At 38.0% G+C, this 144,179-nt stretch overlaps 1 long non-coding RNA gene across 3 annotated transcripts; it reads right to left on the reverse strand.

Moving 5' to 3' along the window:
• Positions 1–25,081: 25,081 nt before the first annotated feature.
• On the reverse strand, positions 25,082–84,919 carry LOC139184556 (uncharacterized). Of its 3 annotated transcripts, none has more exons than XR_011568086.1 (8): positions 84,682–84,919; positions 64,733–64,800; positions 63,262–63,461; positions 62,065–62,153; positions 61,650–61,752; positions 55,062–55,172; positions 27,712–27,855; positions 25,082–25,398 (listed from the first exon to the last, which is right to left on the reverse strand). It is a non-coding gene; the product is annotated as an uncharacterized lncRNA (long non-coding RNA). The 3 variants fall into 3 exon arrangements; XR_011568087.1 differs by having other exon boundaries at positions 27,712–27,789; positions 84,682–84,915; XR_011568088.1 differs by lacking the exon at positions 63,262–63,461 and having other exon boundaries at positions 84,682–84,910.
• Between the last annotated feature and the right edge of the window lie 59,260 nt (positions 84,920–144,179).

Below are 144,179 nucleotides of genomic sequence, written 5' to 3' on the forward strand. Positions count from 1 at the left end.
ATACGTGAGAATTAGAATGAGAGTTACTTTATTCATGTCTCAGGAGATGAAGTCTATTAAAGCTGTATGAATAGTTATGGACAGTATGAGGGTAGCATCTAATGTAACTGAGAAACTGAATCTCAGCTTTCTATTCTATGAGAGATGTAACTCCCAGACAGGAATTAGCTAATCTTTAGCTTTCAGTGAAAAACTGTATTAGAATTCATTTTTTTTCCATTTATTTTATTTTATTTTTTAACTTTATAATATTGTATTGGTTTGCCATATATCAACATGATCCGCCACAGGTATACACGTGTTCCCCATCCTGAACCCCCCTCCCTCCTCCCTCCTCTCTTTAATGCTAGATGATAGAGTTCCAACCATAATATTAAGACTTAGCTCCTATGACTGAATATTCTAGTTGTCTGCTTGGCTATCTGTTATATTTATTATGCTAGCTAGCTGATGTGATGTGCTTTAAAGGGTCAAGTTATGCCACAAATTTATTTCTGTCTCCCTCTTTCCCTTCCTTCTTTTATTTCTTTCTCACTGCCTCCCTATTCTAATCTGTCTGTTTATCTACCTGTCCATCTCAACCCTGCCTTCCTTCCTGTTGACTTCAATTCTCTTGTGAGAATTCTACCCTTGGGGAGAATGATGGCTTTTGGAAGTTCCATTCTCGCTTAGTTCAGAAACTTGAGTCTTATGGAGAGACCTTCAGAATCTGTATGAATCACTGCAAAACAATGTTATTCCCATGTGGAACACATACCCTGTTCCTTCCAGAGAACAGGTTTAATTTAAACCAGTGTGACTGACATGTCAAAATTTGGTGGTGTGCTAAGAAGGGAGTAGGAGGTTGGTAAAGATGGGGATAGAACTGTGCTTGCTATCCAAACACATAGAAGAGGGACAGTTTCAGAAATGGAAAGATACCGATAAGAAAAAAAAAGCACTGAGATAGCTACATATAATTACATTCCAATCATTTGCCAATATGGGAACTGTGTTTCCTCCTCTCTCTTCAGAAAACAGGCATAAATTAAGATTTCAAACTGACCACTTCCAACAACCCTATAAAATGTTCCCTTAACTAAACTGAGTGTCACTTTTGGAAGGCTGTCTTGCTCAGTTGGCAAAGAATCCACCTGCAATGCAAGAGACCCCAGTTCAATTCCTGGATCAGGCAGATCTGGTGGAAAAGGGATAGGCTACCCTCTCCAATATTCTTGGGTTTCCCTTGTGGCTCAGCTGGTAAATAATCTGTCTGTAGTGCGAGAGACCTGGGTTCAATCCCTGGGTTGGGAAGATCCCCTGGAGAAAGGACAGGCTACCCACTCCAGTATTTTGGCCTGGAGAATTCCATGGACTATACAGTCCATGAGGTTGCAAAGTGTCAGACATGACTTTGTCAGTGTTTGGGAGGGGGGTTCAGGATGGGGAACACGTGTATGCCCGTGGTGGATTCCTGTTGATATGTGGCAGAACCAATACAATATTGTAAAGTAATTAGCCTCCAATTAAAATAAATAAACTTAAAAAAAACTAACCAACTACATACATCCATGCATACATTTTCTAAAGGACTATAGTAAGAAGCACAATTGTGAATAGATAATATATCATGTTTTTATTACTCTTAATAGTAAAAGCTTGTTATTAAAGTAGGTTACTAATAGCCTATTAATAATACATAATGTTATAATGTTTTATTTAAATTATCTGATTCAGTTGCCTAAGATCTTATGAATAAACTACAAAGCTATGTGTGAGGATCAGATCCAAGTTTTAATAAATAGCACTTACTTATTATGAATGCTTTAGAAATATATTTTAGAAGCAATGCAATTTTTAAAAAAATCATCATTGTGACATTTGGCTAATTTTGGCGGTACTTGGTAAAGTAAAAAAATGTAAGACTATCTCTTCATGTAGTCAATTAAGCAAATTCTGGAGTACAGATTTTCTATATAGAATACCTACCTACAGGTTTCAGTGCATCTTTTAAGGGACCCCCCCCCCAGGCTAAAGGGCCTGTAAGCCAATATCCCCCTGTGTTTGTGTTACTCTGGGTAAGATTGCTTTAGGAGTATTATTTCAACTGTATTTTTATTCATCAAGCATTCAGCATATACAGGGTACTGCCCTAGGAACTTTCATTTATATCATCTAGCTAAATTTCAGGAGCAGTAACTATTAGTTTAACAAAGGTTTGGGCAGATAACTTTTGGTGTTTAGGAGGCTTGTACCCAAACTTGCTTCATATACCCACTACTGATTTATTTTTACCTGGAATACATTGTGATAGTTTCGCCTAGAGTTTAGGTATGTTTTAAAATATTGTTTTTTTTACTACAAATTATGAGCAAAAGCTCTTAAAGTAGGATTTTTTTTTTTACATTATATATTGTATGTGGCACTTGCATACACGACCAGGTACTTTTCAGAGCTTTTTTATTGTATACAATCCTCACAAACAACCTAAGACATAGATGCTATTATTGCACTCATTCTACAGAGTCACAAGGGCTTGAGCAAATTGCTTAAGATTATAAGATGCTAAGGGAACATTTTGTGCAAAGATGGGCTTGATAAAGGACAGAAATGGTATGGACCTAACAGAAGCAGAAGATATTAAGAAGAGGTGGCAAGAATACACAGAAGAACTGTACAAAAAAGATCTTCACGACCCAGATAATCATGATGGTGTGATCACTCACCTAGAGCCAGACATCCTGGAATGTGAAGTCAAGTGGGCCTTAGAAAGCATCACTACGAACAAAGCTAGTGGAGGTGATGGAATTCCAGTGGAGCTATTTCAAATCCTGAAAGATGATGCTGTGAAAGTGCTGCACTCAATATGCCAGCAAATTTGGAAAACTCAGCAGTGGCCACAGGACTGGAAAAGGTCAGTTTTCATTCCAATCCCAAAGAAAGGCAATGCCAAAGAGTGCTCAAACTACCGCACAATTGCACTCATCTCACACACTAGTAATGCTCAAAATTCTCCAAGCCAGGCTTCAGCAATACGTGAACTGTGAACTTCCAGATGTCCAAGCTGGTTTTAGAAAAGGCAGAGAAACCAGAGATCAAATTGCCAACATCCGCTGGATCATGGAAAAAGCAAGAGAGTTCCAGAAAAACATCTATTTCTGCTTTATTGACTATGCCAAAGCCGTTGACTGTGTGGATCACAATAAACTGTGGAAAATTCTGAAAGAGATGGGAATACCAGACCACCTGACCTGCCTCTTGAGAAACCTATATGCAGGTCAGGAAGCAAGTTAGAACTGGACATGGGACAACAGACTGGTTCCAAGCAAAAGGAGTATGTCAAGGCTGTATATTGTCACCCTGCTTATTTAACTTATATGCAGAGTACATCATGAGAAATGCTGGGCTGGAAGAAGCACAAGCTGGAATCAAGATTGCCGGAGAAATTATCAATAACCTCAGATATGCAGATGACACCACCACTATGGCAGAAAGTGAAGAAGAACTAAAGAGACTCTTGATGAAAGTGAAAAAGGAAAGTGAAAAAGTTGGCCTAAAGCTCGACATTCAGAAAACTAAGATCATGGCATCTGGTCCCATCACTTCATGTGAAATAGATGGAGAAACAGTGGAAACAGTGTCAGACCTTATTTTTTGGGGCTTCAAAATCACTGCAGATAGTGATTGCAGCCATGAAATTAAAAGATGCTTACTCCTTGGAAGGAAAGTTATGACCAACCTAGATAGCATATTCAAAAGCAGAGACATTACTTTGCCAACAAAGGTCCGTCTAGTCAAGGCTATGGTTTTTCCTGTGGTCATGTATGGATGTGAGAGTTGGACTGTGAAGAAAGCTGAGTGCAGAAGAATTTATGCTTTTGAACTGTGGTGTTGGAGAAGACTCTTGAGAGTCCCTTGGACTGCAAGGAGATCCAACCAGTCCATTCTAAAGGAAATCAGTCCTGGGTGTTCATTGGAAGGACTGATGCTAAAGCTGAATACTTTGGCCACCTGATGCAAAGAGTTGACTCATTGGAAAAGACTCTGATGCTGGGAGGGATTGAGGGTAGGAGGAGAAGGGGGCAACAGAGGATGAGATAGCTGGATGGCATCACTGACTCGATGGACATGAGTTTGGGTGAACTCCGGGAGTTGGTGATGGACAGGGAGGCATGGTGTGCTGCAGTTCATGGGGTCTCAATGAGTCGGACATGACTGAGCAACTGAACTGAACTGAACTGATAATGCTGGTAGATGGGGGAGCTGGAACCTAACCCCAGTTAGTTTAGCTCTAGAGTCTCTGCTCTTTACAACTCTACAGAGCTACTTCTCCTTGTGGTTGTAGGAGATGCTTGGGTCAGATGGGACCCAGTTATTTGAATCAGCAAATTCCCTTTGTACATAAGCAAGTGTGATTGGATTCCAGGTAAGTACAACTTTGAGATGTTAGTATATTAAACAGGTCTTCATCAAATCTAAAGACCATGGATCAACAAAATTTCTAGCATATAATCCCGTGAAATCAAACAAATTAGCTCACTCTTAAAATGAGTAACAAGCAGGGACCTGTGATTTTAAAATTGAATGACAATCCTTAGGCCACCAATTGCCAAAATGTGTAGGTTAGTACAGCAGGGCAGACCCCAGAAAAAAATTTCTCCCCTATACTTGTCTCAAGGATGACAATTTTTCTCAATCAGAGGAACCCTATGTAGTCAAGCTGGTGGGAAATCTATGCCATGACGAGCATCCTTCCCCAGTAATGTGCTTTTTTGTTTGTTTTTTAACCTTCTTCCCTTTACCCAGTGGTAGGAATTTAACCGTGAACTTCCCCTTTTTGCTTCACCTTTGTATTATGTGTGTGTGCTTAGTCATTCAATCATGTGTAATTCTTTGTGACCCCATAGACTGCCACCTCCAAGCCTCCTCTGGCCATGGGATTTTCCACACAAGAGTGCTGGGAGTGGGTTGTTATTTTATGCTTGCAGGGACGGTTAAATTTTTCACTGTAGTCCAGGTTTGGGGTCATGAAATCACATTCAGGCCTAACCACATTTCCCAGAGATAATGAATATAGGCCTGGGTGGAAAAATGGACATGATTTGGGTCATTTCCTTCTGAGAAGGAAAACATTTTAAGTTTTATTTGGAATAGTTGTATCAAGTGTGGCTGAAACATTCTTAAAACTGTATACAAAGGAAAAAGGATTCATAGGATCTGGGCAGCCAAGGTATGAAATGGATTTTCTTTGAGAATCAGTCCCACTTGCATTGCATCAGATCCCCTTCGAATTTAAAATCATTGTATAGTTCAAAGTTAATCAGTTTGGATTGTCTTGTCATCTTGTAACAAAATTTTAGTGATTAAAATTTTCACAAAAAGATGGGGCTGCCCAAGTTTTCATATAGTATGTGTGTGTGTGTGATATATAATTCACAGCACCTTACACATAAAAGAAGAAGAAGTGAAGTCTCTCAGCCATGTCTGACTCTTCACGACCCCATGGAATACAGCCTACAAAGCTCCTCTGTCCATGGCATTTTCCAAGCAAGAGTACTGGAGTGGGTTGTCATTTCCTTCTGCAGGGGATCTTCCCAACCCAGGGATTGAACCCAGGTCTCCCGCATTGTAGACAGATACTTTACCGTCTGAGCCACCAGGGAAGTTTATACATAAAAAGCTCTCAGCAAAAGATTTGTTGAGTAGTTGGCAGATCCATCTCATGAGTGGAGTTTAGATGTATTTTAGTAAATGTCAGCATTAGGAGTATTTGATAATTTATTCAATATCTATCCAACTTTGAAAGAGCAAGATATTCAGAGATTAATAACATACTATGCCTGTCTTTAAGGATATCTAGATATCTGGGAATATAGACAGTAAGACATTTAAAAATATACAGCATGGATGCAAGATGATAGGAATGGGATGCTGTAGAGAGAGCCCCTGGATAAATTTTGTTACCAGAAATTAGTGGCTTAAAATAGTGCAGATGTGTTGTTAGCACAGATCTGAAGGTCAGATGTTGAAAATTAAGGTGTTGTCAGGGGTGCGATCCCTCTGGAGGCTTTTGGGGAGAATCTGTTTCCTTGCCTTCACCTGGTAGAACTTGCCTGCACTCTGGCCCAGGGCCCCTGCCTTGTGTCAATCTCACTTTCATCTCTATGTCTCCTATTACTGATTCTTATCCCCCTACCTTCCTCTCATGAGAACTCTTGTGATTTTATCAGATTTGCCTTGAAAATCCAGGAAAGCTCTCCATCTCAAGATCTTTAACATAATCACTTCTACAATATTCATTTTACTACATAAGTAAAATATTCCCAGGTTCTGGGGAATAGGACATGGATATTCTTAGGGGACTGTGATTCAGCCTGCCAAAGCACCTAACTGAGTTTAATCTAGACTTAATTTGGATAGAGCTAGAAATGAGCTATGTGTCCAAGAGTGTGACATATTATATTACTCGGCTTCAATTTCCTCAACTATAAAATAAAGAGATAGGACAATATGAACTTATAAATATATATCTGCTCTCATAATTTATGCTTTACAGACATAGCAATAGGGCCTATAGCATAGGATACTGAAAATATGACTCCCCAAACCCAAAATTACAGTTCTAGAACAAACTATTCTTGTCAGTTAGGCCCCCTCCAGCTTAGAAGCAATTACTGGAGCCACAGCAAAAACACATTCCCTCTCAAATATCTATACAATTCTGCCCTTATGTGGTTTAGTTGCTAAGTCATGTCCAACTCTTGTGACCCCATAGACTATAACCCACCAGGCTCCTTTGTCAATAGGATTTTTCAGGCAAGAAATGCTGAAGAGGGTTGCCATTTCTTTCTCCAGGGGATTCCGACCCAGGGATCGAATCTGGGTCTTCTGCACTGCTGGCAGATTCTTTAGTGATTGAGCTTCCAGGGAAGCCCCTTATAAAGAAAGCCAGTAGGAAAATGATCTCTCTTCTTTATGTTATCTTACCTGGTGACAGCTTTGGTCATCAGCAATATCTGCAAAGTTGTGAGGATTATTTGAAGTGGTTTTCATGACCTTATTTGTAATTAAGAAAGAAAATGGGTTGAAGTTGTTACTTAAAGTTAACATTTATGACCAAGTGTATAGAATACAGTTTTAACTTTTATGGTCCTTTGGTTCAACCCAGGATAAAGTGAAGTGTGAAGTGAAAGTTGCTCAGTTGTGTCTGACCCTGTGACCCTATGGACTATAGCCCGCCAGGCTCCTCTTTGTCCATGAGATTCTCCAGGCAAGAATACTGGAGTGGGTTGCCTTGCCCTTCTCCAGTTCTTCCCAACCCAGGGATCAAACCCAGGTCTCCCACATTGCAGGCAAATTCTTTACTGTCTGAGACACCAGGGAAGCCCTCAACCCAGGGTAGGTCATCTGAAAAAAAAAAAAAAAAAAAAAAACAAATAATTAGCATAAATTCAAGATTTCCCTGATTTTTTCCTTTTATTTTGTTAGATTTTTATTTAGAAGTATAATAAAAACATCTTAAATAGTGATAGATTTACTATCCCCCTGTTTTTCAGAGGCCATGTCAGCATTGCATATAGCATTACATTCTAGACCTTTCCAGAGAACAATTTGGAATTAAAATACTTGATATCCTCATTTGATTGGTAAATATAAATTTGTGTCATTGTTAGGTTTTTTTTCTAGCTTTCTAGAAGCTTAAAGTTTCATAGATGTGGTATATAAATTTAAGAAAATAAACTTCTGGACCCTTTAAGGAATCAAATAATCTTAATAGGCTATCACTGCCTCATTAGTTAATAGAACAGGAACTCCAGAATTCATCCCTCTAGCTTTACATGTCACTATACTGTTAAAGGACTAATCTTGATTATGTGAAGGAAAACAATGTTCTTTCTTCTTAGATGTTTCAGAGAAGACTTTTAATCAGGGCAGCATTTTTATCTAACTTCCTGTACACAGACTGTGTGATGCCTTCTAGCACATCAGATGCCAAGCTTACATTAATATATATTTCATCATAATACTGAGTTACCCATTTAAAAACTACGTATGCAGAGAGGACACCTATTATAGAATCCTGGTTCCCACATTTACCAGCTGGGTGGCTTTGCCAAAGACACATAACCTCTCTGAATATTAGTTTTCTCATCCATAAAATGAAGGGGGTTAAAATAGAGTAACTCTGAAGGGGCTTCTTGCTCCGAAATTCAAGGACTCGATTTCGAATCATTTTAGGTTTCTTACTTTGCCAGCTTAATTGACTGTCTAGTTATAGAGTGCATTTTAATTCTCTAAATTTATCATTCTCTTCGGTTTCATTTAGAAGACTGCATCATTATTTCTTAAAGAGCATAGTGCTTTCACTTTGTCAGGTTCCAATGCGAAAGAATGTGGATCCGTCCTTTGACCTTAAGGAGCAAGTATCAGATCCTAGATCTTAATTTCAAGCTCCACATACTTTAAAAAAAAAAAAAAAAACACCTTATAGATAGGATACTGATGCCAAAATCTTGGCTCTCTGTGCACCAGTGCTGAATAAGAGTACAGGGACAGACTTATGGAGGGGAAAGAAAGAGAGGCTTTATTACTTTGCCAGGCAAAGAAGGCAACACAGTAGGCTAGTGCCTCAAGACCTGTACCCTCCTCCCTGGTGAATAGCAAGAGGTTATATAGTAAGGCATGGATGTGTGATAAAGATCCAGTCAATCCTAAAGGAAATCAATCCTGAATAATGAACTGATGCTGAAACTGAAGCTCCAATACTTTGGCAACCTGATGCGAAGAGCTGACTCTTTGGAAAAGACCTTGATGCTGGGAAAGATTGAGGGCAGGAGAAGGGGGCAACAGAAGCTGAGATGGTTGAATGGCATCACTAAGTCAATGGACATGAGTTTGAGCAAACTCTGGGAGATTATAAAGGACAAGGAAGCCTGGTTTGCTTCAGTCCATGGGCTCACAAAGATCCTGAGGCAACTGAGCTAGTGAACAACAAGTAATAATCTCACATTCAGATTCTTCTACAAAGATTCAAAAGGGTGAGATTGCGGACAAGATTAGGTTATGTTCAGGGTCTTAGGTGGTCCAATCTCCTCATCTGATGAGCCTCTCTGGTCCTTTAATCTTGTCTGGTAGTTTCCTGGCTCCTTCTCCCTTGATTTGGAACTGTTCAGCCCTTTGAAAGTCAGAGAAGGTCATGGAGGATGGAGCCTTGCCCACGAGAAATGGGAGACAATAAGGCTTGCATGCCCAGGAGTCCCACAGGGCTCCTGCCCTTTATCAATACCTTATATAGAATTATAACACTGACTATCTGTACATTTTTGTCAAGAATATCAGTTTGAACTCTGCTCAATGTTATGTGGCAACCTGGATGGGTGGGGAGTTTAGGGGAGAATGGATACATGTATGTATGTATTTATGGCTGAGTCCCCTCGCTGTTTACCTGTAACTATCACAACATTGTTAATCAACTATACCCTAAAACAAAACAAAACAAAAAAGTTTAAAAAAAAAGAGAATATTAGTAGTTAGTGGGAAAAAGATATGATCTTTTCCCTCTTATTCCAATGTGAAAATACATGATTCACTAATCTTACATAGATGTAAGACCTGTGTTTTAATCGCCACTGTATATCTAGAACTTAGCACCAAGAATCTGGATCAAATAGGTGATCAGTGAATATTAGACAAAATAGATGTCAATGGGTTTTTAAGAGACAGCTAAGAAAAGTCAGGAACCTTTGCTACAAAATTATTGAATTTTTAAGCAAACTAGATACATACATTTTGAACTATCAAAGTCTTGGAAAGTGTTCTACCCTAAATCCTTCACTTTACATAAGAGGAAATTGAAGCTGAGGTAAAGAGAAAACTAACACAAGGACACATTGGTACCTAATAGAAGCCCTTGAATTAAAATCCAGATCTCTGGCTACTCACTTGTGTCTTTTGCCTGGATTCTTCATGCCAATAGCTTGCTTTTCTCAGAAATTAAATGGCATGGTATTTAAACAGAAAACCTCAGCCTGGCGGTTTAAGTCTCTTGTGTTCTTTTCTCTTATTTGCTCTCCGTTATCTGCCTACTCTCTTTCTTATCTAAGCAGTCTCACTCTCCTTATCAGAGGATTGGGGCACAGTTACTTGACATGTACTTTACATCCACTGAAAGCCTAGAGTTACATGGTATCCCATCTTACAGATAAGAACTACCAATCAGGATAAGGCTTTAGTTCTTAGCTTGTACTATTAAAGTTTACATCTGATTACTAACTTCAAATATGTTACTACATTTGCATATTTGCTGCTGCAGATAAAATGCTTTGGTGAGGTATCTCAGGGCATCAGTGTTCCTAAGTCTGTATTGAGACTTGAATCAGGAATTTTTTACTCCTCCTAGAAATATGCCCAGGAAACTATGTATTACAGAACTCTGCCTTTTGTAGTGATAGACTAACAAGAAATAAAGTGCTTCCTCCTTATCTAAATAGTTTATTTTCTTTAATTGAAGTATAGTTCATGTACAATATTATATGTTACAGGCATATAATATCAGATCAGATCAGATCAGATCAGTTGCTCAGTCATGTCCGACTCTTTGCGACCCCATGAATTGCAGCACGCCAGGCCTCCCTGTCCATCAGCAACTCCCAGAGTTCACTCAGACTCACGTCCATCGAGTCAGTGATGCCTTCCAGCCATCTCATCCTCTGTCGTCCCCTTCTCCTCCTGCCCTCAATCCCTCCCAGCATCAGAGTCTTTTCCAATGAGTCAACTCTTCGCATGAGGTGGCCAAAGTACTGGAGTTTCAGCTTTAGCATCATTCCTTCCAAAGAAATCCCAGGGCTGATCTCCTTCAGAATGGACTGGTTGGATCTCCTTGCAGTCCAAGGGACTCTCAAGAGTCTTCTCCAACACCACAGTTCAAAAGCATCAATTCTTTGACGCTCAGCCTTCTTCGAAGTCCAACTCTCACATCCATACATGACCACAGGAAAAACCACAGCCTTGACTAGACGAACCTTTGTTGGGAAAGTAATGTCTCTGCTTTTGAATATGCTATCTAGGTTGGTCATAACTTTCCTTCCAAGGAGTAAGCGTCTTTTAATTTCATGGCTGCAGTCACCATCTGTAGTAATTTTGGAGCCCCCAAAAATAAAGTCTGACACTGTTTCCACTGTTTCCCCATCTATTTCCCATGAAGTGGTGGGACTGGATGCTATGATCTTCGTTTTCTGAATGTTGAGCTTTAAGCCAACTTTTTCACTCTCCACTTTCACCTTCATCAAGAGGCTTTTGAGTTCCTCTTCACTTTCTGCCATAAGGGTGGTGTCATATGCATATCTGAGGTTACTGATATTTCTCCCCGCAATCTTGATTCCAGCTTGTGTTTCTTCCAGTCCAGTGTTTCTCATGATGTACTCTGCATATAAGTTAAATAAACAGGGTGACAATATACAGCCTTGACGAACTCCTTTTCCTATTTGGAACCAGTCTGTTGTTCCATGTCCAGTTCTAACTGTTGCTTCCTGACCTGCATACAAATTTTTCAAGAGGCAGATCAGGTGGTCTGGTATTCCCATCTCTTTCAGAATTTTCCACAGTTTCTTGTGATCCACACAGTCAAAGGCTTTGGCATAGTGAATAAAGCAGAAATAGATGTTTTTCTGGAACTCTCTTGCTTTTTCTATGATCCAGCAGATGTTGGCAATTTGATCTCTACCAAAGGAACATTTCATGCAAAGATGAGCTCGATAAAGGACAGAAATGGTGTGACATATAATATACTGATTCACAATTTTGAAAGGTCATACTCCATTTATAATTATTACAAATATTGGCTATATTTTTATGTTATATAATGTATTCCTATAGCTTATTTTATATACAATAGTTTGTGCTTCTTAATCCATTCCTATGTTATCCCTCCTATCAGTGCTCCTGCACTGGTAACCACTGGTTTGATCTCTAGCTCTATTAGTTGGCATCTGATTTGTTATATTCACTATTTTATTGTACTTTGTGATTCCACATGTAAGTGATACCATGTAGTATTTGTTTTTCTGTGTCTGACTTCACTCACCATAATGCCTCCAAGTCCATCCATGTTGCTTCAAATGTTAAAATTTCATTCTTTTTTATGGCTTAGGAGTGTTCCCTTGTATAAAAATACCCAGTGTCTTTATCCATTCATCTGTTGATGGACAATTTGCTTTCATATCTTGGAAATTGTAAATAATGCCACCACTTCATGGGAAATAGATGGGGAAACAGTGGAAACAGTGTCAGACTTTATTTTTCTGGGCTCCAAAATCACTACAGATGGTGACTGCAGCCATGAAATTAAAAGACACTTACTCCTTGGAAGGGAAGTTATGACCAACCTAGATAGCATATTCAAAAGCAGAGACATTACTTTGCCAACAAAGGTTCGTCTAGTCAAGGCTATGGTTTTTCCTGTGGTCATGTATGGATGTGAGAGTTGGACTGTGAAGAAGGCTGAGCGCCAAAGAATTGATGCTTTGAACTGTGGTGTTGGAGAAGACTCTTGAGAGTCCCTTGGACTGCAAGGAGATCCAACCAGTCCATTCTGAAGGAGATCAGCCCTGGGATTTCTTTGGAAGGAATGATGCTAAAGCTGAAACTCCAGTACTTTGGCCACCTCATGCGAAGAGTTGACTCATTGGAAAAGACTCTGATGCTGGGAGGGATTGGGGGCAGGAGGAGAAGGGGACGACAGAGGATGAGATGGCTGGAAGGCATCACTGACTCGATGGACGTGAGTCTGAGTGAACTCTGGGAGGTGGTGATGGACAGGGAGGCCTGGCGTGCTGCGATTCATGGGGTCGCAAAGAGTCGGACACAACTGAGTGACTGATCTGATCTGATCTGATCTGATGAACATTACAGTACATGTATCTTTTCAAATTTCATGTTTGTGTGTGTAGTGTTGTTGTCTTGTTGTTTTAACATGTATATACACCCAGGAGTAGAATTCCTAGCTCATATGGTAGTTCTATTTTAGCTTTTTTGAGAAACCTCCATTCTCTTTTCTGCACTGGCTGTATCAATTTATATTCCCAGCAGCAGGGTACAGAGGCTCCACTTTCTCTCCATCCTTGCCAACATTTGTTATTCGTGGTCTTTTTGATGATAGACATTCTGACAGATTTGAGGTGATCTCACTGTGGTTTTGATTTGCATTTCTGTGATGATTAGCAGTGTTGAACATCTTTCCAGGTGCCTATTGGCCATCTGTATTTCCTCTTTGGAGAAATGTCTGTTCAGTTCTTCTGCCCATTTTTTTATTGTTATTTTTTTTGATGATGATGCTGAGTTGTATGGGCTGTTTATATATATTTTATATTAACCACTTACAGTTAAATAGTTTGCAGTTTTTTTTCTCCCATTTAGTAGGTTTAATTTTCATTTTGTCAGTCGTTTGCTTTGCTGTGCAAAACTTTTAAGTTTGATTAGATCCCATATGTTTGTTTTTATTTCCTTTGCTTTAGCAGAGAGATCCAAAAAATACTGTTCTAATTTATGTCAGAGTATACTGCCTGTTTTCCTGTAAGAGTTTTAAAGTATCTGATCTTAAATTTAGGTCTTTAATCCATTTTGACTTTCTTTTTTTATATGATATTAGATGATGAGGAGACTATTCTCCATTGTATATTCTTGCCTCCTTTGTTGTGAGTTTATTTCTGGGCTCTCTATTCCATTTTGTTGATGTATGTGCCTGTTTTTGTGCCAGTACAATACTGTTTTGATTACTATAATTTTGGAGTATAGTCTGAAGTCAAGGTGCACCATTTCTCCAGTTTATGATTCATTCTCAAAATTGTTTTGGCTATTTGGAGTCTTTTGCATTTTGATACCAAGTTTAAAATTATTAGTTGAAGAATAAAAACCATATTATCATCTCAATAAACGGAGGATAAGCTTTCAACAAAACTGAACAACCATTTTTGATAAAAAACACTCCAGAAATTGGTCATAGAGGGAACACATCTTAACATAATAAAGGCCGTAGATGACAAACCCACAGCTAAACTCATGATGAAATAGCTGAAAGCATTTCCTTTAAGATCAGAACAAGACAAGCATGCCCATTGTTGCCACTTTTCTTCGACATACTATTGGAAGTCCTAGTCACAACAGTCAGAAAAAGTAATAAAAGGAATCCAAATTGGAAAAGTATAACTGTGACTGTGTGCAGATGACATGATACTACACATAGAAAATCCTAAAGATAACAGCAGGAAACTACTAGAGCTCATCAATGAATTTGGTAAATTTGCAGGATACAAAATTAATATACAGAAATCTGTTATATTTCTCTACACTAATAACAAACTAAACCTGCATCAAAAAAGAATAAAATAACTAGCAATAAGCATGCCTGAGGAGACAAAAACCTCTATTCAGAAAACTATAAGATACTGATGAAAGAAACGGAAGAAGACATAAATGGATGGAAAGATATACCATGTTCTTAGATTGGAAGGTGTAATATTGTTAAAATGACCATGCTACTCAAACAAGTATTTTGCCAACTTTGTTAACAAAGTTCTGCCTAGTCAAGGCTATGGTTTTCCCAGTAGTCATGTATGGATGTGAGGGTTGGAATATAAAGAAAGCTGAGCACCAAAGAATTGATGCTTTTGAACTGTGGTGTTGGAGAAGACTCTTGAGAGTCCCTTGGACTGCAAGAAGATCCAGCCAGTCCATCCTAAAGGAGATCAGTCCTGAGTGTTCATTGGAAGGACTGATGTTGAAGCTGAAACTCCAATACTTTGGCCACCTGATGCGAAGAGCTGACTCATTTGAAAAGACCCTGATTCTGGAAAAGATCGAGGGCAGGAGGAGAAGGGGACGACAGAGGATGAGATAATTGGATAACATCACCAACTCTATGGACATGAGTTTGAGTAGACTCCGGGAGCTGGTGACGGACAGGGAGGCCTGGCGTGCTGCAGGCCATGGGGTCACAAAGAGTCGGACACAACTGAGTGACTGAACTGAACTGAACTGAGCTACTCAAAGTAATCTACAGATTCAGTGCAACCCATATCAAAAATACCAGTGGCATTTTTCACAGAACTAGAATGGTTTGTTTTTATGGAGCATTCTTTCTACCTGAATTTCATGATTTTTTTTAGAAATATTTGTTTATTAATTTTTGGCTGTGCTGAGTCTTTGTTGCTGCACGTGGGCTTTCTCTAGTTGCAGTGAGTGGGGCTACTCTCTAGTTGTGGTGTGCGGACTTCTCACTGCAGTGGCTCCTCTCATTGTGGAACATGGGCTCTAGGAATGACAGACTTCAGTAGTTGTAGCATACAGGCTCAGTAGTTGTGGCTTGCAGGTTTAATTGCCCCGAGGCATGTGGGATCTTCCCAGAAGAGAGATGGAACTGGTGTCCCCATATTGCAAGGTGAATTTTTAATCACTGGACCACCAGAAAAGCCCTGATAATGGTTTTATCATTATTAGTTAGTCTAAACGTAAACAATAACTCTAGAATTAAGAATTATGTAACACAGGAACCATAGAGTTGAATAAAGCTAAACATAGGTGGTTAAACTGTCATTCATAAATTATATATAAATATCATATTCTGAAAGTTATAATTTTCAACTCTATCTGATTCTAAAAGTTACACTCGCCATTTTAACAGAACTAGTTCAGTTTATTTTTGTGCAGATATATTTTAAGGTGAATTGATTAAAAGTTAATTGTTTGTCTAATTTGACACTTGTCTACCACATGGTTTCATGGATACGTGACCTGAGCTATCCAGGGCTTCCCAGATGGCCCACTGGTAAAGAATCCACTTGCCAATGCAGGAGACACAAGAGACACAGATTTGATCCCTGGATAGGAAAAATCCCCAGAGTAGGAAATGGCAATCTGCTCCAGTATTCTTGACTGGAGAATCCCATAGACAGAGGAGTCTGGTGGGCCACAGTCCAAGGGGTTGCAAAGAATTAGACATGACTGAGCACACACACAATAAGGGTGTACAAGACCTGGGCTATCTCACAGAATCCGCATGTGGAGGGGCCCAGGGCTTGGTTTAATGTTCCACTGTCACCATCTTCGAATTCTTAATAATTTCGGAGCAAAAGGTCCTGCATTTTCATTTTTATGAAAGGTGGTCATAACTTTGGGGGGTTTTTGTTAATGTCATGCAAAGGCAGTCAGAGTCCTTTTCACAAAAGTATGCAGTTAAGTTTTTAAAAATATAAGTAATTCATAACTCTCTGGGAAATACACTTATGGTGAAACAAAACCTCATATGAGAGTGAGAGAGAGAGGGAGGGAGGGATATGTTTTTGAAGAAGAAATACTTAAACTATTAAATAACACTTAGAAGGTAGTCTTTATGGAGATTTTTGGCCAATGGATTCTCTGGTGGCTCAGATGGTAAAGCATCTGCCTGCAGTGAGGGAGACCCAGATTTGATCCCTGGGTCAGAAAGATCCCCTGGAGAAGGAAATGGCAACCCACTCCAGTACTCTTGCCTGGAAAATTCCATGGATGGAGGAGCCCAGTGGGCTACAGTCCATGGGGTCACAAAGAGTCGGACACTACTGAGCAACTTCACTTCCCTAACAAAAGGACCCCTGGAGTATATTGCTTGATTCCTTCTTTAACTCTGAAACCAACAGATTCTTCCCTTTGCAGGATGGAGAGGCAGAGTCAGGTTGAGGCTAAGCTTAGCACCATAGCTACTATGGAGATTCTATTTAGAGAGATTCAAGTGTGATCGGGCTGTTATTTGTTGTTGCTTTTTTAGCTATCAATAGCTCCATATAGGAGAAGGCAATGGCACCCGCTCCAGTACTCTTGCCTGGCAAATCCCACGGACGGAGGAACCTGGTAGGCTGCAGTCCATGAGGTTGCTAAGAGTCGGGCAGGACTGAGCAACTGCACTTTCACTTTTCACTTTCATGCATTGGAGAAGGAAATGGCAACCCACTCCAGTGTTCTTGCCTGAAGAATCCCAGGGACAGAGGAGCCTAGTAGGCTGCCATCTATGGGGGTCGCACAGAGTCAGACACGACTGAAGCGACTTAGCAGCAGCAGCAGCAGCTTCATATATGCATATATGGTCAGCTGCTCAGTCATGTGACCCCATATATTCTTCTTTATCTGTCTTCTATCATTCCGATATGAGTATGATATCTGTAATAGAAGCAGAGTGAACTGATTAAGACTATAAATTTTCAGTCAGCTTCTGGCCTGTAATGAGACCCTGAGCACTTATTTAATTTCCCTGTGCCCAAGTTTCCTCATTTGTTAAATAAGGATAGTGGTACCTAATTGACAGAATTTATAGAAACATGTTATTAATTTTCAAATTTCTTAAAAAATATCTTAGCACATAGTAATCTGTTTGCTGAATAAATTAATATAAAATTTTAAAATCCAATAATTTAAAAATATACTTTGAGAGCAGACCTGAATATCCATGCATAATAAAGATTATAGAATATATAAAAAATTCATATGATAAAAAAGCATTACAGCTTAATAGGGAAGAAATGAATTATAAGAAAGTCTATACATTTTATAGATAAATAGGTTTTCTATGGAGAAAATATGATGGTAAAGCCTCAGTTTATAACACACACTAAAATAAATTACAGTAAAGGGCTAAATGCAAATTAAGACATCTAGAAGAAGACATATGCAATATTTAATCAATTTATGGAGAGAAAAGAACTGCTTATGGGAAAAACAGAGGAAGTAAAAATTCAGTTCAGTTCAGTTCACTTCAGTCGCTCAGTTATGTCCGACTCTTTGCAAACCCGTGAATCGCAGCACGCCAGGCCTCCCTGTCCATCACTACCTCCCAGAGTTCACTCAGATTCACGTCCATTGAGTCAATGATGCCATCCAGCCATCTCATCCTCTGGCGTCCCCTTCTCCTCCTGCCCCCAATCCCTCCCAGCATCAGAGTCTTTTCCAAGAGTCAACTCTTCGCATGAGGTGGCCAAAGTACTGGAGTTTCAGCTTTAGCATCATTCCTTCCAAAGAAATACCAGGGCTGATCTCCTTCAGAATGGACTGGTTGGATCTCATTGCAGTCCAAGGGACTCTCAAGAGTCTTCTCCAACACCACGGTTCAAAAGCATCAGTTCTTCAGCACTCAGCTTTCTTCACAGTCCAACTCTACATCCATACATGACCACTTGAAAAACCATAGCCTTGACTAGATGGACCTTTATTGGCAAAGTAATGTGTCTGCTATGGAATATGCTGTCTAGGTTGGTCATAACTTCCCTTCCAAGGAGTAAGCGTCTTTTAATTTCATGGCTGCAGTCACCATCTGTAGTGATTTTGGAGCCTAGAAAAATAAAATCTGACACTGTTTCCACTGTTTCCCCATCTATTTCCCATGAAGTGATGGGACCAGATACCATGATCTTCGTTTTCTGAATGTTGAGGTTTAAGCCAACTTTTTCACTCTCCTCTTTCACTTTCATCAAGAGGGTTTTGAGTTCCTCTTCACTTTCTGCCATAAGGGTGGTGTCATCTGCATATCTGAGGTTATTGATATTTCTCCCGGCAATCTTCATTCCAGCTTGTGTTTCTTCTATTCCAGCATTTCTCATAATGTACTCTTCATATAAGTTAAATAAACAGGGTGACAATATACAGCCTTGACGAACTCCTTTTCCTATTTGGAACCAGTCTGTTGTTCCATGTCCAGTTCTAACTGTTTCTTCCTGACCTGCATATAGATTTCTTAAAAGGCAGATCAGGTGGTCTGGTATTCCCATCTCTTTCAGAATTTTCCACAGTTTAGTGAAAAGGAAATCTTTTTTGGGTGTTAGTTCTAAAAGGTCTTGTAGGTTCATAGAACCATTCAATTCAGCTTCTTCAGCATTACTGGTTGGGGCATAAACTTGGATTACTGTGATATTGAATGGTTTCCCTTGGAAACGAACAGAAATCATCCTGTCATTTTTGAGATTGCATCCAAGTATTGCATTTCACACTCTTTTGTTGACCATGATGGCTACTCCATTTCTTTGCAGGGATTCCTGCCTGCTGTGGTAGATATAATGGTCATCTGAGTTAAATTCTCCCATTCCTGTCCATTTTAGTTTGCTGATTCCTAGAATGTAGATGTTCACTCTTGTCATCTCCTGTTTGACCACTTCCAATTTGCCTTGATTCATGGACCTAACATTCCAGGTTCCTATGCAATATTGCTCTTTACAGCCTCGGACGTTGCTTCTATCACCAGTCATATCCACAACTGGGTATTGTTTTTGCTTTGGCTCCATCCCTTCATTCTTTCTGGAGTTATTTCTCCACTGATCTCCAGTAGCATATTGGGCACATATTGACTTGGGGAGTTCCTCTTTCAGTATCCTATCATTTTTCCTTTGCATATTGTTCATGGGGTTCTCAAGGCAATAATACTGAAGTTATTTGCCATTCCCTTCTCCAGTGGACCACATTCTGTCAGCCCTCTCCACCATGATCCCCCTGTCTTGGGTGGCTCCATGGGCATGGCTTAGTTTTTAAGCCATGACTAAGTAAAAATTAGAGAAAAGAAACTGTATCATTGTATTATAGTAAGAAAAGAATTGTTACAATTAGCAGCAGAGTTAATAAATTAATATTTAAAAATTCTTACAAGCCAAGGTAAGAAGCCACATGTTATAAAAATATGAAATGCATTTATCAGGAATTTTTGGCTGCATATTATTAGAAATAAGAGCAAAACTAAAAAACAAAAATGTTGACTCTTATTATTGTAAGAATGTTATTCTGATAGTAGGTTTTACCAGATTGCAATATTTTTCCAATGCTGGCCATGTGAATGTTTCTCCAAGTGTAGACAGGAAATATAAATTAATAAAAATAACAGTCTTGGACCCATGAGGCCCCTGATCATAGAGAGGCCAATGTTTTCAAATAGTCATGAAAAACATAACAAGTTTTACCTGAGAATATTTACATACTCGGTATAGGTCAGTTCGCATAACTGTGCTTTAAAGAGTTGCAGGCATTTTTATGCTAATGTTAGATCATCCCCCTTCAAAAATAAAAATCATAAGCAGCAACAAAAAAAAGCATAAATGAGTAAGTAAAGAAAGTGCAGTATGTTTGTTATATTAGTAAGGGAACAGTTAGAGCATTTCCAGATCACTCATCAGGCATTGAACTACTTATTAAGGACTGAAAAAACTGCTCTGATAACAGGCTTGTTCACCTGTATGGGTGCACATTTCCTATATCAGTGCAGAACCAACATTTTCTAGCCAAATTATTTCATTTACAGAAAGAAGTACTGTAAAACAACACACCATTCTAGAACACCGAGTCGAAGTGTCCCCTAATCAATCATTTTGTCCACAGAACAATTACTTCAGGTTTTGAGGTGTAGAATTTTAGCATGGTTAACATATTGTTGACCTTGGCCTCAGCCTCACAGGATAACCTGCAGGTACATCCCAGGAGGCTTTTTGTATAGTCTCTTGTTTCTTTTTAGGAAGAAAATGTCCTCTTGGTGTTATTAGACTATTCCTTTTGCCTGTCGAAAGATGTCATGTGGAATAATCGCCTATGCAGCTGTTCAAATAATAAATAAGCTATAGATGCATAAGGGACTTCCCCATAGGACCCTAGAGGCAGGGCAATCACTCATCCAGATCTTTTTGCTTTACTTTAGTGAATTTCCTCAGTATCTGTTTTAAAGGCTGATTACATCGCTCTATGAGGCTATCTGTCTCTGACTGATAAAGGAGTGGTTAGCAAAGAGGAAATCCTCAATCGGTATGTTTCTTCATTAAAAACATCCTCTTTTCTTCTATAGTTAGTTGCAGGATAAAAGTTAGAAAATTTCATATGATCAAAAAGCAAAATGATTCATCTCTCAGTAGAGAATGCCCCTTCCCACCAAGATGCGACTGTTAATTCAGCAAGGAACACTGACCTGGGTCTCTGCCAAATTACTACATTTTATGCTTTCAAAAAATATCAGATCAGATCAGATCAGTTGCTCAGTCGTGTCCAACTCTTTGCGACCCCATGAATCGCAGCACGCCAGGCCTCCCTGTCCATCACCAACTCCCGGAGTTCACTCAGACTCATGTCCATCGAGTCAGTGATGCCATCCAGCCATCTCATCCTCTGTCGTCCCCTTCTCCTCTTGCCCCCAATCCCTCCCAGCATCAGAGTCTTTTTCCAGTTAGTCAACTCTTCACATGAGGTGGCCAAAGTACTGGAATTTCAGCTTTAGCATCATTCCTTCCAAAGAAAGCCCAGGGCTGATCTTTAGAATGGACTGGTTGGATCTCCTTGCAGTCCAAGGGACTCTCAAGAGTCTTCTCCAACACCACGGTTCAAAAGCATCAATTCTTCAGCACTCAGCCTTCTTCACAGTCCAACTCTCACATCCATACATGACCACAGGAAAAACCATAGCCTTGACTAGACGGACCTTTGTTGGCAAAGTAATGTCTCTGCTTTTGAATATGCTATCTAGGTTGGTTATAACTTTCCTTATATATATACAAATATTTGTAAATGATAGCATTAAGGATTTTAACAAAAGATATGAGGCAGTTTGATGCAGGAGGAGTTAGGGGTTGTTGCCTCACTAAACTTTGAAGAGTGCCCTACCATGGAGACAACACAGTCCTTCTGGGTACTCTTCTGAATACCATAATAACATCACAGGTGGCATTCCCATGCTCTTGTTTCTTAGAAAGAATCTAGACTGTGGCAACCTACCAAATTTTCTGTACTCCGTCTTGATAGTGCCTACAAATCAAAAATAAGAAGCTTTTTTTTTCTTTTTTTGGTAGTCTTCCAAGATACTTAGAATCCTAGCAATGGCATTTTGCCCGACTGGTTTCCCGAAGGTGTGCTGTCAGCCAGGAACATTTATTGTTCCCAGTGTTGCTCAGTCTGGATGGCCTGGCTTTGCAGCACTTCATCCTCTGGAACTCTTCATGGCCAGAAGAGTTTTTCCTGCCAGATTATAAATGAAGCTGTATCTTCTCTCCCTGGACTCCTGGCCATTTCTCATCAGTTATGGTCTCCTGACCTCACGGCTTATGTCTTGAAGTTTAAATCTTGATTTAAAAAGCTAATTAGGTTTTCCATATCTCACCATGTTTGTTTGGGTCTCCTCTACCAGACAGAGTGTAGTCTCCAAGTTCTAATTCCTATGTATTCTGTGTGCCAATGATTGTGAATGAAAAGGACATATTAAACATGCTATAATACTTGAAAAGTACAAAAATGAATACTAGTTATCTACCCTTCTGAGGAATACGACCAGTTGAGAAAGGTGATTTTCTTATAATTTTGTTTATTTTTGACTGCACTGGGTCTTCATTGCTGTGCACTGGTTTTCTCTAGTTGCAGCAAGTGGGGGCCACTCTAGTTGCAGCGCACAGTCAAAGTATTGCAGTGGCTTCTCTGTTGCAGAGCAGGGATCTTGTCACTCCTTTTTTCAAACTTTCCAAATCTCATCACAACTAGACTAAAATCCATATACCTAATGCAGCAAACATCATTCCATGAACCAGCCAGAGTCACCTTTTAGAATTCCTACCACTTTCCCTTTTCTCTCTTGGGACATTTTGGTCTTCCTGCTGGTCCTTCAAAATGTCTTACTCATTCCTCTTTTTTTTTGGCCACACCACCCAGCATGTGGGATCTCTTAGCTCACTGACCAGGGATCAACCCCCCACCGCCCGCATTGGAAGCACAGAGTCTTAACCACTGGACTGCCAGGGAAGTCCCTCATTCTGTTTTTGGACTTTTGTTTCACCTGTTCCCTGTCGGTGAATTGCACATCCTCCAGTGTAGCTTACTTCCATATTTCATTCCTTACTACCTTAGTGAAATCTTCCCTGGTCTTATAGAAAATAAGTGATTCTCCTACTTTCTATCTGCTTACTAGTTTTTTCCTCTTGCTTTTACTCATCACTACTTATATTGTTTCATATGCATCTCTTTGTTTTCTGTCTCTCAAGCAGGTTATGAGCAATAAGTGGACAATTATTTATTGCTTTATCTACCTATTTTTTTTATTATTTATTGCTTTATCTACCTACCTACTACATAGCTACCTGTCTATCTGTAATATTTAAAAGACTGCTTGTCACATAGCAAGTGCTTAATTGCTATTTGCAGCAAAAAGTAAATCAATGAATTAGTATATAACCACAATTACCATAATCTAGTGACACTACCTTAAATCTTCCGTATTTGTGGTCTGAATTTCTTACCGGTCTTCCACTATAGTCACCCTTCACATGCTCCTTGACCACACTTCCTAAAACACCAGCCAATCATGCCAGTTCCATATTTGAAATAGTCTTTACTAATTTTTCCTGACTCTTTTAGGAGTTCCTCCTCTGTATATCTCAGTAAAACTTGGGTGAACATCTGTTGTAGAAAGTGTCACATTGTTCTAAATGACACAATTCTTGGTGTCCTTACTAGACAGTAAACCTTTAAAGGCCTGAACTAAGGAATGTGATGGTTTACATCCCTGCAGCCCTTCAACATTTACAGACATGCTCCATGTGCATTTTCTAATTTTATGCAGATTATTAGAGTGCCTTTTTATAAGAGAAAATTGAGATTTTTGAGAAACTAAGTGACTTCTACAAAATTACACATGTTGAATGAAGTACATTTTAAATTAATTCTTCAAATTTCAGGATTGTTTTGCCCTTCTCAGTACAACTAAAATGCATCCTAAACAAGGAAGAGTTCTTAGGTTTGGCATTCAGGGACCTCAACAATTTGAATTTAAGCCTCTTTACCAAACCTACAAGTGTCATCTCCTCTAAATACTCCAAAATGTAATCATTAAAATTTGAAAAAATATTACTGATACGTCACTTTCTCCTTCTCAGATTTTTTTTCCTCCCATATATAATAGTCCCAGTAAATCTATAACACTTCTCACTTTTTCCTTGTCTTGATGCTACCTTTTGTTCAAAGTTCAGCTAAAAAGCCATCACCATTAAGACGAATTTTCTGATTTAGTAACTGGCTACCTACTTTGAGCTAACATAATATTTTAGCTATCTAGCTATCTATCTGTCTATATCTTTTGGAAATATTAAATTTCAAGACTCTATTATATTTTATTAGAAAAAGCAAAAGTTTAAAACCTATATATATAAAAGATAAAGTGCTTGTAACTGGAGCTTTAATATATTTAGGCAGTATTGAGTTAGATTTGTCTTTAGTTTCTCAACAGGCCATATGTTTGAATATTGATTAAGATTAAACTGAGCTGTACATGGGGGAAAACCAAAATAGATGCCGCTACTGCTGCTGCTAAGTTGCTTCAGTCGTGTCCGACTCTGTGCGACCCCATAGACGGCAGCCCACCAGGCTCCCCCGTCCCTGGGATTCTCCAGGCAAGAACACTGGAGTGGGTTGCCATTTCCTTCTCCAGTGCATAAAAGTGAAAAGTAAAAGTGAAGTCGCTCAGTCGTGTCCAACTCTTAGCGATCAGGCAAGAGTACTGGAGTGGGGTGCCATTGCCTTCTCCACAAAATAGATGACTTACATACAAAGGTACATTTTTAAAGGGTAGAAAGGTGACTACACAGTGGTCAGGAATCTGGAATCCTGCTGCTGCTGCACAGTCCGTGCCACAAGACTCCCATTCTCAAGATGCTTCCGAGTGGCATTAGTGTTCTAGAAATAAAGAGGACGGACAGGAGAAGTGCCGCAGCATCCATGGCAAGATGGACATACTTGACATAAAAGAACGTGATAAGATTGAAACTCAGTGTATGGAAAGCAGTATATCAGAAAATTCTATTGTAGTTATGTTTACATCAGACAAAACAGACCTAAGAGAAAAAAACTGCTGGAAATAAAGAGGGTTACCACATAAAAATATAATTTTAATTTTATATCCTTCAGGAATATATGACAATTTAAAATTGTTATGCCCCTAGCAATGTAGCTACTTAAATATATATGTGTGTGTATATATATATATATATATATATATATATATATATATATTTTAGTTAAAAAGTATCAGAATTAAATGAAAAATATATGAATTTATACAATCCACAATCATAATGGAAGATTTTATTATAACTTTTTTAGTAACTGATAGACAAAAGACAAATTATTTTCTGACTGTGTGGGTCTTTGATGCAGTACATGGGCTTGTCATTGCTGTGCATGGGGTTTCTCCAGTTTTAGCAAGCAGAGGCTACTCTCTAGCTGCAGTGTGTGGGCTTGTTGTGGTGGCTTCTTTTGTTGTGGAGCACAGGCGCTAGCCTACGTGAGCTTCAATAGTTGTGGCGCACAGGCTCAGTTGCCTGGAAGCATGTTCTGGACCAGTTCCTGGACAAGGGCTTGAACCTGTGTCCTCTGCATTGGAAGGCAGATTCTCAACCACTGGACAAGGGAAGTCCCAAAAGAGAAATTATTAATAAAATGACTGAACATATGAACATAAAGATCTATAAGCTTGAGCTAAAGGATATATGTATACAACATCTGCAGAGTGCATAGCCCTTATAAACACATACCCAAGAGACCTAAAAAAAAATTAAATCCATATTGGACCAATATAGAAAAATCTCAAGAAATTTAAGAGATTATGTTCTGGGACCACAGTATAATTACATTAGAAAGCAACACAGGAGACAAGTTACCAAAACTTCACCTGTTTGGAAATTGCCAGAATACAGCTAAATAATACTTGGATCAAAGAAGAAATTATAACCTCAATGATAGAATATTTAGAACTGAATGAGAATGAAAAACCACATGTTTATAAGTGAGTTGATGTGAGTTGAACTTTATTTATAGGCAAATGCATAGCCTTACATGATTTTATGAGAAAGAAAGAAAGCCTAAAAAATTAGGTGGCAAATCTTTCATTTTAAAAGTTAGAATAACAAACAATAATTTCAAAGAAATCAAATGGATGGAGAGAACAAAAAATAAGAGCAAAAATGAGTGAACAGAAAATAAGATATAATAGGAACAACAAAGCCAAACCTTGGTTGTCCTAAAGCCTAATAAAATAGACAAACCCATGATGAGATTCATCAAGAGAAAGAGAAGAAAAAAGTGACAGAACTATAAATATAGAAAAGATTAAAAATAACAAGAATATTAATTATTATTAATAATATCAATAAGAATATTAATAATATATAAGAACATTAATATTGTTAATAAGAATAATAGGAGAATATTATAAATATACTGTAAACTTGAAAACATCAATGAAATGGATACGTTCTTATAAAAACATAACTTATCAAAACTGAATCAAGAAGGAGTAACTGTAGTACTCTGATATCTATTAAAAAATTCAGTGTTGTTAACCTTCTTACTAAAAACTTCAGGTCTAAGAGTTTTACTAGCAGGTTCAACTCAATGTGTAAAGAGTTGAATAATTCTATTCTTAAATAATCTCTTTCAGAGAATAAAAAGGGAAATGGAACAATCCATAATTTCATTTTAGGAGGCTAGCATAGCATAATATCGATACCATAACCTGACAATGAAGGTGTTATAAAGGAAAACTATTACTTTGGAATTTAGTTTCATAGATTATCTAAATCCTAAATGTAGGATTAGGACACTGAATTCAGTAGTATACAAATACATTAATCCATCATAACCAACTTGGATTTATCCCAGCCTTGAGTGGTTTGTTTAACATTAGCAAATCAATTAATGCAAATTATCATGTTAATGAGTTAAAAAGTTGTGGAGAAAATGTGATAAAATTTGGCATCCCTTCTTCCTAAAACCTCAAACAACCTAGAAATAGAAGCCATAGGAGATGTGTGTCACTCTGCTGCACGTAGTTTCTGATTGTATGATTTTGATGCTGCATGTGCTTCTTACCCCACCTCAAGCTTTTGGCTTAAGAGCTTTTTCTAGAAGGCATAAGGGCCCTCAGTCTTTGCATTGACAGCTGAGAAAAGCTAAGCAGTTGATGCACAAGGCAACATTCAGTCATTCAGTCAATGGGTTTAAGAAGTCTTAAAAAAAAAAAAAATGTAAGTGGTGCAAATCACTAAAGAATATGAAATTAATAGAATGACCATGAAGTAACTTTTTCAGAAGAAGGCTTAATTTTGGAAGAACATAATAGATTTCAAACATACTCTCTTTTTGGTCAATAGGCATCCATTAAGAATCACCTTTGTGAAGCACTGAGCTTAAAACTGGATAATAAGTTGAACAAGACACAGTGTGTACCCTCGATGAGGTCAAAGTAATAGAAAGAAGCATCACGGATAAACAAGTTAAAACATATTGTATGAAATACTAAAATAGTGTTGAGGTAAGGTCTATGGAAACAGAGACAAGAATGTCTAATGTTGCCAAAGGAGTCAAGGACTCTATTAATGGAGAATATTGAGTGGTGATTTAAAGGCTAAGTAGAATCTAAAGGAAACAGAAGGGTTGGAATGAGTGTTCTAGGAAGAGGAAACAAATATCCAGAAGTTAAAAGAGCATGCTTGAGGGAGAGGTGAGTCCATAGTCTGTAGTGGAGGGAATATAATGGGAGACCACAAAGACAGAAAAACTCCTGTCTTTGAGAGACCGTCAAGAACTTATATCCTACAGGCCTTGAGAGTTTTTGATATGTTTAAAATATTCCAGTGACATAATCAGCTGGGTATCAAAAATGTGGAAAAATCAGCTCTGAATCAGCAAAGAAAAATCTAGTACCATACTTACACCAATAGATTTGAGTCTGATGTTTTGAAGAGAGAATATTCTTGGAGAGAACATGGATCTGATGTTTGTTCTTGAACCCTGAGTGATTATAGCAGAAGGAGGAATTGTCAAACAGGATTAACCAGAGTTTTCTCCTCTTAATATCTAAGAAAAGGAAAATAATAATATAACACAGACTTGTTTGTGTGTTTAGCATTAGGTATCTTAAGTCAGTGCTGCTCAGTAGACCTGACTTTAGTCACACATTAAGATTCTGAATTCCTTATTATTTAATGCATAGCTTTTCAATGACTTAATTACTTAAAAAAAAAAAAAGATATTAGACAATGAAAACAAAGCAAGAGCAAAGAAAATCTTCTGAAAACATTAAAGAACTCATGAGTAATACAGGCCATTTTCCTTCCCTAGGACATGAAAGTATATTTGTATTTTCTCTAATGCCATGGCACTGAAAATGATTTTTTATAGTGACAAATCTCATCAGGCCATCAATAATGAGGTTACCTACCTCAAAGCACATTGTCCTTTCCTATTGCTAGGATGTAAAGGTCAGGGTGAACTAATGATGTTAGATATAGATTATTTTTCAAGCAGAAATGGGCATTTTAAGAGCACCAAACAAGCTATGAAAGCCAACTCAGTATGGGTTACATGATCATTTTACTGGTTTTTGAAATATGAGATGAACTATAACCTTTAGAGTCTACATTTTGATAGTGATGAATTGATTAATCTTACCACTTATTGCATCCTTTACCCAGTCACCTGATGGCATTTTGAGTCACTAGTTTCTACGAAAGATTAAAGCCCAAGGAAATTATTCCTCTTCGTTCAGTACTACCTTTACTATCAGAATGAAATTTTGAATGAAAGATTCAGAAGTGTTTTCTCCCAGCCAAGAATATTTTCAAATGTTAAACATAATTTTTTAAATATATTTTTAAATTATAAAATACTCCTAATTTTCTGTCTTCTCTCTTTTTCACATTTGGCTCTGCTAGGGCAGAGCAACAGGTGTTGTCAAGGAAAGAAAGAAATAAAAGGTTTACAGATTTTCAAGTTTTCTTATGTTAGATCAAAAGCTGGCAAACTTCTCCTGTAAATGGCCAGAGAGTAAAAATTTAGACTATGTGGAACAGTTATACAGTCTTCATCTCAACTACTCAACTTTGATATTGAAGCACAAAAGAAGCCATAAACCTAGGTAAACAAATGAGTATAGTTGTGGTCCCATGAAACTTTAGTTATGGGAGCTAAAATTTGAATTTCATATAATTTTCATGTGTTACAAAATACTGTTTAAAAAAAAAAACAACACTTTTTTTTCCAACAATTAAAAAATACTAAAATCAATCCTAGTTTATGAGCTAAAACGAAGGCAGGCAGCAGGCCAGAACTGGCTTGGGGGAAGCAATTTGTCAGCTCATGGACTGGACACTTTTTGTGGGTAGGAATCTTAGTACACAAAGTAAAGTGTGCAAAAACCCTAACATTTTCAATTTCCTCCATAATACAACTTATTTCATATTACAAGCTTCCCTGGGGTAGGTTTTGTCTTGTCATTTATTACTTGTCTTTGTCTTATCATTTGTCTTGGCACTGGGGTTAACATTTTAGGAAGTCGATATGTGGATAAGGCATCTTGATTTGGATATGGGTTAAGGGATACCTTTTCCATGGGGATGGTCTTGATCCCTGTCTCCTGTACAATGTCATGAATCTCATTCCATAGTTCATTAGGCAATCTATCTATCAGATCTAGGCCTTTAAATCTATTTCTCCCTTCTACTGTATAATCATAAGGGATTTGATTTAGATCATACCTGAATGGTCTAGTGGTTTTCCTCACTTTCTTCAATTTAAGTCTGAATTTGGCAATAAGGAGTTCATGATCTGAGCCACAGTCAGCTCCCAGTCTTGTTTTTGCTGACTGTATAGAGCTTCTTCATCTTTGGCTGCAAAGAATATAATCGATTTGATTTTGGTGTTAACCATCTGGAGATGTCCATGTGTAGACTCTTCTCTTGTGTTGTTGGAAGAGGGTGTTTGCTATGACCAGTGCATTTTCTTGGCAAAACTCTATTAGTTTTTGCCCTGCTTCATTCCGTATTCCAAGGCCAAATTTGCCTGTTACTCCAGGTGTTTCTTGACTTCCTACTTTTGCATTCCAGTCCCCTATAATGAAAAGGACATCTTTTATGGGTGTTAGTTCTAAAAGGTCTTGTAGGTCTTCACAGAACTGTTCAACTTCAGCTTCTTCAGAGTTACTAGTTGGGGCATAGACTTGGATTACTGTGATATTGAATGGTTTGCCTTGGAAATGAACAGAGATCATTCTGTCATTTTTGAGATTGCATCCAAGTGCTGCATTTCGGGCTCTTTTGTTGACCATGATGGCTACTCCATTTCTTCTGAGGGATTCCTGCCCACAGTAGTAGATATAATGGTCATCTGAGTTAAATTCACCCATTCCAGTCCATTTTAGTTTTCCGATTCCTAGAATATCGATGTTCGCTTTTGCCATCTCCTGTTTGACCACTTCCAATTTGCCTTGATTCATGGACCTAACATTCCAGGTTCCTATGCAGTATTGCTCTTTACAGCATCGGACATTGCATCTATCACCAGTCACATCCACAACTGGGTATTGTTTTTGCTTTGGCTCCATGTCTTCATTCTTTCTGGAATTATTTATACACTGATCTCCTGTAGCATATTGGGCACCTACTGACCTGGGGAGTTCCTCTTTCACTATCCTATTATTTTGCCTTTTCATACTGTTCATGGGGTTCTCAAGGAAAGAATACTGAAGTGGTTTGCCATTTGTCTGAGGAGGCCTTACAAATAGCTGTGAAAAGAAAGAAAGTGAAACACAAAGGAGAAAAGAAAGATATACCCATTTGAATGCAGTGTTCCAAAGAATAGCAAGGAGAGATAAGAAAGCCTTCCTTAGCGATCAACACAAAAAAATAGAGGAAAACAACACAATGGGAAAGACTAGAGATCACTTCAAGAAAATTAGAGATACCAAGGGAAATTTCATGCAAAGATGGGCTTGATAAAGGACAGAAATGGTATGGACCTAACAGAAGCAGAAATATTAAGAGGTCACAAGAATACACAGAAGAACTATACAAAAAAGATCTTCATGACCTAGATAATCACGATGATGTGATCACTCACCTAGAGCCAGACATCCTGGAATGTGAAGTCAAGTGGGCCTTAGAAAGCATTGCTATGAACAAAGCTAGTGGAGGTGATGGAATTCCAGTGGAGCTATTTCAAATCATGAAAGATGATGCTGTGAAAGTGCTGCACTCAATATGCCAGCAATTTGGAAAACTCAGCAGTGGCCACAGGACTGGAAAAGGTCAGTTTTCATTCTAATCCCAAAGAAAGGCAATGCCAAAGAATGCTCAACCTACCTCACAATTGCACTCATCTCACACGCTAGTAAAGTAATGCTCAAAATTCTCCAAGCCAGGCTTCAGCAATATGTGACTGTGAACTTCCAGATGTTCAAGCTGGTTTTAGAGAAGGCAGAGGAACCAGAGATCAAATTGCCAACATCCGCTGGATCATGGAAAAAGCAAGAGAGTTCCAGGAAAGCATCTATTTCTGCTTTATTGACTATGCCAAAGCCTTTGACTGTGTGGATCACAATAAACTGTGGAAAATTCTGAAAGAGATGGGAATACTAGACCACCTGACCTGCCTCTTGAGAAATTTGTATGCAGGTCAGGAAGCAACAGTTAGAACTGGACATGGAACAACAGACTCGTTCCAAATAGGAAAAAGAGTCCGTCAAAGCTGTATATTGTCACCCTGCTTATTTAACTTATATGCAGAGTGCATCATGAGAAACACTGGGCTGGAAGAAGCATAAGTAGGAATCAAGATTGCTGGGAGAAATATCAATAACCTCAGATATGCAGATGACACCACCCTTATGGCAGAAAGTGAAGAGGAACTAAAAAGCCTCTTGATTAAAGTGAAAGAGGATCGTGAAAAGTTGGCTTAACTCAACATTCAGAAAATAAGATCATGGCATCTGGTCCCATCACTTCATGGGAAATAGATGGGGAAATAATGGAAACAGTGTCGGACATTATTTTTCTGGGCTCCAAAATCATTGCAGATAGTGATTGCAGCCATGAAATTAAAAGACACTTACTCCTTGGAAGGAAAGTTATAACCAACCTAGATAACATATTAAAAAGCAGAGATATTACTTTGCCAACAAAGGTCCGTCTAGTCAAGGCTATGGTTTTTCCAGTAGTCATGTATGGATGTGAGATTTGGACTGAAGAAAGCTGAGTGCCAAAGAATTGATGCTTTTGAACTGTGGTGTTGGAGAATAGTCTTGAGAGTCCCTTGGACTGCAAGGAGATCGAACCAGTCCATCCTAAAGACCAGTGCCAGGTGTTCATTGGAAGGAAGATGCTAAAGCTGAAACTCCAATACTTTGGCCACCTCATGTGAAGAGTTGACTCTTTGGAAAAGACTCTGATGCTGGGAGGGATTGGGGGCAGGAGGAGAAGGGGACGACAGAGGATGAGATGTCTGGATGGCATCACTGACTCAATGCACATGAGTTTAGGTGAACTCCAGGAGTTGGTGATGGACAGGGAGGCCTGGCGTGCTGTGAATCATGGGGTTGCAAAGAGTAGGACACGACTGAGCAACTGAACTGAACTGAACTAATGCATACCTGTCTACATTGATTCCCTTTGGTCCATGGTTATTGATCAAAATGGGAAACTGCCGAGTTATTCTGTGTTTTCCATAAAGCTTCTTCCTATTTCCCTGTCTTAGACTTTTATCATTCTTGCTCCTTTGTCTCACTTCAGCATGGGAGAGTCTTGAGCTACAAAGCTTTCTACTTAGATGTTCCGTGTAACCATACTGTTCTGGGGGCTTCCTGGGGCTCCTACTCAGAAATAGTGTATGCATTTGCTCTTCTCGGGTTTTCATTAACCAGTCCCCCCTCACAGGAGCTTGGGAGGCAGAACACAGGACCATCCATCCCAAAGGCTCACCTAAATCTGCACATTCATTGCTGTGAGTGGAGAGCAGGGTGACTGTGGCTTGAATGGGGTTAGGTTAGGGGAAATGTTGGGCCAAAGTGAAAAAGAAACACTAAGAACATTGTGGTGAATAATTAAATAATGAAACAATGTCTATCTTTCTTTGAACACAATTTTATACACTGCATTCTTTATTACAAAACATGACTAAAATCCTCCTTGGTGCCAAAATTATTGGGAGTATTAGGTGAGCATAATGGAATTGGTTCCTTCCTTCATGAAGTTTATAGTGCAATGGAAGACAGGTAGCAATCATGCAACCTCAAAATTAATCATCACAAATAGTGACTCAGCTACAGGGGCCAGGTTGCACTTTGACTGTTGTTCACATTAATGCTGAATGAATCAGACAAAATGGCAGTAATGAATTTGAGCAGGTATGTTAATTTGGAGGGTAAACTGCTGGAAAACTCTCTCTCTCTTTCTGTTTCTCTCTCCCTATCCTGTTCCCTCTTCTACCCACACAGGTACAAAAACATTTGTTTGTGGACTCAGAGAAACAAAGAGAAGATAAGCTAGTTGTAAATAGATGTGAAATATCTTCAACCTTGGATTCTGAAAATTAGCACTTAGATATTAAAAACTGAAGGGAGAAACACAAGTTTTCTTAGAATATTGAAGTTTTCCTATGCAGGCATAATTATAATTTTATTTTCTTTTAGGTGCAAGTGTAGATATAAAACTCCTAGAAACTTTCCAAACAACTAGAGTGGAGGGTACTGCAGATTTTATGTATAAGGATTATTTGGTTTAGAATGCAGTGACAGTTTAGAGCTTTCAGAATCTATATGAAGTACTGAATTAAATCAGAAATTTTATAAATCAATTACCTTATCAAGACTGTTTTGAAGTCTCCCTGGTCTCCTGCTAGGTCAGGATTACTTTTCAGCACAGAAAAAATATTAATTATATTGGATTTATTTCTAGCAAGAAATAGAACTCAACTCACAATTTCAAAGTATAGGACAAAATATTAGCTAAGTTTAAATATTTGAGGATAGAATAGTGATGTTGAGACCTTCTGATAATAGAATAAGTTAGACAGTATGCAGTTTGCATTCAATCACTTCTAGAAATATCTCCAGTTTCTCTGAAACCATATTTTCTTCTGTTATTCTATATGTGCATTTTAATGGCAGTTATTGATTTACTGGCTAAATAGGCAGATTAAATAGTAAATGGAAAATAATGGAGGAAGTTTCTCTGAAAATATTCTAAGAAATGCATAGGATATCTGTGTCTGTGGTATTAGTATTCATAGTTGTTCAGTAGAAAGAGTAAAATTGATTTGATCTCCTTCCTGAAATCCCATTATAATTATTTTACCCTATGCAGAACATGCATTTTTAATTGAACAGCATCAGATTTCACTTGAAACTTAAAATTTCTATCCTCTTTCTAAACAATAAATTTTCATTTAATCCCACATCTGGTAACTTCTTCCTGAGACTCCCTTCACTGTTCTCACATTTCACCAGCACCAGATTTTAGCTCAGTGCTAGAACCCCAGGCCATACCTCTGTCATTACTCTGAGAAGAATGGAGGGTCCCAGCCGTACTTTTTATTTCAGGTCAGCCATGAAATAAAAAGTATGGCTGGGAGGAAAGTTACGAATTCACTTTGGGGCTAATCATTCATTGTCAAGAAAACCTTTTCTCTCATACACCTAGTCAGCAATCATAGCACCTCACGTTCATTTCAATGTCTTCATTTAACAGTCTAGTTGATGATCCTAATCACTCAGTTCAGTTCAGTCACTCAGTCATGTCCGACTCTTTGCGACACCGTGCACCAGAGCATGCCAGGGCTCTCTGTCCATCACCAACTCCCAGGTCTATTCAAACTCATCTCCATTGAGTCAGTGATGTCATCCAACCATCTCATCCTCTGTCATCCCCTTCTCCTCCTGCCTTCAATCTTTCCCAGAAACAGGGTCTTTTCAAATGAGTCAGATCTTTGCATCAGGTGGCCAAAGTATTGGAGTTTCAACTTCACCATCAGTCCTACCAATGAACATTCAGGACTGATATCCTTTAGAATGCATTGGTTGAATCTCCTTGCAGTCCAAGGAACTCTCAAGAGCCTTCTCCAACACTACAGTTCAAAAGCATGAATTCTTCAGTGCTCAGCTGTCTTTATAGTACAACTCTCACATATGGTTTTTACCATAACCTTGACAAGACAGACCTTTGTTGCTAAAGTAATGTCTCTGCTTTTTAATATGCTGTCTAGGTTGGTCATACCTTTCCTTCCAAGGAGTAAGCATCTTTTAATTTCATGGCTGCAGTCACCATCTGCAGTGATTTTGGAGCCCCCCCAAAATAAAGTATCTCACTGTTTCCTCATCTATTTGCCATAAGGTGATGGGACCAGATGCCATGATCTTGGTTTTTTGAATGTTGAGCTTTAAGCCATCTTTTTCACTCTCCTCTTTCACTTTCATCAAGAGGCTCTTTAGTTCTTCTTCACTTTCTGCCATACAGTTGGTGTTATCTGCATATCTGAAGTTATTGATATTTCTCCTGGCAATCTGATTCCAGCTTGTGCTTCATCCAGCCCAGCGTTTCTCATGATGTACTCTGCATAGAAGTTAAGTAAGCAGGGTGATAATATACAGCCTTTTCCTATTTGGAACCAGTCTATTGTTCCATGTCCACTTCTAGCTGTTGATTCCTGTCCTGCATGCAGATTTCTCAAGAGGCAGGTCAGGTGGTCTAGTATTCCCATCTCTTTCAGAATTTTCCACAGTTTATTGTGATCCACACAGTCAAAGGTTTTGGCATAGTCAATAAAGCAGAAACAGATGTTTTTCTGGAATTCTCTTGCTTTTTCCATGATCCAGCGGATGTTGGCAATTTGGTCTCTGGTTCCTCTGCCTTTTCTAAAACCAGCTTGGATATCTGGAAGTTCACAGTTCACATATTGTTGAAGCCTGGCTTGGAGAATTTTGAGCATTACTTTACTAGCGTGTGAGATGAGTGCGATTGTGCGGTAGTTTGAGCACTCTTTGGCATTGCCTCTGTTTGGGATTGGAATGAAAACTGACGTTTTCCAGTCCTGTGACCACTGCTGAGTTTTCCTAATTTGCTGGTGTATTGAGTGCAGCACTTTCACAGCATCATATTTTGGATTTGAAATAGCTCAACTGGAATTCCATCACCTCTACTAGCTTTGTTCATAGTGATGCTTCCTAAGGCACACTTGACTTCACATTCCAGGATGTCTGGCTCCAGGTGAATGATCACACCATCGTGATTATCTGGGTCATGAAGATCTTTTTTGTACAGTTCTTCTGTGTATTCTTGCCACCTCTTCTTAATATCTTCTGCTTCTGTTAGGTCCATACCATTTCTGTCCTTTACCGAGCCCATCTTTGCATGATATATTCCCTCAGTATCTCTAATTTTCTTGAAGAAATCTCTAGTTTTTCCAAGTCTTTTGTTTTCCCCTATTTCTTTGCACTGATCACTGAGGAAGGCTTTCTTATCTCTCCTTGCTATTCTTTGGAACTCTGCATTCAAATGGGTATATCTTTCCTTTTCTCCTTTGCTTTTCACTTCTCTTCTTTTCACTGCTATTTGTAATAAACTACACTTTAGCCATGTCATTCCTTGTTACTGCGAGGTCTTGCCATGGGTTAATGAAGAGGGAGAAGTAGCAGTTTCTATGACAGTGAAAAGTGAAAGTGGCTCAATTGCAATCCCATGGACTATACAGTCTATGTAATTCTCTAGGCCAGAATACTGTAGTGGTAGCCTTTCCTTTCTCCAGGGGATCTGCCCAACCCAGTGATCGAACCCTGATCACCTGCATTCCAGGCAGATTCTTTACCAGCTGCGCCACAAAGGAAGCTCCAGTTTCTATGATGGGATATTTAAATATATATGTAATTGTGTTACACATATAATTAACTCTTTAGAGTAGTCTTACAGTTTTTTTTTCTTGTAGTTGATTTATAGTCTAATATTTAAAAATTAGTTTCCACAATAGCAAAGCTAGCCAAATGACCACGTACACAATCTCTCCTTCCTTGACTTACATTCTTGAGATTTCCCTTTGTGTTTCTTTTTCACTTAAAAATATGATACTGGACTTCTGGTCCAGTAGTTAAGACTCCACCCTTCCAATACAGAGGACATGGGTTTGATTCTTGGTCAGGGAAGTTCTGCACTAGGGTTGTGGCCAAAAATTAATTAACCTTTAAAAAGAGATTTAAAAAAATTTTAATGCAATATTATACTCTTGATATTTTAGGCCATGAGTGTCTGTTATCAGAGGAAGGGCAAAATAAAAACAAAAAGAACTGATTGTAGAGACTACTTATCCATAAAACTGCATGGTAAAAGTCTTTTGTCATTCAAGTTTTATTTTTAGAAAAGAAAAATAAGTATTATACCTTGTGAAAGTCTTTGTTTTTGATAGGAAAATCTAGAAAGAATTGCAAAAAAATAACATAAATTTCAACTTTGGTAGAGGAAGTATGATTCTATTCAGCTCTTTAAAGCAGTCTCCCTGTTACCAACCTGGGTTCCTGGACTGTCTTTAAGGCATGGCTTTACTGGTGCTCCTGCTGGAACCCAGGGAGTGAAACCAAGTAACAGATGCCCTTGCTCACTCACTCCCTTAAGGGGAGCAAGCTGGTTCCTTCTATAAGGTAAGGATAGGGCCAGGAATCTGGCCAGAGTGGTGGCCTGGGTGGTTTGCCCACCCCCTAGGTGGTGGTTTGTGCACCCTGCTTTTGCTCCTTACTCAGAAGTGGCAGGAGGTTTTGGTCTTTGTATATCTTGTTCATCATTGCCCCAACTGTGCATGCACATGGTTATTTTTAGTCCCTTGTAGCTTATGTTTTGTTGCTCGAGGAAAAGTTTGTCTGGGTACAAGCAGTAGAGCATTGGTCCTGGGTTTAGGCCCCAGCCTGTCACATCCCCACTCTGGCTAATTTTCCCCACCATGCTCCTACAAATACAAAACAGAAATCTGCATTTCAAGAAGATAAGCAAAGACAAATAAATTGGGTTAAGTTTAATTAGTGTTTATTAGTGTTGATTTTAAATAATCACAGTTTTGATAAAATATATTTGTATCTTCTATGTACCTTACTGAAGGCAAGAGGCTGTTGCAATCTCAGCCCAGAGACAGCATCTTCCACCATACTGTGAGGAGGCTCCCAACTGCTAACCAAGTCTTCCTGAGATCCTGGATGGTTGAAATCCACCAGGAGGGTCACAGCCTGAGATCAGCTATCCAGAGGACACATACAGCAAGCCTGAGATGGTGTTCATGCATCACCCCCAGGAAACCGAGCGGCTGGGACTGGGGAGGTGATTAAGATGCATGGCCCACCCGGGACAGTGCACTGGCTAAGCACCTGGTTGCCTGAGCTGCTCAGACCTAGGAAGGGCACAAAATGCATGCCCAACCCACAGAGACTGAGCCAGAACTGTGTCTGAGTATCTCCTGTGGAGGTCCAGGTCAGCAGTGGCCTGCCACAGGGGCAGGGGCTCTGGGTGCTGTAGACCTGGGTATGGCATAAGCCCTCTTGGAAGAGGTTGCCATTAACCCCACCAAGAAACCACCAGAACTTACACAAGACTGGGGAAACAAACACTTGGAGGGCACCAACAAAACCTTGTGTGCACCAGGACCAAGGAGAAAGGAGCAGTGTTCACACAAGAAACTGACCCAGACATGCCCATGAGTGTCCAGGAGACTCCAGCAGAGGTGTGGGTTGGTGGTGGCCTGCTGCAGGGCTGGGGGCACTGAGTGCAGCAGTGTGTGCATGGGACCTTTTGAAGGAGGTCAGAATTATCTTCATTACCTCCACCATAATTTGACCTCAGGTCAAGCAGGAGGGAAGGAACACAGCCCCGCCCGTCAATAGAAAATTGGATTAAACATTTACTGAACATGACCCCGCCCATCAGAACAAGACCCAGTTTCCCCCTCAGTCAGTCTCTCCCATCAGGAAGCTTCCATAAGCCTCTTATCCTTCTCCATCAGAGGGCAGACAGACTGAAAACCACAATCACAGAAAACTAACCAAACTGATCACATGGATCACAGCCTTGTCTAGCTCAATGAAACTATGAGGCATACCCTATAGGGCCACCCAAGACAGACAGGTTATAGCAGAGAGTTCTGACAAAACGTGGTCCACTGGAGAAGGGAATGGCAAACCACTTCAGTATTCTTGCCTTGAGAACCCATGAACAGTATGAAAAGGCAAAACGGTATGATACTGAAAGATGAACTCCCCAGGTTGGTAGGTGCCCGATATGCTACTGGAGATCAATGGAGAAATAACTCCAGAAAGAATGAAGAGATGGAGCCAAAGCAAAAACAACACCCAGTTGTGGATGTGACAGGTGATGGAGGTAAAGTCTGATGCTTTAAAGAGCAATATTGCATAGGAATCTGGAATGTTAGGTCCATGAGTTAAGGCAAATTGGAAGTGGTCAAACAGGAGATGGCAAGAGTGAACATCGACATTCTAGGAATCAGCGAACTAAAATGGACTGGAATGGGTGAATTTAACTCAGATGACCATTATATCTACTACTGTGGGCCAGAATCCCTTAGAAGAAATGGAGTAGCCATCATAGTCAACTAAAGAGTCTGAAATGCAGTACTTCAAAGCAATCTCAAAAACAACAGAATGATCTCTATTCGTTTCCAAGGCAAACCATTTAATATCACAGTAATCGAAATCTATGTCCCAACCAGTAATGCTGAAGAAGCTGAAGTTGAAAGGTTCTATGAAGACCAAAAAGACTTTCTAGAACTAACACCCAAAAAGAAATGTCCTCTTCATTATTGGGGACTAGAGTTCAAAAGTAGGCTGTCAAGAGCTACCTGGAGTAAAAGGCAGATTTGGCCTTAGAGTACAAAATGAAGTGGGTCAAAGGAAAATAAGAGTTTTACCAAGACAACGCACAGATCATAGCAAACACCATTTTCCAACAACACAAGAGAAGACTCTACACATGGACATCACCAGATGTCAATACTGAAATCAGATTGATTATATTCTTCACAGCCAAAAATGGAGAAGCTCTAAACAATCAGACTTGGAACTGATTGTGGCTCAGATCATGAACTCCTTATTGCCAAATTCAGACTTAAATTGAAGAAAGGGAAAACCATTATACCATTCAGGTATGACCTAAGTCAAATATCATATGATTATACAGTGGAAGTGACAAATAGATTTAAGGTATTAGATCTGATAGAGTGCCTGAAGAAATATGGACGAAGGCTCATGACATTGTACAGGAAGCAGTGATCAAGATCATCCCCAAGTAAAATAAATGCAAAAAAGCAAAATGGTTTTCTGAAAAGGCCTTACAAATAGCTGAGAAAAGAAGAGAAGTGAAAGGCAAAGGAGAAAAGGAAAGATAAACCCATTTGAATACAGAGTTCCAAAGAATAACAAGGAGTGATAAGAAAGTCTTCCTCAGTGATCAATGCAAAAGAAATAGAGGAAAACAACAGTGGGAAAGACTAGAGATCGCTTCAAGAAAATTAGAGATACCAAGGGAGTATTTCATGCAAAGTTGAGCACAATAAAGGACATAAATGGTATGGACCTAACAGAAGCACAAGATATTAAGAAGAGGTGTTAAGAATAAACAAAAGAACTATATGAAAAGATCTTCATTACCCAGATAACCACAATGGTGTGATCACTCACTTAGAGCCAGACATCCTGGAATGTGAAGTCAAGTGGGCCTTAGGAAGCATCACTATGAAGCTAGTGTAGGTGATGGAATTCTAGTTGAGCTATTTCAAACCCAAAATATGATGCTATGAAAATGCTGCACTCAATATGCCAGCAAATTTGGAAAACTCAGCATTGGCCACAAGATTACAAAAGGTCAATTTTCATCCAATCCCAAACAGAGGCAATGCCAAAGAATGTTCAAACTACTGTACAATTGCACTCGCCTTACACACTAGCAAAGAAATGCTCAAAATTCTCCAAGCCAGGCTTCAAGAGAACGTGATCCATGAGATTCCAGATGTTCAAGCTAGATATAGAAAAGGCAGCAGAATCAGAGATCAAATTGCCAACATCTGCTGGATCATCAAAAAAGCAAGAGAGTTCCAGAAAATCATCTACTTTTGCTTTAATGACTACACCATAGCCTTTGACTGTGTGGATCACGAGAAACTGTGGAAAATTCTTAAAGAGATGAGAATAGCAGACCACCTGACCTGTCCCCTGAGAAATCTATATGAAGGTCAAGAAACAACAGTTAGAACTGGATATGGAACAACAGACTGGTTCCAAATAGGGAAAGGAGTACATCAAGGCTGTATATTGTCACCCTGATTATTTAACTTATATGCAGAGTACATCATGTGAAATGTCAGGCTGGGTGAAGCATATGCTGGAATCAAGATTGCTGGGAGAAACACCAATAACCTCAGGTACGCAGATGACACCAACCTTATGGCAGAAAGCAAAGAAGAAGTAAAGAGCCTCTTGATGAAAATGAAAGAGGAGAGTGAAAAACCTGGCTTAAAATTCAACATTCAGAAAACTAACATTATGGCATCCGGTCCCATCACTTCATGGTAAATAGATGGGGCAACAATGGAAACAGTGACAGACTTTATTTTTGGGGCTCCAAAATCACTGCAGATGGTGACCACAGCCTGAAATTAAAAGACGACTGCTCCTTGGAAGAAAAGCTACGACCAACCTAGCCAGCATATTGAAAAGCAGAGACATTACTTTACCAACAAAGGTCCATCTAGTCAAAGCTATGGTTTTTCCAGTAGTCATGTATGGATGTGAGAGTTCGATTATAATGAAAGCTGAGCCGAAGAATCGATGCTTTTGAACTGTGGTGTTGGAAAAGACTCTTGATAGTCCCTTGGACTACAAGGAGATCCAGTCAGTCCTGAAGGAAATCAGTCCTGAATGTTCATTGGAAGGACTGTTGCTGAAGCCGAAACTCCAATACTTTGGCCACCTGATGCGAAGTACTGACTCACTGGAAAAGACCCTGATATGGGGAAAGATTGAGGGTGGGAGGAGAAGGGGATGACAGATTGAGATGGTTGGATGGCATCACCAATGCAATGGACATGAGTTTGAGTAGGCTCTGGGAGTTGGTGATGGACAGCGGAGCTTGTTGTACTGCAGTCCATGGGGTCGCAAAGAGTCAGACATGACTGAGAGACTGAAGTGAACTGAGTGATGTACCTTACGCAATACATTTTGCATACTAAGTGATGCCACATTGTTAAAGAAGTTAGCAGTATGGTCTGCAACCAGGAGATATGAGTTTTGGTGCAGTCTGTGATACCCACTAGCTGTGGGATCTTGGAAAAGAATGCATGGGCCTCAATTTCGTTATCTGAAAATAAGAAAATTTAAATGGATTATTTCCAACCATCCTGCCAGTTCTAAAAGTCTGTAATTTGAAATACATGTTTGATCATTTTTAACTGTTCATAAAAATTTACATATGTCTTTACTTTGGATCATGACTTCATTTGATGCTGGATTTCTATTCAGAAAAACAAATCTCATTTATAACAGTTTTCTCAGGGAGCCTCTGAGGTTATATACTTTACAATATAATTTTCTCTTGGGCTTTTGGGTGAAGTGGTTGGACAATCCATGAGAATAGTTTCTAAGGTTATTTCATGTAAGACTTAAGACCTGAGCAGACAAGCAGGTTAGGATTTGGTAGGAAGTAGGGGAGGCCAGAAACCAGGAGACTTAAGTGATTGATGAAGAACAGTAAACATTCAGGCAAGTTTATTTGTCTTGAATCAGTAGAGCAAGGATATGTTCTAATGCCAGAACCAGTCACCACATGTACTGTTAAGTGTTAGTCACTCAGTTGTATGAACCACTCAGCACACAAAGTGTTATGTGTTTGTTGCTCACTTGTATTTGACTCTTTGCAACCCCACGGACTGCAGCCCACCAGGCTCCTCTGTCCATGTAATTCTCCAGGCCAGAATACTGGAGTAGTTAGCCGTTCCCTTCTCCAGGGGATCTTCCCAACCCGGGGATTGAACCTGGGTCTCCTGCATTGCAGGCAGACACTTTACCATCTGAGCCACCATGGACGTCCTCGGCACACAAAAGTGCAGGATTGAACACATAGATCCCAAAAGGACCAAAATACATCACAGGCTAGATATGATACCATGGTACAAACAGGAGTTGGCAAACTTTTTCTGTTTAGAGCCAGATACTAAATATTTTAGGACATACAGTCTTTGTCCCAACTGTTCAACTCTGCAGTTGTAGCACAAAAGCTACCATAGACTATATGTAAATGAATAAGCATGGCTATGTTCAAGTAAACCTAATTTACGGACATTGAATTTTTAATTTCATATAACACTTACATGTTATAAAATATACTTCTTTTGATCTTTTCAACCACTTAAAAAGGTAAAAGTCTATTCTTAGCTAGTGGGCCATACAAAAGCAGATGGCCAGCCAGATTTGGCCTGCAGGCTGTTGTTTGCCAACCTCTGATAATAACATAACAGCCAAATTGGGAGCTTTTGAAATATGAATGAGTCTTTAATATGTTAATTTTTGTACATTACTATCAGCTAAAATTTTTGTATTTTAAATGTTGTTTTATTGCTTTCAGTCATAGGCTGTAATTCGAACTAGCTCAGCAAAATTTTACTGAACCTTAATTTAAGAAATAGGGAGGGCAAGCTTTAATAACCACATGTATAATTTGTGAGATTTATTTTATCCTTATTATTTGAACACATTCCTTTTTTTAGGTTGAAATGTTCCCTTGCAATGGTATTTGCATTCTTCATTAATCTGATAATCATATATAGTACTTGCAGTTTCCTATCAATGTTTCAGTAATAATTACCATTTTATAGATTTTGCAATTATTCTCTAAAAGAATACTTGCATTTTATATACAAATGAAGTGATCAATAATTTATTCAAGATTTCATAGCTAGACAATCAAATTGAAAGCATGTTTTTTAAAAATACTCTATTTCATTGATTCAGATATGTTTTCCTTTAGTAAAACACAGGAAAACTTGGTTCATGTTCATATGGGGTCAAATTCTGAATTGATTGTTGTTGCTGTTCAGTCTCTAAGTCATGTCCAACTCTTTGCAACCCCATGGACTGCAGCACGCCAGGCTTCTCTGTCCTTCACTATCTCCCTGAGTTTGCTCAAACTCATGTCCATTGAGTTAGTGATGCCATCCAACCATCTCATCCTGTGTCGCCCCCTTCTCCTTTTGTCCTTAGCATCAGGGTCTTTTCCAATGAGTCAGCTCTTCACATCAGGTGGCCAAAGTATTGATAGTGAATTGAGAGTGAGGGCTAATCTTGTATTCTTTCATCAACCTTTTTATTTTGAGGAAATGTTTTTGTAGAATTTATATGAAAATTTTAAAATAGTGAAAAACAGAGAACTAAACATTCAAAAAAGAGATAAATACAGAGTTATTTTAAGGCCATAATGAAGTACATAAATCACTGTATGACTATTTCCAAGGTCAACAGTTTTTAACAATCACATCCCTATTTAATTCAATCACAATATTTTGAAGAATCTTAGTACATTTAATAAAAACTGGAAGTGCATTCATTTATTCAATCAATCATTAAATATTTATTAAGCATCTGCATATGCCAAACAATATGTTCTGCTTAGAAATGCAGAGAAAGTGTTGGAGAAAGACAGATCCTCCTTTCTGTCCTCAGTCTCATCAAAGACAAAAATTTATTAAACAAGGAAACACGTATCTTTCTCTTTTTTTTTGGCTGTGAGGGTCTTAGTTGCAGTATGAGGGATCTTTGATCATTTTTATAGCATGTGGTATTTTTAGTTGCAGCATGCAAACTCTTAGTTGTGTTAAAAATGCATGCTGTGAAAAAAAGATAAAGGATTCCACAGATTTGTAAAATAGTGTCCATTTTAGGATGGAAAGTCAGGGAAGACTTTTGAAATGAAACAGAATCCCATGGACAGAGGAGCCTGGCAAGCTACAGTCCATAGGGTCGCACAGAGTCAGACATGATGGAAGCGATTTAGCATGCACACGCATAGCATGGCAAAGCTAGTGACATGAAGAGCAGGGGCCAGAACTCTCATAGCCCTGAGACTGGAGAGCATGTGGCACTGTCTCATGCCTGCATGCAGCAGATGGGTAGTAGCCCAAACTCACACTGTGGTGACAGGCAGGGGGAAGACCATGTAGATGGAGACAGCAAGCAGAGAGTTTTGGCCTTTATTCTAGGAGTCATGAAAGTTTTAAGCAATGGAATGAAATGATCTGATCTTATCATGTGGAGACTAGAATGCAATGGGAACAGAAGTGACCTGGGGAGTCCAGTAAAAAGGGCAGTGAATGCTGATAACATTTTAAACTAAGATGGTTGCTGAAGAGAGAAAGAGAAGTAGACAGACATTAATAATACCATGGATGGCCCTTCAAGGGATATACTAAGTGAATTAAGATGGAGTGGTGTCATCTGCGTATCTGAGGTTATTGATATTTCTCCTAGCAATCTTGATTCCAGCTTGTGCTTCTTCTAGCCCAGTGTTTCTCATGATGTACTCTGCATATAAGTTAAATAAACAGGGTGACAATATACAGCCTTGATGTACTCCTTTTCCTATTTGGAACCAGTCTGTTGTTCCCTGTCCAGTTTTAACTGTTGCTTTTTGACCTGCATACAGATTTCTCAGGAGGCAGGTCAGGTGGTCTGGTATTCCCATCTCTTTAAGAATTTTCCACAGTTTGTTGTGATCCACACAGTCAGAGGCTTTGGTGCAGTCAATAAAGCAGAAGTAGATACTTTTTTTGAACTTTCTTGCTTTTCCGATGATCCAACAGATGTTGGCAATTGGTCTCTGGTTCCTCTGCCTTTTCCAAATCCAGCTTGAACATCTGGAAGTTGACAGTTCATGTACTATTGAAGCCTGGCTTGGAGAATTTTAACCATTACTTTAATAGCATGTGAGATGAGTGCAATTATGCAATAGTTTAACATTCTTTGGCATTGCCTTTCTTCGGGACTTCCCTGGTGGCTCAGATGGTAGTGTCTGTCTACAATGCGGGAGACCCGGGTTCAATCCCTGGTTTGGAAAGATCCCCTGGAGAAGGAAATGGCAATCCACTGCAGTACTATTGCCTGGAAAATCCCATGAACAGAGGGGACTGATAGGCTACAGTCCATGGGGTCACAAAGAGTTGGACACTACTGAGCCACTTCACTTTTCTTTGAGACTGGAATGAAAACTGACTTTTTCCAGTCCTGTGCCCACTGCTGAGTTTTCCAAATTTGCTGACATATTGAGTGCAGCACTTTCACAGCATCATCTTTTAGGATTTGAAATAGCTCAACTGGAATTCCATCACCTCCACTAGCTTTGTTCATAGTGATCCTTTCTAAGGCCCATTTGACTTCACATTCCAGGATGTCTGGCTCTAGGTGAGTGATCACACCATTGTGGTTATCTGGATCATGAAGATCTTTTCTGTATAGTTCTCCTGTGTATTCTTGCCACCACTCTTAGTATCTTCTGTTTCTGTTAGGTCCCTACCATTTCTGTCCTTTATTGTGCCCATCTTTGCATGAAAAGTTCCATTGGTATCTCTAATTTTCTTGAAGAGATCTCTAGTCTTTCCATTCTGTTGTTTTCCTCTATTTCTTTGCATTGATCGCTGAGGAAGGCTTTCTTATCTCTCCTTGCTGTTCTTCAGAACTTCGCATTCAAATGGATATATCTTTCCTTTTCTCCTTTGCCTTTAACTTCTCTTCTTTGCTCAGCTGTTTGTTGTACACATACATGTATATATTGTCTTTTGAAGTTCTCTTCCCATTTACAGGTTATCACAGGATACAGAGCAGAGTTCCCTCTGCTACACAGTCTTTGGCGCTTACCTGTTCTAAACACAGTAGTGTGTACATCAACCAACCCTCCCCCATCGTAACCATAAATTTGTTCTCTACATCTGTGAATCTGTTTTGTGAGTTCACTTCTATCATCTTTCTAGATTCCCATATAAGTTACATGATAATTGGTTTTCTCTGTCTCACTTCACTTAGTGGTAATCTTCAGATCTATCCATGTTGCTGCAAATGGCATTATTTTTGGTTTTTTATTCCTGAGTAATATTTCACTGTAGATATGTTCCATATCTTCTTCATCCATTCCTCTGATGATGGATGGTTAGGTTTCTTCCATGTCTTGGCTCCTGTAATTAGGGCTACAGTGAACACTGGGGTGCATGTGTCTTTTCAAACTATGGTTTTCTCCAGTTACTGCCCAGGATTGGTATTGCTGAACCATATGGTAGTTCTTGTGTTTTTAAACAACCTCCATACTGTTCTTCATAGTTGGCATATCAATTTACATTCCCACCAACAGTGTAGGAGGATTCTCTTTTCTCCACACCCTCTCCAGCATTTATTATTTGTAGCCTTTTTTCTAATTAATTTTTATTGGAGTACAGTTACTTTACAATGTTAGTGTATGCTGCTGCTGCTGCTGCTAAGTCGCTTCAGTTGTGTCCGACTCTGTGTGACCCCATAGACGGTGGCCCACCAGGCTCCCCCGTCCCTGGGATTCTCCAGGCAAGAACACTGGAGTGGGTTGCCATTTCCTTCACCAATGCATGAAAGAGAAAAGTAAAAGTGAAGTCGCTCAGTCCTGTCCGACTCTTCGTGACCCCATGGACTGCAGCCTACCAGGCTCCTCTGTCCATGGGATTTTCCAGGCAAGAGTACTGGAGTGGGGTGCCATTGCCTTCTCCAATGTTAGTGTATACTATATAACAAAATGAATCAGCCATTCATATACAATATACGCCCTCTCTTTTGGACTTCCTTCCCATTTAGGTCACCATGGTGCTTTAAGTAGAGTTCCCTATGCTATACAGTAGGTTCTCATTAGTTATCTATTTTATACACAGTATCAATAGTGTTGGGCACTTTGGACAGAGGAGCCTGGCAGGCTATAGTTCATGGGGTTGCAAAGAGTCAGACATGACTGAGCGGTTAACACTTTCTTTCACTTTCATCTATAGTGTATATGTTTCAATCCCAATGTCCCAATTCCTCCCACTCCCTGCTTACCCCTTGGTATCCATATATTTGTTTTCTGTATCTGTGTCTCTATTTCTGCTTTACAAATAAGATCATCTATACCATTTTTTTCTAGATTCCACATATAAGCATTAATCTATGATGTTTTTCTCTTTCCGACTTACTTCACTCTGTTTGACAGTCTCTAGGTCCATGACCTGATTTTAACCTCTATAAATGACCTGATTTTATTCCTTTTTATGGTTAATATTCCATTGTATATATGTGCTACATCTTTATCCTCTGTTGATGGACATTTAGGTTGCTTCCCTGTCCTGGTGATTGTAAACAGTGCTGAAGTGAACACTGGGGTGCTTGTAAGCTTTTTGAATTATGGTTTCTCTGGGAAAAAGATTACAAGCACTCCAGTGTTCACTTCAGCACTGTTTACAATAGCCATATACCACACAATCCCACTCCTGGGAACCTCCATACTGTTTTCCATAGTGGCTGCACCAGCTTACATGGCTACCAGTAGTGCATGAGGGTTCCCCTTTCTCCACATCCTCTCCAGCATTTATTGTCTGTAGATGTTTTTGATGATGTCCATTCTGACTGGTGTGAGGTGATACTTCATTATAGTTTTGATTTGCATTTCTCTAATACACAGCAGTGTTGAATACCGTTCCATGTGCTTTGTGGCCACCTGTATGTCTTCTTTGGAGAAATGTCTGTTTAGGTCTTCTGCCCATTTTTTGATAGGGTGGTTTGTGTTTTTTGCCTAGAACTGCATGAGCTGTTTGTATATTTTGAAGTCTCTGCTTTTCCCCCTGGAGAAGGCCTTGTGTATGCCGAAGAGTAGAATCTCTGTTTCCCCCAGTTCTGTGGAGTTCTGCACTAAAGCCCAACTGCTCTGAGGGACTCCTCCTCTTAATACCAGGCTGCCAGGCTGGGCAGCCTGACCTGGGGCTCAGAGCTTTCATGCTCGTGTGAGAATCTCTGCACCATAATTATTTTCCAGTTTGTGGGTCACCCACCTGGTGGGTATGAGATTTGATTATATCGCATATAATCCCCTCTTACCATTTCCTTGTGACATTTTCTTTGTCTTTGGATGTAGAATATCTGTTTTGGTAGCTTCCAATCTTCTCTATCAGTGGTTGCTCAGCAATTACTTGTGATCTTGGTGTTTTTGTAAGAGGAAGTAAGCTTGTCTTACTCTGCGATCTTGTCCAGAATCAAGGGGCTGATTGGAGTTTGGGTGCTTACTGCCTCTTTCCTCAGTGTGTCATGCAGGTGCAGAGACCCTTGTGTGCTCCTGGGATGGCAGGGGCAGCATTTGGCGCTTGGATTTTTTAGTGGCACAGACTCGTTCCCTGCCACCCCCAGAGCTCCTGTTGTTTAGTCACTCAGTAGGTCCCACTGTTTTGTGACCCCATTGTAGCCTGTCATGCTCTTCTGTCCATGGGATTTCCTTGGCAAGAATCCTGGAGTGGGTTGCTATATCCTTCTCCAGGGGATCTTCCCAACCCAGGGATAGAACCCACATCTCCTGAATTGGTAGGCAGATTCCTTATTGCGGAGCCACCAGGGAAGCCCTGTAAATGGTATTGTTTTTACCCAAAAGTGCTCACAGGGAGAGAAGCTTTTATGGTGGTGCTGCCCCTCTCCTTGTGCAGCCCCCCAGTAATGGCACCCTGCGTTTCTTGTGGGCCCAGGATTTTTCTGAGTACATCCTCTGTTACCACAGTCCAACTTCTTCACCCTGGGGAGGGAAGGGCAACAGTGCTGACTTACCCTGTTTTAACTCCTGCAAACCCACTGCCATACTTCCTTCCTAGACGCTGAAGCCCCGCTCACTCCTCCACCCAGGTCAATCTCCCTGCCCGTGAAGGGGCTTCTCAGGGTGTGGAAAGCCCACACAGTTTCCTCCTCCACAGTTTCCTCTCTGGGGCACAAATCCTGTCCCAGTTCCTGTTTTCTTTTTGTCCTACCTGATTTTTTGGAGGTTTTCTTGCCCTTTTGGAAGTCTGAGGTCTTCTTCTAGCATTCAGTGGATGTTCTGCGTGAACAGTTCCACTTGTAGATGTATTATAATGATTTTGTAGGAGATGTGAGGTCCACATGCTATTCCTTTACCATCTTGATCTCATCCCCATGAATTCATTATTTAAAAAAATTCAAAATCTAAAGATTACATAAACTCAAATGAATGAGTGAATGGAAATCACATTTAATAACTGAGAAAAATATAGACATAGTTTGGGCAAACAAGACTATTTGGTGAGGATTTGAGCTTGGTATTAGAAGGGCTTGAGAGTGAAAGAAGTGAAGATTAAGAATTGTACCCATAATGAAACCATCTGATTTACAAAATTATTTACTTATCATCACTGGAAGTGTTTTTGCAGAAACTGGTGATTTTCAGAAACCTGTTTACAAAGTGTTCCTAAACTGGTTGGAGACTGAGACAACCTAAACAGCATCTAAGGATTTTCCCAGCTGAAGGCTCTGTGATTTATTTCCTAGGACTGAATCATTCCCATTACTACTACTACTAAGTCACTTCAGTCGTGTCCGACTCTGTGCGATCCCATAGACGGCAGCCCACCAGGCTCCCCCGTCCCTGTGATTCTCCAGGCAAGAACACTGGAGTGGGTTGCCATTTCCTTCTCCAATGCATGAAAGTAAAAAGTGAAAGTGAAGTTGCTCAGTCGTGCCTGACCCTCAGCCACCCCATGGACTGCAGCCTTCCAGGCTCTTCCATCCATGGGATTTTCCAGGCCAGAGTACTGGAGTGGGGTGCCATTGCCATCATTACCATTAGACATAAGTAAAAAATAAATATTATTTTTCAAATTTCATAGTCTTTTTATTAATTTTATTTTTTAAATTTTATGTTATTATTTTTATATAGCAATGATTTTATTTATTTATTTTTTTACTTTACAATATTGTATTGGTTTTTCCATACATCTTTGAAAGCAGGTAATGTGGGTAATCTATAATCTACTTGCCTTCATGGCAACATTTCTTAAAACCATTTCCAAATATCCCAATAGATGTGGGTAATATCTTTAAGTTCTAGAGGTTCTCAGGCTCCAAACCACCATGGGAACACATTGGTAAAAGCAAAATCAGATACAAAACAAAACGTTCAGATACTGGGCTATTTAGTTTGATATGCAATACATGTTGACCCGACTACGACTCTGAAGTTATCACAAACTTATAATCAAAGATGTATATCTATATTAGACAGTTTACCATGAAAACCACTTCTTCTCCATTCCAGTTCCCTGAAAACACTTTGCTCCGAGGCTCAGGTACAGGTGAATGCTGCTATTTGTCACTGATGGCCCCTGTCTGCAGTGGGTGACTGATCCCTTCACATTTTCCAGTGAGTGGTTAGGAAAAGATTTTCAAAATGCTCTTTGCTTTACCACCATTTTACAAACAATTACAGTGGAAGCATATGGGACAGAGTTTCCAGGACACCATTTCACAGATACCTCCAGTTGCTGGTACAAGAGGTACTGTTTTCTGTCTCCCCTCACTGTGGGACTCCAGCTTTTGTGCCCGTATGGATGGCTCTTGCTCTGAGAATCAGGATACCCAGAATGCTCCCACTTACTCTGGTTGCTGGCCTCCACCGGGTGGTAAACCACCTAAACTGTTAAGCACATTATGCTGAACATCTTCCTATTTCAACCTTTTTTGTTTGTTTTGTTTTTGTGTTTTATTCTAATATAAACTAGAGGGAAAGAAGTGTAGAAGGCAAAGAATTGTAGTATGTGTTTCAAAGCCCTTAGCTCTTCACTTAAGCATTTCTTAGCACTTAGCATGGAACAAAGTTACTTTCACAAGTCCTAGTCATGGCAGTCAGAGAAAAAAAAAATCAAAGGAATCCATATTGGGAAAAAAGTAAAAGTGTCACTCTGCATATGACATGATATTATACATAGAAAATCCTAAATATGCTACCAGAAACCTATTGAGCTCATCAAGGAATTTGGTAATGTTGCAGGATACAAAATTAATATACAGAAATCTCTTGCATTCCTATATACTAACAATGAAAAATCAGAAAGAGATGTTAAGGAAGCAATTCCATTCACCATTTCAACAAAATAATAAAATAGGAATAAACCTACTTGCTGGAGAAGGCAATGGCACCCCACTCCAGTACTCTTGCCTGGAAAATCCCATGGACAGAGGAGCCTGGTGGGCTGCAGTCCATGGGGTCACTAAGAGTTGGACACGACGGAGCGACTTCACTTTCACTTCTCACTTTCATGCATTGGAGAAGGAAATGGCAACCCACTCCAGTGTTCTTGCCTGGAGAATCCCAGGGACAGGGGAGCCTGGTGGGCTGCCATCTATGAGGTCACACAGAGTCGGACATGACTGAAGCGACTTAGCAGCAAACCTACCTGCAAGGAGATCAAACCAGTCAATTCTAAAGGAAATCAGTCCTGAATATTCATTGGAAGGACTGAGGCTGAAGCTGAAGCTCCAATACCTTGGCTACCCTGATGCAAAGAACGTAACTCCTTGGAAAAGACCCTGATGCTGGGAAAGATTGAAGGCAGGAGAAGGGGACAACAGAAAATAAGATGGTTGAATGGCATCACCAATTCAATGGACAGGCATTTGAGCAAGTTCTGGGAATTGATGATGGACAGGGAAGCCTGGTGTGCATGGGGTCACAAAGAGTTGAACATGACTGAGTGGCTGAACTGAAACCTACCTATGGAGGAAATGATGTATACTATGAAAATTATGTGATGCTGGGATGAAAAAAATTGCAGATGACACAAATCAATGGAAAGATACACTATATTCTTGGATTGGAAGAGTCAATTTGGCAAAACAAGTATACTACCCACGGCAATCTACAAACTGAATGCAATTCCTGTCAAATTACCAATGGCAAGTTTTTGCAGATCTAGAGCAATTAAATCTTGAATGTTTTATGGAGACACTAAAGATTCCAGATAGCTAACGCAGTCTCAAAAAAGGAAAAATAAATAACTGGAGGAATGAGGCTTTCTGGCTTTGTCATCAAAACCAGTATGGTACTAGCATAGAGACAGACTTATAGATCAATGGAACAGGACAGAAAGCCCAGAAATAAATCTGTGCACCTATGGTCAGTTAATCTATGCCAAAGGAGACACAGCTATACAATGGAGAAAAGACAGTCTCTTCAATAAGTGGTGCTGGGAAAACTGGTCAGCTACATGTAAAAGAATGAAATTAGAACATTCTCTAAACACTATATGCAAAAATAAACTTAAATGGATTAAAGATCTAAATATAAGACTGATACTGTAAACTCTTAGAGGAAAACATAAACAGGACATTCCTTGACCTAAATCTCAATAATTGACTTTTTGGATCCATCTCCCAATAATAGAAATAAAAATAATAAACAAATGGGACCTAATTAAACTCAAAAGCTTTCTGCACAACAAAGGAAACCATAAACAACATGAAAAGATAACATACAGAATGAGGGAAAACATTTGCAAATGATACAACCACACAGCATTAATCTCGAAAATATATAAACAGCTCTTGCAGCTCAATATAAAAAAACCAAGCCAATTGAAAAATGGGCAGAAGCTCTAATAGACATTTCTCCAAAGAAGACATATAGATGTCCACAAAGCACATGGAAAGATGCTCAACATAGCTATGTATTAGAGAAATGCAAATCAAAACTACAGTGAGGTATCACTTCCTACCAGTCAGAAAGGCCAACACAAAAATCTAAAAATAATAAAAGCATGGGAGGGTGAGGAGAAAAGGGAATCCACCTACACTGTTAGTGGGAATGTAAATTAGTGTAGACATCATGGGGTTTCCTTTAAAACTAAAAACATGGTACCATATGACCTCGCTGTCCCACTCCTGGGCATATATTCAGAGAAAATCATAACTTAAAAGATACATACACCCTAGTGCTCACTGCAGCACTGTTTAGAATAGCCAAGACATGGAAGCCAAAGAAGGCAATGGCACCCCACTCCAGTACTCTTGCCTGGAAAATCCCATGGATGGAGAAGCCTGGTAGGCTGCAGTCCCTGGGGTCGCAAAGAGTCGGACACGACTGAGTGACTTCACTTTCTCTTTTCTCTTTCATCCATTGGAGAAGGAAATGGCAACCCACTCCAGTATTCTTGCCTGGAGAATCCCAGGGACGGGGGAGCCTGGTGGGCTGCCATCTATGGGATCGCACAGAGTCGGACACGACTGAAGCGACTTAGCAGTAGGAGAAGCAGACATGGAAGCAACCTAGTTGTCCATCGACAGCTGAATGGATAAAGAAAATGTGGTGTGCATATACACACACACACACACAAAATGTAGTATTACTCAGCCATTATTAAAAAATGAAATAATGCCATTTGCAGCAACATGGATGGACATAGAGATTATCTTACTAGGTGAAGTAAGACAGAGAAAGACAAATATCATATGATATCACTTATATGTGGAGTCAAAACAAATGATACAAATGAACTTATTTACAAAACAGAAGCATAACAGACACAGAAGACAAACTTATGTTTACAAAAGGGAAAACGTGGGAGGAAGTGATAAATTAGGAGATTGGGGTTAACATACACACACTACTATATATAAAATAACCAACAAGGACCTACTGTATAGCACAGGAAACACTACTCAACATTCTGTAATAACCTATGTTGGAAAAGAATCTGAAAAAGAATGAATGTATATATATATATATATATATATATATTTTGCTTTATACCTGGTACTAATACAACATTTGAAATCAACTATATTCCAGTATAAAATAAAAACCTTTAAAAACTGTGGGGAAAAATAGGTATATATGTGACTTATATGTCTGTTGAATAGTGGTCTATAATATTAACTGACTGACTCACTCTCCATCTCTCATTCTACCCCCTCTTCCCCTTATACCCCTGATGAAACATTTTAAGAGTTAATTATCCTAAATATATTACTACTATAATGATAGTAAAAATAAAAGTAGAAAAATCAAAAGCCAAAAGGGATATAAAAAATATCTAACAACTAAGATAATTTAATTATTGTGATGATACATTAAGTTTAAGAATTGAAGTTCTTTGGAGCCTTGGCATAGAAGTAGGATGAATTATAAAATCCATCGATTGATTTACTCATTCAGTATTATTTATTGTATCATTACCATGCATTAGGCTGAGCGGATTTCTGAATATATTCCAGTTGACAGTTTGCTTTCACCATTTATAGATTCTGCTTATGGTCCTTTTCTTCTTCAGCTGAGGCCTCAAGCTGCCTGTGGAAAGGTGAGGAAATAAAAGAGACACTTTCTCACACTAATTCATCAATTTGGTAATAATGTCCAGATGGTGAAGCTCTGGCCAAGGAATAGTTTGAGAAATATGGTTGGAAGCTTATTCAATACTAGGAAGTACCTTGCAGAAGCACTGATACTTTAAAACCTGTAATTTATGACTTGGGCCCCAAATCAGTAATCCCTGAGTATGACCCTGATATGGTCCCACCTGTAGCAATCACTGGAACATATTTTCAATATATTGAGCATTTGACTCACCCAAAGACAGCTGAAACACCTTGTCTTGGAATGATAGGCAATTCACTTAGCTCCAAGCCCCAGTCTTTCCATTCTTAAAATGGTAATAACAATATTAACCTTTCCAGGAAGTTGACAAATTTGAGATAATATAGATAAATGCATTCATACAGAGTGGCTGATACATAGCTAGTTTATAATAATAATTATCCCCATTTTAAAGGCAGGAAAAAAAAAAGTTATTTGCCTGAGAGAACATTCCTAAAAAGTGGCAGAGACAGAACTTTAGGTGCGTTGTCTGGCCCCAAACTGGTGCCATGTTGTCCCCAAGGGAAATCATTAAGTTTTTTGAATGAGGGAATGATAAATCAGTCTGACAGTGACACATAGAGTAGATTATAGTAGGGGAAAATGTGGTGATAGGAAAATCTGTTATTAGACTATTTCAATAGAACAGATTAGCATTCCTCTGACTCTGACCTAAGAGTCTGGAGTAAACACAGACAGAAGGGGAAGAAAGCTAAAGGTTACAAATGTGAAGTTTCAAAGATTTGGCAATGACATGTGTTATGGGAAGAGAAAAGTCAAAGAGAAAAGGAAATAGATGCCCTGGGTAATCAGGAGCATGAACAAGCCAAATACAACAAGAACAAAGTCAAGAAGAGAAGTTTATTTGAGACCCTGGAGAAAGGTGATGAACATTATTTGAGGATATGTTGTGTGGAGTGTCAGAGGGACAATTTGATGGGAATATAAAACTTGGGGTTTCCGTGGTGGCTCAGAGGTTAAAGCGTCTGCCTGCAATGTGGGAAACTTGGGTTCGATCCCTGGGTCAGGAAGATCCCCTGGAGAAGGAAATGGCAACCCACTCCAGTATTCTTGCCTGGAGAATCCCATGGATGGAGAAACCTGGTGGGCTACAGTCCATGGGGTCGCAAAGAGTCCGACACAACTGAGTGACTTGACTTCACTTCACATAAAACTTGGAGTTAGTGAGGTCTCTGAACTTAGGCACATTGTTGTTATTTGGCAGGTAGGGAGGTAAGTAGCTGGGTGTTTACATGGCAAACAAGCTTTTTATTTGAATTTGGTTATGGGGCATTATGTGGCTTTGGAAGGAATGATGCTAAAGCTGAAACTCCAATACTTTGGCCACCTCATGCAAAGAGTTGACTCATTGGAAAAGACTCTGATGCTGGGAGGGATTAGGGGCAGGAGGAGAAGGGGACGACAGAGGACGGGATGGCTGGATGGCATCACTGACTCAATGGACGTGAGTTTAAGTGAACTCCGGTAGTTGGTGTTGGTGATGGACAGGGAGGCCTGGCGTGCTGCGATTCATGGGGTCACAAAGAGTCAGACACTACTGAGCAACTGAACTGAACTAAACTGATGTGGCTGATAGAGATTATGGTACACTGTTCCACTCAATCAACCCTTTAATGCTATTAATCCCTATAAGTCACAAGCAAGGTGTGCAGTCATCTATAAACCGTAATAATTGAAAGGTGATAATCATCATTTATAAAGTGTAATAATCATGAAAATACTTTAGATTATAAAAGAAAAGTACCAAGATACAAGTTGTCTTAAATAAAACTTTGGGAAACTCAAAACTTCCACCTATGAATATTTCTTCCATAATTTTTTTTTTTCCTTTGCCTACCTGGTTGCCAATCAAAACATCTGTCTTTAGAATTCAGTTTAGCCACATTTCTTTCTTTTTTTCTTTATAAGTCTTAAAAGTTTTGGCCCTCTTTCCCCTGATTAGTTTCCAAAATAACAGTGAGAAATGAAATTATAGTGTACTTCTTTCTAGTCCCTGCTAAATCCATTAAGGAAAGATAGTGTAGAATAGGAATCTGGTACAACTGTTGAATTTCCTTGAACCTCATCAGCTGTTCATTGTTAAAGGACAAGAAAAGCTCATCTCTCCGCCACATGGGTGTGTTGCATTTATTTCTATTTTGTGTCCACAACACCTTTTCCTTTGTTCAACCTCCCCTGTCTACACTGCATACAACTCAGTAAGACGATCAGTTGTGGATGCCAAATTCTATAATGTGGTTTACAAAGAATGTCTTTTTCTCCTCCTCCTCTATACTGTCTCTTCACTAAACCTAACTTTGAGGTGTTTTTGCTGACTCTGAAGTGTCCAGATCACTATATCTGTATATGGTTAGCTAACTTTGGGAATGAACCTCTTTCTTCCAACTTTTGTATGACAATAAGGCATCTGAAAAATAGGGAAGGAAAGCAGACATATGGTATTCTTCTTACTGCTGACAGTTTTTAACAGGCCACCATCCTATATTGGTAGCCTCAAATCGTCAAATGTTTTTGTCTTTTGCCCCCTGTTTTCTTACAGTGAATAATTTTTAAACCTTCATACAATGTCAGGTACTATTCTAAGCATCTAAAAATTTTGAATGCATCTTCTAAAATTTTTACTCTATAAGCTGGTTTTGTGTATTATTTATACCTTTTAAAATTAATGTTCTGATGATAGAAAATAAGGACTCTTAATAGCTTAGGAGCCCTCATTCTTGTTTAGGCTATAACTTTAATCCTATCTCAGTGGGCACTCCTAAATATGACAGAATGCCATATAATTGTTATAAGTTTTCCTTATCGCTCACTTATTGTTGTTTATGGGCTTCTCTCATAGCTCAGTTGGTTAAGAATCCGCTTGCAATGCCGGAGACCCTGGTTAGATTCCTGCATTGGGAAGATCCACTGGAGAAGGGATAGGCTACCCACTCCAGTATTCTTGCACTTTCTTTGTGGCTCAGCTAGTAAAGAATTTGCCTGCAATGTGTGAGACCTGGGTTTAATCCCTGGGTTGGGGAGATCCCTGGAGAAGGGAAAGGCCACCCTCTCCAATATTCTGGCCTGGAGAATTCCATGGACTGTATAAGTCCATGGGGTTGCAAAGAGTTGAACACAATATTCCTCATGTTGTGGTAGCTCAGCTTGAGTTCCTGATTTTTAGAAGTAAGATCAACCAGTCACCATCCTTTACTGGTAGCCGCAATCTTAAATGTTTGTCTTTTTTTTTTTTTTTCTTCTGTTTCTCTACAAGGAATAAAAATCACAAATGAAAGTAACTTGAGAAATGACTCATCTAGTAATTACAAGAGATCCATGTTATCTTTATTATGAAACTATTGATGCTGGAATTGATAGAGTTTTGCCTATTCTCACTTCCCAAGCCACATCACTGAGATATCAGAGGATGCCTCTGTAATGCCACCTGTCAGTCCTTGGAGACATCACCAAATAGGGTTGATGCAGGCCTAAGAGTTTTGGGCTAGAATGAGGGAAAATTCATGGAAACCTATTTTTCTTCATTTTAGCTCCCATATTTTTAAGCTCAGGAAGCTTTAAAAGACATTTAAGAAAAAATGACACCATGCAAAATGAAATGAGAAATTCTGGCCAAAGTTGCTCACACTGAAATGGGTAAGTTGTCACACAGATGGGAACATTTTCTCATTGGACACTGTCTTCCATTTTGTTTCTCTCTTAACCATTTCTGGCTACTTTCAGTTGACAATCTTATTTACACCACTTCTGATAAGCTTAAAGGCCTGAAGACTGTATCAGGGAGACTGTTAGGAATTATGATGAGATTCTGGTGGCTTTGCTATACTCCTGAGAGAGTTACACACACAGACATCACTTGAAGGAGAATTAAGGCATCACCTGGGCAAGGAAAATGATTATTGTGTTGGGCTATTTGGTAAAAGTTGGTTTATAGCAGAGACTACTGGGGGGCTTTGTTTTTATCCTTATAGACCACATACTTTCCACTTCTAGAATCTTAATCATGAGAGAAGAGTCAGGTTTCAGAGCAAGGCCTGGTATAAACTATGACTCAATTATAGTAGAACTAAAATGAGACCTATAGTAGAACTAAAATGAGGCCTTGATGGCCCTTGATGACGTTGGCCCATGGGATCTATTTATCCAGGATGTGGGGAACAGAAGGAAAAGAGAATGGGACCTACACTCAGGGTCTCTGAGACACTTCCTTATGACCACCAGATAGATTTGCAGCCCACACACTATCTGACAGCTTCTCCTTTCCTGGCTAGGGAGCAAAACTAGGGAAAGAGGTGAGCATATAAATAGATAGAAAGGAGCACAAATGTTTATTCTTCAACGTCTACCACTTTATAAAGATTGGCAAGAATATTGTTGCTGCTATTAATCTCCAAAAATCTAGCTCACTATTAGCCTGCAAGATGACACACACTCTCTGACAAATATATTTTGACAGGAAAAATATCCCAGTATGAAATATTTTGAGTTTTAATTTTCTTTTGAAGAGAGATCAAAGGTATCATTATAACCAAAAAATATTAGTTAACAATGAGATAAACTAGTTGCAAAAATTATTCTGATAATACTGCCGTATAATCCAGCAATGCCATTGCTGGGCATATATCTGGGCCAAACTATAATTCAAAAAGTTACGTACACCCCAGTGTTCATAGCAAGCACTATTTACAATAGTCAAGACATAGAAACAACCTAAATTTCCATTGACAGATGAATGGATGAAGAAAATATGGTACATACAGATAATACAACAGAATACTACTCAGCCATAAGAAGGATAAAATAATGCCACTTGCAGCAACATGGGTGGATGTATAGATCATACTAAGTGAAATAAGTCAGAAAGAGAAAGACAAATATCATATGCTCTCATTTATATGTGGAATCGAAAGTATGCACAAATGAACTTATCTATGAAATGGAAACAGACTCACAGACATAGAGAACAGACCTGTGGTTGCCATGGGGAGGGACAGGCTGGGAATTTTAAATTAGCATATGCAAAGTAATACAGAATGATTAACAAGGTTCTATGTATAGCCCAGGGAACTATACTGAGTGTCCTATAATAAATCGTAATGAAAATGATTTTCAAATAAATGATTCTCCACTTCTTTCACAACCACACCTTTTGAAATATTACTTGAAAGAAGCAAGTTCCATCAAGAAGTGGAATCTACTCCCCTGCTCCTTAATTCTTGGCTGGCCACGTGACATCCTTGGACCAATAGTTTGCCTTGGAAGTCACAGCATATCAGTTCCAAGCCTAGGCCTCAAGAGGCCTTTCACATTTCCACTCAGTCTCCTGGAACTCTGCCACCCCCATGAAAACAAACCCCAGAGTAGACTTTTAGAGTGTGAGGGACCACTCTGAGAAGACCTGAGTCATTCCAAGTTAAGCCCAGACTAGCAAGCCCATAGCCAGCTCCACAGCTGATGAGCTGCAGGGCCAACTGAGATGGCTGAAACCTGAGTTCAGGCTTGTAGGCCATCCTGTGCTCTTGTTTCTTCTATCTTGTCTCACAAGAGTATTTATCCTCTGCTTCCTCGTCTGATTCAGCTAAGTAAATCTGCCCTCTTTGTCCAGCCAGCCCTCTGCTCTAATTGATTTCATCTGCTCTATCTCTTTAAGATCTGTTCATTGCTGAACCCCAAGCAGTGCCCGGCACACATAAATATTCATTAATTAATGAACAAATCAATTGCCTACAAAAAGATACTCTTGACTATATAAAAAATAATTCTTCCTCCATAAACATCATAATGCTTTTTGTTATTTGCTACATGTAAAAATAAAAAGAGTAATCCAAACTATATGGTGAATGTGCAATTTTATATTGTTTTTTCATAGTGTATTTTCAGGCATAAGATTTATTTTTAGATTTAAAACTCCATAGAACAGAGGTTAAATCTATTTAACCAACTTCAAACCATAGTCTGTAGTTTTAAAATTAGTAAATAGAAACTTATTGATTACTTATTTCACCTAGATGATGATGACGAAATGATGGTTTAGTAAATCATTCTGCTTAGGAATTACCACAAGATAGAAGAGAGAGACTATCAAATATGATATCAGGAATTATAGATTTGGAAACAGACCAACATTTTGAGGGAACTAATCCTTACTTCTATATAAGATGCCATTTTTTAAAATCTTTTGATCAATATGATTTTTTTTCTCCATTCTCTGTCTACTGATTCAGTGTCAGAGTCCATTTAAAATTCCCTCCATCACATGTGCATCATGAAGGAAACTGCATACCTCAGGAACCAATTAAAGTTTAACTTACCTCCTCCTGACCATCCCTCAGCAGCTATTCCCAGAGAAGGCTGGAGGGAGCTCAAAGAAAAGCCGCCTTGGAACAGACTCACCTGGAACTCATGGACTCCTTTGAGCCTGCAGTGCCGGGGGCCCTGGTGTTTCTCTCTGAGCCGTGATTTTATTTAGCTTGAGCGCGGCATTCTGAACAGGGTGCTAAGGGAAATTTACAGACTAGATTAGACATGGTTTTTACCCTCAGGAATTTCACAATTTAATGGAGGAAATAAGATTAACACACAGTCAATTAAGAGAAAGTAGATACACATGTACACATAAAAATATTGATTTAAGTTTGGGAAAGAGGAGATAGGGGCAAAGGATTTAGATGCTAATCAGCCAAGTCTTGCAGACTTTGCAGCCTTCACGTGCATTCATCTGAGTGGATGGAAAGCTCACCGTGAGCGGAAAGAAAGAAAGGGGACAGCTTTGCAAGGAGAGATTCCTCTTTTCTCCCACTCCACTCACCCACAAATGGCCCCGGAGCAGAAACAACTGCGTGTTCAGCGATTCTAAGTCATGTCTGTGTGACTGGCCAGCTGGGTTATTGGATGATGCTGTGGAGACATTTTCACTTGGCCTTCTAGTCATCTGAGGTTAGCCAATTTAAAATGCACTTATAGTTTCTGTCTCTAGCTCTTCACTCAACGAGTGAAGTAACATCAAATAGTTTCTCTCTTTCATTAAAGACATAATATTGATATGGTTGACAAAAACGTTTCTACTGCCAATGGTTGAGGAGGAATACTTAATTTCATATGGGGGAATCAAACTTGATATTGGTCTCCCAAAGCCTATATTTCTCCAGAATTTATGCCTAGCACCATGCTTGCTTTTTGGCTCAGAATGGTATGCATAGGAAACGGCAGCCTAGGCTTTGTAGAAATGCTGTGGAGCCCTGGGGAATCCCAGAGATGATCACCCGAGAGGCTCTGCAGTCCTCTGCGAATTTCCTATACCTCTCACCTCACGTTGAGATAACATTATCCTACAGAACAAAGTCAAGCAATTGCTATCTTTGGGCATCAGATGAATGGCATTTTTTTTATTTCCGATATTATTTATGGAGTTAAAATTCCCTCTCTCTCTCCTACCCCTGTTTCAGCTTTTTCAATCTAATCAAAGATTGTTTTCTCTTTGCCTGTTGTTGGGGGGAGCTGGGGGGAGAAGAGACAGATGGTATCGTTTGCAAAAGGAAAGCTGAGAGATCACACATATATCTTTCAGCTTTGTGGCAAACCTGATGCCAAGATTCTTGCTAGAAGTGCGTAGTGCTACGCAGGCACAGAGGCGTACCAGAGCGGGTGAGGCCAGCCATGGAGGGCAGTGCAGTAAATTGCCATGAGCTGATCCAACAGCAGAACATGGGAGCTATTACACTTTGGCAGCTATTTTATTTTTCCCTTATGGAGTTTCAGACCTGTCCTGTACACTGAGATAGCTTTCATCTGGTTAAAACTTGTGCCGTATTTAAACTTCCTTCAGACCCATGGAGTTGGAAAAAGAAAAAAAAAAAAAAAAACACACCTAACATAGCCCATAACACACTGAAATGATGTCGGGGGTGGGAGAGGGGCAGTAATTGTGCCCAGATAATGTTGTCATACTTTGTAAAGCCTTTAATGCTGGAATTTATTTATTAATGATGCATGGGTTATTACCCACCATCTGTCTTGTGTTAGCAGTGGGCTGTTTCAGATTATGGTAATGTGTTTCTGATTTGAGTTGTGTTGAAAGCCAGAACAAGGCAGCTCATGTGCAGGCCTCTTTGAGGCCTGCTGTTTTCAATTCCTCTTCACAGAAAGGGCTTTTATTTGATTTGTTATGGGGATTTTTTTTCTTCTGTTGCCAAAACAGCTGCAAGCCTGGAAGGGAATAAGACATAGGGCCACATCAAACTTGTTAGCTTGTAAAAAAAAAAAAAAAAAAAAAAACTGGAATGTTCCAGGAATGAAAAAAAAAAAGGTTATGAAAAGGTAGATGGACAGAAGTGGGGCAGAGACGGGGGAGAAAAAGCTTTAGAGGTCATTCTGATTGGCTTTTATATAAAGAGCAGACCCCAACATATTTTGTGATTTTAAACATTATAGGTCAGATTGGTATGTACTTAATTTATTATGCCCATTCTTACCAAAGAGGATGGCTTTCTTTTGAATAGATTTAACAGTCTTTATGCTAGTACAAGGAGCAAAAAGAAGTCCCCAGTGAGCTAGCCATCTGCCTCCAGTCATCAAAGCAAACAATAAATAAGCTTTTTTTATGTACAAAAAAATTGATTTGTTATTGAATATGGAAAAAAATGTAATAGGTAACAGGCAAGCATATCTTGCCTGTTTTGAACATTCACCGTGATCTGAGTTCTCTGCATTTCCTCTCACAGGCTATATAAGTTGGCAAAGTATGTCTCAAGACCACTGCTATCCATCTAGCAATTGATGGAGAGGCTCTGTGTCTATTCTGTCCAATATGGTAGCCACAGCTACATGTGGTTATTGAGCATTTGACATGTGGCTAGAGTGACTGAAAAACTAAAACTTTTTTGTTTAATTTTAATTAATTTACATTTTAAAAGCCATATGTGGCTAATGGACACCATATTGAAAAATTCAGTTCTAGGATTAACTAAGCAAAGAGACTTTTCTTCCTTCTGATAAAAAGTAAAGGCATTTTATACTAGCTATTATTATGGCCAACTTTTCACATTGAGAATTTGTTTGAAAGACTCGTCCCTGTTGTATTATTAAAGGTTAATAGCACTAAGGCTTTTTTCCAAAGGCCACTGTCAGTTCTTTCTTAAAGCAAGTTCATAAATGTTTCCCATCTATAAAATATGGACTTACAAGAAAACTTGATACTCGTATGATAAACAAATAAACAACCATGAAGATCTGTAACCAAGCTTCTCAAGTCATAACAAATCTACTAATACTAAGGATATTCGAGAATTTGTTTTAAATTTACTGGCAACAATTCTCTCAATTCAATTTAACACAGACTTATTGTTTCTGGAACATATGGTGTGTTCAAGGAGAAGCCCAAAACCATGTGAAATTGCCTTTGTACACACAAATACTACACTGTCCAGATTCTAATTAATTCACATTTTAGAAATTATGAGATACTTCTTACAACTTACAAATAAATTTTGCAATGTCTGTGGTTGTCAGTCTGCTTTTCCAGTCTGTTTTATCGATGGAGAAGAGGCTATAGAGAGAGATGAGATAAAGGATGTAACAGGGACAAGACGTGAGTTCACCATTCCCTGATAAATTTGCCACCCAGACACGCATTTAGACTCCACTTCCCAGCCACCCTTGAAGTTTTATGGGACTTTGTGAATAATTCATAAATTGAGTTCCAGTGGAATATGGGTGGAAATTATATATGCCATGTCCAGACCTGATATTAATGTACTTTTTGCATAATTCACTTAACTTGTGTCATTGCAGAAAATAGGCAAAGCTCTGAGGCTTTGGAAGATGGCCACTGTATGACAGGAGCTAGCCTCAATCCCTCAGTGACACAGTGGAACAGAGCTCTCTCTCCCAAGTAAGACTACTTAGATTTAGACTATGATTGAAAGAATATTTGTTTGCTCGATGTGACTGAGATTTGGAGGATGCATTTTGCAAACTAATACTAATACAAGATGACATCTTGGAGAAGGAGAAGTCAGGCCAAGAAGAACTTTTCAGAGTGTGAACTTCATGTTACTTGCTCTGTCCCTTAACTTTGCTGTTAAAAACCTAACTTCTAATAGTTTTACCAAGAGTTGTTCATATTCAGGGAGAAAAACTTTCTTTTAAGTAAACAAGATGCAAGTGTATTGGAGTGCAAGGTCAATTTATATATACATATATATGTGTATATATATATATTTTTTAATATATATATTTAAAATAAAACATAGTACTACCATGCAGATTAAAGTGTAAGCTAAAACATTTTTTCCATGTAGTTAAATCCAAAGGGCAAGCCAACTACAGGTCTCAGTGGGATAGGCCCTCACATTATCATCTTCATTGACATAAAAAATGACCATGATTTTGTTCCTGAGATTCTGAGACTTTTTCACAGGCTCTTCCTACTGTCCTCCTTTTGGATACTTTTATCCTTAGTAGTTCAGTCCTTCCAGCTTCTCTCCTGCCTGGGTGCTGTTTCTCAGCCCATGCCATTCAAATTGATTATTCAGCTGGATGGCCTGCTTGGCTTGTTATCTTGCCGTCTCCACAATATCCTGTTAACTTCTTTCTATACACTGGCCTGTAGGCCTGTCCTTCATTGATCCGAACTCCTGGGACGTCAAAATCTCAGCTCAAAACCTCTCTCTGTAACTCCTGTTCATCTGGGGTGAGGGTGCAGTTTCAAGTAAATAATAATCACAATTTTGCTGATAAAGTTTTATGTTTGTGTCCCCCCAAAATTTATATGTTGAAGCCCTACCCTTCAGTGTGATGGTATTTGGAAATAGGACCTTTGGGGATTTGTTGAGGTTATAATGGTGAGGTCCTCAGGGAGAAGACCCCAGAAAGCTTGCTCTTTCTTTCCCAACACATGCACAGAGAATTCTTGTGAACACGCAGCAAGATGGAGACAATTTACAAACCAAAAGAATCCTCAAAATGAAACCTTACCTTATCAGCACCTTGATCTTGGACTCCTCAGCCACCGGAATTGTGAGAAATAATTTGTTATTTTAAGCCACCCAGTCTATGATATTTTGCTATGGCAGCCTGAGCAGAATAACACAGCAGGTGATCAAAGGAAGGAAAGATTTTTCTGTCATCTTACATAAGATAAATGTGGACCACATGCCAACCAGGATGGAGAAGTTTTACTGGCCAGTATAGCCCATTTAATAATCCAGTGGACACATTACATTTGTTTTTTTAATTCTCCCCTTTTCTTGACTTCCTCCTTCCTATTAATGCTGTTTAACTTTTTACAAGTTTTGATACACCTCATTAAATTTCAGCTTGTCTAATATAATCTTCTTATTTTACTATAACTGAGGTAAGAAACTGATTAGAACCGAAAACACTTCAGTTGTTTTTGTTTCTAAGTATTGTTGATAGACCTGTTCTCATGTCTATATATCGATTAGGAGAGCCTGTGATATATACTAATATATACAGTAAGTCTCCTACATATGAATGAGCTCCATTTCAAAAGCATGTTCATAAGTCCAATTTGCTTTTAAGTCCAACTAAGTTAACCTAGGTGCCCAACTAACACAATTGGCTATATAGTACTGTACTGTAACAGGCTTAGGATACTTTCTACACAAATAATGCATCAAAAACTAATCAAAAATAAACATTTACTCTTACAGTACATACCGTGAAAAGTACAGTACAGCAGCTGGCACACAGAGGAATGTTCACATCTTTGAAAGTTCACAACTTGAAGGTTTGTATGTAGGGGACTTACTGTATTTCAATTCGGAAGTATCCTTGTAAAGTCATAAAAGGGACCTTAGTTTGAGTTCTCAAAGCCACATTTTGTAGTCAACAAATAAGGTGATACACCTGGATATACAAGATAGGTAAACCAAACATACCCAAGGATAATGTTCCAGCCCCATTCTGAGAAACACTGCATTATATTAACCAGTGAAGTGATTTGGAAAAATGTAGAGGGGAACCATTTGTTATTCTGATATGCAGTGGTACCAAAATGTGTTATGATCATGAAAGAGCAGTTTGTTGGAATAAAAACTAAATTTAAAGATCAAACATTTAAAGTCTGGAAAGACTAACTAGTTAAAAAATTTAAACCTTATTTCTGTGTATCGAATGATAATGCCCAGTGAACAGATGGAGGCAGGAAACTTTAGGTCTGTGCCCACATCTATGGAAAAGCAGTATAATGCAGGAGGCCCGGAGTCAAGCTATCTTTTAAAGGATATTGGCATATTGGTAGCTTGAATCACACATTATACTTCCAATTTAGTGACATTTTTACATCTACTGAATAAATTATTGTAAAGTACCTTGTATTACTTTGATAATTAAATTATTATGGAATACGTATTTAGACAACATTTTATCATTTTAAAGCTTCCTTTTTTAATATTATCAAAATGCTAAAAAAGCCTGCAAAATCCCAGTCAACTAAATATAGAAAGGAGACAGAAATAAACTTCATGAATTTTAAGTTAAAGAAATGTCAAAATATAAACCCCAAAGTAAATGCTCCCATAAGGATAGTTTTGTCATCTCTGGAATCATTTGCTTTATTTATTCAAGTGATGAATATAAAGTTGAAGGAAAGCACTCAGGCCAGTTAATGTTTCCCAGCCCCAATGTGTACAGAAAAAGCATAAAATCTATGGGGTTTCCAAGTAGTGGTTAGCTATGCTGCTCTTGAGACGGTTTGCCCTTTCTCCATCCTTGCCTTTTTGTCTCACGGGAATGTTAATCCCTGCAGGTTGTTATCAAAGGCCCTATTAATGCTAGATTCCACCTGGATTCAGTCAGTGGGTGCCACCAGGGGGAGACCGGAGGGCAGAAGCATGAAAGGCCGTATTCTATCGGTCTCATACCCTTTGCACCAGGCAGCCTCTGGATATAGGCTGTGTGTCCTCCATAGTCTATTTCCCACATGACAGAGCCTATCTTGATTCCATTTTCTTCCTGGAGTTCTTGAACCCAAGGTAGCCTAGATAACTTGGCTCTTCTCTTTAGCTTTCCAATAAGAAGTGACACTGGCTTCTTGTTTGTTTAACTTCTGGGTTTTCTCACTACCAGCTTCCCTTGTGACTCAGCTGGTTAAGAATCCACCTGCAATGTGGGAGACCTGGGTTCGATCCCTGGTTTGGGAAGCTCCCCTGGAGAAGGGAAGGGCTATGCACTCCAGTATTCTGGCCTGGAGAATTCTATGGACTATATAGTCCATGGGGTCACAAAGAGTTGGACACGACTGAGTGAACTTTCACTTACACTTTCTCACTACCATCCCTTATATAGCTCCCAGCCCTTTGATCACTTAGCTAGATTAACTTCATGTTGTTTTAAATACTTGCAGAGACTGATCTGACCTTGACTGATGCATTAACTGTATTTCCTTGAAGATGCAGAAGTTTTCTATGCTTGTTAGCTTCCCTGTAGAGACATATGTAAAAACATACAGGGGATATAAGAGGAAGAAGAGTAAAACACCAAATATTTCTTTAGGGCTAAAGAACTCACTCGATTCAATAAACAGAATGCCTAGATTATATGTGGGTAATAAATATACTATAACTCACTAGAAAATGGATAGGTCCACCCTAAATTTAGTTCAAGACTTGATGAACTTAAATGGACTTTATTATAATATTTTGTACCCCAAACTATCTTGTGTTGACTAGATAGTTTGGGTAATTGCTGGTCTAAATTTTGAAGGGAAGGAATCTCTATAAAATGTTCCCTTTTTAAAATGGCAGAGGCTGAATGGGGTTCAGTGAGTCACTTCATTCCTAAATCTATCACTACCCAAACAAGTTCAGCCAATGGGAAAAAAATACAATAAAATAATGGACTGATAACCAGTATCTGATGCAATACAACAGATGAGGAGGTTTTGTAGTATCTTAGTATCTTTATTTTACCCTTATCATAATTTCTTTAGGTGTGACTATGGAATCATCAAATTGAAAATTGACTAAACAGATAGTCTCTATCTATAATACTCTAATGTAAACGATCTGATAAGACCCAAGCAAAACATTTCATCTGTGAACCTCCAGTATTGTTACTCTTAGCATCTTCTTTAGTAACTAATATCAAGAAAAGCCTCAAGCATGTTTCCCCTAGTTTTTACTGTTGTTAATTCCACCTGTTTGCTTATTACCTACAATACAGTTGATATAAATATGTATTTTTCTTTTTTTGAAAATAAAATTTTTTCACCGCCGCGCACACCAACACGTTGCCGGTCACCGACAGCGCGGCCAGAGCCAGCTCCAGCGCCACGTACACCGCGTCCTGCGCCTCCAGCGGCATCGCCGCCCGGCCCGCCTCGGGCTCGCCCCACCTGGCTTCCCGGAGCGCCCGGCCCGCGCTCGCCCCTCCGCGTCTGAGCCCGGGGCTCCGTATTTTTCTTTAAGTAGTGTGGATTATTTTGCTACACAGAAACCTATTTATTCCTATTATTAACATTGGTTCGCATCTGAAAGTCTTCAACAATGGCTGTTTATAAGCTGAAACATAAAACATCATCAACAATGGAGCAACAGGAACTCTCATTCATTGCTGGTGGGAGTGGAAAATGGGACAGCCACTTCTGAAGAATGTTTGGCAGTTTCTTACAAACCTAAACATACCTTTAGTATACAATCTAGTAACTGAGCTCCTTGATGATGTTCAAATAATTTGAAAACTTACTTCTATGTCAAATGAAAGACGCCAATCTGAAAATACATATGAGTGCAACTATGTAATATTCTGGAAAAATAAAATTTATGGAGTCAGAGAAAAGCTCATGGCTGCTAAGAGATCTTGGGACAGATGGAAGAATAGATGAAACACAGAGGATTTTTATGGCTGTGAAAATACTTTGCATGATACCACAATGATTGGAAGCATGTTTTATTATACCCTTAGGCAAATTCGTAGAATGTACAGCACAAAGAGTAAACTCTAATGTAGACTATGGACTTGGGGCAGTCTATGCCTGTTTAATGATTATAACAAATACACTACTCTTGAGATGAGATGTAAACTGGCTGCCTTATTTATTCACCAAAAACCCACCAGTCTCTTTACAATGCTCACAGATGTCAAAATTGAGTCATGTCGTCAGGAATTAAAACATCCTTACTTGCGAGTCTTCCAACTTTATTTAGTAGCCTCTCACAGCTATATATAATATTCACATTTTGATGATTTGTAGGGATAGCACAGAAAGTCTGTATCTGTAGAGGTTTATGGTAACTAGGATCTGGATTTGTGTTCAGACAAGCAGAGGTGCTGGTTGTGATCAAACACAGTTTATAATCCCAAATCTATGGCTCAAAGCAATTTTCACCTTTTGTTCTTCATCATGTAAACTCTCTATGTTATTCATCACTATTTAAAACTGAATGTAGTCATAACTAATATCAAAATGGTGTCTGATACACAGTAGATGTTAAGTAAATCTTTTCTAGATTGATGACTTGCATAAATCTGCCATATTTCTTCTTGCACAACTTTCCTCATTTTTTTTCTTGCATGAGTTTCCTTTCAATGTGTTATGCAGAATAATTATCTATGTTAGTCATTCTTAACAATCCAGTATCTTCCTTCAATAAACATAAATGCCAGAGGGCTAGCATATGCTGTAGAAATAAAGTCTCTTCAGTAAGTGGTGCTGAGAAAACTGGATAGCTCCATGTTAAAGAATGAAATTAGAACATCCTCTAACACCATACAAAAATAAACTCAATATGGATTAGAGACCTAAATGCATGAGCAGATTATATAAAACTCCTAGAGTAAAATATAAGCAGAATACTCTTTGACCCAAATCACAACAATATCTTTTTCAATCTGTCTCCTAGAGTAATGGAAATAAAAACAAACAAATGGGACCTAATTAAACTTAAAAGCTTTTGCATAGCAAAGGAAACTATAAACAAAGGAAAAGAAAATCTACAGAATGGGAGAAAGTATTTGCAAACAAAGTGACCAACAAGGGATTAATCTCCAAAGTATACAAACAACTCATGCAGTTCTATGTCATAAAACAACCAAGCAAAAAAATGAGAAGAGACCTAAATAGATGTTTTTCTTTCTCCAAAGAAAACATAGAAATGGCCAAAAGGCACAGGAACAGATGCTCAACACTGCTAAGTATTAGAGAAATGCTTCCCTGGTGGCTCAGATGGTAAAGAAGCTGCCTGCAATACAGGAGACCAGGGTTCAATCCTTAGGTCAGGAAGATCCCCTAGAGAAGGGAATAGCAACCCACTCCAGTATTTTTGCCTAGAGAATCCCATGGCCAGAGGAACCTGATGGGCTATACAGTCCGTGGGGTCACAAAGAGTTGGACACAACTGAGCGACTAACGCACAGAGAAATGCAAATCAAAACTACAATGAGGTATCACCTCACACCAGTCAGAATGGCCATTATCAAAAAGTCCACAAACAATAAATGCTGGAGAGGATGTAGAGAAAAGGGAGGTCTTCTACACTGTTGCTAAGAATGTAAGTTGGTACAGCCACTACGGAGATCAGTATAGAGGGTCCTCAAAAACTAAAAATAGAACTACCATATGACCCAGCAATCCTACTCCTGGGCATATATCCAAAGAAAACCATAATTCAAAAAGATGCATGCACCCCAGTGTTCACTGAACCACTATTTACAATAGCCAAGACATGGAAACAAGCTAAATGTCCACCAATTAATGAATGGATAAAGATGTGGTACGTATGTATGTATACATACACATATATGTATACACACATATACAAACAATGGAATACTCAGCCATAAAAAAGAATGGAATAATGCCATTTGTAACAACATGATGAAGCTAGAGATTACCATACTAAATGAAGTAAGCCAAATAAAGATAAATATCATATGATATCACTTATATGTGGAATCTAAAACACAGAAAAAGATTCAAATGAAATTATATCTGATAGAGAAAGAGACCCACAGACATGTAAAACAAACATATGGTTACCAAAGGGGAAAGGGAATGGGAGGATGGATAAATTAGGAGATTGAGATGAATATATGTATGTTGCTGCTGCTGCTACTGCTGCTAAGTCACTTCAGTCGTATCCGATTCTGTGCGACCCCATAGACCCACCAGGCTCCTCCGTCCCTGGGGTTCTCTAGGCAAGAACACTGGAGTAGGTTGCCATTTCCTTCTCCAATGCATGAAACTGAAAAGTGAAAGTGAAGTCGCACAGTCGTGTCCGACTCTTAGCGACCCCATGGACTGCAGCCTACCAGGTTCCTCTGTCCATGGGATTTTCCAGGCAAGAGTACTGGAGCGGGGTGCCATTGCCTTCTCTGATATGTATGTTACTGTATATAAAATAGATAACCAACAAAATCTACTGTATAGCACAAGGAACGCTACACAATATGTTGTAATAATCTATAAGGGAAGACAATCTGAAGAATATATATATATATATATATAAAACACACATACACACACACACACATATCTGAATTGATCTGCTTTATACCTGAAACTAACATAATATTATAAATCAACTCTACTTCAATAAATAAAAATTTAAAATAAAAAAATTTAAAATAAAAAAAATTTAAAATAAAGAAATAAGTACAAAAATGCTCTTCTTGAATTTTTTTGAATTCTTGAAAGTTCAAAATATCATAACCACAAAATAAATAAAATCAATGCAATTTTAAAGGATAATTTTAATTTGAATTTAAAGGTATAAATTATGTATTTTATTTATTGACTATAGTTTTGTTTACAATACCAATTAATTTATTATAATTTAAGATAGAAATTAATTTTCCTCCTTTGTTCACATTATATCCATGTAAGCATTGACTTTGCTTATTTGTCACAAGAATTCCTTCCCTAGGTTGTACATAACATAGAGGAAGTTGGCCATGTAAACCAAATATGCTTTATTTTAGAAACAGGAGTTAAGTAACATGAGCCCCTGCTCATGTTATATAGGATAACCACATATCCTATGTATTATAGATCACTGAATATATTAATACGTTGGATACTCCTTCAATTTTGCATGACAGCCCTCCTCCCCAGCACACACACACACACACACACACACACACACACACACACATACACACATACATTCCACTGTGCCCCATCAGGGTCATGTCCTCTCTCCAGCAAACTGTGAAGCAAGGTCTTGGATGTGTACTAACTAACACGTACCGGTATCTTAAGTCTTGATTTAATTATGAAAATTTCATATACTTCTGGAGAAGGAAATGGTGACCCACTCCAGTACTCTTGCCTGGAAAATCCCATGGACGGAGGAGCCTGGTAGGCTTCAGTCCATGGGATCGCTAAGAGTCGGACACAACTGAACAACTTCCCTTTCACTTTTCAGTTTCATGCATTGGAGAAGGAAATGGCAACCTACTCCAGTGTTCTTGCCTAGAGAATCCCAGGGACAGGGGAGCCTGGTGGGCTGCCGTCTATGGGGTCACACAGAGTCAGACATGACTGATGCAACTTAGCAGCAGCAGCAGCATATACTTCATTTCTGGTGATTGCTTCAACTTCCTATAATAACATGTAGATAAAGGTTCACAAACAAGAAACATAGGAAATGCCTTTTCTGATTTGATTAGAAAGAAACATATGTCACTTCTACCTTGTGTTTGTTTTATTTTGCTTTCCAGAATTTTTAATCAGTTATTTTAAAAACCTGAGGTTTTGAAAGAGACATTTCTGACTTCAGTTGACTTTAGAGTTAATATCAAAATCTTGGAAGATGGCACTTTCTAAATTATCTGCATGATTGCAAACAGAGCCTTTAAGTTGGATACAATCAGAGTCAATTCTAACATAGTTCATCTTTGACAAGTCTTGTTGACCAAATACAAGTTTTAAAATGATAAGTTCTGGATGAATGCTTCAGCTTGAAGATTCCAGAAATGGTCTAGCATGAACTTAAACTCTTAAGAGAGTAATACAAAAACACAGATAATTTGAGAATTTTTTAAACAAAACTAGTCTCAGCATGAAGAAGTTGGAAAAAAAAAAAGGATAGCATACTGCTGGCTTGATGATGGTACTGAGGAAGAAAACAAGAACAAGGAGAAAATATATGAAAAGAGTTGGCAGAAATGTTCACCTCACAGACTGATCTCTAATAGGGGTAGAAGATCCAATTCTCTTGAGGAGAAATTTAACTATCCTAATAAACATGGTCAGTTATCTGAGAATGAAGAAGCCACCCCTAATGACAAACATTTACGTCAGGAAACCAATGTCAGACAAGTGGCAAACTACAGCACAAAAATAGACTGCACCCAGCAGCTACAGGTATCTAGAAACCACTTCTGCTCTTTTCATTTCTTCTTCTAATTTAAAACAATTTGCCAGTTGTAGAGTATATTTTAAGAATATGTACTCATATTTTTACTGATTCAATATATTTCATCGAGCACCTGTTATGTGCCCTGTAACTGTTCTACTCAGGGGAAAAAAAAAAAATCCTGCAAAGATAGAATTTGAGAGATTTTAAGTACACATGTATTTCTTTATGGATGTATCAGTGAATATATGTATATAATATGTCTGTGTGTGTATATGTATGCCCACAAGGATAATGGTGGTTTTCTTGCTCAATCATGTCTGACTCTTGGCACCCCATGGACTGTAGTCCAGCAGGCTCCTCTGTCCATGAGATTTCCCAGGTAAGAATACTGGAGTGGGTTACAATTTCTTCTCCAGGGGAATCTTCCCAACCCAGGAATTGAATCCGGGTCTCTTGCATTGCAGGTGGATTCTTTACCGACTGAGCTACCAGGGAAGCTCCATATAAAGAAAAACAGGATTGTCTGAAGAGAAGATTTGCTATTTAAAAGAAGCAAATGTGCTTGGAGCTGCTGAGAAACCTTGACACTGGGATAACAAGGAAAAGGTGGCTGAAGGAAAGAGAAATAGAAGATTTAGGTAGAAAAGGCTGAGTCTATGTAAAGTCTTGGAGGTGTAAAGTCTTGGAGGCCACGTGTTTGCTCTGAAACCCTCAGAGAAACTCAGCAGAGGAGAGACATGCTCAGAGTGCTCTTGAGGCAATCACTCTGGCTGCTGTGTTGAGGATCCATGGAAGGCCATGGGAGCAGAAAACAGCAGGGAGAGCAATTAAGAGGCCAATAAGAAGACATTCTATAGAGCTTTCCTTGCTTTCCTGGTGGCTCAGACAGTAAAGAATCCACCTGTGATGCAGGAGACCCAGGTTTGATTCCTGGGTTGAGAAGACCCCCTGGAGGAGGGCATGGCAACCCACTCCAATATTCTTGCCTGGAGAATCCCCATGGGCAGAGGAGCCTGGACAGCTACAGTTCATGGGGTTGCAAAGAGTCAGACACAACTGAGCAACATTTCCTTTCTGAAATCAGTTTGTAGAATCATTTTTAAGAAACGAAAATGCACACTTGGATGCTGCTGAATAGACAGGAATGGAGATAGGCAAATCACAAAGTCACACAGATTCATCTGAAGTGGTATGGAGTTTTAGAGAAAAAAGTATTCAAGGAACAAGGGCAGACTGCGCAAGCTGAAAAGTTCAAAGGTCACTCAAGTTTATATTCACATCTTGAGCCTTTCAAGTAGATCAAAGGTGCTTGTCTCTGTGCGACTGATTCATGGGGCTGCCAGATGACCACATATGGTGGGGTGGCCTCTGTTTTATGAGCCTGCCCTACCTGCTGTTCTCCTTAGGGGTTCTGAGTTCCTATTTACTCTCCTGTCTTACTTACCCTGGCTACTCAAAGAAGCATGGGGAGAAATGAAAATTCTGACTTGGAATTTGCAGGGGATTGCTACAAATATTGAGATTAACAATGTCCTTTTGCTTCATTCACCAGAGATTATACAACAGTTTCCAAAAGAAAATGGTTCCAAGATCATTGTGGGATCTCAAGAAACCCTAGATTTGAAACACCTTGGTCTGCTGCCCAGCCAAGCATCACGGTTAGTCTTCAGCCCATGGAAATCTCAGTCTTAGGTTCTAGAAGGGCAGACTGGACATAATTTTGTAAAATCTTTGACTTATTACTGATAGTGTATTTATCTGTGTTTGAATTTTGAAAAGATTAGGAAAAATAAGGAAAGAAGTCCAGAGTGGAGAGGAAGAATTGAAGTCAGGCAACATTTATAGGACTCCTACCACAGCATTTATACATAGTGTTGAAGTGCAAAGCTGCTTTTACTTACCTTATCTAATGAAATTAGTTCACACACCATTTTAGTACCCTAAACAAAATTTATATTACTAGAAATAAATATTAAAATATCTTTGATATCCCTTTAGTACTTTATTTCTTTTCAAAATTATGTCAGTCTTTGCAAGTTTTTCATTAAGTGAACTGTGTTTTGGCAATGGCACCCCACTCCTGTACTCTTGCCTGGAAAATCCCATGGACGGAGGAGCCTGGTAGGCTGCAGTCCATGGGGTCGTGAAGAGTCGGACACGACTGAGCGACTTCACTTTCACTTTTCACTTTCGTGCATTGGAGAAGGAAATGGCAACCCACTCCAGTATTCCTGCCTGGAGAATCCCAGGGACGGTGGAGCCTGGTGGGCTGCCGTCTATGGGGTCGCATAGAGTTGGACACGACTGAAGCGACTTAGCAGCAGCAATCATGAACTTGAAAATCTAAAAATAAACAGGAATGATTTCTCCCCATATCATAAATTTGTAAAATCATTGACTTATTACTGATACTGTATTTATTCACACATTTTTAATAAAAAATTTATGTCAACACTTTCAACTACAATGTTTTTGTAGCATTTTGAGAATCAAGCCTTCCATCTTAGCATTTTATCTAAGTGAATCTGACATGCTAAGTACCTGCTGCCTGTATAGTATTGCAGCAAATAGTTAAGTAAGTCTCTGGGTACTTTTTGCTTATTATGAATCTTAATGTACTTTGATTTAATTTCCTAAGCATTGTTCAAACTTATTCTTTCTTTCACTTCCTAATGCTACTGCAGAGGGAGAAGTCTCCTCCCTAAGTCATTTAAGATCATAGAAATTATTAGACTCGTATCATGTGAATTCAGCCATTCCCAATTATGGCCAACCTACTGAAAACCTAATAAATGCCCAAGGACTCGTCACATGACCTCACAGCACTGATTTTGAGGAAAGAGCACACAGAGGCACTTGCAATATCAATTTAGTCCAAAGAAAATAGGGTGTAGTAAAGAACAGGATTGAAAACACATTCCATGTCTCAATAATACCCTGATAGTTTCTTGGCTTCTCACGATTAGAAGTGCTCATGATAAACAGATACTGAGAAATAAAATCAAGGACATAAAGAATAAGTGTCAGAATAACAAGATAAATTTTAAAACATAAAGATCAAGGTGATTAGAAGGAGTGATAGAAATAGAAGACAGAGTAGAGCCAAGTGAGTAAATGAGATGTAAAAGTATGCTAAGATATAACAGAAGGAAATGAACACTGTGTCCCAGAAAAATCTAGTACAGAATAGTCAACACTGAATACAGTTTTGATGAAGTTACCAGACTTCAAAGATGACAATAACTCCTTTGAACATCAAATAATTTTTTAAGGTCCTAAAACAGGGAAACAGAGGATGAGATGGTTGGATGGCATCACCAACTCAATGGACATGAGTTTGAGTAAGCTCCAGGAATTGGTGATGGACAGGGAAGCCTGGCATGCTGTAGTCCATGGGGTCTCAAAGAGTCAGACAAGACTGAGTGACTGAGCTGAACTTAAAACATGGAGAGTGGAATTAAAAAAGAAAAATCTGAGTGATCTCAGACTTTTCCAAGGCAATACTTAAGGGTAGAATATTGTTTAAAAAAAAAGCCTACAAACTGTTGTAATAAAAAAATAGTGTGACCCAGTAGTCTTAAAATGAACCAAATTCCTTTTCTTCATGTATAAAGGCAAGGGACATATCAAGATTCAGGAAATATGGAATTTATGAATGTTTCACAAGAAGAATTACTATTCACAAAATCTCAATAATTAAGAGATAAATCAAAATAAAGAGCTCAGAAACAATAAAGCCCTAGTACAAAAGAACCGAAGCCAAATACCAGCTGTAATTACAAAAGAAAATACAACTCTATAAATCTTAAAATATAGAGGAACACACAACAAGCCTAGCAATGATTGGAAAGTGCTAAGTATGATGAAAATGCTGGGAGAATAATAAATGCACTTACTTTTTTGTCTCCATTAAGAAACAAATGTTTGGGGATAAAAATATGCATAAAAATCTATCCTCTAAAAACAAGAATAAGACTGATTTTCTAGGGCTTATGCTACACAGTATCAAAACCAAAAATGACCATTTATTAGATCATAAATAAACCTCATCAAATTTTTAGAAGTTAATGCCAACTTTTAATGTCTACTCTATCTAGTTTTTTTGGACAATGGTTAAAAAAACTAACAATAACAAAAACTAGATATAAGCACACAAAAGAAATACAACAATCTTGATATTCCATAATTTTGTTATATCACTAGAGTCAAAGAAAAAATAAAACTTAAAAATGCAGAATATCTAGAAATTAGAAGCAATGAAAACATGTCAGAACTATGAGATACAGCAGTACTTACAGAAAAAATTTATAAGTACACAAGACAGAATCAAAATAAATTAAATCAAATTAAGAAGTTAGGAATTGAATTTAGGAAATACAACTTAGAAAAGGAAATAATAGAATTTAATAAAGATAAAAGCAAACTAATGCATTTGGATGAATTCCCTTTCCTCTTGGGGAGAGGGGTATCAGTCTTTTAAGTTTTTAATGCCTTTAACTGATTAGATAAGGACTACCTACATTATACAATCTAGTTTATCCAAAGTCTACTGATTTAAATGTTAATCTCATCTTAAAAATACTTTCCAAAAATGAATAGTTTTTAATCAAAATTATAGCTTATGACCTGGCCTTATTATATTTTTTAATTGAAATATGGAAATTGTATGTAGAAGAGAAAAAGATGCTGAAGTAAATCCTTTTTAAAACTGGGAATGGATGTGCCTCTTCTTCTGCCAGGCTGTTAATATGAAGGTGTCAGTCTAGGGAGTAGTTGAGCCAGGTGAGCTGATATACAAGGCGTAGATTTTTGTGTCCTACCATTATGCTCATATGCATCATAAGCGTCAAATTCCTCCAGTGGTTTCCCTACTTCTAGTACTTGCTCATGTGCCACAGAGGTGTTCCTGCTCCGTGTTCATATTTGGAAGTTTTGTACAACTTGGCAACAGACGAGTCTCTTTCCATGTTCTTATCTAGGGGTTGGCAAACTTTTCCTGTAAAGACAGTAAACAGTTTGGCTGTTTAGACTACTATATGATCTCTATCTCATATTCTTTGTGGTTTTATTTTATAAACCTTTAAAAATGTACAATCTATTCTTAGCTAGCAGGCCTTGCAAAATGGGCTGCTTGGTAGAACTGGCCAAAAGGCCATAGTTAGCCAGTCTCTTCTCTCATTCCTCTCACTCCTTGCGCATGAAGAGAATTGTTAATGGCTAGAATCACAGGGAGGGGTGGGCTGCCGTCTCTGGGGTCGCACAGAGTCGGACACGACTGAAGCGACTTAGCAGCAGCAGCAGTCAGGGCTAGACTCACCATAGCAGCTGGGTAGACCTCTCTGTTTTCTGTTCTAGTTTTAATTTGAGGCAAGTCCTTGGAGGTGGAGCTTCCTCAGTGACCTTGCCTCTTGATTGTCAAGGCAATCAAAGTCACCCTTGTATCTCTGAAAAAGTCTAACTCCTTCCCTTAGCACTGGAAGCAATCTGCTTTGTATTGTTGCAGTAATTATTGATGCAAGAGGTGTTCTTGCCTCTCCTTCAGAAGCAGGCCTTTACTGGAAACAATAGATCTTAGTTTGATTCTGGTGCAAGCAGTAGGGTTTACTAGCCCTCCCTCAGATGCAGAGAATCCCTCCTCCATAATGGCCCTCAGACAACAGGGTTTCCTACTTCTTTCCCAGAAGTCTTTTACTTCTTATGAGATGAAGGTCCTGGGAAGATGCGTCTACCCCAATGAAAGACAGTCACTTTCTGTGTGTGGGAGCCACTGAGCAGGTTCTCACCCATCCCCAGCTCCGCCTCTAGTATTTCTCAACAGTACTCAGTGGGGGCCTTTGAAGTAAAGCTGAGCAAAATGTGTGTTTGGAGCTCTCAGGTACTCTAAACAGATACACTCACCCACACTTGGCCCTTAAAATTTCATTATCTTCGCTGATTTCTTCTCACCCACCTCTGTGGAGCCATCTCTACTCACTCTGTTCTTCTAAAGGTGAAACTGCATATTCCCTATGTGTCTCAGAAGAACTTGTCCTTCTTTAGAATTCAGTTCCCTTTACTGTGTTATGACCTTAGGTTTCTGCTAAGAAAAAGCTTTTCAAAAGAAGTTACTATTGTAAAGCAATTATCTTCCAGTTAAAAAAAAGTAAAACACACAAACGCAGTTACTGTTTCTTAGATTGTCTGGCTCTCTCTCACTGTTAGGCAAGGAGTGGCTAACTGTATGGCTTTCTACATTCAAAGCAGAAGCATTTATAAAGCTTCCCTCCCATGGGAGGAATGACTCAATAAATATTTAGTGATGGATTCATAATTTAAGAACTCACAGAATGTAAGCTGCGTTCCTTTACAAGACTATTTTATAATATCTTAAAATTGTTTTGCTGTCTTATGGAGCTTATGCACATGTGGAGTATGGATTTCTGCATATCTGTCATACCACATATCCTCAAAGAATAACAAATAACTAAATGTTAGCAGTAAAAAATATCAATTCTATTTATGACTGATCAGTTTCTGGGGGAAAGAAGAGGACCTGTTAAATTTGTTTAATGGCAGTGAAAATGTTTTTTGTTCTTTTTCCACATTGATCGGAATGAGGACTTTGTTGAATAATCCAGGATTTTACTTAATACTTATTATTTTGTATTATTATTATACATTCCCTTTACCAGCATTCATTTATGTTCTATCATATGCATTGCTAAATACTCTGAAGTAAGAGTTGAAAAACTATAATTTGAGGGCCAAATCTAATACTCAACTTGTTTTTGTACAACTCACAAGCTAAACATGTTTTGTACATTTTTAAATGGTTGTTTAAATGGTTGTTTTAAATGAGACAGAGACCATGTGAGGCCCCCAAGCCCTAAAATGTTTACCATCAGGCCCTTTACAAAAAAATGTCTTCTGTCATTTGTGTCTATAGGACACTAAACTGGGTGATGTGTTGTCCCCTGTCCTCAAGGCCCTTGCTCTCTGGTAAGCAATTCAGCCATACATATGAACAAGTGAAATGTGAATTAGAAAGTCATGTGCTATGTGAAAGATACCAAATCTTATTCTATAAAGAATACAGAGGAGAGAGTGACTAATTCCAGGCAGGAGCATCCAGGAAGCCTCTTTGGTGGAAATAGCATTTTAATAGGACAGTAAAATATGGATAGAATTAATATATGCAGGGACCTAAATGAATCAAATTCAGTGGATACCCCGGGTTCAGAAACAAGAAGGCTGACTTCACAACTTATGAACTGGAAAATCATGTGATCCATTTATTTTTTTATCCTCAGTCATTAGCCCTGTGCCAATAAGATTCATTTTCAAATGAGATTTATTTTAATGTTAAAAGATTTTGACTTGTTACAGAAACAACCCACTTTCCATTAATCTATATTTTTTCCTCAGAAAACCTATAAATATAGTTTCTTTACTTATTAGTTACTCTCTAAAATAGTACTAATGACATGGAACTGAGTAATCATTTGTAAATTGGAGCCTGCGTATTTCCTGGCATTACACTCTCAGGCAACTCAGTGAATCAGCATAGTGTATGTACTTAGAACATTAATTGCACTGCAGAGTTAGGATGCAGACTTTTTTTTTTGTTTTGGTTTTACTGCTGTGTTGTTAAAATCTTTGAGAGATTTATAGCACACGCACACACACAAGAATCAGCAGAATGTGTATTCCATGTCAGCCAATCTTTTTTTTTTTTTTTTTCTTTTCACTAAAGCCCAAAGAACAGCATGCTTTAACTATGCTGGGACTAAATAGGAAATCTAGTACTTTTGTGATAATTAGAAACCCAGCATGACACTTACATAACCAATTGGGAATGCTTCTGTGACAAGAGCAGGCTTTCCTAATGTCACTGGCCCTCAAGACTGATTTTTGTCTGTCCAAATAAGTTGCAACATGGAAATTTAAAAATAATTCTCACTGGCAGTCTATTTAGGCTTTCTCTTTATTTTATAGATTAGTGTAATAACCTAAAATCCATTCCTCTGCTTTCTGGCCTTTGGTTACACACACTCACCCCATCATTGGCTCTTCCTGCCATGATTGCATTCAATAAAATGAAGATGTGTAGTGTAGTGCTTTATGTAATGAAGACGGCTTTCATGAATTTAAAGACTCCCGCCATATATATCCATGTCTGTTTCCTTGGTTGTTAAAGACCTCTGTCTCTATTTTGAGGGGGCTTAAGCATTACCCAAACTCTAAAAAAGAGAGGTGTATCAATAGGGGCAGATTAAGCAGCTCAGCAAAATTTCAGAGTAGGTAAACTGCTTTCTGCTTGATGATCCATCAATATGCCAGCTTCTGTGAATGAGAACTGCACAGCCCACAGGGTAGAAACCACTGACTTCCTCCAAGGGCCATGGATGAGCTATAGAAATTGGCAGACCATATTGATGGCTTCTTGAAATTGAATTTTGACAAGTTTCCTAATGCTGGTCCTGAAACTCTCCACGTGATTCTCCATGGGCTGAGCTTATCCCAAATTTAGCTTCTTCCCATTCTCCTATAGCCCTTTCACCACCAGGCTCCATGATCTTCTGAGATCTTTCTCTTTTCCTAATTCTACTGACACGGACCTAACACTTAACTTCCCTCAAAGTCCTGATTGGAAGGTCAAGTAAATGAACACAGAGGCATTTTAAAAGCCACTATGAGAAACAAAACAAAATGAACAAATAAAAAAAACTTGTATTTCTGGAGGCAATGTGGACTATCTGCCACTAACAAACGAGCAACTGGGAAAGTTACAAACAAGCAATTGGGAAATATAATAACAAGCAGAAAGTATTTTAATCTCTGATCTGGATAGATTCATATTAACACAGTTACATTTAGCTATGATTTCCACTATGCTGCTGCTGCTAAGTCGCTTCAGTCATGTCTGACTCTGTGCAACCCCATAGACGGCAGCCCAACAGGCTCTCCGGTCCCTGGGATTCTCCAGGCAAGAACACTGGAGTGGGCTGCCATTTCCTTCTCCAATGCATGAAAGTGAAAAGTGAAAGTGAAGTCGCTCAGTCGTGCCCAACTCTTTGCAACCCCATGGACTACAGCCTACCAGGCTTCTCCATCCATGGGATTTTCCAGGCAAGAGTACTGGAGTGGGGTGCCATCGCCTTCTCCGATGATTTCCACTATAGTTAGTACCATAATATCATAAAATAACCCCCAAAGTTAGTTTTTATTATTATAGTATCATTTTGGATTATCTTTTAAAGGTAGTAATTTTAAATTGTATTTTGAATTGAATGAATGTAGTACTAGCTTAAATAGAAAGCTCTAATCAGAAGCTTTAAAGCTGTGAATTTATACATGATTATTTTAAAAAACTGAAAAATCTGAAGGCATTGACAATTGTCATGGGCATGTTTTTTCACAGATTCACAATAAGTATGCCATTCTAAAAAAATCATAATAGTACCCTGGTAAATGGTAAGCACCAGCAAAATGAAATATATTTTAATATTTATTTAAAATATGAGATTTTTACTATAGAGGAATAACAAACCTAAAACCTAGAAAACTTTGACATGAGAAGGTCTGATCGATATCCCTTTCATAGTATAATTTAAATCCCAGCCAACACAATTTTGAGAATAATCACTAGAAATTTTTCTAGATAAAAAATAGAAGACTTTGTGAGGAGCAATTCAATAAAAATACATATAGACAAAATACCTTTCAAAGTTAACCTCAAGGTCATTTTCAAAAATACTTTAAAAGATGAAGCTCATGTAACTAGAGAATATTTGATACACCTCATGTTGTAGGCATGGCTACATCTATTTTGGATCAAAAAGAGGCAGTCGAGCTGAAAAAAGGTGCCCGTATCGAACCTGGGGGGTGGAAACCTGTATCAAGGACATCACTCGACGTGAATGACCCAGCAGCCACTGCATCATTTACCAGGAACACTCTCCTTAAACAGTATGCCTCCTGATTTCCTTTGTGTGTTCAATGGGGTGGTCAACACGGAAAGTTTTAGTTAAAAAAAAAAAAAAAACAACAACAACAACAAAAAAAACAGGCCACTGATTTGAGTATCATTTAAAAAAAAATAGGAAAGGACTTTGAAAACTTACCATATAGATGAACTACAGCTTAATCTGGAAAATTGCAGCCCAGATGTGCAACGAGAGGACTGGTGCTTTCTGATCCTGGCTTCAGTGATGATTTTCCTCACGGGAAAGGGAAATGAAGACATCCAGTGAAGGGTCAACCTTCAGATCAGATGAATTAGTCCTTTTTTGTTCTCAATGATAAAAGATGTTTAACAAAATTGGCTTATCTAGAAGATACTTTTTTCAAGGCTAAATAGTTCAATCAATAACTATAAGAAGACACTCTCAAGGTCGTTGCTGCACATGACAAGATCATTACAATTAAAATGAATGTTGAGAGGTGAAATGGGAGAATTGCTGTAGGGATGATGAGGTATCTGAGCACTTTAGCTCAATTAAAAGTAATGATGTTCACGATGTCTTTGTTACAGTTAAGAACAACATTGTCATTTATTTTTCTTCGATGAAAAGAGTCCTTTGATGAGTATATGCCAGAGATGGTAAAAGATAATGCCCAGTGGAGCAGAGAAATTTCAGCCCTGTCACATGATTCAAATGTACAAACAACATTTGAATTTCCAGCAATGGTATGTATGTATACCATTTTAAACTCTCTTTGGAAACATTATGGGCATTTTTTTTTTTTTTGGATTTCTTTTTTTTTAAATTTTATTTTATTTTTAAACTTTACATAATTGTATTAGTTCTGCCAAACATCAAAATGAATCCACCACAGGCATACATGTGTTCCCCATCCTGAACCCTCCTCCCTCCTCCCTCCCCACACCATCCCCTGGGTCGTCCCAGTGCACCAGCCCCAAGCATCCAGTATCGCGCATCGAACCTGGACTGGCAACTCGTTTCTTACATGATATTCTACATGTTTCAATGTCACTCTCCCAAATCTTCCCACCCTCTCCCTCTCCCTCTCCCACAGAGTCCATAAGACTGTTCTATACATCAGTGTCTCTTTTGCTGTCTCGTACACCAGGTTATTGTTACCATCTTTCTAAATTCCATATATATGCGTTAGTATACTGTATTTATGTTTTTCCTTCTGGCTTACTTCACTCTGTATAATAGGCTCCAGTTTCATCCATCTCATTAGAACTGATTCAAATGTATTCTTTTTAATGGCTGAGTAATACTCCATTGTGTATATGTACCTCAGCTTTCTCATCCATTCATCTGCTGATGGACATCTAGGTTGCTTCCATGTCCTGGCTATTATAAACAGTGCTGCGATGAACATTGGGGTACACGCGTCTCTCTCCCCACTGGTTTCCCCAGTGTGCATGCCCAGCAGTGGGATTGCTGGATCATAAGGCAGTTCTATTTCCAGTTTTTCAAGGAATCTCCACACTGTTCTCCATAGTGGCTGTACTAGTTTGCATTCCCACCAACAGTGCAAGAGGGTTCCCTTTTCTCCACACCCTCTCCAGCATCCACTATTTGTAGACTTTTGGATCGCAGCCATTCTGACTGGTGTGAAATGGTACCTCATAGTGGTTTTGATTTGCATTTCTCTGATAATGAGTGATGTTGAGCATCTTTTCATGTGTTTGTTAGCCATCTGTATGTCTTCTTTGGAGAAATGTCTATTTAGATCTTTGGCCCATTTTTTGATTGGGTCATTTATTTTTCTGGAGTTGAGCTGTAGGAGTTGCTTGTATATTTTTGAGATTAGTTGTTTGTCAGTTGCTTCATTTGCTATTTTTTTCTCCCATTCTGAAGGCTGTCTTTTCACCTTGCTAATAGTTTCCTTTGATGTGCAGAAGCTTTTAAGGTTAATTAGGTCCCATTTGTTTATTTTTGCTTTTGTTTCCAATATTCTGGGAGGTGGGTCATAGAGGATCCTGCTGTGATGTATGTCAGAGAGTTTTTATTCACTGATCATTACAACATAATTTATAAGTCAGTAAAAGAATACGTATGTAATCTGAGTCCATATATCTATCCATATATACATTTTTATTGGAATACCAGAAGGTATTTCTGGGCCACAGAACCTCCCTCATTTTAATCCACTTCATTTTTAAATGTCATAAAGTCATTGCAACAGTATATTATCCAACAACCAGGAAACATGGAAAACAATTTCTCTTAAGTGTAAACAATGCCATATAAATATATAAGTAACTTACACTTGAACTAGCACAAACATATATTTGAGTAGAATGCAATATCTGAAAGAATCATTATGATAAATGTGAGAGCTATTATTTTTGTTGAGTCATCCAGAACAGCAAGGACTTCTTTCCCTCTTATTTTAGGGCTATGTTGCAGAAAGTCTTGAGAAGTTTGGCATTATTTAAGCATCTGCAAAATGTGTGTTTCCCATTTTTCCATGAAGCCTACCACAGGAGTGATCAGTACTCTTTTTTTTTTTTTTTTAATTTTATTTTATTTTTAAACTTTACAATATTGTATTAGTTTTGCCAAAAATCAAAATGAATCCACCACAGGTATACCTGTGTTCCCCATCCTGAACCCTCCTCCCTCCTCCCTCCCCAAACCCTCCCTCTGGGTCGTCCCAATGCACCAGCCCCAAGCATCCAGTATCGTGCATCGAACCTGGACTGGCAACTCGTTTCATACATGATATTATACATGTTTCACTGCTATTCTCCCAAATCTCCCCACCCTCTCCCTCTCCCACAGAGTCCATAAGACTGATCTATATACATCAGTGTCTCTTTTGCTGTCTCGTACACAGGGTTATTGTTACCCTCTTTCTAAATTCCATATATATGCATTAGTATACTGTACTGGTGTTTTTCTTTCTGGCTTACTTCACTCTGTATAATAGGTTCCAGTTTCATCCATCTCATTAGAACTGATTCAAATGTATTCTTTTTAATGGCTGAGTAATACTCCATTGTGTATATGTACCGTACTCTTTTAGTCAGTCTCTTCTGTGAAGAGTGGTTTTGAAATGAGATGTTGATGTTTAGAAAAATCAATACCAGTTTTAAATGAATATTGGAATTCAGAAGTCAACGCATTAAAGAACACCATTGTGGATGTAGCCCAGTTTTGCTTAAAGCATAAAAAGCATAGTTCAGTGATTACTAAATGGGTATTTGGCCAAGTTACTTAATCTGTCTGTAATTTATTTCTTCATCTCTCAGATGAGAATAATGTAATCACCTCATGGGTTTGCTTTTTTGACACTGATTGCAGACAGAGGGAGTAAATTCATCCCAAAGTTGCAAATACTCTAAACTGAGGTATAGCTTGAGAAATTTGAGGTTAACAGGGAAGGTTGAGATTAATTAAACAGAAATATACTTCCAGGATACCATCAAACCATGAATATTCTGAGATAGAAGAAGGAATTAAAATGTAAAGCCTGTAATAAACATTAAATTAATAACCATCAGGAAAATGTACCTACAGAAATGACAATCTGTGGAAAATTCAGAATCAGCAGAATCCAGTGGCTGGCCTTTCAACATGTTTTCTGTTGTGTGACATGTGGGCAGTCCATTTGGTGCCTTGTCTTGGAGAAACTTGAGAACCATTCCCCCCCACACACACACAGAGAGAAAAACAAGTGATCAGGGTTTAATATCATAGCATATACTATCAAATTAATATAAAATATTTTAATCTATGGAGGACCAGTTTTCTTAAGTCTAAACAAAAAGCTTAAGTCTAAATAAGTCTTAAGTCTAAATGAAAAGCTGCTATCTTTCAGCATTTCAATGGCTGTTTTAGGAATCTGCTAGCCAGTTGATCTTAATGTTCATGAAGGGCTCAAAAGATGGAATTATTTAAATAAATTTAGAGAGATTTTTTTCAATTAAAAAAAAAAAGAGGGAGAACATTATAATCAAGCTTTGGGTTTCATCATCTTGACATGGCGTGTTAGTTTGCTAGGAGGGCCAAAACAAAATACCAAAGACTGGGTGGCTTAGCAACAGAAATTTTTTTCCTCATAGTTCTGTTGGAGAAGGCAATGGCACCCCGCTCCAATACTCTTGCCTGGAAAATCCCATGGATGGAGGAGCCTGGTAGGCTGCAGTCCATGGGGTCGCTAAGGGTCAGACACGACTGAGCGACTTCACTTTCACTTTTCAGTTTCATGCATTGGAGAAGGAAATGGAACCCACTCCAGTGTTCTTGCCTGGAGAATCCCAGGGATGGGGGAGCCTGGTGGGCTGCTGTCTATGGGGTCACACAGAGTCGGACACTACTGAAGTGACTTAGCAGCATAGTTTTGTAAGGTAGAACCAAGAACCACGTGAAGGCAGACTTGTTTTATCTGAGGCCTCTCTCCTTAGCTTGCAGATGGCTGCTTTCTTGATGTGTCCCCACCTTTCTCTGTGCACAGCTTCCTGGAAGCTTTCTCTGTGTCCAGATTTCCTCTTCTTGTAAAGACACCAGTCAATTGGTTAGGGCTCATCCTTGCATTCACAGCTGCAGAGCTCCGCCCCCCCCCACCTCTTTTTTTTTTTCATAAATTTCACATAAATTATCCAGAGTTAGTTTCTGTTACCTGCGAGAGAGAGAGAGAGAGAGAGAGAGAGAGAGAGAGAAGCTCCTAATAATAAAAACCACATTAATAAGATTTCTGGACAATTTACATCTCTGTACAGCTCTCCTCCTGCCTCTTTCAATAAATCTCATTCCCATGATGTCAACTGAGAATAGAAATATCTTTGCAGAACTAAAGAGCTTTCCAGATTGAGGCACTAGAATGGATGGGGGAGATCTAACTGTGTTAGATCTTCTAACAGTTAGATTTCTTCCGGCAACTAAGAATAAACTAAACACTGAGAACTACAGTCAGTCCTCAGATGTGATTACAACCTAACTAATTTGTAAGGAAAACCTAATTTATGCATATTTGCATGTGTATATGCACTTAATCTATTTGGAGCCTGCTGGTCCTTCATAAGCACGTTCTGGGTCAGTCCTCAAAATGTGGTCCCAGGAACAGCAACACACGGGAAACTGTTAAAAAAAAAAAAAAAGCAAATTCTCTGCCTCCACTCCCAGACCTACTGTATGCTCTAGAGGTTGGACTGACAACCTATGTTTTATAAGCCCTCCAGGAGATTCTAATGCTCACTGAAGTTTAAGGACCTTTGTGCTAAGTAAAGGCTCAAGCTGGAATAGGATTCCACATCTCAGTCACAGACTTGACTTTGCTCTTGGTGCCAGAATATAATACTGAAGGCATCCCTCTAGGGGTCCTACCCTCGTTGGGCCAGAGCCTTACTTCTCCCCCTACCCCTAGCTATTCTTGTCTGCTGTCTCAAGAGAAAGGGGAATGGTCATTAAAGAAAGGCAAGAGATCTGAAAATAGAGCAGTGGAGTCTGTCATTTACACGAAGCTGACAACCCCATTTCTGACTGTTTGATTGTTTTATTTGCCCCAGAGGCGCTAATTCTCACACATTCAGCTCCTCTCTTTAAAAGGAACCCCAACTAATCATTTTCTTGAGCTTCCATGCACTAGTCTCTCAAGTATTCTTTTTAAATTGAGTGAAAATTAAACCTAATGCACACGGTTCCATAATAACATTTCTTTTAATGAGACCCATCTTCTAATGGAAAGAACTGCCCTACTAAATTAAAAGCAGGAAGATATATAAAAACACATAATCCAGTGCATGAAACCCAAAACCTAATTTACTCATTCCTTTCACTAGACAATGTGATGAAGCATAACAGGAATATGAAAAAATGAAGTTGTCTTCCTGCCTCCTCCTGCCATTTCCCCCTTTCCTACTTGGAAAAGGTCAGCTTGCGAAAAACTTGACCTTAACATTGACTTCCCAGTAAAGCAAACCAGTGAAAGCAAATATTTTTCATGTCCCACTAATCTTAAAATCTAATTGTAAATTTAAAAAATCTTCATTAAACTCAATCTTTTTTATTGCAAATGTCTTTAACTTAAAAAAATTGTTTTCAGCCAGACTGGGATGAATTCCAAGCAATTTCAAAATCACTATGAGAATAGTACTTTACTTATAGGTTAAAAAAAACAAGTATTTCAGTACATAATCTGCAATATTTTATGGGGTTATTAATTTGAATTATGGAATTCTAATTGCCTAGGAGATTGTCCATAAACCACTGCTTTCCTCCAGCAGGATGGAAAAGAACACAAAGTATTCCCACCAGGAAGCTTGGAAGCTTGTCAGAACCTACAAATGTTTCACAAACTTCATGGTTTCCTCAGGGCTTTGGCTATTTTGCAAACGCCCTGATCAAAAGGTAACCATGACCTCAGAGGTGTGTGGGGTGTGTGTGTGTCTGTTTAGCTTTTTCTTTCTTTGGCATGGCTTATGCACATTGAAATGCTGACACTGTAAGAGGCCAGAACTATGTCAACTCCTGTAATAACTAGGTGTGTTTGTTTTGTAATGATAATTAACTAACTGGAGGTTATTTGATGTGTTTGTGTGTGTGTTTATACTTACAGGCATGTGAAATCATATATGGATACAAACACTTTGTATGTGTATGATTAAATAATCTTGTGGTCATTTTTCTTCTAGCCCTACAAAAATACAAATTCCCTCAAGTTTATTTATTGGTATATAATATGTTGAGGTCACAAATCCTGTTTTGAGATAGATTTTCTATGAAAGCCATCCAGCTCAATAATTTATTTTCTTCAATTTTTTTTTCACTGTTTTGAAATAGTGTCTGTTTTCTTAAGATTTTGTGATTCAGATAAAAAGGTCTTCATTCTATTCATCTCATCTCATCTCATCTCATCATTCAGCTGATCTATGTGCAATTTGGACTATGTACAGGGAATAAGAAAATTAATTTTGAACTTGTTGCCATAAAACTATACAAGGTCCAAAAACAAACCACACAGAATAAACATAAATTAGTAAGGTAACATTATAATAGATTCTACTATTATAATCTATATAATAGTTTAAAATATATATAATATATATATAAATAGTTTAAAAACTATATAGTAGTTTTTAAATGCCTCTGCCAGCAGAGCAAACTTGTCCATAGCTTAAAAAAAAAAAAGAGAGAGAGAAACTTGAAACAGTTTGATATAAAACTTCATTGGGAACACCCTTACTTTTGGCAGTTTGTATCCAGAATTTATTTCCTGTTAGAATCTTGCAGTAAGTAGCAAATACTAATTAACAAACCTGCACTGCACTCCCTGGGTGGTTAAAAAAGAAAACTGAGTAGCAATATTGTAGTTCATGGAGTTTTTAAGTATGAGCTCTTGGACCATAAGGTCCTTTGGATCAACAATATGCTGGAAAGAAAGGTATCTTTATCCAGGCATCTGTGCAAGTCAGTGGCTCTGCTGGACTAACCACAATCTTCCAGACATAAGACCAACCATTCAGCCACAATGTTTCTCAATTGGCTTTGTTTGGTTTTGGTGTTGAAGTAGTTTTCCTCCTATGAGTAGGTGACTCAGTGAGAATCCCAAAAGAAAACAGCTTCTAAAAGAGCTTTTGGTACTTAGAGGTTTTGGAAAGATGATGAGAAGAAGCATTTTCCTGGTGTAAATATTATTCTTCGGAGCAAATCAAGGTATTGACTTTAACAGCAACAAAAAAGTGAAGAAAAATTCTGTGTAGCAGCAACTGGGATAACTTCTGAGAAAGTGCTTTCTAGTGACATTAAAATAGTAAATATTCAACCTGATTTATAGCTGTTTTTTCTTTTGCCTGAAAATGTTCAATGTACGTGGCTTGAATACACATTCTTGTCTCAAATGTCCTACCACACACATTTCCACCTACTGTGAAGACAAACACATTTTGACTAATGTTATTGCTTATGAAAATTTTCCCTATGACTTGAAATCCTACCTCTGTGTTTTCTTTTCAACATTCACATTTATAAATGGGCAATTGTTAAACCACTTGCTGTTTCTCTTAGAGGTATCATAATAAGGGTGATCAAGTAGTAATCTAACCTTTCAGATAGTATGAATTTTCCATTTTCTATTCGAGAACAGCACTTAGGAAAAAAGAATCCTTAAGAGTGGGGAAATTTTAAGAACGATTCTTAGATGCCAAGACTACTCATTAACATTTCGCCAATGAGGGTGTTTCAAGTTATCTGAAGTTGTATTTCATACAAAAAAGCAACTTAGGTAAAACTTGTCTGCTCTTACATTTTAAGACCATTGGCAAATTCAAGTTCTTTAGCTGCACTTAGGGACTCACACAAACAGAATAAAAATACACCAGCCTATTCTTCTAGCATTACATACGTATTATAGCCAAAGCACTTGCTTAGAAGTAAGACATTACTCTCAAAAATTATTTGTATATGTGGTATTTAGGACCATTGTATACAGAATGTTAAGTGTTTTATGAGTAAGTCCCACTCCAGATGTGGGAGATGAATCCCAGAGGAGGCGAGCAAATCTCTGTGTTTCTGACTCAGTCTCAAAGCCAGGGCTGAACTATTCTCCAGCACCTCAAAAGGCTCTGCAGCCTAAATATCAAGGCCAACTGCTGTAAGAGAAGGAAGCATTGAACGGACAGGCTGTGATGGGACAAACTGGAGATCAGATTTTAATTGTGCTCTGCATTGATTGTATGACTCTAGAAATGTAGCTAAATTGTTCTATCACACAGATTTTGAGGAAAATGCTTGTGCTGGTTAGTATGCTATGTCTTCAGCTCCTAATTCATTTCTCTGTATTCTGCTTGTATGGCTGGAGCTGGGGCTCTGCCAACTACATGTTTTCACTGCCAGCTGGCTTTCTATTAGATGATCCAGAAGAAAGGGCAGAGCAGAGGAAAAACCTTCCTTCTTACTTTTTGCTTGCAACTCTCAGACTCTTCTCTCAGCCCAAACTGTTGGCTCCAGTTCGTTTTTTTTTTTTTTTTTTTTTTTCACTTCATATATTTTATTTTATTTTTTTTATTTTTTAACTTTACAATATTGTATTGGTTTTGCCATATGTCAACATGAATCCGCCACAGGTATACACGTGTTCCCCATCCTGAAGCCTCCTCCCTCCTCCCTCCCCATACCATCCCTCTGGGTTGTCCCAGTGCACCAGCCCCAAGCATCCAGTATGGTGCATTGAACCTGGACTGGCAACTTGTTTCATATATGATATTATATATGTTTCAATGCCATTCTCCCAAATCATCCCAATCTCTTCCTCTCCCACAGAGTCCAAAAGACTGTTCTATACATCAGTGTCTCTTTTGCTGTCTCGTATACAGGGTTATTATAGTTTTTATCTCCTATTGTACTTACAGAATGAGGCTCAGAGTCACACCAGTATCATCGAGGCAGCAAATCCTCAAAAGTCTAAGTTCCAACTCCTCAGCACCCATTATTTGAGCTTCCATGTTTTGATAGTCTCATTAACTTCTTCCCTTTATTTCCCCAGCCTTAGGGATGGAGATGCTTCCTGGGTTCCTCCCATCTTCCCTTTTTTCTCATTCAGCTAACCAACACCTATGTATCAACTGCCTGGGTTAAATTCTATCTGTTGAAGTATCTAAAGTGCTTTCTATTTCCCTGACATGTCCCTCACTGAGGCACTGTGAGAGACTGCTATCTATTTTTTTTAACATGGATTAAGTGAGATATTGCATGGTAAATGCCTTCTACAAAGCTTGAAACATAGTATAAACTTTAGATACATGACTCTTTTCTCCATTACTAAAAGCTGTCTTCTTGGAAAAACTCTCTCTCCACCATCCCCCTCTCATACAATGTTTGTGCAAATTGTGATTTTCAATATAAATATTTGAATTCAAAAAGAACAGTGGATTTCTAACTCTCAAGAGATTTCTAACTCTCCACAAGATATGCAATCATAGAGGGAATTTATGACCACAAGCTCCCTGATGCTTTGAGTGTTTGTAAAATTGCACATTTAGTGTCATCTTTGCTTACTGAGTGACTGAACTAAACTGACTAAACTGAATTTTCTTGCTGGAATAAAGAACACTGTTTCTTAATCACATGGCACAGTGATAGTGCCATGATGTGTTATCAAGAGATTGGGCAATTCTTCTCCTTGATAATTGATTTGCAATAATTATTGATAAGCCCTTCTCATCTACTGAAACTTGACTGTCTCTAATATCAAAGTGAAGACTCTTTATTCTCTCATTCTTCTCTAAAAGTATCTCATATTATTCAGAAGTTATCATCATGCTAATTATTCATGCCATGCCCATTTTTATTTCATACTTTCACTCCTATTCTTTTCTCTTTTCTGAAATGCTTTCCCCTTTACCATTTTATTTAAATCTATCAAGACAGCTGAGAAAACATTCCCTTGGCCCACCAAGATATCTACCATGAATTCCTGTTATACCTATTGCAGTTTTTTGCACTATAGCAATTAATTAGTCTCTGAGTAGAAATCTTATCAGCTCAGTTAATTTTTTTTAAAAAGCAACTTTACGATATGGGCCATTTTTTTCTTTTTTTAAATCATCGCTCATGACTGCCTCAGATCAGATCAGATCAGATCAGTCGCTCAGTCGTGTCTGGCTCTTTGCGACCCTATGAATCGCAGCACGCCAGGCCTCCCTGTCCATCACCAACTTCCGGAGTTCACTCAGACTCACGTCCATCGAGTCAGTGATGCCATCCAGCCATCTCATCCTCTGTCATCCCCTTCTCCTCCTGCCCCCAATCCCTCCCAGCATCAGAGTCTTTTCCAATGAGTCAACTCTTCGCATGAGGTGGCCAAAGTACTGGAGTTTCAGCTTTAGCATCATTCCTTCCAAAGAACACCCAGGGCTGATCTCCTTCAGAATGGACTGGTTGGATCTCCTTGCAGTCCAAGGGACTCTCAGGAGTCTTCTCCAACACCACAGTTCAAAAGCATCCATTCTTCAGTGCTCAGCCTTCTTCACAGTCCAACTCTCACATCCATACATGACCACAGGAAAAACCATAGCCTTGGCTAGACGAACCTTTGTTGGCAAAGTAATGTCTCTGCTTTTCAATATGCTATCTAGGTTGGTCATAACTTTCCTTCCAAGGAGTAAGCGTCTTTTAATTTCATGGCTGCAGTCACCATCTGTAGTGATTTTGTAGCCCAGAAAAATAAAGTCTGACACTGTTTCCACTGTTTCCCCATCTATTTCCCATGACGTGGTGGGACCGGATGCCATGATCTTTGTTTTCTGAATGTTGAGCTTTAAGCCAACATTTTCACTCTCCACTTTCACTTTCATCAAGAGGCTTTTGAGTTCCTCTTCACTTTCTGCCATAAGGGTGGTGTCATCTGCATATCTGAGGTTATTGATATTTCTCCCGGCAATCTTGACTGCCTAGAGGGTTTGAAATAAATATCTGTTGGCTGACCGGCCAACCTTTAATATTTTTTATGATGGACGTGTCACTTGAGACTTCAATTTTCTCTGAGAGTAAGGTTGAAATACCAAAATAAGTAGATAGTAGGTAGGTAGATAGATACAGATATATGGTATGTTTCTGGGAATTAATATGATTATGATTAAAAGTTTTAGAATTTTTGTTCATTACAAACTCAGCAGGAGATGAGACAATATGAGACAATACTAGAGTCAATATACCATTCTTTTCTTTCTGTGCTCTAGAAAAACAATGTCTCCTACCAGATTTATTAAAACATTTGCAATATAACCATGATCTTAATGAAAAGAACTGAATTTTTGACTGGAAGAACTGAAATGCTTGATCTTTTACTGCTTTTCATGAAATGGATAGGGTAGTACAAGTAGGCACAATTCCCCTTACTCTCTTTGCACAGACACTAAATTTATGAAATGAAGAGTCAATCTCTTTGCTTTTCAATTCTCAGTCATTATAATGATAGACTGAGTGGATGACATAAGTTATTGCCTCAGAACAGCTAGTGAATTCAAATATAGTTGCTCACTCTAAAATATGTGCAGGTAAGAGTGGCTGCACAGCAGGAACCACCTGAAACTGAAATGGACCAAATCTGAATGAAAAAGACTCTCATCAGGTCATGATTAAGCCCTCAAGTTAATCAATTATTTAGCATTGTGATCTATCTTATGCCAGTGACCCTTGAAGTAGATGAACGACTTGAAAGCACAAGAAGGATAAAGAATTAAATGAAAACATAAAGTCTGCATTCAACATGACTTTGAAGATACTTAGAACACCTTGAATATGATAAAGATTTATGACAACTTCCTGGTTTTCTACCTTTGTAGTATACATGTATTGTCCCTTAGTTCTAACCTATATGTGGGAAATAAAATTACAGAGTTATGATAGTGGGGGCTTTTGAAAGCTAAGTATTTCTTATCAGTAGGAGAGGGTAAAATGAGATTCAGACCATGAATGCTGTCTATGTATTTGGAAGGCCATTTTTTAATTTTTATTTACAGTGTACTTGGAACTACCGTGCTGGTAAGTCACTTCAGTCGTGTCCAACTCTGTGCGACCCCATAGATGGCAGCCCGCCAGGCTCCCCCGTCCCTGGGATTCTCCAGGCAGGAGTACTGGAGTGGGGCGCCATTGCCTTCTCTGACTTGGAACTACTGTACTGTACTAAAAATCAAGTTTCCTATTAATTCTTTACATATATTTATATGTAAAGCATATAACTGACACATATATGCTGACAAATGAATCAGACAACAGGCCTTGCTGTAATTTTTATTCTCACAAAGTATCTTCAAAAATGTTTCTGAAGTCAACACATTTTAAAAGGGCACATGCAGAATGAATATATCCCAGGCTGAATATACACACACACATACACACACAAAATGTGGTTTATTGTCCAAGAAATTTCATTGACCAGCTTTGATTTATTTAAAAGGTGGAAAATATCAGTTTGTAAAATTGTGTGTGCGGATTAAGTGTAAGTCACCCAGTTGTGCCCGATGCTTTGTGACCCCATGGACTACAGCCCACCAGGCTCTTCTGTCCATGAATTTCCCAGGCAAGAATACTGGAATGGGTTGCCATTTCCTTCTCCAGAGGATCTTCCCGACCCAGGGATCGAACCCAGGATTCCTGCACTGCAGGCAGATTCTTTACCGACTGAGCTACAAGGGAAGCCTGTGTGCAGATTATGTTCATGACTATTAATATTAAAAGTATAAAGTCCCATTTGTAAGAAACAATTCATGTGTAAGAAACTTGAAATTTCAAAATATTTGCATGCTCTTAAAAATTCATGCTTTTTAGATATCCTGTGCTCTTGGATTAGAACAATTATATTGTTAAAAATGGCCATATTACTCAAAGTAATCTATAGACTTAATGAGATCTCTATCAAATTACCCCTGATATTTTTCACAGAACCAGAATAAATAACCCTAAAATTTATACGGAACTGTGTAAAGTTGCTCAGTTGTGTCTGACTCTTGGCGACCCCATGGACTACAACCTACCAGGCTTCTCTGTCCATGGGATTTTATAGGCAAGAATACTGGAATGGGTTGCCATTTCCTTCTCCAGGGGATCTTGCAACCCAGGGATCGAGCCCAGCTCTCCCATATTGCAGTCAAATGCTTTACCATCTGAGCCACCAGGGAAGCCACCAGTGGAACCATGAAAGGCCCAGAATTGCCAAAGCAATCATGAGGGAAAAGAACAAAACAGGAAGCATAACTCTCTGAGACTTCAGACAACACTACAAAGCAATAGTAATCAAAACACCATGGTATTGGCACAAAAAGAGCCATAAGGATCAATGGAACAAAATAGAGACCAGAAATAAGTTCAGACATCTATGGACTTATATACCCTATACAGAATAGAGAGACCAGAAATAAGTGCAGACACCTATGGGCTTAATCTTCAACAAAGGAGGCAAGAATATACAAAGGAGGAAAGACAGTCTCTTCAGCAAGTAGTATTGGGAAAGTTGGACAGCTGCATGTAAATCAATGAAGTTAGAATGCACACTCACACCACACACAAAAATACACTCAAAATGCCTTAAAGACTCAAATACAATACAAGACATAATAAAAAAAAAATCATAGAAGAGAACAAAGGTAAAACAGTCTCTGCATTAAAACATACCAATGTTTTCTTAGGTCAGTCACCCAAAGCAATAAAAATAAAAGCAAAAATAAACAAATGGGACCTAATCAAATTTACAAGCTTTTGCACAGCAAAAACAAAAAGACAACCTGCAGACTGGGAGAAAGTATTTGCAAATGATGCAACCAACAACGACTTAAAAAAAAAACAAAAAGCAAGGGCTTAATTTATAAAAAATACAAACAGTATTTACAATTCAATAACAACAACAAAAAAATTAAATTGAATAAACAACCCAATAGAAAAATGGGCAGAAGACCTAAATAGAAATTTCTCCAAAGAATAAACACATTTGGCCAACAGGCTCATCATCACTAATTATTAGAAAAATGCAAATCAAAACTACAATGAGGTACCACTTCACACCAGTAGAATGGCCATCATTAAAAATTCTGAAAGAGTTGTTCAGTTCAGTTGCTCAGTCGTGCCTGACTCTGTGACCCCATGCACTGCAGCATGCCAGGCCTCCCTGTCCATTGCCAACTCCCGGAGTTTACCCAAACTCAAGTCCACTGAGTCAGTGATGCCATCCTGCCAACTCATCCTCTGTCGTGCCCTTCTCCTCCCGCCTTCAATCTTTCCCAGCATCAGGGTCTTTTCAAATGAGTTAGCTCTTCGCATTAAGTGGCCAAAATATTGGAGTTTCAGCTTCAACATCAGTCTCTCCAATGAACACTCAGGACTGATTTCCCTTAGGATGGACTGGTTGGATCTCCTTGCAGTCCAATGGACTCTCAGGAGTTTTCTCCAACACCACAGTTCAAAAGTAGCAATTCTTTGGCTCTCAGCTTTCTTTATAGTCCAACTCTCACATCCATACATGACTACTGGAAAAACCATAGCCTTGACAAGAAGGACCTTTGTTGACAAAGTAATGTCTCTGCTTTTTAAATGCTGTCTAGTTTGGTCATAACTTTCCTTCCAAGGAGTAAGTGTCTTTTCATTTCATGGTTGCAGTCACCATCTGCAGTGATTTTGAAGCCCTCAAAAATAAAGTCTGACACTGTTTCCACTGTTTCCCCATCTATTTGCCATGACGTGATGGGACCAGATGCCATTATCTTCGTTTTCTGAATGTTGAGCTTCAAGCCAACTTTTTCACTCTCCTCTTACACTTTCATCAAGAGGCTTTTGAGTTCCTCTTCACTTTCTGCCATAAGGGTGGTGTCATCTGCATATCTGAGGTTATTGATATTTCTCCTGGCAATCTTGATTCCAGCTTGTGCTTCTTCCAGCCCAGCATTTCTTATGATGTACTCTGCATAGAAGTTAAATAAGCAGGGTGACAATATACAGCCTTGACGTACTCCTTTTCCTATTTGGAACGAGTCTGTTGTTCCATGTCTGGTTCTATCTGTTGCTTCCTAACCTGTATACAGATTTCTCAAGAGGCAGGTCAAGTGGTCTGGTATTCCCATCTCCTTCAGAATTTTCCAGTTTATTGTGATCTACACAGTCAAAGGCTTTGGCATAGTCAATAAAGCAGAAATAGTTTTTCTGGAACTCTCTTGGCAGCAGATGTTGGCAATTTGATCTCTGGTTCCTCTACCTTTTCTAAAACGAGCTTGAACATCTGAAAGTTCACGGTTCACATATTGCTGAAGCCTGGCTTGGAGAATTTTGAACATTACTTTATAGCGTGTGAGGTGAGTGCAATTGTGCGGTATTCTTTGGCATTGCCTTTCTTAGGGATTAGAATGAAAACTGACCTTTTCCAGTCCTGTGGCCACTGCTGAGTTTTCCAAATTTGCTGGCATATTGAGTGCAGCACTTTCACAGCATCATCTTTTAAGATTTGAAATAGCTCAACCGGAATTCCATCACCTACACTAGCTTTTTTCTTAGAGATGCTTCCTAAGGCCCACTTGACTTTGCATTCCAGGATGTCTGGCTCTAGGTGAGTGATCACACCATCATGATTATCTGGGTTGTGAGGATCTTCTTTGTGTAGTTTTTCTGTGCATTCTTGTCACCTCTTCTTTATATCTTCTGCTTCTCTTAGGTCCATACCATTTCTGTCCTTTATTGTGCCCATCTTTGCATGAAAATTTCCCTTGGTATCTCTAATTTTCTTGAAGAGATCTCTAGTCTTTTCCATTCTGTTGTTTTCCTCTATTTCTTTGCACTGATCACTGAGGAAGGCATTCTTATCTCTCCTTGCTTTTCTTTGGAACTCTGCATTCAAATGGGGATATCTTTCCTTTTCTTTTCACTTTTTTTCTTTTCACAGCTATTTGTAAGGCTTCCTCAGACACCCATTTTGCTTTTATGCATTTCTTTCCCTTGGGGATGGTCTTGGTCCCTGTCTCCTGTATAATGTCAGAACCTCTGTCCATAGTTCATCAGGCACTCTATCAGATCTAGCCCTTTAAATTATTTCTCACTTCCACTGTATAATCATAAGGAATTTGATTTAAGTCATACCTGAATGGTCTAATGGTTTTCCCCACTTTCTTCAACTTAAGTCTGAATTTGGCAATAAGGATTTCTTCAGTCCTGTCCAACTTTTTGTGACCCCATGGACTATAACTCCCCAGGCTCCTCTGTCCATGGAATTCTCCAGGAAAGAATACTGGATTGGGTTGCCATTTACTTCTCCAGGAGATCTTCCTGACCCAGGGATTGAACCCTGGTCTCCTGCATTGCATGCAGATTCTTTACCATCTGAGCCACCAGGGAAGTCCCCTGGAGAAGGAGTGGAGAAAAGGGAGCACTCCTACACTGTTGATGGGAATGTACATTGGTGCAGACACCATAGGATGTAGTAAAATAGTTAAAATAAAAATAGTTGTAAAAATAAAATTACCATATGATCCAGCAATCCCACTCCTGGGCATTTACCCAGACAAAACTTTAATTTGAAAAGATACATGTACCCCTATGCCCATAGCAGCACTATTTAAAATAGCCAAATCATGGAAACAACCTAAATGTCTATCAACAAATGAATGCATAAAGAAAATGTGGTAAATATATACAATGGAATATTTACTTAGCCATCAAAAATGAAATAATGCCATTTGCAGCAACTTGGAAAAAAACAGAGATCATCATACTAAGCAAAATAAGCCAGAGAGAGAAAGACAAATACCATATGACAACACTTATATGTGGAATCTGAAGTATGACACAGATGAACTTACTTACAAGACCAAAAAGACACACAGATACAGAGAACAAACTGATGGCCAAAGGAGGGGCAAACTCCCAAAGCTTAAAGTTAATTGGAATTAGTAGGTGCAAATTAGTATATATAGGATGGATAAATGATGTCCTACTATATACCACATGGAACTATATTCAATACCCTGTATATAAGCCATAATGGAAAAAATATGAAAAAGAATATATTGGATAATTGAGTCACTTTGCTGTACAGAAGAGAAATTAACACAACAGAGTAAATCAACTATTAAATTTTTTTTTTAAAAATCATAACTTTCTAAATTTAAGTTGGCTTCAAAACTTGGCTTGCATGGATATCTTAATTCTTTTAATTTTTTTTTAAGTTAAAGCTAATAATTTTTAGAGTTCTTCCTTTTTTTCTCTTGGAACAAACTGATGGTTCTGTAATTCACTTTTAACTAAGGATGATTTTACCTGCTCCTAGCATGTAAACCAATAGTAATAATTCTAATATACTCTGATTCATGTGCATTAGTTTTCTATTGCTGCCATAACAAATCCCTACAAACTTAGTGGCATAAAGCAAAGTTATTATTTTATAATTCTGAAAGTCAGAAGTAAAAAGTCCCTTATGAGATTAAAAAGAAGTTGTCCACAAGGCTGCATTTTTTTCTGGACTCTATAGAGACTAATCCATTCCCTTGTCTTTTCCAGATTTTAGAGACTGCCCACATTCCTTGGCACATGGCCCCTTTCTGTACCTTTAAATGAGCAAAAGAAAATTGAGCCCTTCTTACACCACATCAATTCAAGCTTTCCTCCACAGTCATCCTTCCCTCTGACTCTCTTCTGATTCCTTCCATTTTTAAGGACCCTTGTGAGTGTACTGACTCTGCCTGGGTAATCTAGGATAATCTCCCCATCTCAATGTCCTTAACATAATTTAATCTGCAAAATCCCTTTTCCATGCATGTAAACATAATCAAAAGTTCCAGGGATTATAATCTGGGCTCCACTCATTGGAGACATTCTTGGGAGACGTTCATCAAATTCAGCATCTGATGGGTGCACATCGTATAGACAGGACACTTGAACACTTCATTATATTCTTAACATCTTTAAAGCTACCTTTAAAACAAACAATAAAGTTAACAAGATAAAAGTTTCAGAAATTTCCAATTTTTTACATGAAGTAGTCTTTCAGTTCAGTCACTCAGTCACGTCCTACTCTTTGCGACCCCATGAACAGGAGGCACACCAGGCCTCCCTGTCCACCATCAACTCCCAGAATCTACCCAAACTCATGTCCATTGAGTCAGTGATGCCATCCAACCATCTCATCCTCTTGTCATCCCCTTCTCCTCCTGCCCTCATTCTTTCCCAGTATCAGGGTCTTTTCAAATGAGACAGCTCTTCACATCCGGTGGCCAAAGTATTGGAGTTTCAGCATCAATATCAGTCTCTCCAATGAACACTCAGGACTGATCTCCTTTAGGATGGACTGGTTGGATCTCCTTGCAGTCCAAGGGACTCTCAAGAATCTTCTCCAACACCACAGTTCAAAAGCATCAATTCTTCTGTGCTCAGCTTTCTTTATAGTCCAACCCTCACATCCATACATGACTACTGGAAAAATGATAGCCTTGACTAGACAGACCTTTGTTAACAAAGTAATGTCTCTGCTTTTTAATATGTTGTCTAGGTTGGTTATAACTTTCCTTCCAAGGAGTAAGTATATAACCATTAAATTCACTGCTACCACACTACTTTATATTTCTGCTATTGATATGAAGCAGAATACAAAATTTAAAAATTATCTAGGGTATTTATCATTTTTAAACTGTATTTTTATTCTCTTCATTCATAAGATGCCTCTCTAGACCCTATAAAAATATAAATAAGCAGTATTTATTAAATGGTTGAATCACACATTAATCACATATTAATAAGCATAAAGACTCCTGGAGTAAGCAGACTTTCAATAACTTGTGAAGACTTAAAATAAATGTATCTGTATAAATTATTTAATATAATAAAATTTTATAATAATATAATCAAATTTTAGGATTCCTTCCAGAAAACAAAAATTATCTCCTTTATTCAAAATGCCATCATCCTGCTACTTAATGAGATGACACCATAAGATAATAATTAACAGGAAATATGAGTCAGTCATCAAGAACATGTGCTCAATATAGCTAACACCCACTACCACTAAATCTCATCCCATCCAATGATGTGAGGATCTCAGCACAGCACACAACACACACTTCCTTCTCCAAACTCCAAGTCAGTGCTGAGGGAAGCAAAGGAGAAACAAGGCCCCTGTTAACAGTGGACTCAAGGGACTCGGTTTCTGTTCAAAATCAGAAGAGGACACTGCCCTGGCAGAAATGCTTCAGCAAAGGAAAAACACACAGACTGGTTTTTTTTTTTTTTTTAGAATTATGTTTTATTTGAAGGGATTTCTGAGGACTTAAACCTGGAAGACAGCCTCTCAGCTCTGAGGGACTGCTTGTAAGAAGTATGGGAGGATCCAGGGTAAATAGGAATTTTGCAACAAAATTTGCAACAAAAACCAGGACCTTAGACTTACTTGCCTTAAATATTCCCCCTGGCAGTTAGGTAAAATGGTTACTGACAAATACATTTTCTGATGCCTGGGAGATATTTAGTAGATAGGATGTAGCATAGGCTTTTTTTTTTTTTTCTTTTTCAAAATCTACTCTCAGAGCCAAAATATGTGTCCTCAGAAAACTTGATTCTCTGCTCAGCCACCAGTATAACCCAGAATCAATTAAGTTCTATGGTAGAGCAACAAGGAGTTTTTGACCAAGTACTTTGTGGTATCCATGCTCAGCAATAACCAATGGATAGATATTGCACCAGGAGTACAAAGAGAGCAAGCTGGTTTGCAGACACTGGACATCTTCTTTTACAGAAATATAAATCAAATATTTTAAATATGCAAGGCCGCCTTGCTTCCAAGCATTTCTAATAACAGATTCAACACGAAAAGTTATTGTATCATCTCAAAGAGATTTTCTACAATTAGTTAAATTTATGTTGAATATCAGATTGTTTCCTATGCCTAATTTAAATCAGCAACACATAATTAATTTTTAAAATATTATCAGCTAACTAATATAATCATCAAAATTAATAACATGGTGAAATTAAAAAAAAAAAATGAGAGCCTAGGTATGGTAGGCATAATCATAGCCCCCTAAAGAAGTATACGGGCTTAGTCCTGGCCCTGAGACTGTGATAGTTTCATGGCAGAAGAAACTTTGCAGATGTCATTGAGATGGGAAAATTATCCAGGTGGACTCTGGTGTAATTCCAAAGATCCTTATAAGTGAAACAGGCATAAGGGGAAGAGAGCAAGAGGAGAAGAAAATATGACAACCAAAGCCAAGGTCAGAATGATGAGATTGATGACTTTGAAGTTAGAAAGAGACCTTGAGCCAAGGAAGCCTCTGGAAACTGGAAAAAGCAAGGAACTAAACACTTCCCTAGAGTCTTCAGAAAGCCCTGTAGAGACTTTGGTTTTAACCACACAAGACTATTTCAGATGTCTGAACTTTAGAACTGTAAGATAATACAGTGGTTGTTTTAAGATGCTAAGATTGTAATAATTTGTTCCAGCAACAATAGAACTAATACAATGGGCAAACTATCCTTTTAGTAAATTATATTTTAACACAGCTCTAAGATTTCCCCACTGACAATAGGCCACAAGGTCTGCCTTTCTATTTCTCAATGTTAAGTACTGCCTCATCTTCTCTAGTAGGACATCAGTTTGGCTGCTCACTGGAACCATGGGTGTGATCCAGTTGGAAATCCTTAGGATCAGGTATTGCACTGGATCTCAATACTCCTCATTCAGCTTAGCAATCTGTCTGCTAAATTTCATTGGAAATGTAACAAACTCATTGAGTTCCATTGCGAAAACAAGCAGTATGCATGCATGGTAAGTCGCCTCAGTCATGTCTAACTCTTTATGACCCCCACATACTGTAGCCCGCCAGGCTTCTCTGTCCATGGATTCTCTAGGCAAGAATACTGGAGTGGGTTGCCATTCCCTTCTCCAGGGGATTTACCTGACCCAAGGATGGAACCCGTGTCTTTTAAACGTCTCCTGCATTGGACGGCAGTTTCTTTACCACTAGCAAGTGGGTAGCTATTCCCTTCTTTGGGATCTTTCTGATCTAGAGATCCAATCTTGATCTCCCACACTGCAGGTAGATTCTTTACTTTCTGAGCCACCAGGGAATCCCAAAAGATAGCAGTAGATGATGTAAGTTCAGTTCAGTTCAGTTCAGTTCAGTTGCTCAGTCGTGTCCGACTCTTTGCAACCCCATGAATCGCAGCATGCCAGGCCTCCCTGTCCATCACCATCTCCCAGAGTTCACTCAAACTCATGTCCATCAAGTCAATGATGCCATCCAGCCATCTCATCCTCTGTCGTCCCCTTCTCCTCCTGTCCCCAATCCTTCCCAGAATCAGAGTCTTTTCCAATAAGTCAACACTTCACATAAGGTGGCCAAAGTACTGGAGTTTCAGCTTTAGCATCATTCCTTCCAAAGAACACCCAGGGCTGATCTCCTTTAGAATGGACTGGTTGGATCTCCCTGCAGTCCAAGGGACTCTCAAGAGTCTTCTCCAACACCACAGTTCAAAAGCATAAACTCTCACGCAATTACAGCTGCATTATTCTCACGAGATACAGCCTGATGGATATGATAGTGTTACATGAAACACAGTAATTACTGAAATTGTACTTGTCAGAGCAAAATAAATATCTACCTTTGATGACAGAGAATATATGATTTGAAGTAAAAACTTTAATGCATCTTATGTTAATTATTTACAAGGATTCACAAACACTGTGCTCTAAATGAGCATATAAATACATACATGTAGTTGCATGGAGACATATATGCAGTGAGAGAGGGCTATAGATTATAATGATTTGGGAGGATGCTTCTGTACAACTAATACCCCTTAAAATTTCATCTTCCATATGTGGTTCATTTTGGAGAGCTATCACTTCCATTGAAATTACTTTTCTTTTGTCTATCCCTCCTGCAATACTATAAAATGCTCAAAGACAAAGATCAAATTTTATTTGTCTTATTTGTCATGGCACTATATATCATAATGGCTATTAGATGATTAATAAACTGTTGGATGAAGTTAGAGAACTTCCATAATATAAATGCCTAGGCAGTAAATTAAGAAGATGCTAAGGACAGAGAATTATTTAGTCTGCTAGTGGGTTTAAAAAAGGTTTCAATCCCATAGCTCACTTGTCAACCACCAAGAGCATCAAGAGAGACAGGTTCTCCACAGTTTCAGATCTAATTTTTGCCTTTTGTTCCCAGTTAAGGCAGTTTTTCTGTTGCTTATTTAAATTGATTTCCTGTAAATAAAAATGACTCAAGGAGTAACTATTATGTGTGATTCTATAGGCACATACATAATATTAATATACATAATCTTTGTGTGTATACAGAGATATATATAGTGTGTGTGTGTGTGTGTGTGTGTGTAATTATATACATTCTAGGAATCCCTAATGTCTTCATTGCATCACACTCTGTAGTTTAGTTTCCAGCATCCAACCGTTTGACTGGTTTCTTAAAACGTTCCTCTCAAAGTTTATATTTATTAGCTTCTCATACTTCTTGACCTATATATCTATTTCTTTTTGTAGTCAAGATGTTTCTAATCTGTTTTAAGAATTCTTTCAAGTCATCATAGCCTCTAACAAAAATATAAGATCACAGTGCCCATTTTATTCTGCAAGTAAAATTCCATAATGCATTCTCAGGATGTAGCATCAATAATTCTTCTCTCTTTCTAGAATCCTTCCAGAGCCAAAATTCATTACTTGTGTAGGTTTAGGTTATACATCTCACAGCCGCAGAGCACTATTCACATCACAGTCATCAGAGACTGGCATACTATTTATTGCCACAATTGGTGAATGGTGACTAAGCATCTTAAAGAATGGATAACTGATCCCAGGATGCACAAAGGTGGCATACTGGCTAGTGGGTGCTGCTTATAATCTGATTATCAATGACTCAGGAAGGGCAAACTTCAGCCTTCAAGCTTGATGTAAAAATTGAAACCAAAGTTGCTTTTGTGAGGTAAAAACTTAGCTGAATAAGATATATGCCTCAATTGTTTTCAGTCATTGTACAATAGACAGAAGAAACAGGGAACCTTGAGAGAAAGGAAACAAGATTAGCCTATGAGGACCCATTTTCTGCTTGGTTGTGTTTTTTGAATCATGGGCACAGGAAGAGGGAGTCCAAGCAAATCCTCAAAGTCTTGCTAAGTTGAGGATATAGAAACTGTGGAGGAGCATACTGAGATTGCACAGCAAAGTTCCAGACAAAGAAGTACAAAGAGAAAAAGCTTCAGAAACATGCTTGGGGTACCCTTGCATTTTTGCTGAGAACTAATCAGTTATATGTATAGAGTTCAAGTTCATGAGGCTGAACAAAGACTAGTCAGTAACTTGTAAGCTGAATAATCGCAGAGTTCAGAGAAAGTAGAAAGACATTTGATCAGGCCACTGAGGGTCCCTGGTGATAGCCCACGGGGTCATGCATTAGTAGTAGAGCTAAACTATCTGGAATGAAGCCTACTCTAGGCCAACCATAACAAAGCTTAACAAGAGGCCTTAAAGAGATCAAGCAGATCTTCAAGTAGCTTAAACTGCCTGCCGGATCAAAGGACAACACTCTTTCAAGGAAAACAGCAGTGCCGACATGACTCCAACATAAAAGTACTAAGCACGCCAAGAAGCAAGACAACACGAGCCACAATCAGGAGTAAATCAGACGACTGGAACAAAATCAGAGACGAGAAGGATTTTCTCTAGAGAAAAAGGATGTTATTGGAGCTCTTATACCAATATTTAACTATTTTGATATTGAACATAATAAACTAGTAAGTGATAAAAAGCAAAGTGCAAAAGACTCTCCTTAGTATACAATAAGAAAAAATAGGACTTAAGAAATACGTATGCATGCTTTTCTGTGCAAAAGATATTAATATACAGGAAAAGTAATTTTGAAACATTTGAGACAATTCACCCTCAGAGCACAACTGGAAATGAAATATGACAGAAGAGGAAGAAGTGACTCTTTGTTGAGTATATTTTGAGCTACGACTCAGAATGGTGACAGTGTTTCCCATATTCTCAAAATAAATGATTAAAACCTGTCAGAATATGGTACATGCAAAATAAAATTCAAAGTGTTAACAAACTTAACTCTATTATAAAATGATAAATATAATCACATTGATTAGATTGGGGCAGAAAAGAACTAACCAAAGAAGTCTTAAACACACAAACACACACACACACACATACACATTGACTATATCTGTAAGGCTAAAGACAAAAAAGAACTGTGTGAACAATATTAGACTCCACTTTGGAAGTGTGTTTTTCACAAGGTTATGAGTTTTTAGATGTGAAATTACTTTGTGTGTGTGGTAGGAGTGAGCAAAAAGTAAATATATGGTGGATAATAAAAGCCTGGGTGTCTACTGTCAGAAAATAGTTATTGATACAAATGAGGGAAAGGGGAAGGCTAGAATGAATGCTGTAGTATTAGACTAGGGGGAAAAGCATGTGGTATGTTTTTAGTACTCAGACAGGTAGATAAATGTAGAAACATAGATGTGCATGAATGTATGAGTTGATATACATATATATTTCCTACCTCCTCCAGCAAAAGGGCCTAGAAGCAATACCACTGAAGTAGCAATGAGAATTTGTTCTCTAATGAAAGGAATCAAGGTCCTTGGAGAAACATTCCGCATCAGGATCTGGCAAGGAAAATGTAAGATGAGTCGGGGTTATTTTGATGCCAGAAAGTAAGAAAGTGCTCTCAAAACAATAATGGAGATATTTGAAGAAGACACAGAACTCAACATGAAGGAGCTCTCATAGCCAGATCTGGGAAAATTTGAGCTGTAAAATAATGATAGTGTTAGATTTATAACCTAGAGAAGAAGATATCTATGAGTTCATACTAATATAAATAATTGAATACATCAACAAAAAAGGGAAAAAAATCACAAATGCCAGCTCTTTCTTACAGTAAAACTTTAATCACTGAATATAGGACTAAAGAAAATAGAAAATCATCAATTTTCAGTAATAATCATTACAAGGCAGAACCTTTGAGAAATGTTAAAATTAGTGACGTAGGTATATTGAGAAACTATTTGCATAGTGTTGAGGTATCTCCCCACAATATATGTCATTATAAAATGGTAACATTACGGTGGAGATGCCACCTTAACCAAGTGACTAAATTTAATGTTACTAGTCACAAAATACATAAAAAACATATAGTTTCTTATATGATGCACTGAGTAGGACATAACATCCATTCTGTGGTGTTTTTTACCAAAAAATATTTAATTTTAATATAATTATGAGAAAACACCAGAAGAATTAAAGTTTAGAGGTATTCTATAAAAATAAATGAACAAAAGTAAATGACCTGCCCAGTTTCAATGTTGTTGTTGTTGTTTTAATTTTTTAAATGTCTGAAGAACATTTAAAAAATTAATGTTTTAATTTAATTTAATTTTTTAAATGTCTAAGGAACTGTCAGAAGACATGGTGACATGACAACTAAATGAAATGAGAGAACCTGGATTTTATCATGGACCAGAAAAAGGACATTAGTGGGATATATAGAAGAATACTCTATAATTTGGCAGTCTGCAAAATGTTGCAGAATAACCCGTGAGTCAAAGGAAAAAGAAAATCACAAGGGAAATTGGAAAATAATTTAAAAACATGAAAACATAAAAAAATTGTGGGGCGCAGCTAAAATATTTCTTACAGGAAAATGTATAGATTTAATATTCTTATATTGAAAATATAGAATCTATTATCTTAAGGTTCTACCTTAAGAAGCTAAAAAATGAAGCATAAAGTAAACCCAAATTAAGTAGAAGGAAGAACATTTTAAAAGATAAGCGCATCCCTGGTGGCTCAGATCATAGAGAAAATTAACATAGCCATAAATTGGTAATTGAAGGAAAAAATGAATCTGAAAAATGTCTGGCTAGATTTATCAAGAAGAAAATGGAAAAGTCACAGATTTTAGCTATCAGGAATGAAACAGAAAGAATATAACTACAGAACCTATAGACATTAATCTGATAATGAGAGATGTTATCAAATCTTTGGGCAAGTACATTTGGCAAACCAGATGACACGCCAAATTCTTTGTAAAACCCTAGCTTTTAACTACTAAGAATATTTGAGTTTTACTTTAAAAGTCCCCTACAAATAAAATTCTAGACTACATAATTTCTCTGATGAATTCCGTCCAACTTTAAGGAAGAAGAGCAATAATCCCAAACAAAATGTTTTGGAAAATAGAAGTGAAAGAAATACTTCCTAACTGATTTTATAAGGCCAGTATTACTCTGTTAAACCAAGACAAAAACATTTATAAGCAAGCAAACTGCAGATTAATATCCTTTATAAACATAGATCAAAACTCCCTTAAAACATAATAACAAATTGAACTTGACAATATGTAAAATGAGCAACTGGAGTTTCTAATGGAATTGCAAGGTTGAATAATAACTCATAAAAACCCATTTTGTTCACCTTATTCATTATTTGAACAGAAAAATTATATGATCAGTTCAACAGATGTAAGAAAAAATTAAAACACTTAAACACCCAAATGTGTTAAAATTATCTAACTAAAAATAGAAAGTAAGTTCCTCAGCCTGATAAAGGGCATGTATAAAAACCCTATGCCAAGCATTTAGTGTTGAAAGAGTTAATGATTTCCCCCTGAAATTGGGGATAAGGCAAGGATGTTCTTATCACTTATTTGACTAAAGGCCTTGAGCAGTAAGACTAGACAAAAAAATAGAAAATGTATCAACTATACAGGAAAGAGCAGTAAAACAAAGGAATAAATTAGTGATATATCTAACAGTATGAATGAATCCCAAAAACATTCTAATTACAAAAAGCTAAACACAAAACAGTCCAGTCTATTTATATGAAAGTTCCTAAGAGACAAATCTAATTCAGAGTAACAGAATGGTGTTGGAGATAAGAAAGATAACTGGGAAGGGGTATAAGGGAAAGTTTGGGAGTGAAGGAAAGAACATCTTGTTTGTGCCAGTAGCTACCTGGATGATTACATCTGTCAAAATTCACCAAGCTATACACTTAAAACAGTAATATTTATGTAAATTACATTTAAACAGAGTTGATTTTTTTAAAGTGTTTCCCAGGGTGACCAACGTAGGGAGAAAAAGAAGAAAAGTGTTCTGATTTAGCTACTAGGAGCTTGCTTTTTCCAGCAACTCTGCTCTCCAGCAGGCTGTGGTCTTTAAAGGATACTGTCTGCCCTGAGTGTGCTACCAGCACTTCGGCACCAATAGCTTCTGCCTCCTTAGTGGCAGAAGTGGGCAGAGTATACTGGAGAGGGTAGAGGTATACAGGGCTCCAAATGTGCATTCTCTTTCCAAAGGATGTTTATTAAGCCAACAAAAACAAATAAGGAAGCTAAGTAAGTCCAAAGCATCTTCTCATACAATTTTGTAATTAATTAAGCAGAAATTTCAACCAGCGAAATTTGGCTTATGTAGTTCTTCCCCTAATAGGATTAACTTTTGAATTGTGGGCTAAACCTCATATCACTTGTTTTCTCTTTTCTCTCCTTCCTCCTGTCTTTCCTTCTTTCCTTCCCTTTCTTTGTTTCTCATTTTCTGCCTTTTTCCTTCCTTTCTCTCCTCTTTCTTCCTTATTCTTTTTCTTCATGATTTTGTTTCCCACACATTAGGAAAAATATAACTGGGCTGTAAAGTTTTAAGAAGGGTTTCCTGGCAGGCTCTTTCTTGTCCCCATGTGATACCTGTAGTTGGCACCATTTTCTCATTGGCACTTTCTTACTTGAGTAATTAATGTTTGAAGGAAAAGCCTGATCTGTCTTAGTCATGGACTGTGTTCCAAGATATTTTACTGGAAACATAGCTGGACTGCTATAGTGTATATAACATTAAGAATCTAAAAATATTCATTTCCCAATTTTTCCCCAGTAGCAACTATGCATCCTGATTAAATTATGACTCTTATTTGAAGTATTAATCTGCATAACTAAGAAATAGGATTCCTAGTGATTGTCATTTTGTTCTCAAAGAGCTACTGAATATGAGAGAGGTGATCAAGGGAAGCTTTGTTAAATGCTCAAAAGTGTACAGTGAAACCAGGTTCATCATTGTGCCATTTAGAATCTTAATATTTCAACTGTTTTTAATATTGTTTAATATAAAAATTAACCTATTTAGACTCTATGGAATATGATTACTTTGTTTAAGAAGAAATTATAAGTTATCTGTGAAGTGTTAAGTTACACTGTATGTGTATCTGTCAAATTCATACATTAAAGCCCTAAATCCCATGGTGATGCTATCTGAATGTATGGACATAGGCAGGAAATTAGGTTAGGATGAGATGATGGGGGATGGGATAAGACCCTTCATGATGGAATTAGTGTCCTTATAAGAAGAGTTCTTTCTTTCCTCCATGTGAAGACACAGTGAGAAAGTAGCCATCTACAAAAGACTTCTCACCAGACACCTACCTTTCCAGTACCCTCATCTCAGACTTCCAGCCTCCGGAACTATGAGAAATATATTTCTGTTGTTTAATCCACCCAGTCTATGGCATTTTAACAGTTTGAGTGGACGAATATAAGCGGTGATAGAGACCATAATTTCCTTTTGGCCTTAAATATGAATATATAAAAATATACTTTATATATTTTTATATAATTACATGAATATGTATGTAATTACATAATATATATCTTTTGACAAAATCATGCTTATATTATAAACAATTTTCCCTCCAATTTTAACAACAAACACAATATAGATGTTTTCTCATGTTAATAAATATTCCCTGATATTCTCTTTCACTGTTTGTATGACATGCCATCATAAAGATTGTCAGGTTCGTTTAAGCCATACTTTTGGCTATCTAGATTATATCTGACTTTCTATTACTATATACTATTATGTTATGAATCAACTTAGTAGTTAAGTTTTTGTCTAAACATGTGATTGTTTCCTCACACTAAAATGTAAGAGTTGATTCACTTTTAAAATTAACACAGCACATACCAAATACATATCAAAAATATTATACATATTTATACTTCAAACAATTGTTTAATAAACATGACTATCTCACTAGAGTTTTACAATGTCTGGTTCCCTGCAGCTGAATGTCAAAAGAGAGAGTGCATAAATATCCCATTGGCCCTGAGCACCATTCACACTTACTTTTCCGGTCTCATTCCACCGTCAACAGTACCAAATACTATTACTCAATTTTCATTGCTAAGAGGACGAGTGAAAATTGTGTGCTGTTCTTTTTGTACTATTATTATAAATGAAGGCGTAGATAAGAGTGAAAAGTCATTCCTATGTTTATGTTTATATTTCTTCCTCTATATTTTTTTTTATAAATTTTAATCAATTTTCACTTCTTAAGAGCTTTCAAATTGCCACTTGAAAGGTTAAAAGTCTTTTGCAGAGAAATGATTAATGTTACTAATAAAACTAGGAAAACATTCACAAATTTCTAGCAGATGAATAATAAATATTATTAATCTACAGGGTTTTGTGAATAATTTTTCCCAATTTGTCACTTTAACTTTTAGCTTTTTCTTGTACACAAGTTACAGCCAGTTGTTTTTGTAAGGTGGCGCTCAGCTTACCTGTGGCTACGGCTTCGTTTCTGCCCAGAAGAGAGGGCAGAAACAATACCTAAATTCTAGGAAACCCCTGTCATTTTTGTTTCTCCTACATCTTTCCACCATCACACTGTGAACAAGTGAAGTAAACATTGAGGCTCCAAACTCACTTAAAACTATACAGAGCATTTTAAAGAATTAAACAAGGAGATTCGTTAAGGAGGGTAAATGATCAGAAAGTAAGTGTTTCCCAGAGGAGACAAATGGGAATGAAGCACAAAAAAGAACAACTAAAATGCTGTCATCATTTTGGGGGCACAATTAAATCTGAAAATTAGCAAGACAGCTAGAACTTAACTTATATTTTGGAAGTTTATAATGATAAGTAAAAAGCTGATCAACTACAGTCTGCAGTATGACATAGTCTTTTCTCTGGTGTCTTCAATGCCTGTTGTTTCATATTTGAGTGATAAAAGGTTGGAAATTATAGTGTTACTACTGGTATTTGTTAATGAACCTTTAAATTGGCCATTACTGTTATAGCCTGTTTATGTTGGCTTGGCTACGGTGGCTCTTTTATTGAAATAGATAACACAATTAATTTACTTCAGTCTTCTAAAATGTTTGGATTTAATCCAAATAAAATGACTGTCAGAAATAATGCCAGATTTGGGACCAGCAACAGGAAAACTCTACACATATCACCAACCAAAAGTGCCAGTTGTAAAAGGAGGGGGAAATGGTTGTAAAGGAAAAAGTGAAAGTCGCTCAGCCCTGTTCCACTCTTTGTGACCCCCATGGACTGCCCCCATGGAGTGGGTAGCTTTTCCCTTCCCCAGGGGATCTTATCGTCCCAACCCAGGGATCGAACCCAGGTCTCCTGCATTGCAGGCAGATTCTTTACCAACTGAGCTATCAGGTAAGGGAGGGGGCATATGCATATCACTCACATGGCTAAGAGAAAAAGAAATCAAATTAATACAAAATTGGTGTTAGACCTAATTAACAACACAGATTGCTTCCCCCACTATGCCAATATTTGGTATTGTGAGGGGTTGATGATCCTGGAATGTGAAGTCAAGTGGGCCTTAGAAAGCATCACTACGAACAAAGCTAGTGGAGGTGATGGAATTCCAGTTGAGCTATTCCAAATCCTGAAAGATGATGCTGTGAAAGTGCTGCACTCAATATGCCAACAAATTTGGAAAACTCAGCAGTGGCCACAGGACTGGAAAAAGTCAGTTTTCATTCCAATCTCAAAGAAATGCAATGCCAAAGAATACTCAAACTACTGCAAAATTGCACTCATCTCACACGCTAGTAAAGTAATGATCAAAATTCTCCAAGCCAGGCTTCAGCAATATGTGAATCGTGAACTTCCTGATGTTCAAGCTGGTTTTAGAAAAGGCAGAGGAACCAGAGATCAAATTGCCAACATCCGTTGGATCATGGAAAAAGCAAGAGAGTTCCAGAAAAGCATCTATTTCTGCTTTATTGACTATGCCAAAGCCTTTGACTGTGTGGATCACAATAAACTGTGGAAAATTCTGAAAGAGATGGAATACCAGACCACCTGACCTGCCTCTTGAGAAATTTGTATGCAGGTCAGGAAGCAACAGTTAGAACTGGACATGGAACAACAGACTGGTTCCAAATAGGAAAAGGAGTTCATCAAGGCTGTATATTGTCACCCTGTCTATTTAACTTACATGCAGAGTACATCATGAGAAACACTGGACTGGAAGAAACACAAGCTGGAATCAAGATTGCCGGGAGAAATATCAATAACCTCAGATATGCAGATGACACCACCCTTATGGCAGAAAGTGAAGAGGAACTCAAAAGCCTCTTGATGAAAGTGAAAGTGGAGAGTGAAAAAGTTGGCTTAAAGCTCAACATTCAGAAAACCAAGATGATGGCATCCAGTCCCATCACTTCATGGGAAATAGATGGGGAAACAGTGTCAGACTTTATTTTTCTGGGCTCCAAAATCACTACAGATGGTGACTGCAGCCATGAAATTAAAAGATGCTTACTCCTTGGAAGGAAAGTTATGACCAACCTAAATAGCATATTCAAACGCAGAGACATTACTTTGCCAACAAAGGTTCGTCTAGTTAAGGCTATGGTTTTTCCTGTGGTCATGTATGGATGTGAGAGTTGGACTGTGAAGAAGGCTGAGTGCTGAAGAATTGATGCTTTTGAACTGTGGTGTTGGAGAAGACTCTTGAGAGTCCCTTGGACTGCAAGGAGATCCAACCAGTCCATTCTGAAGGAGATCAGAAGGGATTTCTTTGGAAGGAATGATGCTAAAGCTGAAAGTCCAGTACTTTGGCCATGTCATGCAAAGAGTTGACTCATTGGAAAAGACTCTGGTGCTGGGAGGGATTGGGGGCAAGAGGAGAAGGGGACGACAGAGGATGAGATGGCTGGATGGCATCACTGACTTGATGGACATGAGTTTGAGTGAACTCCGGGAGTTGGTGATGGACAGGGAGGCGGTGATGGACAGGGAGGCTTGGCGTGCTGCGATTCATGGGGTCACAAAGAGTCGGACACGACTGAGCGACTGATCTGATCTGATGATATTTTTAAGAATTTTCTTTTTTTTCACTTTGTGCCTACTCAAATGTCATACCATACTGACCACTGTATAAGAAGCATGTTTTCCATATAAAAAGGTTATGGTGCATTGCAACGACTAGATACATCCCAGACTTAACAGTGAAAAGCAAACATTCCAGCTAGACTGTGAGACATAAAGCAAAATTATATTTCCCATGCCTGAAAGATTTTGAATTTGAGATGCTTTCTGATCATTTTCATTTTCAAAAACTACTCTCAGTTTTAGCCATTAACTTTTTTGCCATTAACTTCTAAGTAAGAAGGTGAAGTAAAGGTGGTGTTGACTTAGTTTAGAACAGGGCTTAATAAAATGTCATATATTTGCTATTCTTTGCCCTGATGTCTGAATGTTTTCAAGGTTAATCAAAATAGAAAATAACTATTTACAAAGACATCAGAATAAAAGAAAGTAAATCTAGTTCTTGTTGTTTTATATAAAAGACATTGTTTTATCTTCTGGTATGAAACACAAAATGTAGAGAGCCAAAACTTTTTAAGGATTAAATTTTTATTTTCACTTTTATATACATATCTACATGTGTATATATTGAATTATTTTATACTTTAGCTTCTTTGAAGGTGAATTGGTTTTGGTTGTTTAAAGTCTAGTTTCTCTATCAATTTCTTAAAGAGGAGAAACTCTCTATCAAAATCTTGATTTTTCCAATTATCTGTTTCTTTAATCCTGTTCATTTTTGCTTCATATTTTTAAACTTTATTCTTAAGCTCATAGTTATGATAATTTTGTCTTCCTAATGAAATGAGTTATCGTTATGAAATCTCTATTTTTAGGAATATACTTTGTGTTAAGGTCAGTTTTATCTATTATTAATACTGCCACTACAGCCTTCTTTTGCTTACTCTTGGCATGCTAAATATATTTCTCCTCGTTAGCCATTTACTAAGTAAATCTCTTATTAACAGGGCTGTGCTTATGTTAGAATTGCAGCACTTTTCTATGTATTAGTACTTAAACTGTGTCTGTTAGATGATATATTGTTGGGTCTTTTATCCATTTAGACAGTTTTTAATTTGGATGTTTAGTTTCTTAATATTTAATATAATTATTGATATGATTCAATTTAGATCTGCCGTGCAGTTTTTTTCATTTATCCCCTCCCTTTTTGGTTACTCTATTCCCCCTTTTCTCATTTGATTTTGATTTTTGAATACTTTAAAAATTTTATTTTATCTACTATCTTATTAACTATAGCTTTTTCCCTTTCTTTTTTCTTAACTCAATGGATTACAGTGCAAATATTTAGTTTTTTCCTAACCAACATAGAGTTAAAATTGTACCAATTCATGTAAATTGTAGACACAGTACAACTATGTGTATAAATAAGCCTACACAGATTATAAATCCAATAAAGTCCATTTTTTACTGTAAAAGTATATGAAGAGAAATACTGTTTTCCATTTACCATTATATTTACCATTTCTTTCTGAGGATCCAGTTTGAATTTGGTGTCATTTCTTCAGCCTGAATGAATCATTTTAGCTTGATTTAGCATTTCTTAAGATGTCAGTCTACTGTTAATTTTTATTCACATATTTCAAACTTCTCTTACTGAATTTAGAATTATTATAGCTTCTTGATAAATTGACCTCTTTATTAATATATAACGTCTCTCTTGGTCCTGGCATTTTTCCTTGTTCTGAGGTCAACTTGGTTTGATATAATATGAGCACTTTAGCTTTCATCTAAGGGGTGTTTTCATGTTATAACTTTTTCCATTCTTTAACATTTCTATTTTAATACTTAAAGTGGGTTTCCTGTAGACAACATATATATATATAGGTTTTGGTTTTCATCCAATCTGACAATATTTACTTTTAATTGGAGTATTTGGGCCAGTGCTATCCAATGAAAATAAAATGTGAGCCACAAATAGTAGTCACATATATGTAATTTTAAAAAAATTTAGTAGACACACCAAAAACGGTTAAAACATTTAACCAAAAATGGTTAAAATACTTTGCTTTATTTATCCAAATATATCCAAAAATATTCTCATTTAAACAATCAATGTAAAAATATAATACTGAATATTTTACATTAGATTAACTCATACTAAGTTTTTGATAGCCAATGCATGTTTTATACTCATATCACATTTCAATTTGGCCTGAACATATATGTCCCTAATACCTAAATTTAGTATTGGCCTTTAGTATTGGATGACACAATATATTCAACGTGGCTATCAATAAGACAAGTTAAAGCCATTTTCTATTTGTTCCATCTGATCTTTCTCTTATCAAATATTTCTGCATTTTTATATTAATGATGTTATAAGATTAATATTATGATTCTATTGTATTTTTACTGTTAGTTAACTCACATTGTTCTTTTTTCTTATTAGTAATTGCCTTAGAGTTTACCATATTCATCTTTAACTTATCAGATTCTAAATTAAGATGACATTATTATCACTTCAAATACAGTGTAAAAATTTTATAAGAATGTAACTCCATATTCGCTTTTCCTCTTTGGTTGTATTGTTGTCATATGTTTTATTTCTGCTAATTCTATAAATTTCACCATGCATTATTACTTCTTAATAGTAAATGTTAAGTAAATTTGTTAATAATGACCAGGAAATGATCTGCTACAGAAATTTTTTAAAGTGAGAACATATATCTTCTTTAAATATTTGAAGGTTTATTTAAATATTTTGGAGAAGGAAATGGCAACCCTCTCCAATATTCTTGCCTGGAGAATCCCCATGGACAGAGAAGCCTGCCAGGCTGCAGACCATGGGGTTGCAGAGTCAGACATGACTTAGCAACTGAACAACATTCAAATATTTACCATTTCCAGCATTCTCATTCTTTTTGCAGATTCAAATATATATTTGGTACCAATTAACTTCTGTCTGAATATTTTCCTTAAGTATTACTTTTAGTATGAATCTTCTTAATTCTCACAATTTTTTTTTTTTTTTTTTTTTGGTCTGAAACATATCTTTGCCTGTGAGTTTGGAAGATATTGTGATACATGCAATAATTCTAGGTCAAGAAATATTTTTCATTTAGCATCTTAAAGATCTTATGCCATTGTCTTCTGGTTTTATAGTTTCTGAAGTCTGCTTTCTTTTTGATGCATATTTTTCTCTTTGGCATATGTCTTTTTTCTCTACCTTCTTTTAAGATTTTCTTAGTATCTCTGGTTTTAAGTGATTTTATTATAAACCTCAGTGTTGGTTTCATTACCACTATTGTGCTTTCGTTATTATTTATTTTCTTTTTTTTTTTTTCCTACTAAACTGCTATTCTGAAACAATAAAAATTAGACTTTGCCTAGACCCACTCCAGTACTCTTGCCTGGAAAATCCCATGGATGGAGGAGGCTGGTAGGCTGCAGTCCATGGGGTCGCTAAGAGTTGGACACGACTGAGCGACTTCACTTTCTCTTTTCACTTTCATGCATTGGAGAGGGAAATGGCAAACCACTCCAGTGTTCTTGCCTGGAGAATCCCAGGGACAGGGGAGCCTGGTGGGCTGCCGTCTATGGGGTTGCACAGAGTCGGACACGACTGAAGTGACTTAGCATAGCATAGCATAGAGTACATATGTGAAGTGAAAGTCATTTAGCCATGTCTGACTTTTTGCAAACCCATGGACTATACAGTCCATGGAACTCTCCAGGCCAGAATACTGGAGTGGGTAGCCTTTCCCTTCTCCAGGTGATCTTCCCAACCAGAGATCAAACCCAGGTCTCCCACATTGCAGGAAGATTCTTTACCAGGTGAGCCACCACGGAAGCCCTGAGTGCATAACTTGTGACCCTTGGCAAGAACTCATTGTTCTTTTTTTTTTCTTTTTTATCTCAGTTTTATTTGTTTATTTTTTTACTTTACAATATTGTATTGATTTTGCCATATATTGACATGAATCTGCCATGGGTGTACATGTGTTCCCATCCTGGACCACCCTCCCACCTCACTCCCCATCCCATCCCTCTGGGTCAACCCAGTGCACCAGCCCCAAACACCCTGTATCATGCATCGAACCTGGACTGGCAATTCATTTCACATGTGATAATTTACATGTTTCAATTCCATTCTCCCATATCATCCCTCCCTCGCCCTCTCCCACAGAGTCCAAAGGACTGTTCTATACATCTGTGTCTCTTTTGCTGTCTCGCATACAGGGTTATTGTGACTATCTTTCTAAATTCCATATATATGTGTTAGTATACTGTATTGGTGTTTTTCTTTCTGGCTTACTTTACTCTGTATAATAGGCTCCAGTTTCATCCACCTCATTAGAACTGATTCAAATGCATTCTTTTTAATAGCTGAGTAATATTCCATTGTCAGCTTTCTTATCCATTCATCTGCTGAAGGACATCTAGATTGCTTCCATGTCCTGGCTATTATAAACAGTGCTGTGATGAACACTGGGTACACATGTCTCTTTCAATTCTGGTTTCCTTGGTGTGTATGCCCAGCAATGGGATTGCTGGGTCGTATGGCAGTTCTATTTCCAGTTTTTTAAGGAATCTCCACACTGTTCTCCATAATGGCTGTACAAGTTTGCATTCCCACCAACAGTGTAAGGGGGTTCCCTTTTCTCCACTCCCTGTCCAGCATTTATTGTGTGTAGACTTTTGGATAGCAGCCATTCTGACTGGTGTGAAATGGTACCTCATTTTGGTTTTGATTTGCATTTTTCTGATAATGAGTGATGTTGAGCATCTTTTAATTTTTATTATTATTTAAATTATTGAATTTATGTGTCTGTCAGCCATCAAATATATAAACTTTTAAAGACTGTTTCATCACATTTCTTTCCTGCCTCATTATTTTTTCTTCTAGGACTCCAGTTACAAATGTGTTATAATGCTTGATAATGTCCCTCTAATAGTGAAAATTATTTTCATCTTTTTCTATGACTTATTTAACATAGTTTTCATTAATATGCCTTTAAGTGTAATGAGGTTTCCTGTAACCTATATACTTATAATAACATTTAGTATATTTTTTAAAGTATATGTTGTACTTTTTATCTTTAGAAAATCTATCGAATTTTGTTTACAACTTCATTATGATTATTGTGTTTAAGATCTCATCATGTTCAGGTTTTCTTTTATATCATTTATAGAGGAATTCTAATGTTTATCTCAGCTATCTTTTAAATTAGCACACCATATAGAGCCACTTTGAGTTTCTAGAAAAAAGTGAGCAGAAAGTACAAAAATTCCAATATATACTCAATTTCCCCTAAACTAGACAGTTATCCCCATTTTTGTATCTCAGAGTAGTGTGGCAAATTTTTTACAATTGATAAGCCTATACATATACATTATCATTAACTAAAGCATACAGTTTACAGTAGCCTTCATTCAGTAGCCTTCACTCTGTGTGTGTACATTTCTATGAGCTTTGACAAGTGCATAATGTGATGTATCCACCATTACAATGTAGCATACAGATAGCTTCCCAGGCCTAAATAATCCCCTTTGTGCCACCTACTCATTCCTCACTCCCAGCACCCTAATCCATGTCAACCACTGGTCAATATTACTCTTAGTTAATTTGACTAGAGGTTAATCAACTTCATTGATATTTTCCAAGAGCTAGCTTTGGGTTTTGTTGCCTTTATTGATTTCTGTTTTAAATTTCATTGATTTCTACCCTAATTTTTATTATTAGTTTTGTTCTAACTTTGGATTTAATTTGCTATTTTTCTAGCTTCCTCACCTTGGGTGAGACAGAAATGAGAGGTGTTTCTGAAGCTGGTTATTTCCTTTCCCTACATCAAAGGTAAAATGGGGCTGGAGTTTGATAGTTCCCTTCTCCTAAGTCAGATAGGGTTTATTAAAATACAAGTCAGTTAGATTTTAGTAAAATAGTAACTTTAGAAGTCATTCTTTGTTAATGATAATAGGATGCTTTTGGAATATTTCAGAATGCTGCATTTTTCTCACACTATGGGAATCATGAGGACATTTCTCTCTAATGATCATCCTGAAAACCTAGTGAGACTATTGAGGGTAAAACTCTCATAAACATGAGATACCTTGTATGACTGCCTTGCCTGGAGTCTCTAACATTCAAGCTTATCCAAACAGAACTTCCAACAATTCAGCAGTTGCTGTTTAGGTATTTCTAGCAGAGTTCTGCTCTTAGACTTTTGCTCCTAGTGAAGAAAAAGCTTTGACTTGCAGTATATGAATCTGTCTCCAGTTGGGGCAGTAGTTTGCCCTGTGACCTTCAATTCTCTGCTGTATATCATATATCAAAAAATGATTATTGATTTTTACTTTGTTCATCTTTGTTTTTATTTTTGAAAAAGTGAAAATTTCTAAGATTTCTATACTTTAGACCATAAACTGGAAGTTTTCACAGCTTTTCAAACTCTTCATTTGTTAATTCCTTTATATGCTATTTCTGCATTTATTTCTATCAAATTATTTTTCTCCTGATTAAAATCTGTATTTTTCTGCTCCTTTGATTGCCTAGTAATTTTTGACTAGATGCTGGACACTGTGTATTTCATATTGTACAGTAAAGGATTTTTTTTTTTTTACATTCCTTTAAAGAGCACTGTATTTTCACCAGGCAGACAGTTAGGTTACATGTGGGTCATATTAATTTTTCAAACCTTTCTCTTTAACTTTTTAAACATGTTAAAAAGGTTAAAAAGGAAAGTGGCTTCCCTGGTGGCTCAGGCAGTAAAGAATCTGCCTGCAATGTGGGAGATCTAAGATTGATCCCTGGGTTGGGAAGATCATCCCCTGAAGGAGGGCATGGCAATCCACTCCAGTATCTTGCCTGGAGAATCCCATGGACTGCTGGGCTACAATCCATAGAGTTGCAAAGAGTCGGACATGACTGAAGTGATTAAGCATGCACACACAGAGAATTTTAAGGCTAACTTACTTTCACTGCTAAGGCCTGATGAATCATGAGGTCTTTCCACTTTGACTTCAAGAACAGAAATTACTTCCATCTTATGTGAACTCAAAAAATTTGTCACCCGTGGCCTTTCTCATGTTCTTTCTCTAATTCCACACTTTTTCTTAATGTTTGTGTAGATCAGTACTTAACCAAAGACTCAAAGTGACCCTTCTGCATTTTTCCAAAACTTTCTCATTATGCAGCCCCCTCCACTCTCATATTCTGCCTCACATTCACTGTTCATTCCACTTCAGCCTTCTAGAGCTTTTATCTCTACTTCCTTAACTCTGATTACCTGACTCCATTTGTGATCCCCATCCCTGTGCTGTCCTTCCAATCATTAAGCTGTAATAATGGTACAACCACTTCATGTGCTTCTGCTCTTAAGGATATCATCCTGTGCTGCCAGAAGTCAAATGACTGGACACACTTAGGGCATATATATATATATATTTTTTTTTCTGTCTTCTAGTTATGGCCTATTCCCACAGCAATTAGTTCTTCATGGACCTACAAAGATGCCTCTGGGTTCATTCACAACAAACATCTAGATGTATTGCAATACTATCAATTTAAGAAACTAATACTTGGGAACTGAAACTATAATAATAGTTAATAGCTAATAAAGATAATTATTGCTTTCAAACTATTTATATTATTGTCCTAATATCAGTAATATTTGTGGTTATTGATGAAAGTATAAAAATAATTATCCAGTATTAATCTATTTTATAAGCTTGATACACAATAAAAGAACTACAGAGTTAACTACCAACCAGCCATTAAAACAATTCACTTTGTTTTACTTACAAAGTGGAGAATCCTGGAAATATATATGTGTATACACATACACAACACACACACATCTTTCTTTCCTTTATAAAACAGAAATTTAACTGTTATCTATTTTGGAATATCTCATTTTTGCTTGAGTTTATGGAATAAGCTAATCACCCCTTTTCCCTGAAAGTAAAGCAAAGAACTATTCATTATGCTTTCTGATGCAATGCTATGTGAAGAAATAGGGGAAAAAAATCTAAATTATCCATATTCCAACAGTTATTATACACAGAAAATTATAAAATTAGAAGTAAATTACATAACTACTTCTTACTCCGTGATGAAAAATATATATGTGTAAGTTTCAAAGTATTTCAGGATTTTTAAAATCTATTATTTCAGTTCAGTTCAGTCACTCAGTTGTGTCTGACTCTTTGCGACCCCATGAACTACAGAACGCCAAGCCTCCCTGTCCATCACCAACTCCCAGAGTTCACCCAAACTCATGTCCATTGAGTCAGTGATGCCATCCAACCATCTCATCCTCTGTCATCCCCTTCTCCTCCTGCCCCCAATCTTTCCCAGCATCAGGGTCTTTTCAAATGAGTCAGCTCTTCACATCAGGTGGCCAAAGTATTGGAGTTTCAGCTTCAAATAAGTCCTAACAATGAATAGCCAGGACTGATCTCCTTTAGAATGGACTGGTTGGATCTCTTTGCAGTCCAAAGGACTCTAAAAGAGTCTTCTCCAACACTACAGTTCAAAAGCATCAAATATTCACTGCTCAGCTTTCTTTATAGTCCAACTCTCACATCCATACATGATCACTGGAAAAACCATAGCCTTGACTAGACGCACTTTGTGGACAAAGTAATACCTCTGCTTTTTAATATGATATCTAGGTTGGTATAACTTTTCTTCCAAGGAGTAAGCATCTTTTAATTTCATGGCTGCAATCACCATCTTCAGTGATTTTGGAGCCCAGAAAAATAAAGTCAGCCACTGGATCCACTGTTTCCCCATCTATCTGCCATGAAGTGATGGGACCGGAAGCCATGATCTTCGTTTTCTGAATGTTGAGCTTTAAGCCAACTCTTTCACTCTCCTCTTTCACTTTCATCAAGACGGTCTTTAGTTCTTCTTTACTTTCTGCCATAAGGGTAGTGTCATCTGCATATCTGAAGTTATTGATATTTCTCCCGGCAATCTTGATTCCAGCCTGTGCTTCCTCCAGCCCGCCGTTTCTCATGATGTACTCTTCATATAAGTTAAATAAGCAGGGTGACAATATACAGCCTTGATGTACTCCTTTTCATATTTGGAACCAGTCTGTTGTTCGATGTCCAGGTATAACTGCTGTTTCCTGACCTGCATAAAGGTTTCTCAAGAGGCAGGTCAGGTGGTCTGGTATTCCCATCTCTTTCAGAATTTTCCACAGTTTATTGTGATCCACACAATCAGAGGCTTTGGCATAGTCAATAACAGAAATAGATGTTTTTCTGAAACTCCCTTCTTTTTTTGATGATGCAGTGGATGTTGGCAATTTGATCTCTTGTTCCTCTGCTTTTTATAAAACTAGCTTGAACATCTGGAATTCCATGGTTCATGTATTGCTGAAGCCTGGCTTGGAGAATTTTGAGCATTACTTTACTAGCGTGTGAGATGAGGGCAATTGTGTGTTAATTTGAGCATTCTTTGGTATTGCCTTTCTTTGGGATTGAAATGAAAACTGGCCTTTTTCAGTCCTGAGGCCACTGCTGAGTTTTCCAAATTTGCTGGCATATTGAGTGCAGCACTTTAAAAGCATCATCTTCCAGGAGGTGAAAGAGCTCGAGTGGAATTCCATCACCTCCATTAGCTTTGTTCGTAGTGATGCTTCCTAAGGCCCAGTTGACTTCACATTCCAGGATGTTTGGCTCTATATGAGTGATCACACCATCGTGATTATATGGGTTGTCAAGATTGTTTTTGTATAGTTCTTCTGTGTATTCTTGCCACCTCTTCTTAATATCTTCTGCTTCCGTTAGGTCCGTACCATTTCTGTCCTTTATTGAGCCCATCTTTGCATTAAATGTTCCCTTGGTATCTCTAATTTTCTTGAAGAGATCTCTAGTCTTTCCCACTCTATTGTTTTCCTCTATTTCTTTGCACTGATCACTGAGGAAGGCTTTCTTATCTCTCCTTGCTATTCTTTGGAACTCTGCATTCAAATGGGTATATCTTTCCTTTCCTCCTTTGCTTTTTGCTTCCCTTCTTTTCACAGCTATTTGTAAGGCCTCCTCAGACAGCCATTTTGCTTTTTTGCATTTCTTTTTCTTGGGGATGGTCTTGAATCCTGTCTCCTGTACAATGTCACAAACCTCTGTCCATAGTTCATCAGGCACTCTGTCTGTAAGATCTAGTCCCTTAAATCTATTTCTGACTTCCACTTTATAGTCGTAAGGAGTTTGATTTAGGTCATACCTGAATGATCTAGTGGTTTTCTCCACTTTCTTCAATTTCAGTCTGAATTTGGCAATAAGGAGTTCACGATCATAGCCACAGTCAGCTCCCAGTCTTCTTTTTGCTGACTGTATAGAGCTTCTCCATCTTTGGCTGCAAAGAATATAATCAATCTTATTTCGATGTTAGTCATCTGGTGATGTCCATGTGTAGAGTCTTCTCTTGTGTTGTTGGAAGAGGGTGTTTGCTATGACCAGTGCATTATCTTGGCAGAACTTTATTAGCTTTTGCCCTGCTTCATTCTGTACTCCAAGGCCAAATTTGCCTTGGACTCCAGGTGTTTCTTGACTTCCTACATTTGCATTCCAGTCCCCTATAATGAAAAGGACATCTTTTTTGGATGTTAGTTCTAGAAGGTCTCATAGGTCTTCATAGAACTGTTCAACTTGAGCTTCTTAAGTGTTACTAGTTGGGCATAGACTTGGATTATCATGATATTGAATGGTTTGCCTTGGAAACAAACAGAGATCATTCTGTCATTTTTGAGATTGCATCCAAGTACTGCATTTCAGACTCTTTAGTTGAGTATGATGGCTACTCCATTTCTTCTTAGGGATCTTGCCCACAGTAGTAGATATAATGGTCATCTGAGTTAAATTCACCCATTCTAGTCCATCTTAGTTCACTGATTCCCAAAGTCTCGATGTTCACTCTTGCCAACTCCGTTTGACCACTTCCAATTTGCCTTGATTCATGGACCTAACATTCCAGGTTCCTATACTGCTCTTTACAGCATCGAACCTTGCTTCTATCACCAGTCCCATCCACAACTGGGTGTTGTTTTTTCTTTGGCTGCATCCCTTCATTCTTTCTGGAATTATATCTCCACTGATCACCAGTAGCATATTGGGTACCTATCGACCTGGGGAGTTCATCTTTCAGTGTGCTATCTTTTTGCCTTTTCATTTACTATATACAAAACAGGGCTTCCCTGGTGGCTCAGTGGTAAAGAATCCACCTGCCAATGCAGGAGATGGATATTTTGTCCCTGGGTCAGGAACATTCCCTGGAGAAGGAAATGGCAACCCACTCCAGTATTCTTGTCTGGGAAATCCCATGTATAGAGGAGTCTGGTGGGCTACAGTCCATGGGGTCGCAAAGAGTCGGACACAACTGAGTGATTAAACAATAATATACAAAACAACTGAGGAGAAGTATCATTAAATCAACACTTCCCCCTGTCTATTGTGTAACTATGTCAAACACACAAAATTCCCCAAAACTTTAATGCATAGTAAACTATTTAAAAATGGATACGCATTGTCTTTAATAATTTTAGTTCAGTGATGAGAACTATTTTTTTAATGATTGATACATTGGTCTATATTGTTAGAATGGAGATAGGCAAATTTGCATCATGAACCCACAGACCTTCTTGGATTGAAAAGTGAAAGGGTTAGTCACTCAGTCATGTCCCACTCTTTGCGTTCCCATGGACTGTAGCCTGCCAGGCTCCTGTGTCCATAGAATTCTCCACGCAAAAAAACTGGAGTGGGTTGTGACATAACCAAATCCAGTTTGCCCTGGATTCTTTGTAGCGTACTCAAAGAGCCATGCTCAAATTTCAGCATCATAGAAAAATAACAAAGCCAGTGAAAGAAAATTTACTAAAGGTAGAAGGAAACCATATCTTTCCAAAACAGTTGGAAAGATATCCAATGTATCAACTGGATATTGATATCCAAAAAGATATCCAATGTATCAGTTGATATCCAATGTATCAATGATGCAGTGCATCACAGGATACAACAAAGATGTGACAGTGATCTTATACTTTATGTTGAGGTCCTTTAATGGGCCGGAACCTGGTGGTCCGGAGTCGATGATAAGAAAGTAAAGGAGAGAAAGCGGCTGATATTCCTTGGTTTAAACAGAAAGCCAATAAAGCCCCTGACACGGGGCTTGCTCTGTTCATAGAGGCCTCAGGTGCCCTCTCAATGGGGTAAAGGCACAGAGCACCTTCTTGAGAGGGTCTTAGAAGCCCGGGCAGGAAAGTGAACTCAGAGGACCTCTGTGCTCCAAAGAAATAGCCTGAGAGAGAGAGAGAAAGAAAGACATGGGGACCAGATCTCTGATGGAGCTGCTGCTGCTAAGTCGCTTCAGTCGTGTCCAACTCTGTGCGACCCAAAGGACAGCAGCCCACCAGGCTTCCCCGTCCCTGGGATTCTCCAGGCAAGAACACTGGAGTGGGTTGCTATTTCCTTCTCCAATGCATGAAAGTGAAAAGTGAAAGTGAAGCCGCTCAGTCGTGTCCGACTCTTCGCAACCCCATGGACTGTAGCCTACCAGGCTCCTCTGTCCATGGATTTTCCAGGAAAGAGTACTGGAGTGGGGTGCCATTGCCTTCTCCGTCTGATGGAGCAAAGGTGTTTTAATCAACATGGTGTGGGCATATATACTGTAGTTATTTTCAGCAAAGATAAAGATTGAAATTCCAGACTTACAAAACATAGGCAATCCATATTAAAGAGACAGAGAGTTGTAAATAATCACTTTTACCATATGGTTCACAAGAAGGAAGAGGGTACTTATCACCATAGAGAAAAACTAACGAAGAAAATGCCTGGATCCCTCAGCCCCAGGAGAGGCTTGCCTCTCCTCTTAATTCAGGAATTAATAACGAACAGAGGATTCCTGACAGATCCAAAACAGCACACAGGAAGCCTCCTGTTAAATGCTTCCTGACACTTTAGATATAGGAAACTGAAACTTACTCCAGTTATAATTCCTCAGAGTAGAATCCAAACCTGGAGGAAAGCTTTGTGAGAAATCTCAAAGAGGTGTATCACTGTAGACAGAATTAAGGACAAGTTTAATAACTTACTCTTAGTTGCGTTGTCAATGGGTTTTGATACAGGGAAGACTGGGAGGACAAATAACTCTCCTGTCCAAGGGTTCACTGCGCATCTGCATAAGGCAGCATTCTGTAATTTAAAAAGAAATTGATAAGAAATTTCAGACTCTGATTCAGCTAAGACTTGAAATGGACATTCTTCCATATCTGATTCAGAGTAGCCTTCTTTCTTAAGCTCTTTTTTTTTTTTTTTTTTCCATTTATACATCTATAGAAAATAAAATAAATGAAATAAAAACATTTACTACTTAACTAACATTGTCCATTTGGTTGAGTGGGGTTATCATCTCACATATTTCTATTTCCCTAGACATTGTGTCCTTACCTTGAGTTATATCTTTCTCACTCATTTCTAGCATATCAAGCATGAGATCTGCAAATCGACATTTCTAGAGAAATATAAGCAATTTACCAGAATTCACAGTCAGTTACCAAACTCTGTATGCTTGGTTTGTGTAGTATTGATGAATTTACACTCTCTTTGGCTTATATAAAACTGAGAATGAGGATGAAAGATATTGTATATATTAATAACCAAACATTAAAACAAAATAGACTTATTGAAGATCAAGACTGCCTCCTCCCCTCAGCCTATGATAGCAGATGCAGTTTCTATATAGAGAATATAGTTTTAAAATCTTATCTCCAATGTCCAACTCTATCTCTTGAGAAAGATAGGTTTGGCATTGAGAGTAATAGCATTTTTTAACATCCAATATCTTGTCTCATCAATTATTTTAATAAAGTTTGCTCTGCAACTGTATTCTCTTCACTCCCAAAATATCACTGGCAGACTGTAATACAGTTCTTGAACCTTGATTCAAAGCTGGGCAGAAATCTCATGAAAACTATTTTTTTCCCCTATAATGTGTAACATGTGGGTTTCTTGGCTTACAAAGAGACTTTAAGAAGGCATGATTCTTTAATAATATACCATAGAGAAAATGTTCCTTAAAGTATTCTTTAAGATAAAAATAATCTAATTATGTAATTATGGATCGGGAAAGAGCTCTATGTGGTTAGCCTGGATCCAACTATGGTAATATGATTTTCATGAAATTGGCACAGTTTACAATTGAGACCGCAAATATTAGATTGCTCATCATTGGTGGGCTTTCTGCAAGATTTTAATCATGAACAGGCAATGACTGCATCAAATACCACTTAAGTTTGAAATCAAACAGACTGTTTCCTATATTAAGTACAATTTAAGGAGACATCACCTTTGATTTATATGTAAATATCTGGCAAAAATCCTTAAGCTACTTGTTGGCCCATTTTTCATCTTTGGTAGATGGGAACATAGTTTGCCAATATAAGAAGCTACTGAATCTCATTGACTTAGGGATCTGATCCAAATCCAGAAGATACTTTAGTTTTTGATATTGTTTACAGTTAGCAAAGCACAATTCCCAGTTTCTACTCCCACAAAAAAACAAAATGGACTTAGAGCCCTCTCTATAACAAAGAAACATAAACTACTCAAAATATTTAGGGAGCCAAAAAAGAGTGAAAAAAAGCCTTCGAATTTCTTTTTGGTGCATGAAGTATACATAACTTTAAAACTTAAGGATTTAGCTTTCCTAAATATATGCCTGGATTTAAAGATCACAGGGGGAAATGTGGTCTAAAAATGAGGTTTTATTTCAACTATATTATTTACAAAATAATTCATGGAGACTGATGATTTCAAAACAGAGCTGTGTCATCATTTTCTAATTCATGTAAAACAAATGGCAACATTTTGAACATGTGTCTGTCTTTCATAACATTATGCATGTTTCCCATCCCCATAAAACCTCACTACATGTATAACAGTATCTTTAACTAATGAACTTGCAGTCATCCAAACAAATTGAGACAACTACAAACTATAAACTAAAAACTAAGTGAATGGGTAATTTTTTCATTGGACATTATTTCAAAATTAAGTTTAGAAAAATATAAATTGGGGCTATTTTCCCTAGGGTTACACTATTCTAACCTGTATTTGTAAGGAATGAGAAATGAACGAAGAAATTCTTTCTTGCTCAAAGATTTACAATGAGGCAGTAACTAAGGAAGAATCAGTCATCTGTGGCCACTTTGAAGTGTCTCAACCTTTTAGTGAAAATGTTTATCTCATTGGAATGTTTACCCTGTTGGAATAAAAATGTGTGTATCTGGACACAAGAAAATTAACTGTGGATATAAAACAACTGTAGATTTACTTTTTGAAACAAAACATTTTTTAGTGAAGAAATACATATGCAAATAAATAGATGGTGGTCAAAAAATATGTGGCCTACAGTTTAAAAAAATTGGGAAAAATTACTGTTCTTATTTCATATTTGAGAATGGCAACCACAGATAAAGACAATTTGCAGCCTTTAGTCCCCCAGTTCTATAAAATATTTGGTTTGTTAATTTTACGACACTTCAAACAGAAGCCTCCAATGTATAACATTTTATAAAATAAAATTTCCAAAACTGATCTCAATTTTATTTGTCTAGCAAACTCTGACTCTTTTATAAGTTGTAATTACTAACACTTTTGAGGATGGTTAAGTTTAAAAGAAAGAATTCCCACACATATGACCTGAATTTGAAAATTTTTCCTAAATTAATTTCCATGGAAAATATATCACACATTTGAATATAAATTGATAGATTTTTATAGTTAATGTCTATTCTTTTCAAAAATACTTCCTAGACTAGAACTAGTCAATGATTTTCATTTTTACCTTTTAGTGCCAGATAATAACCCTTCTTTTTTTTTAATTTTGGGAACATCTTACTATTTATTTATATATGGCTGTGCTGGGTCTTCATTGCTGCATGGGCTTTTCTCTCATTGTGGTGTGCAGGGTTCTTATTGTTGTAGCTTCTCTTGTTGCAGAACATGGGCTCTGGATACTCAGGCTTCAGTAATGCAGCATCTGGGCTCTAGAGCACAGGCTCAATAGTTGTGGCTCATGTACTTAATTGATCTGTGGCATGTGGGACCTTCCCAGACTAGACATTGAACGTGTTTCCTGTATTGGCATGTGGATTCTTTACCACTGAGCCACCAGGGAAGTACAACCCTCCAGTCTTATCTTTTGATTTTGTCCAAGTCCATCCAAATAATTACACTTCAATGAAATTTCAGTTTCCTTTAAATATCGTTCTATACAATTTATCTCCAGAGAGATACATAGCTATTTTTCCATGGATTAGGAAGAATGACTGTAACATTTTTCCCAGTTTTTTTTTTCCCACTTGATTTGTAAGATTTGTTTTGTGACTCAATATACTAAAGTGGTTGTGACATTGGCCTATTAAAATCCAAATACTTTAAGCTCAAGCAATATTTAAAATGAGTAATTTCTTTAATTCCTTAGCTTGTAGAGGAAAACAAGGTAAAGAATTAGCATTTCAATTTTATATCAAACTGCCAAGGAAAGCCACCAGGCCTTCTCAAAACCAACTGCTCTCCTCCATGATTAAAGTAAGATAGCTGACCTGTTAGTTCAGTTCCATTTTCAGTTTTAGCAATGTCTTAATTGGGAAATTGCAAAACAATGTTGTCATGCAAGACTTCCAGGAGTACATCTGTTTCTAATGTACGGTACATAATTTAATGACGAGACACTTCAGTGGTCTACCCACTGCAAATCTCAGTTGTTAAATATGTCTGGAGCAAGGCATCTTTAAATAGTAGGCACTTTTTTGGTACATTAATTTTCTCACACTCAGAAGCAGAAAATGTAATTCTAACTGTCACTTTGTATAAAGCTCTGTTTACTTTAAAATGCTATTTACAGCCTAAATGTCTTGTTCAAACTGATTAACTATAGTGGAATTTAAAACTTTTATAAAACCTATTTATTATGGTTAATGTTTTTAGAAATTTTTTTCTTCCCTTTAGACTATAGTTTAAGAAACCTATCTAATTGGCAATAAAACACAGACTCTCAAGGCAAATCTTGAAAAAGATAAACCAACCGATTTCCAGAAGACACTGAAATCTAAAATGCAAGCCACAACTTAGTGTAGAGCTAGAAGTGTAAACAGAGAAGGTAAACACTTCTCCAGGAGATTAGGAATGGAGAGCCAAAGCCAAAATAACCATCCCCAGACCACAATGGCCCAGTGGCTACCAACAGTATCTTCAGTGATTCAGCTTGGCTAACCACATGCTTGCTAAGTGGCTTGGTATCCAACAAATCTCTTACAGTGTATAAGATCTAATTATATGTGGTTAAATGTGGGTATCCTGTTTAGAACTGGTCTGACCAGTATCCCAAAGAGATAACAAATGTATGGTAAGGGAAAATATCCCACTAAAGAATTACAAGTAGAAGAACTTTTATTAAAATTGTTTCAGTATTATTATCAGCCTCCATTTTCAGTTATAGATAGTACCTTGAAGCAATCAACTCCACTATTCATTTAGACTATCAAATAACTCTTGTATTCAGATTTAATCATAACCTATTTAAGATTGGAAAATATTTCCTAGTGAGATTTTTTTTTTTTTTTTTTTTTTGCAGTAGTTGACTATGGGGTAAATAAAACTCTCTAGCAAAAGGTCGGAGAAGGCAATGGCATCCCACTCCACTACTCTTGCCTGGAAAATCCCATGGAGGGAGAAGCCTGGTAGGGTGCAGTCCATGGGGTCACTAAGAGTCAGACACGACTGAGCAACTTCACTTTCACTTTTCACTTTCATGCATTGGAGAAGGAAATGACAACCCACTCCAGTGTTCTTGCCTGGAAAATCCCATGGAGGGAGAAGCCTGGTAGGGTGCAGTCCATGGGGTCGCTAAGAGTCGGACATGACTGAGCGACTTCCCTTTCACTTTTCACTTTTTACTTTCATGCTTTGGAGAAGGGAATGGCAACCCACTCCAGTGTTCTTGCCTGGAGAATCCCAGGGACGGGGGAGCCTGGTGGGCTGCCGTCTACGAGGTCGCACAGAGTCGGACACGACTGAAGCAACTTAGCAGTAGCAGCAGCAAAATGTAATGTAAAGACTTTGAAGAGAGCTTTAAAATTAAATTAATGATTATGTCACTTATAATTGTGACATAATCTTACAAGAAAAGTATTTGAACTTCTAACCCCTGAGTCATTGAAAACTATTGCAATCAGAGGTTTCTCAAGAGTAATTGAGAGATGACAGATAAATGACTTTAGAGATTCATTTTGTCCTTGTTTCTCTAATTCAGTCTCTAACACTCCTATTTTTAAGGGCACCATAAGGCTCTCTTACATAGACTGTTGCTTGTCAAATACTTAAGACATACAATTTTTCTGTTATCATGTCTTCCCCAATAATTTAACATATTTCTGATCTCCTTTCTCTGACTTCCAGCCACTAGGTACACAGAAAATATACACAAATATTTAATGAATGACTAAATTCTTACCTTAGAAACTTAATTTTTCTGGGAAAATACATAATAATTTTTTCAATGAAATGTAGATTTATTTTTAAAATCATTTTCTTATTTGGGTGACTATTAAAGACATAAATTTGGATACTGTCAGCATGTAGGTGATATTTAAGCCAGTATTTGGATGAGATCTTCAAGGAAGTGAATGTAAGTAAAGAATCAGAACATCAAATATTGAACTCAGGACAACGGCAATGAGAATCAAAGAGATAAGGAGAAGCCAGCAAAGGAGACTGGAAAAAGAATGATGAGTGAGGTGCAGGAAAAAGCAAACTGTGTGGTGACTTATAAGCTAAATGAGGCCATCTAATCATGGAAGATGGTGTGATCAACACTGTCAAGTGATACAATGAGATCAAATAGCATGAGAACCCCAAACCAGCTACTCATCTAGCTGTATGAAGGTTATGTGTAAGCTCAATAATATCATATTTTTGGTAGAGTAGTGGAGACTGGTAAAATATTAATAGAAATTGGAGAAGCCCATATAGTCATCTCTTTTTAAGAGTCCTAGTATGCTGCTGCTGCTGCTGCTAAGTCACTTCAGTCATGTCCGACTCTGTGTGACCCCATAGATGGCAGCCCACCAGGCTCCCCCGTCCCTGGGATTCTCCAGGCAAGAACACTAGAGTGGGTTGCCATTTCCTTCTCCAATGCATGAAAGTGAAAAGTGAAAGTGAAGCCGCTCAGTCATGTCCGACTCTTGGCAACCACATGGACTGCAGCCTACCAGGCTCCTCCGCCCATGGGATTTTCCAGGCAAGAGTACTGGAGTGGGGTGCCACTGCCTTCTCCAGTCTTAGTATAAAGGGGAGCAAATAAATGTGATGGCAGCTGACAGGGGAAGTATGGTTAAGAGAAGTTCTTGTTTATGCACAGTAGTCTGTTATCTGTTACTCTCAAACACCTAGTTGACTCCCCCATCCTTTTCCCCTTTGATAAACATAAAACAAGCCATAAATTTGTTTTCTATGTCTGTGAATCTGTTTCTGTTTCATACATGGATTCATTTGTATTATCTTTTTAGATTCCACATAAAAGTGCTATCATATAATATTTGTCTTTGTCTGGCTTACTTTGCTTAGTGGGGGAAACTATATTCAGTATCTTGTAATAACCTATAATGCAAAATATTATGAAGTATATATAGAATTGAATCACTTTGCCCTACCTAAAACTAGCACAATATTGTAAATTAACTATTCGATTTTAAAAAGATAAAAAAGAGAAGTTCTTGTTTAAGATGAGAAAAATAATAGCATAAGAATAATCAAGAAGAGAGGGAAGATAATAAGAAAGGAAGGAGAGAACTGATGGGAAAATGTCTCTGAGTAGACATAAGGTGTTTGATTATCTAGGCTACATGTTGAGGAACTGTATTTAGAAACATGGAAGGAAGAGTAGGTGGGGAATATGGGGACAGATGCCAATGAAAATCTGTTCTGATTGCTCTAAATGTTATAATCTGAGAGTGAGCATGGGAAAGGAGGAAAGGGGATAAGGTATAAAAATTTTTGGAAGAAAGTAGAATTAACAAACTAGACATATATTTTATGGCTGCCTAACAAATTGGTTTGAACATTATTTAAAAAGTTGCCTCTAGTTTAAGACAATCCTTTCTCAAGATGAGATAATTTTAAGAAGCCTAACTGTACTATGGGCTTCCCTGGTGGCTCAAATGGTAAAATGTCTGACTGCAATGCGGGAGACCCGGCTTCAATCCCTGGGTCGGGAATAACACCTGGAGGAAGAAATGGCAACCCACTCCAATACTCTTGCCTGGAGAATTCTATGGACAGAGGAGCCTGGTGGGCTACTGGCCATGAGGTCGCAAAGAGTAGGACACAACTGAGCGACTTCACTTCACTTCAACTGTACTATAGCATTACAATCTGCATTCCTTTTATTTCTGTTTGATTATAGAATATTTAAACACATACTTAGAAAAGTGTTTCAATAATTATCAACCTAAAGGTCAATCATTATTCTCTAGTTGCAGATGAACTATAAAGTATATATTTAAAGTTCTACATGCTGTTAATATATACTATCTGGCCTTTTACAGAAAAGTTTGTTGCTCCATCATCTAGGCAGTTAACATCATAGGTCGTGCTCTTATTTTAGCATTTGACAACTATTGTGATGTAAATGCCCACATCATGCAAATTACAAGACACCAATATGATAATCACTGAAGTCAGAGTTGGAAAGACCTGCAAATCCACACATTGCTGTTTCTATTTTTACTATATAGTTATGAATCCTATAAGTAACTTCAGCAGCACAGATAATAGCAAATTGTAGTTAAATAATTAGGAATTTATGAATATTAAGAATGCATTTCTTTTGCTTTTAAGATAATTTAACTATAAGTTTATACAATTTTAGTTATGGCTTTGTGTAACAACTTGCTCAAGAGAGTACTAAGAATTTAACAATCCGCTTTCAAAGACTGATATGAGGTTGCTCCAGTTCCTCATTTCTCTCATCCCCCTAGTTGAAGTCTTTGAACTTGATTTTTAACCCCTAGTAAAGATACATCACTGCCCTTTTGATAGTACATTTTATTGTCTGGCAATCTAGCTATGAATTAATAGCCTCAAACATTAAGCCTTACACAGAAAAATTTAAAAACCCAAATACTTCAGTCTGATTACAGTTTAAGACTATATGTAGTCATAAAGGTGCCTCTTGCAGAAAAAGAATAATTTGGCTACCTCTGAAGGGTTTTGAGATTTGAGAAGACTTGGTTGAGGGGAGGTATTGATGAATTTAAGAAAAAAGTATGTATTGAGACTTTGAAATTCTCTTTTTGCCAGCTGGTTACCATATGTACTTCACCACAGGTCTATCAGAAGCAATTTCCTAGGGTCCGAGTGAAGGCTATGGGCCATAAGAGTGATAGTTCCACCTTCTACTAAATAACAAACACCACTGGTTTATCAATGAACTTGCACCTTCAGAGGCTAGTCATAGCCTGTCCATCTCAACGTGGATCTTCAATCACATCACTAGTACTTAATTATAGTTGAATATGAGATTAAGCCTTGGGACCATCTCTGGGTATAATATCTCATAGACATTTACATATATACTTTTTTTCTGTTCTCAATATGCTGTAGACTTTTTAACAATTTTGTATAGTTCCAGAATAACTTTTGAATTAAGTGTTTCTTGATAGAAATATAAAAATGCTCAGAGTTCCTGAATTTCAACATTGGGCAGGTACAGATGAGAACAAGCAGCCAGTGCAGCTAATATTATGGAAATGCAGAGCACAATTGGAACCCTCAAGTGGAAATACCACTCAAATTTATCATAGGCTTGATTTATGGTAGGCATCCTTTAATTTACCCAAATATCCTTCCACTTGTAAGTAGCAGACCAAATATTTGGGCTGAGAGAAAGAGTTAGTAAGTTCATACCCTGGCTATATTTTTAGTAATTCATCAACAAAAATGTGAGAAACCTTTCTACATTATAGCTTAGGATCCAGGAAAATCAAGGGACAGTACCTTCATTCTGAAGACCTGACAAAGTGGTTTTCTTTGATCAAAAAATGAATGAGACACTAAAATATGGTCATGGAAGAACTTAAGACAGGGAGATGCTCAAACCCTCCCCGAGTCTGCTATTCAGTCCAGCACCTGAAAAGAAATTATTCAAATACAAAGGAATTACCATGTGAATGGCGTTTCCGCACAATTTCTGCATATGCTGCCTTGCATTTTTATCAAGACGACAAACATACACCAGCGTGAGAAAGCAGATGCCTTTTTCCCCCATATCTTTTGAACATCAGTATTTCCCAGCAGTTAACTGCATGTGATAATGGCCAGCACACAGAAACGTTTTGATTTAGATCCAAACTCTTCACCCAGAAGCAGCTTTTTGTTGTATATTTTAAGCTTGGAGCTTTTGATGCAGATTTCATTATATGGCAGATCATTTAAATAAGAAGGCAAGGAGACTGATTGAGGGGGAACTTCATAAGATGTTGGAGTCTCAAAGAATATTTCAGCTCAGAGGGATTTCTCTTTCGGAGCCAAATTCAGATCCCACCTACTGAGTTAAAGCAATTAATTATTAACCAGAGACATATTAAAATTACAAGATATCAGGTTGACAGCACATTGCAAGGAGCCTTCGGATTATGATTTCCCAGCCTAATGATGATGATAAGATAGGACTGAATAGCAAATTGCTATTGCTTTCAGTTGAAAATTTGAAAGTGCTATGCCCTGATCACTTGTTACAGAGAACTGCTATTCATTCAGCCACACTCCTAAAAGAAATCAACCCAGGGTCTGGTGTGGTGGCAGCTGAGATGTTAATTCACAAGACAGCAAGCAGAGAGAAGCTGCTAAGTGGCACAGTGGGTTAATGACACACTACAGTGCTTCACCATGGGAGACATATGGGTTGAATTCTGGCATTGTTCACAAGTGAAAATTGGTTTGCCAATCTTAGCTTGGTCCCTGGTGGATGGTTGTCCTTGTCCTAGACCTCCTCAGATGCTGTCCTAATTTTCTGCACAGGAGAGGCTCAAGTCTGGAAGAGCAGGAGGGTTACTTATAAGAGTTCAATTGGTTTGGCAGAGTCAGAGGAGGAAATGGGCCCAATATCCTCCTTCTTTTAATCCGGTCCCTGCCAGCATCTCATTTTCACAAGCATGAAAATCCACTTGGGGCAGCAAAAGAAAGAAAGGCAATAAACAAGGTCAATTTCCTTTCTGAAAAAACTACATCGCTGAAGAGCTAAGAGGGCTTAGCATCAATTTATTAAGAAGGGGATATTTGTTTGCAACAAGCCTTGCCCCCAGTTGAGGATCATGGAACCAAAACCTTAAGATATGGGTGGAACAGTCTAGTCAAAAATATATACATCTGCTAGAATAATAGTATAATATATGACTGTGTGTAATTTTTCTCACTATAATACTCATGCTCTAGTATCAAGAGAATGTATACAGTATTAATAATTTTCTAATGTATTTGTGTATTTTAGATTATAAAAGAGTCTTCCCTTTAAGAGAAAGACATTCACCTAATTTACTGTCTCAGAAAAAAAAATCACTGGAAATAGACATTTAAAAATTGCAAACGAAAATGATGAGAGAAAAAGAAATTTAATTAAAAACTTCATACACAAGGAACTCAAAAGGGAAACAGGAGGAAATTACAGAAGTGGCTAATACTAAATATTTCCAATTTAGAAAATTTAGAAAAACTATGGAATAGAAACTAAAGCATTGAGGGGAAAATGGAATGAAATATATAAAAAGATTAAGAAGAAATATCTAGAACAAAAAAAGGTTTAATGTTTAACAAAAATTAGAGGTAAATACCTATAGAAGACTTTTTAAACCTGCATACAATAAAAAATAAAATGTTGAAATAATCTTTGTGGATTTCAAGCTGTCCAGATATTCCAACATCTATAATCACTACTTTCTGGCATTATTTAATATACTCTTTCATTAATTCTGCCTTTAGCCAATTATTCCTTTTTAAATCCTTTAACTGGTTTTGGGAGTGGCTCACTGAACCAATAAAAAAAGAATATATGAAATAGGGAGATACTACAGAAAGAATTAAATTGAAGCTGAGATTCATTAGTATCATATTAAAGTAAAATATAGAAGAAAAGCTCAAGTTCAAAACTGTTGGAATAAAAATTTACTTTTAATTATTTCCAGCAGCCATGATCCCTAAAAGATAGATGCATCAAGCCCACATTTTTCTTTCTTTGCAACTTTGGCTTATCCTTTCTAAAAACAGTTAACATCATGAAGCAAACTCTATCCATTATTCACATCCAACAAGACTCTTTTATTCATTCATGGTCAATTTGTCCCCCAATTCCCACTCTCATTCGTGTACTCACAGCAAGTTTCCAATGAGCTTTTAAAATTCTGTTCTCACATCAGTCTCAGCTCTCTTTGGATTGTCTCAACCCTTTCAGCCTATACAAATCTAATTCATTTTTATTCCCTCCCTATAAAGGCAACACTGGCACCTGTGGTCCATAGTGGTCTCCTACTCCTGTAACATTTAACTCATTAGGAATTGTAAGTTAGTTCAGTTCAGTCTCTTGGTCATGTCTGACTCTGCGAACCAACAGACTGCAGCCCACTAGGCCTCCCTGTTCATCACTAACTACCGGAGTCTACTCAAACTCATGTCCATTGAGTCAGTTATGCCATCCAACCATCTCATCCTCTGTCGCCTATTCTCCCCCCACCTTCCATCTTTCCCAGCATCAGAGTCTTTTTCAATGAATCAGTTCTTCGCATCAGGTGCCCAAAGTATTGGAGTTTCAGCTTCAGCATCAGATTTCCAATGAATATTCAGGACTGATTTCCTTTAGGATGGACTGGTTGGATCTCCTTGCAGTCTAAGGGACTCTCAAGAGTCTTGTCCATCACCATAGTTCAAAAGCAGCAATTCTTTGGTGCTCAGCTTTCTTTATAGTCCAGCTCTCACATCCATACATGACTATGGGAAAAACCATAGCTTTGACTAGATGGAACTTTGTTGGCAAAGAAATGTCTCTGCTTTTTAAAATGCGATCTAGGTTGGTCATAGCTTTTCTTCCAAGGAGTAAACAAAAGTCTTTTAATTTCATGGCTGCAGTCACCATCTGCAATGATTTTGGAGCCCCCAAAAATAAAGTCTCTCACTGTTTCCATTGTTTCCCCATCTATTTGCCATGAAGTGATGGAACCAGATGCCATGATATTAGTTTTCTGAATGTTGAGTTTTACATCAACTTTTTCACCCTCCTCTTACACTTTCATCAAGAGGCTCTTTAGTTCTTCTTTGCTTTCTGCCATAAGGGTGGTGTCATCTGCATATCTGAGGTTATTGATATTTCTCTCTGCAATCTTGATTCCAGCTTGTGCTTCATCCAGCTTAGTGTATCTCATGATGTACTCTGCATATAAATTCAATAAGTAGAGTGACTATATATAGCCTTGACATACTCTTTCCCAATTTGGAACCAGTCTTTTGTTTGATGTCCAGGTCTAACTGTTGCTTCCTGAGCTGCATAGAGACGTCTCAGGAGGCAGGTCAGGTGATCTGGTATTCCCATCTCTTTAAGAATTTTCCACAGTTTGTTGTGATCCACACAGTCAAAGGCTTTGGTGCAGTCAGTAAAGCAGAAGTAGATGTTTTTCTGGAATTCTCTTGCTTTTTCGATGATCCAACAGATGTTGGAATTTGATCTCTGGCTCCTCTTCCTTTTATAAATCCAGCTGGAACATCTGGAAGTTCAAGGTTCAGGTACTATTGGAGCCTGGCTTGGAGAAATTGAGCATTACTTTGCTAGCGTATGAGCTGAGTGCAATTGTGTGGTTGTCAGCATTTTTGGGGATTGCCTTTCTTTGGGCTTGAAATGAAAACTAAACTTTTCCAGTCCTTAGCCACTGTAGAGTTTCCAAATTTGCTGGCATATTGAGTGCAGCACTTTCACAGCATCATTTTTAGGATTTGAAATAGCTCAACTGGAATTCCATCACCTCCACTTGCTTTGTTCATAGTGATGCTTCCTAAGGCCCACTTTAAGTCACACACAGGATTTCTGGCTCTGGGTGAGTGATCACACCATTGTGATTATCTGGGTCATAAAAATGTTTTTGTATAGCTCTTCTGTGTATTGTTGCCACCTCTTATTAATATCTTCTGTTTCTGTAGGTCTATAGAATTTCTGTCCTTTATTGTGTCCATCTTTTCATGAAACGTTCCCTTGGTAGCTCTAATTTTCTTCAAGAGATCTTTAGTCTTTCTTATTCTATTGTTTTCCTCTATTTCTTTGCACTGATCACTGAGGAAGGCTTTCTTATCTCTCTTTGCTATTCTTTGGAACTCTGCATTCAAATGGAGATATCTTTCTTTTTCTCCTTTGCCTTTCACTTCTCTTCTTTTCACAACTATTTGTAAGGCCTCCTCAGACAACCATTTTGCCTTTTTGCATTTTTTTCCCCTTGGGGATAGTCTTGATCCCTGCCTCCTGTACAATGTCAAGAACTTCCATCCATAGTTCTTCAAGTACTCTGTCTATCAGATTTAACTCCTTGAATCTATTTCTTACTTCCACTGTATAATTGTAAGGGATTTGATTTAGGTCATACCTGAATGGTCTAGAGGTTTTTTCTACTTTCTTCAATTTAAGTCTGAATTTGGCAATAAGGAGTTCATGATCTGAGCCACAGTCAGCTCCCGGTCTTGTTTTTGCTGACTGTATAGAGATTCTCCATCTCTGGCTGCAAAAAATATAATCAATCTGATTTCATTTTTGACCATCTGGTGATGTCCATGTGTAGACTCTTCTCTTGTGCTGTTGGAAGAGAGTGTTTGTTATGACCAGTGTGTTTTCTTGACAAAACTCCATTAGCCTCCTTCATTTTGTACTCCAAGCCAAACTTGCCAGTTACTCCAGGTATCTCTTGACTTCCTACTTTTGCATTCCAGTCCCCTATAATGAAAATGACATCTTTTTTGGGTATTAGTTCCTG

Source organism: Bos indicus, chromosome 8 (genome assembly GCF_029378745.1).
Source record: "Bos indicus isolate NIAB-ARS_2022 breed Sahiwal x Tharparkar chromosome 8, NIAB-ARS_B.indTharparkar_mat_pri_1.0, whole genome shotgun sequence".
Lineage (NCBI taxonomy): Eukaryota > Metazoa > Chordata > Mammalia > Artiodactyla > Bovidae > Bos > Bos indicus.